Source organism: Lycorma delicatula, chromosome 6, assembly GCF_047948215.1.
Source record: "Lycorma delicatula isolate Av1 chromosome 6, ASM4794821v1, whole genome shotgun sequence".
Taxonomy (NCBI): domain Eukaryota; kingdom Metazoa; phylum Arthropoda; class Insecta; order Hemiptera; family Fulgoridae; genus Lycorma; species Lycorma delicatula.
The window spans coordinates 156,252,482-156,396,660 of record NC_134460.1 but is presented as its reverse complement, the minus strand read 5'-3'; the positions used below and the strand labels follow the sequence as shown (position 1 = coordinate 156,396,660).

The 144,179-nt window shown below is 32.0% G+C and overlaps 1 protein-coding gene across 1 annotated transcript; it reads left to right on the top strand.

Moving 5' to 3' along the window:
* Positions 1-28,326: 28,326 nt before the first annotated feature.
* LOC142326399 (facilitated trehalose transporter Tret1-like) lies at positions 28,327-101,831 on the top strand. Its single transcript, XM_075368875.1, has 2 exons — positions 28,327-28,584; positions 100,320-101,831. Exons 1-2 carry the CDS (start codon positions 28,539-28,541, stop codon positions 101,711-101,713), a joined length of 1,440 nt encoding a protein of 479 aa, XP_075224990.1. The 5' UTR covers positions 28,327-28,538; the 3' UTR covers positions 101,714-101,831.
* Positions 101,832-144,179: the final 42,348 nt, after the last annotated feature.

Sequence of the window (144,179 nt, the reverse complement as noted above, 5' to 3'; positions counted from 1 at the left end):
TATTTTCCGTTATTCCTTCTCTTGAAAAATTGTGATAAAATTTGTCTTTTGATTTTAATATCATAATTTATCTTTTATAATACTAAAATAGATCAAACAACTAAATAAAAAATTAAAACTCACAGTAGTTCATAAAAAAAAAAAATGTATTTAGTACCGGCTTCAATTTATCGACCTCATATCGGATAATAGCGTCTCAGTTTTTCGTCCGGAAGGTCACGGATTTGAATCCCGATCAGGCTTGGTATTTTTCGTACGGCACAAAATGCCCATTCTGTGTTGCCTCGCACACCTTTTTCGAACTTATGTAAAAATAATTATTATTAAATGATGCGTTTAGCTGTCGATAAAAAAAAAACACTGTAGCAAACTCATTTGCGTCAATAGTAGACTTGTTTTATAATTACTAATAGTACCTAGGAATTAAAAGTTAAAATAGGCCTGTTATACTAAGCCCTTCATTATTTTTTTTCGGGCCAAAAATTTGAAAAAAAAACAATACGTAAACGTGCCTTCAGTAAACATTACAAAATTTGGTTATATAACAAAATAAAGTTTGAGTGTACTAAGATGAAGTTCCATCTTTACTCTTTCCAAAAAGAGTTTCCAAAAAGAAATTTTACCTCTGTACGAGGTAAAATAAGAATCCTCTAAAGCTCATGAAAAAATTGAAATTTAAAATGGCTTCTTTACCTTTTGGCGAGTTAGAAAATAGTCTATTACTCAAGAAAACATTTTTTTTAAATGTCAAAAAGTTTTTTTTGGCCACTACAAGGTAGGTAGTTATCATACACCAAATATAATAAAAATAAAAAATAGTGATGCACTGATCATTTGTTGAATTCGAATGGAAAACCTCGTGTTGTCATAATTTTATTTTCTTATTCTGATTAGATAATTACGGTAGTAATCTGTGAGAGCGGTGAATGTTAAGAGTAATTTGCGCGGTATTGAAGAGTGAATGTGTGTTATCATTGGTTTTGTTTTCTTCGGCTTTCCTGTTCTGATTAGATAGTTAAGGAAGTAATATGTGAGGGCAGTGAATGCTAAGAGTAATCTGCGGTATTGAAGAGTGAATATGTGTTGCGATTGGTTTATTTTCCTATTCTGATTAGATAGTTTCGGAAGTAATCTGTGAAGGCGGTGAATGACAAGAGTAATCTGCGGTATTGAAGAGTGAATGTGAGTTGTCATTGGTTTATTTTGTTATGCTGATTACACAGTAACAGAAGTAATCTGTGAGTGCAATTAGAGGTATGTCATTTTAATTAAACATATTTTCAAAAATTTTATTGCGTGTCTGGTTTTGAATTTGATATTTGGTATATAATAACTCCCCACCTTGTAGTGGCAAAAAATATTTTTTTATATTTCTAAACAATTTTTTACTAGATTAATATACTACTTTCTTACTTGCCCACGGGTAAAAATGTGTCTTAACTTTTTCTATGAATTGTAGCATTCTTTTTTTACATCGCATAGAGTTCAAAAAGAACTTTCTAGAAAGATTAAAGATGGCACTTCATCTTATTATACTCAAAATTCATTTTGTTTCATAACCAAACCTTGTAATTTTTACTGAAATTACGTTTTCCAGTTGTCATTATTTCAAATTTTGGGCCCAAAATAAATAATGAGGAGCTTGGGGTAGTTTTGGCGGCCATTTTTTTTAATGAAGGACACAGTAACAATCTTTTTTTTTTTTTGTAAGTACTAGTGGTACCTAAGAATTAAAAGGTAAAAAACAGGGCTGTTACTCTAAGTCCTTCATTATTTATTTTTTGCCAAAAATTTGAGTAAACAGTAATATGTAAACGTAACTTCGGTAAATATTACAAGATTTTTTTTATGTAACAAAATTAATTTCAGTACATTAAGATGATTTTCCATCTTTACTCTTTCCAAAAAGCCGTTTTTGACCCTCTGTACGAGGTAAAATAAGAATGCTAAAGTTCATGAAAAAATTGAAATTGAAATTTTAAGGTAATGGCTGTTTTTACCTGTTATCTAGTTAGATAATAGTCCATTATTAAACAAAATAAAAAAAATTTAATATAAAAAATATTTTTATCAAATTATTATTTTGAAATTACTTATAGATATTTATAATAGAAAGCAAAAACAGATGATTATTTCTTTTATTGGTTTCAAAAAAGCGTACGATTGCATACATAGACCTTCGATGTTTAAAATTCTGGGAAATGTCGGATCGGATCCTAAATTGGTAAATATGATCGGTTTAACATTGACAAATACAAAATCTAAAGTGAAGTTTCGTGGCGAACTTTCCGAAACTTTTTGCATAAAATCCGGACTGAGACAAGGCGACGGACTTTCGCCTTTATTATTTAATTGTGCCCTAGAATTTCTGATGCGCGAAGGGTTTAAAATTAATCCAAAAAATATTCACATAGGATACAAAAGAGATAACTTAAAGTTAAATCGCCTAGGATTTGCCGACGACTTGGCTTTATTAGCTAATAGTATCGCAGAAGCCAGAATACAAATAACAAGTATAGAAGAACTTGCGAATAAAATTTGACTTAAAATCTCTTATGAAAAGACTAAAATGATGGCTGTAGATCCTTTAATTATTAATTCTGTGAATATTAACGGAAACAAAGTAGAACTTGTAGAAAAATTTAAATATCTTGGAGAGATCATTAATTGTAATCGTAACGAAAAACAAAATTGGATTTAATAAATTATTTAAAGCGCTACAGGTAAACAAAAATACTTACAAAAAAAAATCGCTCTCGATTAACACTAAAATTAGACGTTACAAAACTGTGGTTAAACCCTTAATTACTTACGCGAGCGAGACTTTATTTAGATTAAATCAGAAAAATAGGACTGAACTTTTGCTTAAAGTTAAACGCAGGATTCTTAGAACCTGCATAAACAAAAAATATAAACACGAAAATCAGTACAGATTATCGCCTAATAAATTTCTGTACGAAAACTTGGAATCTTTAATCGATACTATGAAAAAGAAGCGAATTTCCTTCTGCGCACAGTTGTTAAGATTACCGCAGGATAGGATTACTAAGAGAATTATCGATCGATTTTGGTCTTTAAAAAATCCGCCATTATGGATCAAAGAAATTAAAGAAGACGTGCAAGAATTAAATTTGACTTACGAAGATTTACTTAATAAATCCGAAAAATTAAAATTTGTTATTAAAGATCCGAATACCGACTTTAAAGTATGACGTAAAAAGTAACAAAAAGTTAAAGGGTGTTAAAATGACGTCACCTCACCGTATGTGTCGCTGAAACGTCACATCACCAACTGAAGGTTAATAGTTTTTCTGTTGTACAATAAAATTTAAAACTAGTTTCGACCTTATATCGTCTTACTTATGTAGAAAAAAGATTAATAACATTTTTCAAATTATTTATTAGAAACAGTAAAAGATTGAGAGGTTTTCAAATCTTGTACTTTTAAAAGTGGAGTATAATCTATCCTTATGATTAGGAAGAAAAAATATTGTATTAAACGCCTGTTTTAAAGAAAACGTTAATATTCAATTCTATAGATTAAAAGAATCAAAATTACTTACATTTATTTTCAGAAAGTGGTTCTTATAGCTTTCGTTTATTAGACTCGTATTAAATGCGTTGTATATTTTTATTGTTTATTTTAAATACGAAGTAGTAAGTTTCAAACAAATTAATTTTTTATTATTTACTTATATTAAATTACCTGTTGATCTGACAACCTATTGTTGTAATTAGAGTCTAATATCATTTGCCAATAGAGTTATTGAATTAATCTTAATTGGATTGATGATTAATCGAGGCAGGACAGATGTCCTGGTTTCCTGGTTTGGACATATAGGAAGTATGCCGGAGGGAAGATTGCGTAAATCGGTTTGGAATTGGGTACTAAACAGCAGAAGGAGGAGGAACTATTTAAGTAAACCGATTTCTTAAAAGGAAGTTAATTAAGCTATTTAACGCACAGATTTTAAGGTGGTAAACAACCGAGTTAAACTGCATTATTTTTAATTACTTTTATTTTGCTGTTTAATCTTTAATTAAGTAATGTTTAATTTAATTCCTTAGACATTCTTTTTTCTGTCCAATAATGAGCCACGCCAACGAAGGGTTACTTCGAAGTATAACTTCGTTTCTATGCTACATATGTAGATACTTTTATTATTGTTTCGAAAATGGAGTTTTATTTTTATGGATTATAGATAAAATTTAATACACTATTATATCTCCATCAGCTCAATCAAATTACTATTCCTCCAAAATCTAAAGAGTTGCTCGAAATTTGGATCAGTATTCCTGAATGATTTTTTTTTTCTACCTTGAAATACCGTGGCTCGCAGAAGGATATAGTTCAATTATAACCGTTTGTCCAAACCTCTACTGGAAAATTGAATTTAAGATTTAGATTTTCAACCTACAGTTGAGTCTGAAAAGTAATTTTGTTGAAAATTTCAATTCGTGTACCCGACTTCTTAAATGTGATACAAATTGATTTAATGGTTTGATTCGCCACACAAGTGCGTGAAAATTTTGAGTTCACATGTTGCTGGAAATTAAAAATGCCACGACTAACTGGGATTTAAACCCAGGACTGTACGGATAAAAGATCCTGAATTTAAATTAATTTCATTTGTATTATCATTGAAATGAATCATTCCTTTGATTTTGTCAGGTTTCTTTATTATTCCATAATGTTAAGTATTAAACCTTACTGAAAAAAAAAAAATTGTGTTGGTAGCACTGGCTAACTTATAGAAATCAGCAACCACCTTGCCATTTTGTGATCGGTTCGTTCTTTTGTTGTTTTATTCCAGGGCGAAAAACGCTTTCACTTTATCATCGCCCGGACACGATGCATTTGTCGTAAAAAAAGAAATTTAAAAAATTTCTTTAATTAAAATTTAAAGCCCAACAACGTAAGAATACATAGTAAAAGGAAAAAACTTGTAACCTATGCTAAAACCGAAATAAAAACACAAAGATGTATCACACATCTCAATTAAGATAATTAAATTACCATCTGCTGTACGGCAAACTGTATAAATAGCTGAAACACACAATAATTCAAATATTTGAATATAAGCAGACGGCCCTAAGAGATCGTAAAACATAAGATAAATGGAGTGGTGCGCAAACTGCTTTTTCCATCATTGCTTTTTATAATATAATGTCAGTATGGAGGCTGCGCGTAAAGAATTTCGCCGCCAGTTTAATTTAGGACACCCACCGGGTTGGTCTAGTGGTTAACGCGTCTTCCCAAATCAGCTGATTTGGAAGTCGAGAGTTACAGCGTTCAAGACCTAGTAAAGCTAGTTATTTTTACACGGATTTGAATACTAGATCGTGGATACCGGTGTTCTTTGACGGTTGGGTTTCAGTTAACCACACATCTCAGGTATGGTCGAACAGAGAATGTACAAGAATACAGTTCATTTACACTCATACATATCATCCTCATTCATCCTCTGAAGTATTATCTAAACGGTAGTTACCGGAGGCTAAACAGAAAAGAAAGAAAGAAAGAAAATTTAATTTAGGACGCCATAATTGTGTACCGACGACGTGTTGATATGTACGAGTAATTTTGAAGAAATAGGTTCAGCCATGAAAAAGAAAGGGCTCCAGACTGTAGGCGGACCGTTCGTACTGCAGACAATATCGAGACTCTTCGAGCTGCTCAAGCCCGCAACATAAGAAGCCCACAGCGTTGAATTCGTTATCATGCAGTATTTTTACAGTTGCATCGTTCACGGGTTCAATACTTCTCGTTCACGGGTTGCTGTACTTACCATCTTTACAAGTTGCAGATCGTCCAGGAACTGAAACGAAACGATCACATTATCGCTTCATCAATTCTGTAAACGAACGGTTGTAAATTTAAACGAGGATAATGACTTTGTTAACAAACTGTGAATGTAGGACGAAGCCCGTTTCCTCTTTAACAATTTTCTTTTTTGGGCGCAAAAGAAATCTTACTCAGCTCAAGGTTACCGTGTGATGTGCTGTTTCATCGTGTGTCACAATAGACCCTTATTTTCTTTGAAAACGAGATTAGCCTCACGACTGCTTATTTTCACGTTACGTCAGATCGTTATGTCGCTCCAGAAAAAACTTTAATGCAGACAAACTACAAACATCTCCAAAAATGTTTGACATCGCTTGTTTTCAACAATATGAATTCAACTTCACACAGAGCACGAACATCGATGACTGCTGTACACTAATTATTTGGCAACTGTATAAATTCGAGAAATAATGACAATCCATGACCTCCCATATTTTCTGATTTGTCGATGTGCGATATTTTCTTCTGAAGTCATCTTAAAAGCAAAATATATAAGAGCCGACCTGATAGAACAGAAGAATTAAAAGTTAAGATCCAAACAGCAATTGCTGAAATTCTTGTTGAAATCGAATTTATGCATTTTCAGTACGAGACTGTTGAAATGTCTACGCATAGACGAACTGTCCTGCAAGAAGTGATCTTTAAAAAGTTACTTTTGTGGTTATATTCACAAATGACTAGTGTTTTTCTATCTAAATGTTATAAATAAATTTATTTCACATAATTTTTTCATAGGTATATATGTATATAGTATACACATATATATAATTTACATATAATATAAATAGACCGGGCCACTCTGGAACTTGAAGGTCCAAGGTGAAACTCCTCACAAGCGGTGAGTCGAAAATGTGAGAGCCGCATTGTCAGACCGTGTGGAAATTCCTTAATGCGGTTGCTTTGTTCAACCGACATCAGTAGTTTACCTAAGGGAAAAGACTCCTACCTCACTGCTGTGAGAAAGCTAAACTAGAAATATATGTATGACTGACCACCAGCCAATTAAGGCTTCAAGCGCTTTAATATGATTGGCAAGTACTTGCTGGTATTCAGCGATCTAGGCGTGTCTAGACGAAGTAATTTTTTTTTTTTTTGTTTATGGGCGAAAAACGCCTGGGCGTTATCATCACCCGGTAGCTATTAGTAAAAGGGGAAATAACTCCGAAATAATAAACTATACAAGGTGTAAAAGTGATATTAATCGTATAATAAAAATTTATTAAAACACCTAAGAAGGCAAAATAAACCCAAAACTAATACCACAGACAAAATTGATAAATTTTTTTTTTTGTCTTCAGTCATTTGACTGGTTTGATTCCGCTCTCCAAGATTCCCTATCTAGTGCTAGTCGTTTCATTTCAGTATACCCTCTACATCCTACATCCCTAAAAATTTGTTTTACATATTCCAAACGTGGCCTGCCTACACAATTTTTTCCTTCTACCTGTCCTTCCAATATTAAAGCGACTATTCCAGGATGCCTTAGTATGTGGCCTATAAGTCTGTCTCTTTAACTATATTTTTCCAAATGCTTCTTTCTTCATCTATTTGCCGCAATACCTCTTCATTTGTCACTTTATCCACCCATCTGATTTTTAACATTCTCCTATAGCACCACATTTCAAAAGCTTCTAATCTTTTCTTCTCAGATATTCCGATCGTCCAAGTTTCACTTCCATATAAAGCGATACTCCAAACATACACTTTCAAAAATCTTTTCCTGACATTTAAATTAATTTTTGATGTAAACAAATTATATTTCTTACTGAAGGCTCGTTTCGCTTGTACTATTCGGCATTTTATATCGCTCCTGCTTCGTCTATCTTTAGTAATTCTACTTCCCAAATAACAAATTTCTTCTACCTCCATAATCTTTTCTCCTCCTATTTTCACATTCAGTGGTCCATCTTTGTTATTTCTACTACATTTCATTACTTTTGTTTTCTTCTTGTTTATTTTCATGCCATAGTTCTTGCGTAGGACTTCTATGCCGTTCATTGTTTCTTTTAAATCCTTTTTATTCTCGGCTAGAATTACTATATTATCAGCAAATCGTAGCATCTTTATCTTTTCAACTTGTACTGTTACTCCGAATCTAAATTGTTCTTTAACATTATTAACTGCTAGACCCATGTAAAGATTAAAACGTAACGGATTACTGTTGCTGTTTGGTTCCTGTACATGTTAGCAATTGTTCTTCTATATCTGTATTTGAACCCAAACTTTTTTAAAATGCTGAACATTTTATTCCAGTCTACGTTATCGAATGCCATTTCTAGGTCTATAAACGCCAAGTATGTTGGTTTGTTTTTCTTTAATCTTCCTTCTGCTATTACGTTGATAAATTATAAAAGTTAAAATAATAGATTAAAGAAAGTATATAAAACTTACCTAACTCCGATGGGTTGTGCAAAAATCCTGTCCCCGGACAGTAAAAATAAATACATAGAACCAAAAATCAAATTGAAAATAAAGGTTAAAATTATTAAAAAAACTGTCCTTACAGAAAAACATATATGAGCATATTAAATCCTTTGCAGTAACCCGGTGCTATGCAAAAAGAGAAACACCCGTTCCAAAAGAAAAGTAAATTTTAATTTATTTTAATTTATATATATATATATATGTATTTTTAGTAGTTGACGGGGTGCGCCTACCCATTTTAACAAATATATAAGTGAGGGGTTGGGACACGTAAGCCGGTGTTGTATGGCAATGACATTGAACATCGGTGACAATGAACATAAAAATACTGTTAATCAGTGGCTAAATGGACTGGCGACAGAAGAATATGATGAGGGTATATTGAAGCTGGCGTATCGCTACGATAAATGTCTTAATTCATGTGGCGATTATATAGAGAAGTAGTATAAGGTATGTAGTAAGAGAAATAAAAAATATTTATAAAGTTTTCAGAATATTTTTTTTTTACAATGAAACGGTCTTTACTTTAGAGATAACCTCACGTATATAAATAAATTTAACATATTAAAAAAAAAATTATACTAATGCAGATTTGTCACCCGCACTCTTTAATTATCCTATATTAAAAAGCCATGTTTACTAGCAATTTTAACTTTCCCGTCTAGCGCTATAGCAGAACTATAACTAGAAAGTAAAGAACTGTAACCAGTCCGATTTGGGCAGATGCGGTTTTCACCGGATTTTGACATTTTGACACCTAAAGAACTCAAAAAAACCGGATGGAAATTTTCCGGATGTTAATGTGCGAGTGTTCGGTGTTGGCCTCTAAATCACCTTATATCTCTAGAAATACTGGATAGATTTTCATCCAACTCGGTCCTATTACTTTTATATATAGGGCAATGATCCCATTAAATTTTCATCTTAAATGGTGAAGGGGGTAAGGCTGTAGATCAAGGTCACACTCAGTACCCCGAGATTTCGCTTAATTAAGGTTATATTTTTCTTAGGAACATTTGTTAACGATTAAAAAATAACAATATTTGCAAAATCATACCCCCACCCACAAAAATGCTTTAAACTACTGCTCTGTTGGGACGTTACAGGTGAACGGTAGAATCAAATAAATGAATAATATTTAGAGTGTAAAAAAGTAACTCGGTTTGGCCGGGTCTCGAACTCGATCGCCCGATTGACTCGGTATCTGGTGTGTTAAGACTCGCGGCTACACCGCTCTGCCGATCGGACAAGCGAAATTTGTTTATGTAAGTTGTGAAATTATATTAGTTTAGTTAGTGTCGACTGTCCCACTAGTATCGCCACACCTGCGTGAATATGCGCGCACGCTTTAGTTAGAAATATTGAATTAAATAAACAGAAAATATTATATTTAAATAAAATGATAAATATTTTTAATTAAGTTGTGTGTGTAAGCCGTGCATCAGAAACAATCCACATAACTGTATTGTCAGATTTTTTTTTGGCATTCGTGCTTTTTAATTTTTTATATTTTTCCGCTGTCAATATTTACTTTTGTTTTTCCCTTTTTTTTTGTTTGTTTTATTTATTTGGTTTTACTCAGCAGTTTTTTAATTAATATAAGCCGGTTTAATAAGATGAAATTATTACCATAACAATTATTAATTGAAAATCAAGTAAATCTTAAAATAAAATAAAACCTAATAAAATCTATTAAAAATGATTTTGTCATGGAAGTCGGCGAAATTTGTATTACATGGAAAGGTTACAACAAATCCGTGTTACGCTTTAATTATTCTATTAATTTTATTATATATAATTCGTAAGCTGAAAATTTGTTTTGTTTGTTTTAATAAGCTGTTTTTTAAAGTGTTACTTCAACGTTACTGAACCTTGATGTATTTTAGATTAGAAATAGGATATTGAAATATTAAATAAAATTTACTCGTATTTCATATCGTACTATGAACTAGGAAGTATTATGACCTTTCTCCTTTCTTCCACCTTCATTTTTATTCCTCTTTTTTCACCTCTTCCTTTCCCCTTCTTATTCTTATCGATCACTTTCTCCGTATTTTGTTTTCCCCCATCTTATCCTTTCGCATTACTTTTACTTTTCCGTTGAATTTGTTTCGTGACCGGTATCAACAGGATATTCTTCATTTTTCTTGGACCTTATCACGCTTTTTCTCTGTAATTTTTTTGTTCTTTGATATATTAGAAACTCTTTTTTCACTTTTTTTAACCTCTTTTCCTCTTCGTGTTTAGATTGAAAACAATTCTGACCTGGTGTTTGTTAAATAAACACAAATTTTCTTTTCCTTTGATCATACTCATGTTTAATTCTTCTTTAATTTTTTATTACAACCAGTGTTGTGAAGTTCTGTTTGTTTTTTCATTTTTTTTTTTTTTGTTTTTTTTTATTTGTTTGTAATAAACCCATAAAACTACTAACTTTGCCAAATAATTAGTATCTTCATTATTATCATCTCATTTTATTTTTTGAAGCAAAGATCAAAGTGAAATTTTTTGTTAAAATTTACTCTAAAGTAGTCTTATTTACATTAATTTTTTTCATTATTTCAATAAAAATAATTCACTTATAATGTTTATGAGAAACCTCCTAGAACACTGTACATGTATTATTTTTTAAACGTATTATTTGAAGAACAATTTCTCAAATGTAATGATTATTTAGGTTACTATTTTAATTACTATTATTATATCTAATAAATCGATTAAATATTTTTCATTCATAACTTGTTAATAGCAGATTATAATGTAAATATTTTTTAATTCGGCTTTCCAACTTCTTTTAATAGTAAGTAAGTTAGCTAATAATCAGTGAATACGAAACAACTTTTGTTTAAATGTTTGTAGATAATTATTTTAGCGATTCTTTATTTCGATTTCTTCTAATCGTCATGTATCTAGTGTCACTTGGACGATTGACTTTAAACATTTCACATAAAAATCAGTGCATCTTTTCATATAAAAATCGTAAACTTACCGTCGAAATAAATTACCGTCCTTACGTATTAAATAAGAAGAGTAATTATTTTAAAATGAAATAAAAAATTGATAAATTTCATTACAGTTTATTTTCCGTAAATTTTTATTTTATACAAGAAATCAATTTCACGTGATATGATTACAAAAGGATTTTTTTCTTTTTATAGAAAATTTCTAAAAGAATTCGAAGTTGAATGAAGTGTAGAAGAGGGTAAACCGTAAAGCTAATTACACTGAGAACTATATAAATCTTTTTTTTTCTTTTATAGTAGTTAAAAAAAAAGGGCTACCCGATCCCCGTTTCCTTATACGGCCATTACAGTATAGGAATGAAAAGGAAGAGAAAGGGTGAAGTTACGGTTATACTGTAAACTACTGGTAATTATTTTTAGTGCTTAGCTGTTATTTCCCCTTCCACCTTTCATTCTATTCCTCCAATTTCAAGGAGAGAAATTGTAGGGGGAGGAGATGTATTTTCTTCCTCGCCTTACCTTTCATATAAAGTCTATACGGACCGACTTTGTTCTCTCCTTTTCTTAATTTCATCCTTTTGTTAATACGGTTTCAAGTCGATAAAAGGTAAAATATAAATAATTCGTATATCTACGAGTAATCTAAACGTCTTATAATACTTGGTTGTTCAGAGTTTAATTTCATTAACGTTTTGCCATATGAAGTTTTCTCTGAAAACACTCATATAAATATAAATATAAATATATATGTATGTAGGATGTTTCACAAAGAAACTTTTAGGACATGTTCTACTGGTGAAAGTTCATATAAATATAGGTCTGGAAGCGCTTTGTTTTCAAGTTACGGCTAGCGAAAGATTTCATCCGGTTTTCAGCTCTTACATACGAGTAATATTGTGGTAAAATATACGAATAAACGGTAGTAACTACAAACAAACCTAGCGAGTATTTTAATTATTTTTGATTTCACATCAGTAAATTCCCCGACGGGGAGTCTTATTCTTTAAGACTTTGGGGGTTGGCGTCCCCACGGGCCTAGCCTCTGCAGCTTTTCTTCCTGCTATACAGTGAACTGCAGAACACTTTACATTATACACATATACTACACCAAGAACACTCACAAATTACAACTTACACACTTACACAATTACACAACAACATCCTACACTGATATTTCTTACATTTACACTCGGTGGTGTTGCTACATCTTACGAAACGCAACCGTAACCCAAGGTGGGAACAAATCGTGCTGATGGGTTCTACGTAATGAGACTCGAACGATGTCCTCTGGGCACCAGGGCGAACCCACTTGTATTTATCTCTAGCTGCAGTACGCGTACGCTCTGCTGGAGTGGTCCATTTTTCGCCGGTACTCGTGGGACCAAAATTTCAATTCAAATAAAAAATACAATGGTGGTTAGTGGTCCATCTGAAAAAACCACCAAATCTAGTCTTGTGAAGAGACCTCGGTCAGCTTTGTCTGACGAAGATAAAAGTCCTACTGAAGAGAACTGCAAATTATTAGAATTGAATTCTAAAAATATTAGATCCGTTGTTCTCCGAAATAGTCAGGAAGGTGGCTCCCTCCAAAAGGTTTCACCATTCTTAATAAACAAAACTATAACAGGTCCAAGTGGTTCCCCGAAGAACATCAGGAAATTACGTGACGGATCGATTCTGATTGAAACATTCAACGATGAACAGAGTCGATCTATCTTACGTCTCCGTAATATAGGTGGTATAAATAATCAGTTTAGAATGCCACAAAACGTTAAATACGAGCCGGGGAGTAATTATTTGTCGAGACCTTTCAGATATGGATATCACTGAAATAGTTGATGAGCTTCGCTCCCAAGATGTTGTTGAAGTGAAACGGCAGAGCGGAACTGAAGAACCGACACCGTCTCTTATACTGACATTCAATCTCCCTGTTCCACTAGAGAAGATTAAAGTGGGTTACCTCTCGGTCCGTGTACGACCATTCATACCCAACCCACAGTGATGTTCCAGATGTCAAGGTTTTGGTCACACTACAACATCTTGCTCGAAAACGGAGATCTGTGCTCGATGTGCTAAAGAAGGTAACAATGACCCTAACTGCGAAGAAAATGAAAAATGTGCAAACTGCAGTGGTCCACATACAGCCCGCCCCCGAGATTGCCCAACCTTTAAAGAAGAAAATGCAATTCTCAAAATCTGTACGGAGCAAAAGCTATCTTTCCCGGCCGCTCGCAGAGAATACAAAAAGTTAAATAATTCACGGAACCTGGTTAAACCAGATGTATCTTTTGCCACCGCTACATCGAAACAAACTCTTACAAACGTTAATAATCAGCAGTGCAGATCTTGCAATGAGCTTAAAAAACTTGTTCAGATGCTTTCTGATGAAGCAGCTTCACTTACCGCCACTATCTCAGAGCTGACAAAAATGAGTAGGAACTATCACAGCTGGCAGTAAACCACCTAATAAGCTCCCCGTAAAGGGAACCCACATAACCACCCCCTCTGGGATGTCAACTGCAGCATCCCATTCAAATAAATCTCCTCCACCATCACTTCATACACTGGAGGATATGGTTGAAGAACCACCCGACCCCAGGGCATCGGAGTTCTTTAAAATAAAAAATACAAAAAAGAAAAACCGAATCACGTACAGCTAATTTTTATATAATTTCCGAAATTTAATTATTTATTTTTTTTAATTTATTTATTTTCTTATTATTTTTTTTTACACTTATGAACATTATTCAGTGGAATGTTAGAAGTATTCGGACCCGCATTGAAGATATTAGAGTACTGGCGCACGCACATGATCCACTAATCATGTGTTTCCAAGAAACTCACCTTCTACAACATGACCCAATTACACTCAGAGGATACTTCTGTGAGAGATAGGACAGCCTAGTAGATAGTAGAGAGAGTAGTGGATTTTCATGAAGAATGGGGTGTCGGCTACAAGAATTCAACTAACCACACTCATTCCTGCTATTGCAGTAACTGTGATCTGTTAGATCGGGAGTGTACTTGATGCATGCAAAGGTTAGTCTTCGACCGACTAACAAATATCCCGTTTGAATTTTGAAAATAAGAGGATTGTTTTCAGAGATATTATAAGAACACCCTATTGAATATTTCAAAACAGTGCCCCAGGGGCACCCTGTTTGTTACCAGTTGATGGTGATGCTCGATCTAGCCTCCCACGAGATACTTGCATATATCACCACTCTAGCCTCTGACGCAGTCTCCACTGGAAGCCCATTATTGTTAAAAATAATTTTTTTTGATTTATTTAATATTATTTTAACGTAAATTTAATTCTATTTTTTGTTGTTGATATCTGTATTTATTAGCGAGAAATAAAGAAAAATAGTAAATTTTATTCTCACTCCATTTTAACAAAAATGGAGTGAATTTAAAAAAAAAAATATTTCTTAGTGTGCACTTACACCGCTAGAAGAACATGTATACATATTTTACAACAATTTATCTTCAGTAGTTTTTGCTCGGTGTTGATTAATCAATCAGTCAGGACATGTTCTTTTGTATAGTTTATCTATAGAGATAAGTAAGTGTGGGTATATTTTTATCATCCAAAATTGTGGATTAAGTGATTTATGCAAGTTTTTTGTGCCACCTTCGATTTGTATTGTTAATTATGTACGAATAGTAACTCTGAATGGGTTTAGCGAAAAAATATTTTAATATATTTTTTTTTCTTTTACACTGCACGGTTAGACGGGCATTCTGACTGGTACCGCATGTCCGATATTAAAAACAATTACTGCTTTTCGCATCATAAAACACGGTATTAAAACCCGATAACAGCGGGCAGACTGCGCGCGTGTACCTTATTGCTTCTTGCATTATGTTAAATCGTTATACAATTTTTATAATATTAGAGATTTGTAAATAATTTAAAATTAAGTTTTATTTAATTGAGTTTAATTAATTCTCTTTTTTTAATACAATATTTTATACATAATAATTTACAGTGTCAAATACGCTGATAGAACACAAAGGTATATTTTACGCAGCGGTGAAAAATATTTATTGAAAAAGTGTATATATTTCGTTAAAAAAAAGAAAATTTTAATATCGCGGTTTGAGAAATAAAAGAATTTAAACAAAAAAAAGAATCCCACACCGTTATAAAATTCAGCGGATATTTAATTTTAGCAGTAGTGTAGATAACTTTGCAGAAAACTCTATTAGATTAAACGTTCGCTCTTTTTACTGTAAAAATATGATTCCAAACATTGGCCAAATTTTACAGATTATAGATGATAAAGATTTACCGAAATTTTCCTCTAATTAAAATTCACTATAAATGATTTAAAAATTTAAGTATATTGCACGGGTGCTGTCGTTCCCTTTATAGTGCTAGTCAGCGATAACTTTAAACTCATACAGCAGCTTGTGTACGATTAAATTATCGACTACAAAATTTATTACAATAAGCAAAATTAATTTGTTCGCTATATCGATCTGTTATTTTTTATTTAAACTAACAAAAATTTATATACTAAACGTATCACGAAGTTCTCTCGGGAAATTCACAACGTATTCTAATCGTGATAACAACAGAAAGAGTTTGTATAAAAATATGTTTTAAAATGCTTCATTTGCGAGTTACGGCTAATGAAAGATTTCGCACGGTGAAATGAGGTGATACTGAAATTTTAGAACGTTAATTAAGGGGCAAAATTAATTATTCCTCATGGTTTTTGACCTGAAAAATCATATAAAAGGGGTCCTACAACCGTATCTGCACTAAGTTTTTGAAAATTCTGGTGTGATAACCAATAAATTCGGGTAAAAACCTTGTTTTTTATGTTTTACGTACAATAAATTTATTAACCGGGTAATAAAAACATAAAACTTTTAAACAAAACGTGTAGAGAATTTATTTCTGTTCAAAATGGTGTAAAATAAATTGAATAAAAAAAGAAAAGTTAGAAAAATTCGAAATTTTATTTAGAAAACGTATATTAGACCAAAGTGTTATAGGTAACAGTTATAATAAATGTTTATAAATGAGCCGGATTTTTCATTCATTTCTTGGCACGCTTCTATAATGTACTCTTTTTAGTTCTTCAGGGCTTTCGGTAAGTTGTTCAGCCCCATCCATAATATAAAAAATTAATTCCTTATTGGTTTTTTGCAATATTTTTCATCCATCCTAGATGGAAAAATCTAAAGGTATCAGAACAGGCGATCTTGGTGGCCAGAAATGTGGACCTCCACGACCGATCCATTTGCCAGTGAAATGATATTTAAGTGATTGGAAAAGGTATTAGAGAAGTGGGGATGCGCGCCACCGTGTTAGAAGTATATTTTGCGTCTCGGCGCTAGAGGAACATTTTCAAGCTGCTGCCGTAATTCTTCTTGAAGAAAGTGCAAGTAGACCTCAGCTTTTAGCGACCAGTTAATCTTAACGGTCCAAACAACTGATTATAAAGAAGTTCGCACCGTACATTGACGCTAAATCGGTGATGAATATTGCCTTCCGCCGTTTCATCCGGATTTACTTCAGCCCATATATGCTCATTGCGTAAGTCGGTGATGCCATCACGAGTGAAATTTGCGTCATCGGTAAACAAAACATACTTTTCGAGTTGCCGGTTTATAATCCACCAGTTGTAGAACACCAAGCAAAGCAGACTGTCTCCTGGGTGTATATGTTTTGTTTAAATGTTCTCCAAACCATCTAATGTGAAATTCCGATTCGCTTAGAAAATCGTTGTGTACTACTTTTGGACTGCGCTGAACTTCATCGGTAATAATTTTATCTATAACGGCGTCTTGTTGGACAGATCCTTCGTACCTGGTATTAATACTAGGTAGCAAACCTTTTTCCAAAGATTACCAAAATTACCAAAAGATTATCGCTCTAATTATTTTCGGATTTGGAATCGTGCCATTCGGAAAACATATGTGTTATATGCGACAACTGTAGCATTACCATTACACACGACCTGAATGAATATCATATAGGCGTATTCCTCCGTTGTAAATAAGTACGGCATTACTTCAATAGCAAACCGATCACGTTCTAACTAAAATTCACTAAATACCTTCGATAACGACAGCACAGTTCATAGTACCCGATAAACTTAATGGACCTTACAGAATTACTTAAACACTAATACAGTATTGCACATTGTTGATCAGCTGTTGTTATTTTATTACCGATTTTGAAATAATAATTTTTCAAATAATTTATTGTATTTCTAAAATTAATAAAAAAAATAATTATCTTAGTAATTTTTGTTTTACAATTGTGTAAATTTTGTTTTTACAGATTTTCACATAATCAAAAACGAATTTCGTTTTTGTTTTCAGGATATAAGTAATTTTCTGACAAACGTAGTAATATACTATTTCTAAATAAAATTCTAATTTTTCTAAATTTTCTTTTTTTATTCAATTTATCTTACACCATTTTGTTCAGAAATAGATTCTCTACACGTTTTATTTAAATTTTTTATGTGTTTATTACCCATTTACCAAAATTAATGTATCTCAAACATAAAAACAAGGTTTTTTTGTCCGAATTTATTGGTTTTCACCCCAAATTTCTCAAAAACGACTTCAGATACGGTTCTAGGACTTACTATATTAGTTTTTTCAGGTCAAAATCCATAATAAATCACTAATTCTGCTCCCTAATTAAAGTGTTAAAAATTTCAGTGCAACCTCATTTCACTGAACTGAAATCCAAGAGAAATCTTTTACTAGCCTTAATACGGAAACGAAGCATTTTAGGTCATACGAGGTGTATGAGAAAAGTAATGAGACTGGTAACACTGCGAGCGATCTGGTCTATGCTAAACCGATTTGTTCATCCCTTCCACATGCTCAGTACGATTTTCAACTCCGTTCAGCCAATATATTATTTTTGACAGCGCCATCACTGAAGTTGTGTTTTTGTTATGTGTTACGCAAATGGAGCATCGAGATTTAGAGCGACGTTGTGCGATCAAGTTTTGTGTTAATCTTGGAGAATCCGCGAGTGTGACCTTTGAAAAGTTGAAACAGGCCTATGGGACACATTGTTTATCAAGAGCTTAAGATTTCCGCTGGCACAAATCATTTTTGGAAGGCCGAGACCACGTTGAAGATCAACCTCGCTTAGGGAGACCTTCGATTTCAAAATCCGACGAAAACGTTGAGCATGTGAGGGTTCTTGTGATATCAGACCGTCGTTTAACAATAAGGATGATGAGTGAACAGTTAAATTTAAACGATTTCACCGTACATCAAATTTTGACAGACGATTTGGACATGCGTAAGGTTTGTGCGAAATTGGTGCCGAAAAACCTCACAACGGAGCAGAAGGACAATCGAAGAAACGTGTGCGTTGATCTTCAGAGAGGATTGACTATGACCAAGAATTCTTCAATCGTGTGATCACAGGTAATGAATTCTGAATATTTGAGGACGATCCTGAAACAAAGCGGCAAAGCGAAGAGTGACATACTCCGTCATCTACTCGACCGAAAAAATATCGAATGAGCAAATCAAAGATCAAAACCGTGCCGATTTGCTTTTTTCACAGTAGGGGTATCGTACATAAAGAATTTGTTCTTCCAGGACAAACTGTCAACCAAGTGTTTTACAAAGGTGTCCTTGAAAGGCTCAGGAAAAGAGTGATTCGCGTGAGCCAGACATTGCAGACAAGTGGATACTTCATCATGACAATGCCCCGTGTCATACACCATTTCCAACAGGGAATTTTTGACCTAAAAACGCATTGCTACGGTTCCTCAACCCCCCTATTCACCTGATTGGAGTCCTTGTGACTTTTTCCTTTTCCCGAAATTGAAACACGTCTTAATAGGACGTCATTTTGGAACTCTGGAAAACATTCAAAAGACTGTGACCGACCAGTTAAAAGCCCTACCAGTTGAAGCCTTCCAGCGCTGCTACCAGGAGTCGGAACAACGACTCCGCCGGTATATAGCTGCCCAAGGGAACTACTTTGAAGGGGATAATCATGTTTTTTGAAAAAAATAAAAGCTTTAGTAAGTGAAAAGTCAGTCTCATTAGTTTTCTCACACACCTCATATAATCTTTTTACATTATTTTTACGAGTATTATAGGTTATGAAAGTCCCGGGAGAACTTCGTGACACACTCTGTATTTACCGAAACTCATTATGTCAAAACAAGGTTTCAGGTGTGTGTATTTTAGAAGAATTTTATTAAAATTACCTGAAAACTAAAAAGAAAAAAAATAATAAAATTGAACGGATTAAAATTTATATGTAACGTTACTGAAAATGGTATTATTGAGCAAGAAATAATTAAAAAGGAAATTGCAGAATAGTAATGAAAGATATCGTGTTCAAAAATAAATAATAATAAATAAAATAAATAATTTAGCAGTCTATTTATCGTGATAAAATACTAGTGACGTCAGATTTATATAAATAGATTTAGTTCATCAAACCTCCCGTCTGGTACTTTGTTTTGCCAACTACAGTATAATCTCTTTAAAAAAAAAAATTGCGGGGGTATTTAATGCACTCCTTCCATAGTAGCATTTCCACGACCGCTTTTATCGCTACTAATTTCAGCATATTTTTCATTATAATAGTGAAGTGATTTTTTATTTATTACATACTATTCTATAATATATTTTTAAAATCTATCATGCTTTAAAGTAGAATTTAATTTTATTATTCCGATCGATACAAGATTTACATTTGATGTTTTAAAAATATTAAACCGTGACTGAAGTTTCAGGAGCGATTAAAAAAATAAAAATTATCTTTGTTAACTTTTCGGTAAATTTTATTCAAAAGCTATGAATTCTGAATTAAACAAAATTTTCTCATAAATTTTACTTGCAGAATTGAGTTCATGAATATTTGATTATTCGTAAAATATTTATTATAATGCAAATACCTAAAGGTATTTTTTTTTAATAATTTTTGAATAAAGAAAGTGAATCGAAAAACAATTTTTTATGTTTTTGTTGTAAAAGAAAATCTTTCAACTGATTTACATAGATTGTATAAAATATTTAATACATGTTTTGTAAATAACACAGTTACATTTTTTTATAAGAAATTTGTTAAATATTCACCTTTCTATAATATCTGAATTATAGTTAGTAGGTTTTTTCTTTATAAAAACAACTACTAAGTAATCCAAACGAATTTAATAAAGACTTATTTTAATATAAACTTATACTTTCTGAACAAACTTACATTATAATAAAATATAAAATATTACATTATAATAAATCCCTTTCGGAAGGCGGAGGTAGATTTCACCGGTGCTAAGTAGGGAATATAAAAGATTTCCACTTTAAAATTAAGAAAAACTTCAAATTTACTCAATACGACAATGGTTGCATGCGAAAAAAGTTTCACATGTTTAGCATACAAGCCCGTCTTCTTACAATTCCAGCAAAATTTTTGTCATCCCGTATCGTAAGACTTGGTCATATCAAAAATTACTTCAGACAAAAGTTTTAGGTAATATTTAGAGGACTAACAACCACTTCAATGAAAGTACCTATTAATACTGTGCCTATTAAGGGAGGTATGATGTTTTTTGCCTTCAAAAGACCATTTTTTCCACCCCGTGGGCCAATGGATGGTGATATCAAAAAACTTTACTTATATAAGTTTTAGGCCCTTATCCAAAGAATCGCAGGAACTTTAGACGAATTCGATATTTTACTTAATAAAAAAGTTAAAACGATATTTTATTTTTTCGAAAAAGCCACCCCATTTCCACCCTGATGGTTCGATTTTGCCCGTTAACGAAGTCGACCGAAATTTTGTTTTTTAGGGAACAATTTGAAAGTGATTGGCCCAAAATTACGGCAGTTATCGTATCCACAAGAAAGTGAAATATATAGAAATATAATTTAATATATAAACTTTTGAGCTGACGGTGGTTTTGGGGTCTGAGGAATGTGAAACGCGAAGATATGTCCAAATTTTCCGGAAGTGAATCATGGTACCCACTACAATAAGTAGCTTTGTTATGAAATCTACTTAAAACATTCGATTATCCAAAAATATAATCAAATATACTATTTTGTAATTTGGGTGGTATTACCCATTTACAACCCCTTAAAATTGGATAATTCATTTGGGATTTTTTCTTGGTTTAACCTCCGGGTTCACCGTTAGGCATGCTTCAAAGGATGAGATGAATGATTTGTAGCGTGTGTGAAAATGCTATGCCTGGCCCAGATTTTCACGCATGCTACAAACCATTCACCTCATCTTCTGAAGCATGCCTAACGGTAAAACCTAAAACCGGAGGTTATTAAAAAAAAAAAAAAAAAAAATTCGGTTTGAAAAATAGATAATTTACGTAAAAATAAAAACAATAATTTATTTTTAATTATTAAAGATCTTGTACTGTTTTTGAATAAGAGTCCATTTAAAAGCATGACCTCATTTAAAGTAAACATCGGACCTTTAATTATTAAATATCACGCTATTATATGAAATATTTTATCTCTAATTTTTAAATAGAAAATATAATAATATTTTTAAATACTCTAGACTAGAACACTCGTTTATAATTCTATTTTTTAATATGTCGACATTAGAATATAAACAACGACAAATATATATACACCTTTTATTTCAGGGTTATTTTTTTTTTTGTTTAGCCTCCGAAACCACCGTAACCTATTACTTCAGAGGATGAATAAGGATGATATATATGAATGTAAATGAAGTATACTCTTGTACAGTTTCAGTCGACCACTCCTGAGAAGTGTGGTTAAGTGAAACTCAACTACCAAAGAATATCGGTATTCACAATCTAGTATTCAAACCCTTATAACATTAACTGCTTTCACTAGGATTTGAACCTTAGAACTCTCGACTTCGAAATCAGCTGATTTGCGATGACGAGTTAACCACTAGACCAGCCCGTTGGGCTTACTGCATATATTTGCGAGATGGGTAAACATTTGGTTCCGATTGATCGATTAGTTTTTCTGTTTATCCTGAATGTTAAAAAAAACCCTCTTCGTCTTTATATAATACTATACATATATTTATTCTTTTTTTTTTTGAGATACGTAATAACTGACTATACACATAAGGCTCGCCATATATTTTATAAATATTATAATCTTTATTCTACTATTATCCTCTAACGAACACCAAAATACTATTTCCTACACGCATTAGAGAAATTTCATTTTTCAAATTATTTTTTCCCTCTTCCTACCTCAAATAGTAATGTATATTCATCAATAGTCTATAATTGAAATGCTGCAACATTTCATTAATAATTAACATACACTATACAAAAGTCATTAAATAAATTATCTAAGCACGTTCAAAATATTTTACGATGAAACCAGTAACCTGACGCGCAAGAGAAGTATAACAAGTTCTTACTGAAGCGAAGCTTACTTCTATTTTTAAGTCAATATTTTTACGGTTTCTTGGTATATTTAATAGTATGCCAAATGGAATTAATTGAAAAGAAAAAATAAACCAAAATGGGCTATTTTAGAAGTGTAAAATTTTAGGTGCTCTTTGTAGTAATTGTACTAAGGACACTGAAAATTGAAACCTTATGATAATATTATAATCAATTCATATTGTTGTGCATTACTATTATATATTTTTAATTATCTTTTTTAAAATGATTTTATTGATGTTTTAATACTAAATACTACCTACAGTCTGCATTTCTGTGTAAATTATTATCTAGTTTCATTCCGTTGAATTTATACGTGATAAATTTAATTTTTCATTATCTTATATACAGAGTGTCCCTCGAAGAAACTAAGAAACTTTCACGACATGTTCTATTGGTAAAGGTAATGAAATTAGTTGATATAAACAAAAATCTAGAAACGCTTAGTTTTCAAATTACGGCTAGCGAAATATTTCGCCCGGATTTCAGCTCTTCTAATAAGAAATGCTAATATAATTTTTGGGATCCAAATTAAGGAATAAAGTTTGTGGTTTATACGTAATTTGAACTGGAAAATTGGATAAAATAGGTCCCAGAAGGGTAACTCCGGTAGTTTTTAAGCTATCGGATGTAAAACAAAAAATTCGGTGTCGAAAAACAAGTTTTTTTCAGATTTGTAGTACAGAAGCTTTGTTAAATGACTTATAAATGCGGAAAATATAACAAAATTTATAGAATACGTGATTCTGAGCATAATAATATAAATGTAGCCAATATAAAGGAATAGATAATAAAGGAACTTTTAAAAATCGGTTTATTATTTTATCAAAACAGAGGAAAAATAGGCATAAGATAGTTTTATTCTTTCTGTGCCTAATAAACATTATTCTTAATATAGCAAAACAAAAAATATATATATGAAATGATAAATGGTAACAGAATAACATTAATTGTTCGAATTTCTCTCCTTCAAAATGTACACAGCACTCTACCCGATGAAAATATTCCTGGTGATTTTCCGTATCATCTTAGGATCGTTTCGTATAAATTCAATAGAATTTCGTATTTTAATGAGTCTCTTCTTTAATATTAACTTTTTGTTGGAATACTATCACGATGATCTGACTTAACGCCACTAGATTAATTCATTTGAGGCCATATGAAAAAAATAGTATTCCAACAAAAAGTTAATATTAAAGAAGAGACTCGTTAAAATACGAAATTCTATTAAATTTATACGAAACGATCCTAAGATGATACGGAAATATGGCCTCAAATGAACTAATCTAGTGGCGTTAAGTCAGATCATCGTGATGGGCAATCGATTGATCTACCACGTTCAATCCGGTTTAAGAAATTAGCATTCGAGTGATTTCTAACTACTAAAGAAAAAATTTGGCGTTGCACCGCTGTGCTGAAGATTAATTTGCAATTTAGTTTATAAAGGTGCATCCTCCAAAAGAGCCGGTAAATTATTTTTCAAGAAGTGGGCGTATGCATCTTCGGTAAAGTTTTAATTGAAAACAAACGGTCCCAGAATTTTGTTATAAATAATGCCACACTAAACATCAATGTGAAATATACGTTGGAAACTAGTTTTAGCAGTACCAAGTGGATTGTATTCGCTCCATAAATGATGATTTTTGAAGATTTTGATGATTTCTGAAGATTCCGTTCGTCTCGTAAATGTGGCTTCATCAGTAAATAAAATTGAATTTAGCTTATCATCGTTGTCTAGAAGCCAATGACAGAAGTTTAACCGGGAGGAGCGGTAATCTGTTGGTCGCAAATTTTGAACCTTCTGCAGGCGGAAAGTAAAATTATTTTCTTTCCGTAGGATGCGCCACATTTTATTTTTTGATAAACCAGTACGACATGAAATTCGCCTGTTCCTAGTGCCTGACCTAGAATCACCTTAATGATGTTCATCATTAACATAATGGTTTATTTGGCGTTCAACAGAAAACGAACGCATTGGAAATTACTCTTTCGTTCATAGATTCTGATAAACCGAAGAATATTAAATTTGTTTTTATATGCAGAAAGAATAATACGATTTTCTGTCTATTTTTTGTCTGTTTTGTTACAATAAAAAAACCGATTATAAGAAATTTTTATTGGCTGTATTTACATTAATTTTCTCAGAATTAATTTCTCTACAACTCTTGTTACTAAATCTTTCTCATTTATTATACTTTTTTTTTGTCAAGAAATGATGACATGAATGAAGCAATTAGTAACCGATTATTAATTCTTTAATAAATTACAGTCTTCACCTCGCGTATATAATATGTGACATTATATACAAACCTGCTGGTTGTATTAGATTGTGAAGATTTGGCGAGGGCAGTTAACCGATTTGTCACCAGCTCATTTTTTTTTTTTGTCTTCAGCCATTTGACTGGTTTGATGCAGCTCTCCAAGATTCCCTATCTAGTGCTAGTCGTCTCATTTCAGTATACCCTCTACATCCTACATCCCTAACAATTTGTTTTACATATTCCAAACGTGGCCTGCCTACACAGTCTTTCCCTTCTACCTATCCTTACAATATTAAAGCGACTATTCCAGGATGCCTTAGTATGTGGCCTATAGGTCTGTCTATTCTTTTAACTATATTTTTCCAAACGCTTCTTTCTTCATCTATTTACCGCAATACCTCTTCATTTGTCACTTTATCCACCCGTCTGATTTTTAACATTCTCCTATAGCACCGCATTTCAAAAGCTTCTAATCTTTTCTTCTCAGATACTCCGATCGTCCAAGTTTCCCTTCCATATAAAGCTACGATCCAAACATACACTTTCAAAAATCTTTTCCTGACATTTAAATTAATTTTTGATGTAAACAAATTATATTTCTTACTGAAGGCTGGTTTCACTTATGCTATTCGGCATTTTATATCGCTCCTGCTTCGTCCATCTTTAGTAATTCTACTTCCCAAATAACAAAATTCTTCTACCTCCATAATCTTTTCTCCTCCTATTTTCACATTCAGCGGTCCATCTTTGTTATTTCTACTACATTTCATTACTTTTGTTTTGTTGTTGTTTATTTTCATGCGATAGTTCTTGCGTAGGACTTCATCTATGCCGTTCATTGTTTCTTCCAAATCCTTTTTATTCTCGGCTAGAATTACTATATCATCAGCAAATCGTAGCATCTTTATCTTTTCACCTTGTACTGTTACTCCGAATCTAAATTGTTCTTTAACATCATTAATTGCTAGACCCATGTAAAGATTAAAAAGTAACGGATTACTGTTGCTGTTTGGTTCCTGTACATGTTAGCAATTGTTCTTCTATCTCTGTATTTGAACCCTAACTTTTTTAAAATGATGAACATTTTATTCCAGTCTACGTTATCGAATGCCTTTTCTAGGTCTATAACGCCAAGTATGTTGGTTTGTTTTTCTTTAATCTTCCTTCTACTATTAATCTGAGGCCTAAAATTGCTTCCCTTGTCCCTATACTTTTCCTGAAACCAAATTGGTCTTCTCCTAACACTTCTTCCACTCTCCTCTCAATTCTTCTGTATAGAATTCTAGTTAAGATTTTAGATGCATGACTAGTTAAACTAATTGTTCTGTATTCTTCACATTTATCTGCCCCTGCTTTCATTGGTATCATTTATTATACATTCAATACATATCTTAAAAATGACTAAAGTTACAGTTCTGGAAGACCTGTTTTATTCTATTTCTCAGTCCAAATTACATAAAAAAACTACAAACTTTACCCTAATTTGGATCCCAAAAATTACAGTACGGTTTATTTTTATTAGAGTTGTGAAATCCGGGCAAAATCTTTCGCTAGCCATAATTCGAAAACGAAGCGTTTCCAGACCTATGAACGTTTTTCATTGTTTTTACCATCACAACCACGTAGGGGAAGACACCCGCCTTGTAACGCTTCCGGTCGCCCCCCCCCCCGTTACTAGCCCTGATAGACTTTAACGGGTAGCGTTATTTTTACCAATAGAATATGTCCTGAAAGTCTGTCCGTTTCTTCGTGGGACACTCTGTATATCTTGCAAATGGAATGTATCAGAAAAGAAGCCAATGTTAACAGTGGTTTAATAATACTTTAATTTATCTAATATTTTAAATATCAAGGTTGTAATTAATAATGTGACCGATCATTTTAATTTTATTCTGATTATAGTTTTTATTCAACAACAGGCTGTACTTTTAACGACAAGAGCTATGTATGTTAGATAACACAGTTAATCTTTGTATTCTTAAATTCTTGCAAAAATTAATGAAAAGAATTTGTCATATTTGCTTTCTCCGATAGTACTGGTAGTAGTTCTTTGTAATTTCAGTTTTTTCGGTGAAGAGTGTCGATTATTTTTAAAATGCGTACGTACGATGTACTAATGTGATACAATTTTCGGGCGGTGAGCTCGCGGCCTGATTCCGTACGTGAAGCCATGGGTCAGCTGTAAGTTTGGCGACATCTCCTATTGGTTGATCCAGTTCCTGTCTGGCCACTGCGTGTTCCGGGTATATTTGAATGCACGACAGCAGGCTGATGACCGCTTTTGTTTATCCTGCGGGGAGGTCGAAACTCCGAAGCTGTCGTGTTTGCGTGTCGGACCTTGACAGGAAGTGCTTGCAATCCGAGTTGATTACTGGGCCACTTACGGTGGAGAGGATCGTGGGTCGTATGTTGGCGAATGAGGTACATTTCCGTGCTATATCTGATTTTGTCACACAGATCCTTCAACAGAATGATAGGGATGCTAGGGCCAAGGGGATGAGGAACAGCTCCCTGCTGAGCTGCTATTCGTTTGTGCATGCACAGATAAGGCACGGGGACTCTCTCGTCCTCTTGTAGAAAAGACCGTAGTCCCAGCGAGAATGCTCCTTTGGGTATTATCGTTTGAGGCAACAGGGCATAAAGCCCGAGTCCCGGCTGCTATGGTAGGGGAACAGGAAAGACATAGTCGGGCCTAGTAACCCCATTCTGGGAGTTAGAGGCAGGAATCAACAGTTAAGATCCAGCCGGCTTATTAAAGGATACTCCCCCGGATTGTGTTATGATTCACTGTGGAATCCGATTCGGTGGAGAGGGGGAAAAATGTGATACAGTTTATTTAATGAAAAGACGATCGGAAACCGCTTCTGCAGTACTTTTATTTTACAGAATTAAATACCACGGGACACTTCTTATCCTTAAAAATTATTCTGCAGTTTTGAAGTTAATTGTGTCAAATCGCTTACAACCGTTATAATTATTACACATATATTAATACGTATGTATTTTTTGTATTATATTCGTACTAGGAATATAAGAATTCTACATTATATTAAACAAAAAGAAGAAAAATATTAACCAAATACATTAGAAGATATTACTCATATATTTGTATATAAATATGAAAAAAAATAATTAAAATTAAAAAAAAATTTTAAAGCGTATGTAAAATATTTTTAATAAACATTTATACAGTTTTGCGTGTACGAACGCGCGTGTATTCGTGTGTGTGAGACTGATATTTTGATTCTTTATTGTAATAAATCATACTTTAAAAAATTAAATCTTTATCATAAGTAATTCAGACCTAATCTTGGCCAACCTATAAAAATGTAATCAGTTTCAATGAGCCACTAAATATTTATCTCTTTGCTACAGTTTCAATGAGCCACTACATATTTATCTTTTTGCTACTACTGTTGTTACACGTTCAGTTTTATATTTACAATATTATTAAGTGCTTAAAATATTAGTAAAACGTTTTGGTAGTGACAATTATAAAATAACGTACACTATACGACTATACATTATTACTAGTTGCAACTCTGTTGGTTATTGTAAGAATAAAATAGATTTCCGTACTTATATATTACATTTTATAACATATACGTTTGTTCTTTACTAATACTGGGTAACGATAATGGCAAAAACATCAAAATTCCGTGCATATCTTGCAGCAATGATCGGTATGTATTTTTTTGATGTCTTTTTTAATTTGAAAGCGAAAAAAATTTATTAATTTAATCATGCAAAATTCATAATTCAATGATACAGATTTGAAGAAAAAACAGTAAAATGATTTAATCTTTTTAAATTTAATTAACTCATAATTATAAAAATCTGGCTGATCGGTACGTAATATTATTTTATTTTATCAATACGTGTTATTTTATTTAAAAATTAAACTAATTTAAGATTCATGAACGGTAGCTCTTGCACATTAGAAGAAAACATTTTGACTTAATAACGAGTAAAAAAACGATTAACATCCTCAAATAAATCAAAAGAAAATCAGAAACGAAATTTTAAAATTAATCTTTTTACATAACACATTATTTTACATTATGCTCATTATTTTTTTTTTATTTTAAGTATGTTACTGCCTTATAATATTTATAAAATAATCGAATTTATGTGTTTAAAAATAAAGTTACATTCGGTATTTTTGTAGTCGCAAAAACCAATTTTACGATCTATAAGATATAATTAATAATTTTTAAAAGTAATTTTTAATTTTGATATTTATACTAGATTTAAAAAAAATATGTTTAACTATCGATTGGTTTTTCTTTTTATTTAATAATTAGGCTCACCTTTTCGTTACAGGATGTAAATCCTACAATTTTTTTGCGTATATATGGAGTTAACGCATTAATTTAGTCATGAACTAGAAACGTTCATTTCCTTAAATTTATGTAAACTTTTAACGAAGTTTGAAAAAATTCCTTTTTCAGAATAAAACTAAATTAATTTATCCTAGTGACATATTCGACGGGTCGGTATTAACTTTAATATTAAGCACAAATCTCGGTAGTGATGGATTATTAACGATTTCATTTGTTGTTTCAGTGTTTCCGGTTTAGCTTTAATTGATATCAAGTAATTATCAAACTCCAGTCTGCAGCTTCTTTCTTTCTTTCTTTTTCCTGTTTAGCCTCCGGTAACTACCGTTTAGATAATTCTTCAGAGGATGAATGAGGATGATATGTATAAGTGTAAATGAAGTGTAGTCTTATACATTCTCAGTTCGACCAATCCTGAGATGTGTGGATAATTGAAACCCGACCACCATAGAACACCAATATCCACGATCTAGTATTCAAATCCGTGTAAAAATAACTGGCTTTACTAGGACTTGAACGATGTAACTCTGACTTTCCAAATCAGCTGATTTGGGAAGACGCGTTCACCACTAGACCAACCCGGTGGGTAGTCTGCAGCTTAATGAGTTATATATGTACATCGTTTTTTAATTATTCAAATTTATCATGTTATTAATTTTGTTTTCCCCAAATAGCTGTATGTGAACTATCCTAATGTAGATTTGTCTGATACATAATTGTCGGTCACACTTTAAAAAATTATTTATATGCGTTCTCGAAACCTTTAATTGGTATCTCTTGCCTTTTTAATCCGAGATTACAAATTTCAAGATCGGATGTATTCTACATCCAGCTGTCAGTAGTTTTATCTAATCTTAACAATATAAAAAAAAGAACAAAAGACGAAATTTTTTACCAATCTACAACTAATTATTGAAACGATAATAGTGGGAAGAAGAATTTTTTACAATATGTTTATTGTTCCCTTAACGCCCTTAAATCGTTACCTTCAAAGATTGTACCGAAAATAAACAGTATGGGCATTCAGGTGCGGTATCCTTACTTGTATAGGTGGTTGTATGTGTGATGTTAATTGCAAGTTTACGTTCACAGCTGTTAAAAACAGTACAAAAAACAAATACAAAAAAAATAATTACGCAATTTAATTTTTTGTATTCATTTATTATACATATATCTCTTTTCATTATAAAAAGTATGTTATTTTCATTATCTCAGCTTTTAATATCATGCAAAAATTATTAAATTAAGAAAATAAATAGAATGATTCAAAAATTGTAAACATTCTTGATTAATTTAATTATAGAAGAGAGGGTAAGTTGATATTACTTTCCCTTATAGATGGCGTTATAACAAAGCTATAGCTCTAGAAAGTAAAGTATTGTAATCGGTCCAATTTGGGCATATGCGGTTTTCACCGGATCTTGATGTTTTGACACCAAAAGAACCCAAAAAATCGGATGGAAATTTTCCTGATTAATATTCGTATGTACTGTGTTCGGTATTGGCTTTTAAATCACCTTATACCTCTACCTCTACCTCTAGTAGTTCAGTAGAACTACTGGAGTAATTTCGACCAAACTCGATCAGACGACTTCTAAATATGGGGCATTGAGCCTTTAAATTTTCAACTTATAGGTCAAAGGGGGTGAGGCAGCAAAGCAAGGTCACCCCTCAGTATCTGAAGATTTCCCCTAATTAAGGTTATATTTTTCTTAGACATATTTGTTAACAGTTAAAAAATAACAAATCTACAAAAAAGTTTTTGCAAAATCGCATAACCTCAAAAAATCTTCTAAACTACTGTTATGTTGTGACGTCACAGATAAGCGGTAGAATTAAATAAATGAATAATATTTAAAGTGTAAAAAAGTAACTAGTATGGCTGGGTCTAGAAATCGATCGCCCGCCCGGCTGACTCGAAACCTGGTGCGTTCAGCATCGTGGCTACATCAGTCTGCGGACTGTACAAGCGAAATTAGTTCTATGTAAATTGTGAGATTACAATAGTCTAGTTAGTGCTTACCTTTGCCGCTGGTACCGCCATATCCGCATGAAGTAAATACAGTATTCGAGCGTAGTTTAGTTAGAATCGTTGAATTAAATAAACGAAAAAAATATTCTTAATAAATATTTTAAATTAAGTTGTGTATGTAAACCGTGTATCAGAAACAACTCACAGTTGTAGGACTTTCTTGGAACGCAGCTTTTGCCGCGTGACGGGAAAATCTTACAAGTGTGTTGTAGGGTTTTTTCACTAATTGGCGTTTTTATGATTGCATAAATTGAATTTTTTGATTATGAGTTGGAGCTAATGGAGCGTTTCTTAATTAATTTTGAATTCTGATTATTTTTAAGCCTTTACCCGATTTTCTTTAAATGTCTTCGGCGATTAATTTTTTTTTTCGTGGGAGGGGGTAATAATAATTATGTTCAATGTGTAAAGTAATAGTCTAATTTTTTTTTCGTTTAATAATAAATTGTTATTTTATAAAAATTAATTTGAAGAGAATTTAAAAAATGAATTTAACTTTCTATAACTATTTTATATATATATATATTATATTGAAGTATAGTAAGCTGTTAGTATTATTTCAAATTTAAAAAATAACAGAATTAAACAACAATCAATCTGCGCTTTATTGTTAATCGAAAAAGGACTTTTCGCAAAACACTATTTACTGTTCCCATGACAATCATCGCCGGCACAAAAAATAAACTTCAGCTCTCCTAGAAGAAATCGGTTAGAAATTGATCAATATGTCGTCTCCAGAGCCCACAATTCACCGTCCTATGTATGCCCGTGACTTCCTTACCGGAAAAAATCCTACCAAATCTCAAATTTTTACGTTTACCATAACTTTTCCGCAAATTTATATATCGCTAAAAAATTAATTTATGTCATGATATTTTGCCTGTAACCCTCATTTCCCTAATTGCCGGTATTATTATAATCGTAACATCTCGTTCAACATAAATTTGCATGTTCCTGAAATATTTAATACCTTAGGTAGCGGTATCAAAGATCTGCTACATTTTATCTCTGTTTTACTATTTTCATTCTAGTGGTTTGTATTAAGTTTAAATAAAATCCACGTTTATTGAATAAAAAAAAAAATTGCAATTTTACATTTATTTCTCAACATCGCACTGAGGAATATTACATAATTACAATATAATATACAGAATGTTTCTAAGATGGTGGGATGGCTATACTTTTTCGGATACTACTTGTAAAACTAAACAAAAATATCCTTAGGAAAAATGGTAATTTCTCCCTCGTTCTCCCACTGTCCCCCATTTTGTTATTTTTATATAATAATTTATACCTCAAGGTCGGGTAGACGAATCACATTAATATTGATAATAAAATTTTAAGATTAACAAAAAATCTGACCTTAAATACCTTTGCAAATTACAAAATGGCGGCCATGTTTAATTTTTCAATCCATTATATCTCCATAAAAACTTGTTTTATCAAAATTTATGTTATTTACTAAAATAGTAAACCTTTTATTTTGAACAAAATGAAATTTTATTTTTTTTAAATAAGTTAAAAAAATAGTGGAGTTATGGGAGAAAATTGATGTAATCTTGTATCATAATTATTAATCAATTATTGTGAAAAACTTATTACTTAATTTGATACTAATTTACAGTACTGAAATAAACAATAAATAAAAACAATTAATATTTAATCGAATAGAACGTAAAGTGGTGGACATGAAAACAGACACATAATTACAAAATCAATTACATCATTACATTTCTTTTCTCTACAGCATTTTTATAATAAAGTAAAATTTTAAATATAACATACAAGCCTATCATCATTTCAGAAAAGATATGATTAACTTCGATATTATTACTTTTTGGGCAGTTGTAATTGCGTTGATTCTGTTTGAGTACTTTTAAATAAACATTTATATACGTGGCGAAGATTAAACGATTTACAAATCAATCCGGTCTCGAGTACAACGAACTTGACAAGTTTATTAATTGTTCAAATTTTTTCTGCAAATTATTAGATTTTTCCCAATTAACTTATAAACGACTAGAAATTAATAACATTATAAAGTCAACTTGTATGTTACCTCATAAAAAATTATAATTACGTAATACGCAGTCATAACATTAAACATTATAGCTCTCTCCTTAAGTCTCTCTCTCTCTCTGGAGAGAGAAATATATATATATATATTATATATATAGAGACATACATATATATATATCTTTTTAGTATCGTATAACTTGGCAGACCATATCTGTTTTTTTATTATTATTATTATTATTATTACTATTACGAGAAATTTGTTAATTTTAAATAATTACGAAATATTATTAATGGAAAAAAGAATTTTATTACTACGTTTACGGTTGCTGTGATAACCTTATCTTTTTATTAGGTTACCTTCAAAGATTGTATAGAAAATTAGCTACTTATAAATAGGACTGCATTGTAAACAGTCCAGCCGTACACTTACACTTAGTTAAAGCGTCGGTTATTGTAAAACGTTTCTTCACGTTTCTGTAATTATATTAAATCAATAAAATTGCTTCATTTCATTTAATAAGAAACACAATGCCAAAAACATCAAAGTTCCTTCCATGTATTGCTGCATTAATTTGTTTTTTTTTTTTTTTTTACATTTCATTTTACTGTCGTTTTATTTATTTTACAGACGTTTCGTAGAAAAGTATTCTATTACTTTCTTTCGCATGATAGGAATGGAGAATGAAAATGAATTTTCTTTACGTTTTGCGGTATGAGGAGTCGAAATACCATTCTTTATAAATCGGAGATTCCTTATAGCGAAACCCCAAAGGTTTCCCCCTCTTCTCATTATCAACCGAACTGTCGGCTGGATTTGGCAGGACGGGCGAACGAGATTTTTTGTACTATCTAACTTGATGACATCATCCTATTATTAATAACACGACACATCTGTATATAAAATGAAAAACACTTTTAGAATCTTGTTACAATTTAATTGTGAACTAGTGCGTGCCGCGTAAAGTTAATTTGTTATACTGGTCTGTATTCTGGTTTTTCATTTGTTGAGTGCATTATCCAACGTATAATATTGTTGTAGTTGTAATTTAATATTAGTGAATATTTATTTTCTTGCATATTTTTTGTGTTCTCCGAACAATTATGGAGGGTTTTATGTCAAAATGTAAGAGATGGAGAACTCTCTATAGAAAAACTCGAGAAATTATTCGGAACGTTAATCAGCTTATGGAAAGAGAGACCAAACAGTTCCAAGAATAGGAGACTCCAACCGTAGTCCTATGAAAAAGTGTATAGAGAGAAGTGCTGTTGCATGTGGGTTTCGACCAGAACTGTTAAAAAAATTTTAAAAAATGGGATGTCGGAGGGTGAATGTTCGTTTCAAATCCCCCAAAAAATATTAACGGGAAAACAGAATTACTAATTTAGACCGGTTTCGATATAGTCAGGCGAATTGTTTGCGATTTCTATTTGCAAGAAATAGTATTCCCTATAACTAAACTATTTGTAATAAACTGAAAGAGGCTAATTAGTTTTCAGGTTGGTGTATGGAGCGTCAGGAAAATATTGAAATCCTTAGGATTTCGATTGAAAAAAACCAAGAATAATAGAAATATTCTCATCGAAAATGATAAAATATGATAACAAAGAATACGTAATTTAAGATGTATTAAACATTACATATAAAAAAAGTCCCGTTATGTAGATTAAGCGTACATTTTATCTTCTCATATGATTACGAGTTCCTGGTCGGACAATTCTGGTCAGGACATAGATCATCCTATGAAAGGGAGACCGAGCGATAATCGTGCCCGATGGCGGCGAAATGGGGTTCATAAGCAACGTTCTGCCGGTATGGAAAAGTAGTAAGCCAATTGAGGATTATCACGACAACATGAACTCCAAAAAATTCATGAAATGGATGAAAAACAAACTCCGTCCACATCTATTCTCGCGATCAGTTGTATTCCTGGATAATGATGGGTATCATAACAATCAATACGATAAAGCAGCTACAACAAAATCTAAGATATCAGAAACAGTATCTTGATTAAAGGAAAAGGAAATACCGTTTTATTATAAAATGCTTAGACCGGAACTTTACAAATTAGTTCAGTAACTGCACAGATCAAGGTGAAATACGTTTATTTTGGATCACCTTCTGGAATTTCACGGTGGAATTTATGCGTTGAAATCTTTTAATAAAATAACGATGCGGGTTTTTTGTCACGTTACAGATTTAATTCTCACAGTTCTCAAAATTCTTGTTCTTTGTTTTAGTTTTTTTTTGTTATCATTAATTGGAGCGCGGGCATCGATTTAATTTTTATTTCCATATTTTATTATTAGAAGGATTAAACGTTCGGAGAGTGAATAGAGATTTTTGATGTAGTTTTAAATTTTTTCTTGTTATAAAGTCTGTTTTCAAATGTTGCCTTTTTCATTATTCTTTTTCCCTTAAAAATTCCTATAATTTTCTGAATCTTTATAGTTTCTTCCGTGAATCTTGTTTCTTATATGCAAATTAAGATTTTTTATTCATCTAAAATTTTGATTATTTTTTTAAGTTTTCCGATTTTTAACACGGAATTGATGTCTAATGTTCCAGCGAGATATTTGCGTCAAGTTTCTAGGAAACGAATTCTTTTTTGCATGTCGGTTTAGGCGTTCCAGAATCCGACGCTCCAACGCATGGCTTGGTGCTGTGTTGAATTTTCTTTTCGATTACCAGCTGAAATATATTTTCCAAACGTTTCCTGAGTACGTGTTTTTCGCATGAAATTTGTTTTGGAAAACATGTGTCGTTACAAAATTAAAACCACGGTTGTAATCCTTACAGTTTTTTCCTCTTTAGTTCAGAAAAGGATTTTAAAAATTTTCAATCTATCAATGGCCACTTTGTAGAGGAACACATCTCTACATTCATTCCTCAATCATTTCCATTTACGGAAAAATTTGGTACCGCCGTATTTTCGGCGCAGGAAAACGACACCAAAAATTTATTGAAATCTTATTATAGTTTTGTTTTTTATATTAAATATATTATTTGGTCAACTTATAATTTCAAGAAAATTATTAAAAAAATTAAAAAATCTGAGTTTAAAAGCTTAAAGGCATCATTCATTTATGTTGTAATTATGTGTTAATTATACTTGTATATTTTATCTTAATAGTTCTTTACAGTTTCAGATTTGTACTGAAATTAAAATAAATTAAATAAAACTTTTTATATCCTCTAATAAAAAAAAATTCTTACTTATATTACATTTTTAATAGTTAACTAAATACCTTATTAATCGATTGATTTCTGGTAATAAAATATTTATTTCATTTTTTTACAGTTTTATTATTAATCAGTAAACTTCCAACATCACATTCAATCGGAATTAACTCCTTAATAATAATTATGATTAATTCATTCATAGTGAAATATTTCAACATTATCTTTATTTCGGTTTGTTGGTTTTTTATGCAATATATAAAATTCTCTAACTATTAACGTAGTAATTCAGCTTGCAGTTTAAAGAAATACAAATTGCGAGCTAATTTTTTAAGTGCTACGTGTTTTACGAAATGTAGTTGACCGTTTTATTTCGGGGCTGAAGTATTTGCAATTTAATGTTGATATATCAGAAAGGAAACATCGGTGTTATCATGAAACTGATATTTCTGAGTGAGGTTTTGTATCTGATACATGTGGATACATGATTGTACGGTTAAACAAACGTAATAGTTATCATAACCTGTTTGTTCTTTCCGAATTATTGAGGTTGGAAAAGACAAAAATGTTCTCCTCCCCTTGTTATAATCGAGTAACTTTTTTTCCTCCTCCCATACCTAGGAGGGTGGACCAGCTAATGCATTTCACACCCTCAGAGTTTGCCTTTATCTCTAACCTATCGAGACCCCGCGGGACCCGGTTATTCCGTTCCCTGCGGGGGTCGTTCACCCAGTAGACCGGGACTGGGTCCTTTATATGCCTACCTCTAACCGTACCCCCTCTCTAGGGAGGGATCCAGCCGGGTTTCGGTCTTTTTTTTATTACCCACGAACTCAGGGGGTCCCCGGTCAATCATCAAGAGTGGTCCACCACAGCGAACCACCCTCTCATGAGCAGAGCTGCCCCTGTAAGACCCTACCTCCAGGTTGTCCCGTTTCACTCAACAGCGTCTCGTTCTTTAGTCTTTATAATATTCGTGATAATATTGCTACGGCGTTCCATTCACGATGCCCCTTTAACATGTATTGTACGGTATTATCCGGTTCAGTCCTTGAATGGCTCATGTGTGCCATTCAAGTTCGTCCCACCGATGACACAAGTATATTATGTGTTCCGCGGTATCTATTTCTTCACAGTATTGGCAAATCTATAACCAGTATTGAGTAACCTTAACGTAACACAAATGTATGTTATGTATGGATTCCAGAACTTATGTTGATCGTCTAGTGTATGACCGTAGTATAGCCCTTAGAGAATTTCATAAGTTCATATAATTTATTTATATCGACTTTTCTGGAAGTAGTAGTATATTCTCCAGAGACGTAACAAAACCATTCTTATAAATATTCTTGCTTGATGGTCCACTACTTATTACGTAAAAGAAAAAAAAATATAAAAATTGCGTCATATTTAGAAAAATCATACTCTGATAGAACACACAATCCAGAATATTTAAGTGCATGTTCAACGATCGACAATAGTATTTATTGTATTAAGAAACAATATTTTTTAAGATCTTTGACCGACAGTTAAATGACTTAATAATGATTTAATTGATACGAGCTGAGAGCAAATACATTTCGTAGCGTACAATGCAACATTAAACATATTGAAATTTTAATAACTTTTAAACGTGACATGATGAGGCGTTTCTAAATACATACTGGTATTGTGATTCAGTTAAAAAAATAAAATACAGAACTCACATCTCCTTATCTTTTTCAACGTTTTACTTTCCAATGTTATATAATTTAAAATATTAATTACATTTTTAATTGTTCTAAGTTTTAATCTGTTTTTTAGTTTTATTTTTTTCAGCAGCAAATTTAGGTAACAAATGATTACTTCTTAAAAATTTGCTTATGTTAATTTTTTTTAACGAATATACAAAAAGATTTTCTGAAACTCCTTTTATACCTTTAGATTCGATTTATTACGAAAGAAAATTATTAAATTTCTTTATACGCGTAGCAGAAACTATGTTATTTGTGAAGATAAGATTTTAGTAAGCAGTATCATCTGCAAGATTGTGCGAGCGCATTTAATCGTACATATAACTTAGCTTAAAATTCTTATATTACCGAGTAAGTGTACTCCGGGGTGCTTATTGATATTTTTCATCTTGTACGTTAAAAGTTCTAGTTTTGATTAAAAATTAAACAAAGTATCTTTACTAGAACCCTATTAAACATTGCGTATCATAAAACAAACCTTTATAACTACTTCATATATTTTAGGAATGAATTATTAATGACAGACAACATTTTGTTGAACTTAATTTCATATAAATGATTTAGAATGTTATTCGAAGATTATTTTAAACCTGCGAAAATTTGTTTTCTTATTGTAACAAAATTATTTATATTATTTTACTTACATTTTGAATTTTGTGATATTGCCTAATATTTCACAATTTTTGTATATCCATAACTTTTCCAAATATATATTTGTACGAAACTTCCATCATTTTTACGTCTAGATAACGCTGTAGCAGAGCTACATGTCTAGAAGAGCCTCAAACAAGAGCGGTGGGGGGACGGAGCTTCCCGATGAAGAGATCAGTAACTCTAGAGGTTTGAAAGGGCCGCAGGGAAGCGCCGGATGTGTGCAACTCACATTCAGCGCTGATAGGTTACGAACGGGAAGGGTAGCTTCTAAGCGGATTTGAATACTAGATCGTGGATACCGGTGTTCTTTGGCGGTTGGATTTCTATTAACCACAGATCTCAGGACCGGTCGAACTAAGACTGTACAAGAATACAGTTCATTTACACTCACACATATCATCCTCATCCATCTTCTGAAGTATTATCTGATAGGTTATTAGCGGAGGCTAAACAGGAAAAAGAAAGAAAGCTTCTCAGCGGATGGGCGTGTCAGCCATCCAGAAGCGGAGGTCGGCGTGCTTCTGATGGAGCTGGGAACACCACGTTGGGACGCCCTTGGAGGACGCATGACAGGGGGGCAGAGACGATTGCCACGACTCCCTGAAACGACCGCGCATTATTTTTCGGTAGCGGGCCGGTGGTGTTGGGGGAGTTTAAAAAACAAGTCGAGAAGGGAAAGTATTGTAATCGATCCAATTTGGATATATGATCAAATTTAAGTTTTGACACTTAAATTTAAACCCAAAAACCAAAAAACCGGATGGAAATTTTCCAGATGTTAATGTTCGTGTATACGTGTATGAGTTCGATGTTGACCTCTGAATGACCTTTTATCTCCAGAACTACTAGAGCGATTTTGATCAAACTTGATCAGATTACATTATATATTGGTTCCATTGAATTTTCAGATTAAAAAGTCAAGGTCATGCTGCAGAGCAAGTCTCGAGATTTTGCCTAATATAGGTCATATTTTTCTTCGGCACATTAGTTAACAATTAAAAAATAACGATATTAACAAGAAAAACGTTTTGCAAAATCGCACTGCGTCCCAAAAAAATGTTGTTGTAATCATCTGCTATGTTGGGACGTCACAGGTAAGTGGCAGAATTAAATAAATGAATAATATTTAAACTGTAAAAAAGTAACTAGGTTTGGCTGGGCTCGAACTCCAATCGTCCGATTAACTCGGTATCTGAGGCGTTAAGCCTCGCGGCTACACTAATTCACCGACCGTACAACCGAAAATGTTTCTATGTAAGTTTTAAAATTACATTAGTTTAGTTAGTGCCGACCGTCGCCGCTAGTACCGCCACACCCGCGCGAATTAAATACGGTTTGCGCACGCGCTTTGGTTAGAATCATTGAATTAAATAAACGAAAAAATATTATATTTAAATAAAATGATAAATATTTTTAATTAAGTTGTGTGTGTAAGCCGTTCATCAGAAATAATCCACAGTTGTAGGACTTTTCCGGTACGCGGCTTCAGCCGAGGGACGGGAAAGTCCTACAACTGTATTATCAGCTTTTTTCCTTAAAGTGATAAATTTTAAAATGAAATTTACCGATTTTTTTGTTATTTTCTATCTTATTCACTTTTCAAGTGTTTCATATATAGAACCGGAAGAGTTTGATTCTATAACATATTTATAAATCCAAAATTTTAGTCCTATAATCGATGATACAAAAAATTTTATGAATTAAGATAAAGTATTTTCTAGGTTACGGAAAAATATAATTGTTTTATCCGTATTTTATGTACGGGGATAAATTTACATTGTACATTTAAATTATAGATCGATTAAAATTCTCTTCTATTTTAGTTTTTCTTTTAAAATAATAACATTTATATCAATTATGTATTAAAAAGAATATATTAATTCTATTTAATTATAATAATAAAAATTATAACGATTATGAAATAATAATAATAAATAATAGTAATAAACGTTACTGAATTTGAATATATATTTATAACTAATCCGTTATTTCCTATCTGTGGTAGCATATTAACCGGCTGTCGATATAACGATACACGATAGTAGAAACTTAATTCTATTTGCAAATTAGGTCCCAATATAACAATAAATCACTTTTAATATTGATTATCGTTACGCTGCACCTACATTATTTACTCGAATTTATTAATACCATTATGTCTTCATTAATTTTATTAAAAAAAAGATTAACTTTTCTTGTAATAGTTTAATGATTTATAATTTTATTTGACGATAAGTGTCAATAGTAATTAATTTTTTTTTTAATCTACTGAAAGTGAGTGATTTATTTTGAAAAGTTCTTTATTATTATTATTCTTTTTCAAATGTGCTCGGTGGGCCGCAGATCGAGGGACACTAGAGGCGGATCTCGGAGCACTGAGTCCCCACAACGTGGTTGCGATGATGCTCCGTGACCTGAGCGGCTGGGAAAGTGTAACCAGTTTCGTCGGCAACATTATCAGGGCCAAAAAGGTTGACCTGGATAGTCCTGAAAATTAGGTAGCACCTAATCAGGCTAGTATAAGAGGACTCGACCGGAAGTAATGAGTTAAACGGTTCCGGGTTGAGTCCTGGTAGAAAGGGGGTTGGTTTTAGTCGGTAGTCTGCTGATAGTGATTGGATAATACCATCAGCGGGAGCCCGACACTCCGTGCGATAATGCATTTATTATTAAATACGTTTTTTTTTTGTTTTTTTTTTCAAATAAGCATATTTCAAAAAGGATTTAACCATTAGATTACGGATACATAAGGTGAAGATATGGGTAAATTTACTTTATTTATACATATGGGTGACTTTACTTTATTCCTGAAATAACAACACTTTACTGAAGGTTAGATATACGTAGCTGTTGAAAAAATCTAATGCAATAGTATCATCTCAGTTATCCATTTCTTTGCGTTGTGCTAGTTATTTCCGAAGAATACAATTGAGATGTTAGAACATGTTTATTTTAATGATGTGGCTTGGTTTCACTTATAATAGTCAAAATACTACAATGATGTGGTGAAAACACACATTTCACGACTATCATTTCATATGTAACACTGATGTTTGGTGTGCAATCTTCCACTTACGGGTAATAAGGTCGTTTATTTATTAACTTTAGAAAATTTTGGACAGTGAAGTTTTTTATGACCTAATCCTAAAGAACGGGCTTTCCGGTATGGATATCAAAATTAGAAACGAAGACATCGATCGAGAATGTTATTTTCACTTTTTTCTGTTTAAGAAAAACAGAAATCCGGAGGCTAACTGAAATCCTTTAGAGAATGAATGAGGATATGTATGAATGTAAATAAAGCCTAATCTTGTACAGTCTCAGGTCGACCGTTTCTGAGATGTGTGGTTAATTGAAACCCGACCACCAAAGAACACCGGCATCCCTGATCTAGTATTCAAATCCGTATAAAATTAACTGCGTTTACTAGGATTTGAACCTTAGAATTCTTGACTTAGAAATCAGCTGATATGCGATGACGAGTAACCACTAGACCAGCCCGTTGGTTTAATATTATTTTCAGTTACATCGTCCTACTTGTAACATTGCTAATGAAACGGTAGCCGTTTTGCAAATTTAACTATCGATCGATCTCGAAATATTTGCGGCCACCACCTACCTACAGATAGATTTCGACCTGTAAGTAGGTTGCTGGTCCATAGATTTCCTTCACTGTTCTTTGTATTCATCTCAGTAGCCGCTTCTCGAAAGTCATCCAAGTAGGTGACACCGGAATGAAGGTTTCTTTTTCTCGTGATTCCAGCGCGAGAAGCTGGAATGATGACCGTAAATGAACTGAGTCGGATGCCTACCTCGCATTAACGTAGACATTTGGCTATCTTCATTCGAGAATCACTAGTACTCTACGGCAGTTTCATAACAGACGATCTAGTACAAGCTAGATTGTTGCTCCCCCCACCCACACCCCACCAAAAGAGCAGGGCAGTCGACCATCATATGCTCATTCGACTGCACCTTAAACAATAGTATGTTTTTTTATTTTAATATTTGTAATAATAAATTTATCTCTTCATTATTTCTTTCTAATCTCTCATCTATAGTTCTTATTAATTCAATCGAATTCCTTGGGCCTCTTCTATGTACCTTAGGCCTAAATCTATGAAGTTCTTCCATAACCGTCTGTTTTATTGAAAGCTTTTATTTAACTCGCTTTAGGAATATTCAAATCTTGCAACTGCTATATCTTTTGATCTGTCGTATGAAAATCAATGAAATTTGGTACACGTATGTAACTTCCATGACAATACAGCACTACGGTGTCGGAATTTGATATGACCAACCTCCACTTCCTCACGCACAACCACTACGCTAAATTCATGCATTTAGTTGAAAATGTTCATTTCTCATGAAATATCGTATGAAAATGATTTTAATTCGGTACATGCATGTAACATCGATGTGTAAAAATAAATATTTTTACTTTTTTTTTAGTCTTAAAAAAAATACAAAAATACAAAAAAACAAAAATTTACAAAAATATATTTGATTACACTAAAAAATTATTTTTTTAAAAACCTTTATATAACTAAAATTAATATTAACATTAATAAAAAAGCGAATTAGGAAAACCATCTAAAAAGTAAAAAATAAGACTTAAATGAAATTGAGAATTTTAAACAAAAAAATATAATATATATATATGAACTCATAAAAATGCACTGAAAAGTAAAAAATAAATTATATAAATATCTAATAAATAACTAATAAATAAATGTAATAATTATTCAATTTTAAAATTTAAAAGTAATGAAAATATTTAGTTAAATAAAAGCGTGGCGTAGTTTTATAATTTATTTAAAACAATACATTTATTTTTACAACAATAATACTTATTCGATAACATTGTCATAAAAACTGCGCCACGCTTTTATTTAACTAAATATTTTCATTACTTTTAATTTTAAAATTTAATAATTATTACATTTATTTATTGGTTAATTATTAGATATTTATATAATTTATTTTTTATTTTTCAGTGCATTTTTATATGAGTTCATATATATTATATTTTTTTGTTTAAAATTCTTAATTTCATTTAAGTCTTATTTTTTTACTTTTTAGAGGGTTTTTCTAATTTGTTTATTTTTTTATTGATGTTAATACTAACTAATATTAGTTAAATAAAAGCTTTTTTAAAAAATAATTTTTTATATGTAATCAAATATATTTTTGTAATTTTTTTTGTTTTTTTGTATTTTTTTGTGCTTAATTTTCAGTTTAGAATTTTCAAAAAATCTTTGCTAAATTTGAAATTAAACTAATTGTCCTGTAATTTTGATTCTTTACTGCACATTTCTGTTTGAACCTTAAAAAATTTATCGTGATATCGTGATCTGACGTGTGTGCGCGTCTTACATTAGTTAAGTTTTTAAGATGCTGAAACTGTATTATAAATTTTCTAAAATGAAGGTTTACAAATATCAGAACTTACGAATCTCTTTATTCTCAATGAACTTCTCGCATTCAATGATCTTCTCGCATTCTAAGAAATTTCAGTGTACGATGATGATATGTTGAGAAATATTTTAAAATATCTGTACTGTGTACTTGTACTATGTATTTGAACATTGACTTATAAAAAAATAAATCACTATTACAGTTTAAACAATCTGTAAACAACCATTTTATACAACAGTAGGTCTGTGTGATGTAGTTTATATTCTTTTAACATGATTTGTTGTCTTTTCTTTTTTCATTTCCTTTTGTTTTTATGTAGGATTTTTAGTAGCATTATGCACATTTTACTAGTTAAATATACAATGAATCTAACTATAGAAACTTTACCGAGCTAACTGGGAATAAAATACACGAGAGACCGTTTTAAACTCGTTTAATCCAATAAATTTCTCAAGTTAAACTTAAATAACTTAAATCGATGATATTGAAGAATGTAAAGCAATTATCGCTTTACTACTACCCTATTTATGAAGCAGGTCTTTTAATATCCATCGTTACTTCGCTTTTCGCTTTCAAAATACGTATATGCGATCCCTCTTCCGTGCTTCCAAAACAATATATATTTAACTTACATCCTCTAGAGTCCGATTTCCGTCGCCCTTTGTGTTCCGTCTAATAATTTGCATTCCTAGCTCTTGTAACAAAGTAATATTTATCGTTCAACGTGTGACTCTACTTGTAACACAACAGTACTTATCGGATCAAAAACCTCAAAAGCATACTGTTTTTAAAGTCGTTCGACTCCATTGTTTACAAACAAAACGAAAAATTAGAATGAATCTAGTAAACGAATTAAAATTTAATCATAGTATTTTTTTTTTTTTTTTAATAATCGGTCGTTTTACTCAATTTTTACTTCATATTCTATTCAAATATTACAATAAAGTTATTCTTTTTTAAGTTAAAATAGAATGTTATTTCAGTATTATAAATGAACTAATACATAAAAGAAGAATAATCTGCATAATACAATTAAATCCGATCAGATTTCCTTTAAAATAAATAAACAATTAATTAACGATTAATTAATTAAATATCAACTAAACCAAAAAACTTCGATCTTTTTAAAATCACTTTTTTTTCAATTCTGTACAAATGTATACGGAATAAAAGTTATTATTTAACTGGCGTGTAAACTGCACATTAGGTAAGGATTGAGAATAGAACTCGGTACATATGTTTTTTAATTTGATTAACATGAAAAAATTAATTATATTACCCAATAATTAATTTAAATATATGATGCATAACTGTGTAATATGTCTTAGATTTCATCTTAGATCATATAATATCCTATATTTTTAAATCTATTACGTAAACGTTTTTATCTTTTCAGTTTGATTAAAATTTGTTTAACTTTAATCTACAATTATCTGTAATTTCAGTTAGTCTACTTTTTTTTTTGTCTTCAGTCATTTGACTGGTTTGATGCAGCTCTCCAAGATTCCCTCTCTAGTGCTAGTCGATTCATTTCAGTATGCCCCCAACATACTACATCCCTAACAATTTGTTTTACATATTCCAAACGTTGCCTGCCTGCACAATTTTTCCCTTTTACTCCTTCCAAAATTAAAGCGACTATTCCAGGATGCCTTAGTATGTGGCCTATAACCGATCTTTAAAAAAAAAAGCCCATCAATAAAACAGGTCCCGACTGCAAAGTGATTTTTTACATATTAAAAAGATAAATTAATTAGAAATGCAAGTAAAAAGGTTTTACTGATAAGTAAATAAAATTTTAATATTTATATATATATATATATATATATATATATATATATATATATATATAAAAGTAAATGGATTTAAAAACGTAGATATATAAAATTTTAATATTTATATATATATATAAAAGTAAATGGATTTAAAAACGTAGATATAAATTCGAAAGATAGATAGACAGGTAGATAAATGTAGATACAAACATGGAAAAAAAACATAAAACTAAAAAAAGAGACATCTTAATCTCAGGCCACAAAATTTAGACAGTCGTAAAAAATATACTGTGACAGATATCAAAGTCAACGTACCTCTGTTTCTGGTCAACGAACAAGTGGTCTATTTAATTGCGCCTCAGTGGCGCAATCCCAATCGACTACAATGATACTTTTTAGATTTTTTGTCAGTAGTTGCTCCTATTACTTTTATTCTATAAAAACTGTCAGAAATATACGTTTAATAATGTTTAGTAAATATTATTTATTTTTTAATATTTATTATTATTTTTACTTTCTTTTACAAGTACGAGGTATTATTATCGCGAAAAATTTTAACGGAAATATTCATTTTGACCAACCGTGAATCCATTTTGACTAGTTTCGGCGTGACATCGATACGTACGTACGTATCTCGGATAAGTCAAAAGCGATTAGCCGTAGGATGTTGAATTTTTGGATTTAGACTGTTGTAACGTCTAGTCGTGCACTACCCCTTTTGATTGCAATTGACTGGATCAAAAGTGTCCAAAAAAGCCCAAAATCTAAAATATTTGGATCCTGGACTTTTCTTAACTGCAGTAATAAGCCCTCGTTGACAATTTTTCAACGATATATCATAAGTGGCCCTTATTATCATCGGTTCTAGAGTTATAGCCAAATAAAATTTGAATTAATGAAATATTTTGATCTTAAAAGAGGAAGGACATCGGTTCGAATTCGCCTTCAATTTCCTTTGTTTTTTTTTAGATTTTTTTTTAATTTAAATGTATTGATCTATTAATAATAATTAACCTGTGATTGTAAAAAAACTTTTACGATAAATAATAATTCAATAATAATGAAAAAAATATTAGAAGTTATTAATGAAATAGAATTTTATGTACTTTTAAAAATGTTTATTGGTAATTTAATAGACGTACAAAGAAGTCATGTGGTGTCCACATCAGATTTTTATTTTAATTGTTGTTGACCCAGAGCGGACCACGTAATGCGCCGGGCAGCTGTGCGCAGCGCACGATCGATTCATTCGTTCCAACGATTTATACTTCTTTATATGTACGATTTATATAAAATTATATTTATGTTTTGGGAGTAAAAATGGATAAAATTGGGGTTAAAGATGTGTAACTCAAGAAATAGCTAAAAATGTTAAGAATTTTGAAGTTTTTTTAGTAAACAGTTTTGTTGTTGTTAGTACGGTAAATTCATGATCGTTATTTAATTATAATTGGTAAACACATTTTACCAAATCATGTGTAATGAAATAATAGCCGTGTAACATTTTCTAGTATTTAATTAATAGGTAGTTTAATAAAAATTACATTATTTAATAACCAAAATTATTCGTAATTACATCAATAAATTGAGGTTCAATTTACCTATTCTTTAAGAAGCTATCTGTTTATTATAACTGAAAAAAAAAAACGTATCGTTTAATTTATAATTACAGATATATTATTTTTTTATTTATAGAAATAACCTTAATACTAATTAAATATCTTATACTCATATATATTGATCGGCTGTTTTCATTGTTGAGGATGGAAGAAAATAAATGTATGACGATATTCCGGTAAAGACCCGGTTCATTATTTGAAGTTCTCTAGATGAGTGTACCAAGTGTAAATATTTAACCGGTGACAAATATGAAACTACCACAAGATGTAATTTTACAGAAGTTACATTTCAATTATGAATGTAGTAAACAATGTATTTCTTAAAAATAAAGTGCAATAACCCCTTACAAAAAATAATTTAATAAAAAAGTTTTTTTTTAATTATTTTTGTTAATTTTATTTTCTTAATTTTATCTTTTAAGTTAATTGGTTTTTATTATTTTCAGTTGGATATTTGACATTGCTACTTTTCCCTTGGTTTTTACTTTTTAAATTATGTAAAATTGGCATTTGCTTTATTCATTTTATCCATAAATTTCCAAAGTAATATCAAACAGTTCAGGTAAACTATAATTATTAATGCAGACTAATTTATCTAACTTATAGGCGTATCCATCTAAAGAACTACACTTTAACCTGGCATATGGATCGGACTAACGAGGATAATCCCGTGGTCCAATCTTAACATCTTTATCAAGACTTTCTCTTAACCAAAACTCAATCGTACGTGTCTACCTTTTTTTTTTTTTGAAAATGGACTTAATTTTTTGAAAACACAGTAATTTAGTCATTGTTTTTTTTCAATCAATTAACATTTATATCATTATTATTAATTAACTTTGCCTACACCTGAGTGTAGTTGTACTGCTTGTTAAAGTTATTCATATAACAGATCACAAATAGTTGGTAATCTATAACGGGGCATAATTTTTCAACAGCTAACCTTTTTCAAAATAAAAGGATATTATCCTTTTACAATTATAATAAGCTAATGTTACAAATCTTTTCGTTCCCAGAACGCGGCTTTGGCCGCTGACGGGAAAGTCCTACAACTGTGTTGTTAGCTTTTTTTTTTGTTTTCTTGTTCTAATATTCCCCCAATACACATTGCGCATATAATGGACGTATCTTATTACATCTCTTGATTAATAGTCCAGGATTTTTTATCTTTACTTTAAAATGCTAGATGAAAGGCAGTATCGAACAATCAGTTTATAATCTCACCTCATTACATTTCGGACTGCCTATCTTCAACATACAAAAGGGTATGTTCAAATAGTAAGCGTGAAAGAGTCATCGTTGTCTGTTGTCCCTTTTTCGGCGGATTCCTTTCTGCAATGTTGTCTCCATCTATCCTGTCTCCTTTTCGTTCCCAAGTACTTTCCAACCTTCACCTCATCTATTATCTTCATCCTTCTTTCTTCTTCTGTTTATCCTTCCTATGCAGTTCCACTTCCTCTAACCATCTGTTTCTTTTTCTTTTGTGTACTTCCCGCATAATAATTCTGTTTTTCATTCTGTTCATTACTTCCTCGTTTCTTACTTTATTCGTTCATCTTACTTTCTCCATCCTTCTCCATCTACAGCTGAAAAGCCTTGATAAATTCTGTCCTCCTTCTTCATTCTCTTCATTCATGATACACTTCCGTACAACAAGATACTCCGTAGGCTACCCTCTTCCTTAACTCTAATTTCATACTTTTAATACGTAGTAATTTCCTCTTCTTAAAAAAGACTTCTTTTGGCATCGTTATACTTCCTTTTAATTCCATTACGCTCTTCCAGTCCTCTGTCATCATAGTACCCAAATGTTTATAATTTTTTATTTATTCTTCCTTTACTTGTCCTTACTACTAAATCCTCTTTGTTGTATGTAATTTTTTTCTCCATTCCTGTTAATAATTTTTGAACCGCGTCTGTACCATCAATTAGAATTACCAATTGTTTTAAATTGTATTGAGCTTTAGCTTTGCTCGACATTATATTCAAGAATATTTATTTACTTTTTGGCATTATATTATTTCATTATTACATAACGTGTAGTGAGCATGTGCTTGCCTGAGCACGTAAATGTGAGCGAATATACGCCATAGAGTATTTGTTATTATATATTTCAACACATACCAACAAGTATCCACTACAGTAGTAGCTTTCTGATATAAAATGTCCGTCCATTAGTGAAGTGTTTGGTGCTTCAGTAATCTCTGATCATTGCCTTCTCGATTCAATTTTGCTCAGTGTTTGTTGAAATGCATTCAGCTGTTTTCATTCTAACTGACTGAACGAATACTAAAAGGGATAGCATTTTGGAAAGGGAAATAATCTGACCGTTATTAGACCTACTGTTCAACATATTTCAAATTATATTAATCGATCGATATTCAACGTTGTACAAATCTAAATAGCCTAAATAAAAATAAAAAAATTATTAACATCACAAAGAATCCATTGTAAATTATACTTTTTTATTAGTAGTTTTATACTAATAAAATAGTTTGATACTAAACACTACTCGATGAATGATGATGATTCGCATTTAAATAACATAATTTTAATAAAAGTATAATTGAAATGAATATAAATAAATTAAATTTTAAAATAAAAAAATGTAATTTTATTAAAATAATAAGTATTTAATACTTAATATTAAAGTTTAAGAATACAGGTTCATCGAAAAAGGTTGAAGCAATTTAAAAAAGTCGTATCTCAGAAACTACTAGATATAATCAGACGGGTATTTTTTTTTAATTCACCAACTCAAAAAGGTTTTTACATAGATTGTTTCAATTTGAGCTTCGTTGGTCGCTCTGCACACATCCGGGTGATAATCGACAACTACCCAGGTCCGTTGGATCATCGCAGGCATAACTATGGCGATAGAAGCGATGATCCGTTATTTTTAATGTTGTACATCCCTGATTTTTTTCACTGCAGACAATTTTTTCAACGTAACCCCTTCATTGAAATCGCGTCGAACGCATAAGTTAAAGTGCGAAGGGCACCGTCTTGTTGAAACGTTACTTTTTTGTTCAGTTTGGTCAACTTGCAGGAAAACGTACAGTTGTAGCATATCTAAATCAACATTCCCTGTGATAGCAGGCCCATGATAAAAGAATGGGCCAATTAGAGGCGTTGTGCCTTTGTTCGCAACAGCTCAAGGAAACGGCCGGTCACGTATAAAAACCTTGATGATATCCCGATTATTTTGCACTACCAATTAATACTTAATCTCAGTTATGTAGGGAGATATAAATTTTTTTTTTTATTGTGCAACCTTTTTCGATGACTCCGTATATTAATTATAAATTTACTGTTTTTCTAACTTGGCAGTTTCTAATTGGCTGTATAGTATAAAATATCTAATCCGATAATATATATATATGTATACAATTTGTATTAAGAACAAGAGCTGTTATTCTACGTCATGAATGTGATCAAGTTGTTATTCGTAAACAAAGCCAAAGAAAGAAAGAAAACGCAAAAAACTATCCAAAAGAATCTACTGAACGCGTAGATCCGTTTCTACACTGTGTAGGATAAGATATAAAGAAATTTTCTTGCACAACTGGTTCATCCTTTATACCTTACGGAAAGGACAAGTAAATAATGATAGGTTTACTAGTGCGGCTGGCCTCCGTGGTGCGAGTGGTAGCATCTCGACCTTTCATCCGGAGGTCCCGGGTTCGAATCCCGGTCAGGCATGGCATTTTCTCACGCTACAAAAATTCTCATTCATCTCATCCTCTGAAGTATTACCTAACGGTGCTCCCAGTGGTTTAAAAAAAAAATTAGGTTTATTGTTGCGCTGATGTAGCAAGCAAAATATGTAGCATCACTTTGTTATTGAACTATTACAAACAGAAATACTTCTTTTTTTTTTTGTCTTCAGTCATTTGACTGGTTTGATGCAGCTCTCCAAGATTCCCTATCTAGTGCTAGTCGTTTCATTTCAGTATACCCTCTACATCCTACATCCCCAACAATTTGTTTTACATACTCCAAACGTGGCCTGCCTACACAATTTTTTCCTTCTACCTGTCATTCCAATATTAAAGCGACTATTCCAGGATGCCTTAGTATGTGGCCTATAAGTCTGTCTCTTCTTTTAACTATATTTTTCCAAACGCTTCTTTCTTCATCTATTTGCCGCAATACCTCTTCATTTGTCACTTTATCCACCCATCTGATTTTTAACATTCTCCTATAGCACCGCATTTCAAAAGCTTCTAATCTTTTCTTCTCAGATACTCCGATCGTCCAAGTTTCACTTCCATATAAAGCGACACTCCAAACATACACTTTCAAAAATCTTTTCCTGACATTTAAATTAATTTTTGATGTAAACAAATTATATTTCTTACTGAAGGCTCGTTTAGCTTGTGCTATTCGGCACTTTATATCGCTCCTGCTTCGTCCATCTTTAGTAATTTTACTTCCCAAATAACAAAAACAGAAATATTATCGGTGCGTTTAGGTATATCCTTACGTACCAGAGCCCGTTCTCTGATATTTATTAATTATGACCCCATTATGTTTAACGTGAAGGTTGTAATGAAACTTATTTTTTCTGTATCTCTTAAATGTTTATCTCAAGAATGAATCAGCATCGGAATTGATTTTTTGTTAATTTTCTCAAGCAATTTTTCCTTAAATGTTCGTGCTTCTCTGGATCATATTGCAATCTTGTTAACTGTATTAAAATTTAAATCTTTATGTTATCACTACATTGTTTTGTATGATTTATCTTCATATATTTTTCTAAGCAGGCGATTCTCAAAATTAAACAAAACACGTTTATTAGCTCCTTACAAAACAACTTGTGATCTCCTTTTAACTTTATGAATGTATTTTATATATATATATATATATATATATATATATACAGCAAAGTAGACGTAAGCAGATAAAAGTTTCATAGATCTACTGGATATGAATATATTCAGTACACGTACTTTTAATTTAGTAGGAGTATAATAGTACAGTAATGTTAATGTGTAATCTTCCCCAATAGTATAATACGTGCACCATAGAATATCAGTAATCACGTCGGATCTAAAAATTACTGTACATTACATGCCGCATCATATCATAAAGTACCAACAGAAGCGAAGTTGGGCTCTGAAAGCCAAATTCTTTCAAAAATAAAAAAATTATATTCTTCTATAACATCGATAACTGTTTAAAAAAATTGTGATTATTCAAGAAAAACCGTTTAACAATAAGAAACCTAAATAAAATTTATAGTTGATATAAGTGATAAAATGTTGTAATTTTAAGTTACATGAATATCATTATTATATAATAATTTTTATCTAAAAAGCTTAATTGAAATTATAACTTATTCAAAATACACAGACTCTTAAACGTCAACAGCAGAAGCCTTGAAAAAAAAAATACTGTTCGGCAGCCTTCTTAGACATCCAACAGGCCTTTTGTTCAGGTTTTGTACAAAACCTTGGCAAAGCCATCCTGGCTTTTTGTACAGATTATAAATAAGCCTTCCTCAACTATAATAACTTATTCTATGCGGCTACCTAGAAGGACGTTTATCTCAGGTGAAATATAACCAGGAGTGTTCCACGTTCTTCGAGATCAAGTCGGTAGTTCCTCAGAGCTCTATCTTGGGGCCTGGGTTATATTCCATTTTTACTGTAGCCCTTCCGACTTCGGACGAGGTTACTGTCGCTTCCTTTACTGATGACACAGGTTCTTATTGTTGATGCCAGCCTAACTATAGCATCAAACAGTCTATAATTTGAATTTGATTTAATTCAACAGATTGTTGAGTACATCGATACGCTTATCCAAACAAAATCGAATTCACTATGAGGAGAGGTGAGTGCCTACGAGCCCAACATGATGGCGTTTTAATTCCTCAAACTAAGAGTGTGAGGTACCTAGGTCTACACATCGGCCGTCACTAATGTGGAAAGTTCATATAAGAGAGAAACTTGAGATAAAGCTCAAGAAAATGTTTTGATTTTGGGCAGACGTTCTCGTTTGTCCTTGTTTAATAAGCTGCTGATATACTCAATAATTCTAAAACGTATCTGGACATGTGAGCTCCAACTGTGGGGCACTGCAAAAAGAAGCTATTTTGACATCTTACAGCGGTTTCATAATAAGGTAGCGAGGTATATAATAAAGCTTTACAAGAAACAATGAGACCAGGATTATTCAGGATTAAGGTCTGTGCGGAAGATAAAACAAAATTTCTGTTCAAAGTACGAACAAAGGCTTAACTGTCACACAAATCGCTTGGCAGTAAACCTACTAGACAATTCAAATGATATTAGAAGGTTGAACCGACTGAACGTTCTAGAGCTATAGTGTTTTTAGTTAATTCGAATGTAGTAGTAGTAGTATTGTGCATTATCTATTCGACTTTTAATCTCAAACTATTTAAATTTTTTTTTAATTTTTTGCATTTCCATTTATTATCTTATCTTCTTCTTCTTATTATTAATTATTATTTTATCTTATTTTGAGTTCTGTTGTTTAGTGGTGTTAAGTGTCATTTATAATTGCTAACTGTATGAGTTTGGCATAAAAGCTTTTGTTATACTAGTGTATAATTTTTTAGGAGTTTCGCTGAGAATTTTTTATCATGTGAATTTCTTAAATGTAATCCAATTTACTATAGTAAATTGGATCATATTTTGTTTTATGTAAGTAGAAACAAATTATGAACTAATTAAAAAAAGTAATAATCTCCGTGGCAGAATGGAGCGTCTCGGCCTTTCATCCGGAGGTCCCAGGTTCAAATCCCGGTCAGGGATGGCAGTTTTCTTACGCTACAAAAATCCATTTCCAGATCCAACGCAGCTTCAAGCTTATGTGGCGATATTAACAAGCAGAAAAATAATTATAAGTTGTCTTTATATGAAATGATATTTAATATTTGGATGATCTTTTTTTTGGTAGGATATTTTCATAATTAGCCGTTTTAATTTAAAATGATTTCATTGTTTTAATTTTAATTTTCATTAGTATAACTACCCATATTCTTAAATCAATCCGAATATTACACACACACATACACACACACACACACACACACACACACACACACACACACACACACACACACACACACACACACAGAGAGAGAGAGAGAGAGAGAGAGAGAGAGAGAGAGAGAGAGAGAGAGAGAGAGAGAGAGAGAGAGAGAGAGAGAGAGAGAGAGAGAGAGAGAGAGAGAGAGAGCGAGAGAGAGAGAGATCTGTTGTGTGTGTATATATATATATATATATATATACATACACAATGTTTGGTTTGCTTGGCATTTCTCCTGCCACCACCCCATTCAGTCGCATTAAAGCATAAGACCGAATGTCTGTGCCACAAACGGCAATTGAGCCTGGAATAGTTTAGCGACCAGTATCCTAAAATAGCTCCTAGAGCTTACTTAACAGCGTGAGCGGACTAAGCGTGGTGCCATACACCATCGGGTACATGTCCCAACCGCCTACTTGTCATGCTAAAATGGGAAGGCGCACCCCGTCAACTACTAAAAATATAAATGACAGTCATAATAAAATTTATTTTGTATAGGAAGCAATTCGCTACCACGTCGAGATCGCTGATGCCAGCTAGTACCTGTCCACCATTTTGTAGCGCTTGGAGCCATAATAATTGGCTTGTGGTCAGCCATACTCACAGTTAGCATCCTACGGCAATACGGTAAGAGTATTTCCCTTAAGAAAACTACGGATGCCGGTTGAACAAAGCAACCGCATCTAGCAACTCCCAGACGGTCCGACAATGCGGCTCTCGCCACATTGACTTGCTGCTTGTGAGTGGCCAATTTTCCCCTTGACCTCTAAGTTTCAGGGTGGCCCGGTCCAGGGTGTCCCATACAAAACGCAACCCATCAATCACTCATTCATGAAATTTTAAAAGTCAAGCTTACTCCCCTACTCGTTACTGAAATGGACTCATCCAACATCTGAACATCGCGGCGACGCAGTAGAACACTACCGATAGTAACAACATTGCAATCATAACGTTCAGTGTATTGCTACAGACAAGATGGTGTTTTCGCTAGATGAACGTGTTTTCATTGTCGGGTCGTACTTCAGTACGAAATCAGCGGTTGCAGTGCAAGATTTGTTTCGCCATAAGTACCCAGATAAACCGGCTCCTAACAAAACAACAGTATTAAGGTTAGTTACGAAATTTACAGAGACCGGTACTGTTAATAACAAGGAACACAAAAGATCTGCGTCAGTGTTGAATACAGATACAGTCACTGAAATCAAAGACCGATTACTCGCCTCGCCAAATAAATCGATCAGACGTTTGTCTGCTGAAATTAATTTGTCTAAATCGACTATTCATCGAGCGACCAAACGATTGCAATTACAACCTTTTCGCATTCAAACGGTTCATCGACTTCTTGAGCCCGACATAGAAAAACGGCTACAATATTGTCAAAGGTTCCGTCGATTTCTGCGTGAGAGAATTAACGTTATGGATTCGTTATTTTTCACAGATGAAGCACGGTTACATTCGGATGGCTACGTAAACAGGCAAAACAGTAGAATTTGGATCGCAGAAAATCCCCTCGTTTATCACGAAAAACAATTACACACGCAGAATTAGGGTGTGTGGTGCGCGATATCGCGGAAGAAAATAATCGGTTCTATTTTTTTCGAGTACACCGTTAATGCAGAACGATATCAGGATATTTTATTTCGGTTCTTCACATTCTTGGAAGAGGGAGACAGACGCTGCTGGCTACAACATGACGGTGCGACATCGCACTACGCAGGTTCAACTTCTGATTTCGTTGAGGAATTCTTTGGTAATCGTGTTATCGGTCGAGGCTTGTGGCCACCAAGATATTCAGATTTGACTGCGGCGGATTTTTTTCTACGGGGTTACCTCAAAGAAAAAGCCTACAGCAACAGAACACGAACACTTGAACGATTGAAAGTCAATATTGAACAAGTTGTATTAAATATTCAGCCACAAACTTTGAAAAAAGTTGCAAGAAACGCTGTTAAAAGAATTGAATCTTGTATTCAAGAAGATGGCGGCCATTTACAACATTTATTCTAAATGAAAGGTAATGGATGGTAATAATAAAAATTACATTTACATTTACACATGCCTTTTTATTATTTCATTACCTGCCAATATAAGGTTGGGTTGCGTTTTATATGGGACACCTGTATATATATATATATAAATCAACTTGATCCACCCAAGTTCAGAATTAACAAATATCCTTATTTTGTTGTTTTTCTACAAGAGTACTTTCGCGGATCCCACATCATCAGTTGCACGTAAAAATCTTTTGTATAGTTGCATATTAAAAGATTAAAATTATAACTTAAAAGATCAAAAACTTAAAATTTTAACAACACAGTTATATAAATATTTAATAAACTTCCTAGAGTTAACTTTAGCGGTTATCCGCGATATATTATTATTATATGATGTAATTATAAGTTGGTGATATAATTATAATATTTAATCACCAATTGACGGATTCGGGATAACCGCGAAAGTTATGACTTGGAAGTTTATTAAGTGTTTACATTAATGTGTTTTTTTCTTTACAATATCTTATTAAGATCAGTTAACACAGTGGTGACTACGCTAATAAAATATTTGAATTTTCTGAAAAAAAAATACACACACACATATATAGATATAAAATAAACTAAAAAAAAAGGAAACAAATCTAATTATTATATTTTTAAAAGGGAATTGTTTTTAAATGGGTCAATAGAAATCTTGTCAAACGTTGAACAAATTCGATTTTACACCTGATCAAACTTCAAATGATTTAGTCAGTTCAAAAAATAAAAAAATGTATTACAGTTACCGAGAACAATTACTCTTTAGTAATTGTGATTATCTATTATTTTTTTCCAAATGCTTCTTTCTCCATCTATTTACCGCAACCCCTCTTCATTTGTCACTTTATCCACCCATCTGATTTTTAACATTCTCCTATAGCACCGTTCCAAAAACTTCTAACCTTTTCTTCTCAGGTACTCCGATCGTCCAAGTTTCACTTCCATATAAAACTACGCTCCAAACATATACTTTCAAAAATCATTTCCTAACATTTAAATTAATTTTTGATTTAAAAAAATTATATTTCTAACTGTAGGCTCGTTTCGCCTGTGCTATTCGGCATTTTATAATGCTCCTGCTTCGTCCATCTTTAGTAATTCTACTTTCAAAATAATAAAATTCTTCTACCTACATAATCTTTTCTCCTCCTATTTTCATATTCAGTGGTCCATCTTCGTTATTTCTACTACATTTCATTACTTTCGTTTTGTTCTCGTTTATTTTCATGCGGTAGTTCTTGCGTAGGACTTCATCCATGCCGTTCATTGTTTCTTCTAAATCCTTTTTACTCTCAGCTAGCACCTTTCTCTTTTCACGTTGTACTGTTACTCCAAATTTAAATTGTTCTTTAACATCATTAACTGCTAGTTCTATGTAAAGATTAAAAAGTAACGGGGATAGGGAACATCCTTGTCAGACTCCCTTTTTTATTAAGGCTTCTTTCTTATGTTCTTCAATTATTACTGTTGCTGTTTGGTTCCTGTAAATGTTAGCAATTGTTCTTCTATCTCTGTATTTGAACCCTAATTTTTTTTTTAATTCTGAACATTTTATTCTAGTGTACGTTATCGAATGCCTTTCCTAGGTCTATAAACGCCAAGTACGTTGGTTTGTTTTTCTTTAATCTTCCTTCTACTATTAATCTGAGGCCTAAAATTGCTTCCATTGTCCCTATACTTTTCCTGAAACCAAATTGGTCTTCTCCTAACACTTCTTCCACTCTCCTCTCAATTCTTCTGTACAGAATTCTAGTTAAGATTTTTGTTGCATGACTAGTTATTATTAAAAATATACGATCTCCATAAATTATAAGTCATTTCGTCTGTACAGCAATTCGCTGCAACGCCTAGGTCGCTGAATGCTAGCAAGTACCTGTCCACCATATTAAAGCGCTTGGAGCCTTAATTTTAGCTGGTGGTCAGCCATACGTCTCTAGGTTAGCTTCCCATAGCAGTGCGGTGAGAGTCTTTACCTTAAGTAAACTACTGATGTCGGTTGAACAAAGCAACCGCATCAAGGAACTCCCACATATTTATTATAGCCTATAATCCAGATATTTATACATTCTCTGAGAAAATGTTTTTGTTTGGTATATTCTTTTAAAAAGAATGGGCTGTAACCTGACAGTACAGATTAAAATTAAAGATTTAGAACCTGTAACGTACACAAAAATATTAATTTTGAGATAGTAACACACATATTTTTAGAATTTTTATTTAATTTTACGCGATTAAAATTTTTTTCAATGTATTTAGCGTAGATTTCAGGAAAGAATTATATGTAAACATATTTATGTACGAAGTGGCATAACTCCCTTTCATTTTAATGAATCAGTGCGTAAGTTAACGTGGGAATCTAAAATCGGTACTGTTATTTCGTATTATTTATTATACATATCAATTATCATCAGTTTATTCCGTTGTAGGTTGCCATCCGTTCAACATAAAAAAATTATAAGAGTTTTTGTTTTGTTTTATATTAATTGATGAATTGAGCACTTATTCAATATATTTAAACATTTGTAATATAATTTTTAATAAAATATTATAAAAAAGAAGATTTTAATTAAACATTTTCTGAAAGGATTATTTAATAATTGATAGATAATATTTATATATAATCCTTACATTTTACTTTGTTGAAATGTTAAATCCTTATTCATAATACAAAGTTATTAAAATAAATCTGTTTTCCATACTATTTTGTAAGATTAAAGAGATTAATTTAAAAGTATTAATAATACAAAGACAATGATAAAAAGAGTAAGCGGGAAAATATAAATAGATAAGTTTTAAGTAAAGCCAACTTTTAAGTTTGTTTGTTCGATTTGAAAGCTTAACTACTCTTAGTGGTTTATAATTGATCTCGCATCTAAACTAAAGTCTCTTGTTTAATCTTTATAATTATTATCTTGTAATACTGTACAGACATTCGCACGTATTAACTGCCTTGTTTAGAGTTAAAAATTTATTTATTTTCTTTTCAAAAAGAATTATTTTTAAAGGAATAAAATCAGAAATTCTGGTGAAATGTTGGAACAGATTCAATCTTACATGTGATCAAACTTAAACTGATTTAGTCAGTTTAAAAAAAAATGTATTGCAATTACTCTTTAGTAATTAATCATAAATTCTTTTGAGAAACATTAAGAAATTCGTGAATATTTATTTAACTTTTATGAATTGCTCTTAAAATTCACTTGCCGGTTAGTATAACGCGACAAAGCTAATAGTTTTTCTAGAATTGAACGTAGCATACGTTCTGTATACGTTGTGCCCAGAGACGTGGTATTAGGAAGAATACTCGGTCATTTTACTCGGATTATACGTTAATTATAATAATATACTACAGACTACTAAAAATATTGCTACAAATAAAATCTATAATTGTTATGTAACATTAATTTGTATGCCGTAGTGACTGGTTTTTTTTTACGGGTGATAATAAAACTGAAACTAATTATTAATTCATAATTGTAACAATTCGTTTGCTTTAAACAAATATTTTAAAACCGGTAGGATAATAAAGTGATCTATATTCAAAAATATATCAAATTTTATATGAACCCACCGAGTTGGTCTAGCGGTAAACCCGTCGTAAATCAGCTGATTTCGAAGACGAAGTTCTCAGGTTCAAATCCTAATAAAGGTAGTTGCTTTTACTCGGATCACTAGATCGTGGATATCGGTGTCCTTTGGTGGTTGGGTTTCAATTAACCACGCGTCTCAGGAATGGTCAGCCTTTGTTTGTTCAAGGTTACACATTTACCAGTACAATTACATTACACGGATTAGTCACGAATGACTTTAATTGTTGATGCGATATAAATAACAGTACTAAAAAAAATTGTATGTAATATCTTAAATATGTAGAATTAAAAAAATATATAAATATAAATAAATAAAAAATTAAATTAAAAATCTGATATGGACCCCACATGACTTCCTTGTACGCCTATTAAATTACAGATACACATTTTTAAAAGTACATAAAATTTTATTTCACACTTTTTTTTTATTATTATTATTCAACTATTTTTGTCGTAAAACATCTTTTTACAATCACAGGTTAATAATTATGAATAAGTCAATATATTTAAATTTAAAAAAAGTTAAAAAAAAAGAAAGGAACTCGAATTCGAACCGATGTGTCTTCCCCTTGTAATATCAAAATATTTCATTAACTAAAATTTTATTTGGCTATAACTTTGGAACCAAAGAAAATAAGTACCATTTATGATAAATCGTTGAAGAGCTCTCAATGAGGGCTTATTACTGCAGTTAACGAAAAGTCCAAAATCCAAATGTTTTGAATTTTGGCCTTTTTTGAATACTTTTGATCCAGTCGATTGCAATCTAAACTGGAGATGCACAATTAGATGTTACTACAGTCCTAAATCCAAAATTTTAACATCCTACGGCTAATCCTTTTTGAGTTATGCGATATACATGTGTACATGCAGACGTCACGCCGAAAGTAGTCAAAATGGACTCGGGATGTTAAAAATGGATATTTTCGTTGAAATCTATAAATCGAAATTTTCGCGATCATAATACTTCCTTTAATTCGTACAAGAAAGTAAAAATGACTGAATGTGTAGAAGACACTATTTAAAGAAATTCTGTTGTCGATTTATCAAATGAAGTTATTGTACTAGTGATGTCAGATTCTTGTAAAACAGTCGATTTCTCAGTTTGCCACGTAGTAAGCAAGCGGGTCATCTATTTTTAATAGATCGTGACTTTTGAGAAAGCTTTCGCCTTACTATAAATTTCTTGTTTTAATTTATGCACTTTCTAACTGCAATTTGTCAGCATAAAAATTATTAGTCTGTATTTTATACAGCAAAGATTATTAAAGCCAGAATATACTGTATTATTCAAGTAAATTAAATCATCTACTACTAAACTAGATGCGTGAAAAACTTCATTGGAAATTACAAAATCATTTATCCTAATAAATTTTCTAAATTAGAAACAACTTAAAAAATTTGGGCTTAGCAGAATAACAAATACTTCTACAATATCGATAGCTTTCTTACAAATACTAACAGTCCCTGAAAAAAAATTGGGGATATACCACATTGTTTTGGTAACTGTATGACGGTTTATTTTTGAGCTGCTATTATCGATTATAAATTTTGATTCAAAATAAGTTGTCATACTGTAAAACACCATTAATATTTTGTCGAGGTAAAGTTCTGACCGAGGAGTCGGTTTCTTCCAAAAAATTTTAATTGTTAACTTTTCCCCAAAATGGACGTGGAAGTAATTTGTATCTTTATATCTATTTCACATCCCCTCATAACTTTAGTACCGCTGAACCTATCGAGATAAGATTCTTTCTTTTTTACTTCCTTGTACGAAGTAAAGAAGTATTGTGATCGCGAAAAATTTCGATTTACAGATTTCAATGGAAATATCCATTTTTAACATTCCTCAGTCCATTTTGACTACTTTCGGCGTGACGTCTGCATGTACACATGTATATCGCATAACTCAAAAAGGATTAGCGGTAGGATGTTGAAATTTTGAAATTTAGGACTGTGGTCCTAGTTTAGGACTGTGGTTACATCTAGTTGTACATCTCCCCTTTTGGTTGCAATCGAGTAGACCAAAAGTGTCCAAAAAGCCCAAAAATCAAAAACATTTGGATTTTTTACTTTTTCTTAACTGCAGTAATAAGCCCTCATTGAGAGCTTTTCAACGCTATATATCATAACTGATATTTATTTCCATTGGTTCCAGAGTTATAGTCAAATAAAATTTTAATTAATGAAATATTTGGATATTTGCGAAGACACATCGGATAAATAATAATTCAATAATAATAATAAAAAAATATGAAAAAAATCAGAAGTTATTAATGAAATAAATATTTATGTACTTTTCATTTAAATAAAAAAATGTGTGTATGTAATTCAATAGCCGTACAAGGAAGTTATGTGGTGTTTACATCAGATTTTTTTATTACTTGTAGATAGTTTTTTCAGGTAGTGTTTGGCGTAGCTACTTGACGTATCTTCTATTATAATTATTTATTTCAAAATTTATTTATTTAATTCTTATTCTATTACGGAATATTAGTTATTATGATATTAACCCTTTTTTATCGCTATTTTGTTTCGTGCAATTAAATTTACTTTATGACTACGTAAACCGGTCGATTTAAAGTACAACACGCAACAAGAAGTGATAACCATTACGAAGCCCCTAACCACAATACACCTCAATATTAAACATATACACCACACCTTGGTTGATTGATCGGCCGAGAATTCGAGTGAAAACTCGGTACGCTGGTAGATCGGTGGGATGGTTGAAATAATTCAGTTAATTAAAATACTTTTTAATTGATAAAACCGCTTTAGTAGTCTGTGTATCTGTATGAAAATACTAAACGATAAACAAACAATTATTCAGTCGTAATTTATCTTCTGTTAATGATTATTTGTAATTCTATATTTGAGGAATTAGAAATTAAACTTTAATTATAGCCTGTATGTACGTATCTATAATTAATGAAGTCACTTTTATATTAATTTATTAGGCAATTCTTTGTCTAGAATTAATAATTAAAAAAAAACCTTTTTTACTTTTTACTATATTTCTTTTAGTTTCTGGTAAAGGCTTGTTTTAGTAAAGAATTTCAAAATATAACCAAGATTCTAAAAGAGAAAAAAATATATATTCTGATGAAATATGGACTTTTGTGACTTTTCAAGTTAAAAGTTACTTTGAAATTGGAAAAGTTTTGAAGGAGGTAAAAGAGTAAGGGAAAAACACTTCTCTATAAGTGGTGGAAATAATCTTTACTGCTTTTCCGGTTTTTCTACTGTGCTTTCTTTTATTTGAACTAAACTTACAAAAAAAATTCTAAAGTCTACTTTAAATCGTTAGATTTTTTTGTAATTTTATTTAATAATAATTGAGCAGAGCAGTCATTTTTAACTTCCTAAATCCGATTCGTGACGTTATAAGTAATACAATTATTATATTTCCATAAAAATAAAATCTTACTTTAATTTTATAGATAATTTTTTTTTTGAATTTTTTCCTTTAAGCACATAAATTGGATTAAATATCCATCGACCTATAAAATAATTAGTAATTTTGGGAATTTGTAGCGTTGAAATTAAAATAACATATTTACTTACGAACGTGTTGACAATCGCCTAAAATCTATCGTCTGATTGGCTACAAGCAAACAGACCGAATATTGTTTGTATTGTTTAAATTGAACGTTTTACAAGTTCAGCCGCAGCCTCAGTCTACATGAATTATAGGTAAATAGTTAATATTAATGGGAGATATTCATCGATCGTTACATTTACAAAGGGGTGGAAGGTGGAAGAAAATTTCCATTTATTTAATAAAAAAAATATTTGAGTTAGTAAATCATAAAGTTTTCGGATAATGTAAAAATACATAATTATATAGAAAAAAATATAAGTATAATTTTATTTTTTAGAATCGGTATTTATAAAAATACTCAAAACTCTTTATAGTATTTTTTAAAATCTTCTTTGTTTAGATTACCGACCATATAGAAAATAACAAAAAGGTATGAGTTTTTGTAAAAAATAAATACAAAATGAAAATGAAAATTATTTTAAGCTAATACAATGTTTTACCTAATACCTTTTTGTTTTTTCTGTTTAGCCTCCGGTAATTACCTTTCAGATAATACTTCTGAGGATGAAAGAGGTGTGTTGTATTGTTGAACAATCTCATTTCGACCATTCCTGAGATGTGTGGTTAATTGATACCCAACCACCAAAGAACACCGGTAAAAATAACCGACTTTACTAAGACTTGAACGCTGGAACTCTAAACTTCCAAATCAGCTGTTATGGGAAGACGCATTCCCCACTAGACCAACCAGTAATTAAGTAATTGTCAAACTCCAGTCTGCAGCTTCTTTCTTTCTTTCTTTTTCCTGTTTATCCTCCGGTAACTACCGTTTAGATAATACTTCAGAGGATGAATGAGGATGATATGTATGAGTGTAAATGAAGTGTAGTCTTGTACATTCTCAGTTCGACCATTCCTGAGATGTGTGGTTAATTGAAACCCAACCACCAAAGAACACCGGTATCCACGATCTAGTATTCACATCCGTTTAAAAATAACTGACTTTTTAAGACTTGAACGCTGGAACTCTAGGCTTCCAAATCAGCTGATTTGAAAAGATGCGTTCACCAGTAGACCAACTCGTTGGGTTTACCTAATGTAAACCTTAGGCTAATGTAGAAAATACTAACAGACAAATAAAACCCTTTCCCGACCTGACTTGATTGTCTGCCAAAAAAAAAACAACATAACAAAAAGTAAATAATCACATTATTGAGAAATATATTGCGTCAGAAAAATCAAATTCCTTCATCTATTATTCCATCGGTATACATATCGTTGTAAAAATTATAAATCTTGATTTGTAAAATTTTAAGCCGACTGTTTAAAATGTTTTGGAAAGTATGCGTAGGAAGGGATAAATTTGAATCGAGACAGCTAGAAAGATGGGGTTAGCAATACTGAAAGAGAACTAGAATAAAAGATTGGGATGGGGAGAGAACCGAACGGATTTAATTATTCTGGGAGAAGGTATTTTGCTGGATAGGGATTCGCCAAGATATATCTGTGTTGTTTAAATAGCAGTTCAGATCGGTTTCTTCATTAAAGTGTACATGTGAATAAGTGCATCTTAATCCACCGAGTTGGTCTAGTGGTGAACTCGTCATCAGCTGATTTCGAAATCAACAGTTGTAAGTTTGAAGTCCTAGTAAAGGCAGTTACTTTTATACGGATTTGAATACTAGATCGCGGATACCGGTGTTCTTTGTTGGTTGGGTTTCAATTAACCACCCATGATCGTCGACCTGGGATTGTACAAGATTATACTTCATTTATATTTATATATTTCATCCTCTGAAGTAATACCTTACTGTGGTTCCGGAGGCTAAACAGGAAAATAAAGGATGAGTATCTTGAAAAAGATAGGATTTTAGACGAAACTTCGTGTAAATTTAGTTTAATTTTTTTTTTTTAACTATCACATTCAGTTCATTAAATACTCATAATAGAAACAATATAGAAAATACATTAAAAAATCATATTTTAAATTGGTAATTGACGTAATGGAATCATACATTTAACCTTTAAATTATATTAAAAAATGTTTAGCATTAAAGTAGATAATAAATAAATAACTAATGGTTAATTGTATTTATGAATTTTAATATTAATAACAACAGAATTATTAGTTATACTTTATTTTTGACCGAGACAAAATTTACTCTTACTTATAATTATTAATGAAGTTTAAATATGAACAGATTAAGAAGTTCTCTCAGATTTACATAAACTTATTATATTGTGAAACGTCTTTAAAATCACACCGAAACGTACGGGTACCAGAACAGAAATTTGTAGCTTAACTATATCGCTCGGTCTATATCGTCCTGCCTTAATAACTTCTATAGTCTCAGAGACGTAAATGCGGTGTCATAAAATAACTTACACGATCAGCTCGCCGATACTACTTTTGAGTTTGCGTCAATGGCGAGCAGTTAGGTGGTGAGGAGGCACAGCGCAGATCAGCCAAAAGTGGCGCTCTTGCTCATTTCTTTTCATTGTATCACACTATTTAGACGTGATGACGCGGTTTGTGTTTAGAGTTTGTCGAGATAGATCGATTTAAGAAATAATAAATGTATTTTCACAATATTTATTTGTAAAAAATTAAACAAAACATTTAAAAAAGTATAAAAATTCAATATGTCAGCTTCAGCCGTGAAATATGTTCAGCTAAGCCACCAGGAAATATAAATTACGCATATTGTTGGAAAGGGGAGGTTATGGGCCACGCACAGGTATCCCGATGTTCGGTGCCGAGCGAACGAGACTGTTTCAGGAGCATCGCAAAGCCTGCACGACGCGCTCAGTGAACGACGCCGACGGCGCGAGCACCTCTACTGCTGTTTATTATGCCTTATGTCTCTTACTTCACGTATCACCGACTCATGTTGAACAGAATTGTCGTCGAATAATAGTCGAAATAAATATCATGTACCGTTTTATGTTAAAATTAAATTTAGTACGCAGTCGATGTCTCGTTTTTATTTCAATCCAGTACATTAAAAGTGACTCGCTTACATATAGAGCTACCAATTTATCTGTAGAGTTGGTCAAATGAAGGAACTAAAATTTTCCATCGGTGACTTTCGGTTTTGTTCAAAAAAATACGACGGTGGCTCTCCCGTTGGTCGGTCTGTAGCTCGGAGGAACTTCATCCAAGGTCTGTAACGTTTCACGTTAAACCAAAGGTCGTGTGCCCCAACACAGTCCCATCCGATTTTTTTTCAACAAGGAAGGATACAAGTAAAACGAATACGGAATACAATAGTATGTGGAGGAATACTTAAGAAAAGTGTTATATATATTATGTTTCTAAATTAGTAACTATTATAGGAAGATATAAAATGAGGCGTAAAGATTTAACAGATGAAAATCAGTTTGGGTTATAAATCATAACATACCAGAATTTTATTCCCCACAATATTAGAAGACAGACTGAAGCGATGCATGACGTTTGTAAGTATGGTTAAAATATAGATATAATGCAGAATGGAAAAAATGTTTTAAAGTGTTATTAAAAAAAATAAATGGATTTATATATAAATGTAAAAGAGTTCTTTAAAATTTTTAGGTAAGGTTTTAGTTCTTTTTTTTTTGTTTAATCTCCGGGACCACCGTTAGATATTGTTTTAGAGGCCGAGTAGAATAATTTTTAGAATCTTTGAAAACGCCATGCCGGACCGGGATTCGAACCCGGGAAAGGTTTGTCGAGTTATTTTATTGCAAAGATGTAACTTCTTAGTCGTATAGATTCAGCAGAGTAGAATTTTTTTATATGAACTTAAGTCTACTTCTTGTTCATCAAAGTACTAATCAGATGGACACAGAAATTCCCCAATAAAGACACAATCCTTATAAGAACTGCGCTAAGTCAGTATAATCTAGCTATAATTGAAAAAGAAAATGAAGAGAATCAAACTCCAGTAAACGAGATGTTATCTATTCCGTCTGCATTTTTATTTTTAATACAAAGAAAATAAAAGAAAAGTTAATAATCGGTAACAGTATATGTATAAAAGGGAAAATTGTTAAGATACAAGAACGATATTGATGTTTTTATTTGAAACTAGTAATGAAATAGAAGTGTAACGAGTGGTATAGAATCACGTTTAGAGGAGAAATTTAATTTGAAAGTACAAAGGAATAAAACAAACTTATGAAAGAAGAAGGTATTAAATGAGCGAAATTTTCTTGAAGTTTAATTTTATGATTTTTTTTTTTTTTAATTTTATGTAATGAAATTATGTCAGGTAGAAGAAATAAACAAATCATCAAAAGCAAATAGATACAAGATTTTAAAAATTTTTTTTTCTTTATTTTAATTTAAAAAAAAAAATCAATATGTATTAAACGTACGTTTAATACCTCCCAATAGAGAAGGCTGCAAAAACAACATAGTTATAATTTTGTAAAATGAAGGACAATACTGGAGAATCTGTTTTCAGAAATAAGTGTGGCATGTGAAGACCGTAAAGGAAGACATAAATTAGAATACCATAAGAAAAACAGGTAATTGAGTATATATTAGGTATTTTGAACCTAGAAAGTGGAGTAAAATACAGCGTTAAAAAAGTGACGCAACCTTATGGGAAAATGAGTATGTTACAGTAGTTAAAAGTGGCCTTCATTATGCGATTCACATAATTAAATACAAAGTTGCATGCTCTTAAACACATGTTTTGTTGAGGAATTGCAGCGACACATCTTTCAATTTCACTCTGTAACTCGGGAATGGTGGTGAGGTTGAGTTTTGTATGCGGCATTCTTAAAGTATCACTACAAGAAAAAGTCAGGAGGTGATAAATCTGGAGACCAAGGGAACCGCAACCCCTTTGAAATTATTTATCCATGAAAAAGCTGATCCAAGAAAGTCAGTGTTATTGGCTGTATGAACCATAGCATTGACCTGCTGAAACCACGTGTACTCTAGCCGGTCTGTAGGTTTAGTGTTTATAATTTTTTGCGCTATCTGTATATAGCGCTCACTGTTCGCTGTGCCATAAAAAATAAATGTCGTGAAGATTCGCCTACATGAAATTACACACCAAACACCCACTTTTTTTCCGTGCAGAAGAGACTCGTGCAGCTGATATGAATTTCCCGTACACCAAATGCGTGAAGTCTGTCCGTTCATGTATCCATCGAGGTGGAACCATGTGTTGTCAGACCGAAACCTATTGTCGAGTTCTTCCCCATCTGGCATTATAGATGACATGAACTGCTAACAGAAAGTTACACGTTTTTTTCAGTGTCTACAGGCAACAACACGAATTCTGTATATCTTTAAAAACTTGCGCACTGCCGTGCGGTCACTACCAACGAAGAAAACAGATTGGTTAGATAGGCGTTTCACGATTTTTTGGGGACTAACAGAACATGTAGCTTGCACGTCGATTAACTTTTCTGATGTTAGCACTTTTGGTCGACCACTTTTGGCTTCACCTGTACCATTCCCTGTCTCTTGGAACTTATACAGCCGCTTGATGGAGGTCTTGTTTGGTGCGTCCAAACCATACCTTTCTGTGAAAAAATTTGGGTCTGGGCATAACTAGCACATGAGAGACGATGGATCTTCTCCGCTGCATTCTGGAATCCATTTTTCTTCAATTAAACCGGTATCAAAAAAAGGAAACATTAGTCCTTAAGGTTGCATCACTTTTGAACACTGTAGAAAGAAATGGAGATGTGCTCAAATCAAAAAGCTGACTAATGGCCGTAAAGGAATAAATGCGTAAAAAATAATTTTATAACCACGAAAATTCTCTTATATCTTGAGAATAATTATTATTGTTTTAAATTTAAAGAATAATAATAATGTGCAGCCCACCTTTCCTAAAATAAAATTATCGTGTTATTCATTTTGCGTATTATTTTTTAATAGCTGTGGTGTTTTAATCCTCATCGTGCATTTTCAATTTTAATTACGAATACACTAGCGTAGTATAAATATTGTAATATTCCCCTATCATGATTGATTTTAATTATTCGATTCTGGAAAATAATGTAACAAACTCGTTGTTGTTTTCATGTTATTGAATTTGATATATTTTATTTAGTTTAAAATTATCTTGATTTTGATATGAAATATTTTATCATACATATGACGAACGTTGTAATTCATTTGGTTTTATTTAGAATTTAATTGTGTAAATTTGACGAGAACGCAGTGCAATGTTGAATCGATATGTTTTATTAAAATAAATAAATTTCTGTGATGAAAAGGATGTACTGTAAATTATAGATAGCTGTATGTTTTTTTAACTGTTGCTGATTTAACGAAACAATAAATTCAAAACAGCAAATTGTTTACAAATAATTAACGTCAATTATATAAAAGATGTTACTTAAAATTGGAAAGTAAATTATCGTTTCGATTGCTAAACTATCATCGTTGTGGCTGCTAAGGAAATAGTTTTAAAAACTATTAATAAAAAGGTAATTGAAATATTAATTAAAAATAAACAATACTTACAAAACATTATAAAACAAGTTTTTATGACATAGATTATACGTAAAAAAAAATATATAAACGGCACTTTTTTTTCAAAAGAGCAGTCTCAGTTGAAAGCGTAATATTAACATAAAATTTAAACTTCTCAAACGCTACAATTTTCAGCATTCAAAAAAATTGAAAAAAATTTAACAAATGCATTAGAACAACCTTACTTCAAAGCAACATAGCAATAAGGTAAAATATAATTTAAAAAATCAAAATTTAATGTTTAAAAAATTGGCTTCTGACACAAAAACGATAAAGCTACAAAAAAATCCATTAAAAAAAGGGGTCTTTAAGATTGATTTTTAAAAACAATTTAACATTTAGGTTACAAAGGATAAACTAAAAATAAATAAATAAACTAATTTATGGTTTCTGAGCGTTTTATTGTTTTCCGACTTGTATCGATAAACGTATACCATATATCTTTCACTTTCTTCAATTTTGTAAATAATTAGAGTAAATTAAAAATGTAAATATTTATAATTTAATGTAGGAAAACTAATAACGAATCGATGTTTTAATTGCATTAATTAATCTAGTTTTCAAGGAAGTGGGGGTGAAGAAATATGGGATAAAAATAAATGTGAGGAAAATTTAGTTATGAAGATGAATGAGAGAGAAAATATTTGGATGTTGTAACAGAAGGAAACGTTGAACAAGTAAAGATACAGATATGTCGGGACAGTACTAACTGAAAAGTGGAGAAGTAAAGAAGAGATTAAAATGAGAATTGCAATGGCAAAGGAAGTCTTTATTTAGAAAGAAAAACCTAGTCTACAGTAACCTAGATATGAAGAGATTGGCAGAATGCTATGTTTGAGTATACTTTTGTATGGCAGTGAAACATGGACGCTGGGGAAAAAAGGAAAAAGATAAGATCGAGGCTTTTGAGATGTGGGTCTGGAGGAGGCTGGGGAAGATAAAATGGATGGACAGAGTATTGACGTAAAAGTATTAAAAAGAATAAATGAAATTAGAACAATATTGGCTACTATTAGAAGGAGGAAAGGAATCTGGATCGGGAAAAGGAATAATAAATACAGTTCCTGAAAATGAAAAGATTTCTTTTCCCGGGTGAAAAAGCTTTCGCGTTATCATCGCTCGAACACGATATATTTATTGTGTATTGTAATAAACAAAGATACATCTCAATTAAAGTAATAAAATAACAATCTGCTTTACGGCAATTGACATGAATTGCTGAAACTCACTACAATAATTCTACTACTTAAATATAAACGGACGGTCCTAAGAAACCGTAAAACATAAGATAACATTTCATTATCCCCTAGAACTGTTCGCATGTTATCCCTTAGGTTAAACTTTTGTCGCAATGTCGCATAACAGTTACATTCTACAAGGATGTGGTGCACTGTTAATTGGCAGTCGCAGCGAGCACAAACGGATCTGTTTGCATCTTCAGATATCCATGAGTGAGGCTAGTGTGCCCTATTCGTAAACGGCGACGAATAACCTCCTCGCGACGGTTATTTCTGCATGAGGAACTCCATCGGTTTATTGTTCATGGTATTATCAGTTTGCTACTCAACGTTAATTATCCTCTTTACGAAACAAAAGAGATCGTTAAAAGCAACCCGATTGGTAAAAGAAGGCTGAAAACAACTCTCTTTTTCCGCACAAACTGCGCACTCATTGCCTGTAATTCCTGTATGGTTGGGGATGTAGCAAAAGCTGGATGAAAAATGAAAAAAAGAAGAGGAAGGAAGAGGCTGAAGTTAATAAGTGACATAAAAGGTAGTGAATGTTATAAGATGAAAAGAAAAGCATGGAACAGAAACAGATGGATACAACAGTGGTGCCAGGAACCTGCCATCCGGCAGAACACCACTGATCAATGTAGTTTTATATAAATATTTTTTAATAGAATTTTATACTTAATTTTATGAAACTTTGATAAGATTTTATACAATAAATTTGCTTCTTTTAAATTTTTTTTAACTAATAAGCTAATGAAAAGAGGTACTTACGTATTAGCGCCACCGCAGCTACAGCTTTATTTAAAAACAAAGTAGTCAATCGGATTTCGGTGGAAAATGAACAGTCTCTTTATTAATTTTAATGAATGGTTATTTATATTTATTTATTTTATAAATATAATTTCTTTTCTTTTTTTCCCCCTGTTTAGCCTCCGGTAACTACCGTTCAGATAATACTTCAGAGGATGAATGAAGATGATATGTATGAGTGTAAATGAAGTGTAGTCTTGTACATTCTCAGTTCGACCGTTCCTGAGATGTGTGGTTAATTGAAACCCAACCACCAAAGAACACAGGTATCCACGATCTAGTATTCAAATCTGTGTAGTGTAAAAATAACTGGCTTTACTAGGACTTGAACACTGTAACTCTCGACTTTCCAAATCAGCTGATTTGGGAAGACGCATTAACCACTAGACCCACTAAACCCAGTGGGTCTAATACGTAAGTACCTGAAAAGATTAATAATTACTTTAAAGAAAAAAATTTGGTTAACACCGGATTGAAACGTGTAGCATTTTTTATTCACATCATATCTTTACCGATGAAATTGAACCTAAATAATTCGTTTCGTAATAACGTTAAAGAAAAATATCATCGTATTATATTCTCTAATCAATTTTTTCTTAATCCTTATAATTTTATATTATTACTCTAATTTTTGTTCATAATACTGGAAAAAAAATTTAAGAATTTAGAGAAGTACTGTTTTTTGGCTCCTGTTAAACAAAATGAATTTAGGAGTACGTGATACACGCAAAACTAAATTCTAAAAACACCATTATTATATTTTTAATGATAAACCTTTTCTCCTTGACTTCTTCCAGTTAACGATGCCCGAGTTACATCTTCTTTTCAAGTAATTGTTATATTACTTGAGAATGATTATTAAAGAAAATAATGGTATGTTTTTCATTTTGATAAGTTTAGTTAATTATAACATTATTGGAGTGGTTGTTAAATAAATTAATAAACTGCTAAAACTTCTTCAGAGAGGAAAACGAACTTTACCGATAATATAATAACTAAGATCATACAACTGATTTTATAAACATCTACTTATAAAAGGCCAGTTTTTACATAATGCTAACTTAAGCAGAACGTGTATTTAAATTTCAATTCGCAGAATGTTAAACTTAGCTAAGCTATGCTTTGCTACACCGCGCTACGAAAACTCTTTCACAATTACTTTTTAAAAATTTCGTAAAAATTGGTAGTTTTGGTAAAATATATTGGAAAAGTAAAATAATTTCTATAATATAATATAAAGAGAAAGAGGGTGTTTGTTTTTTCGGGTTAACAAAAAAATACTCGCAATCAAATTTTACCCGTGTTTCTTGGCATAACTGAAAAGGTTTTTAAATATATTTCATCTCGAAAAATCTAATAAAAAAAAAATATATATATATGTAAAAGCACAAACTTTAACGAATTGAATTAATGAACTATGAACTGTGAGTCTCTTATCTCTGTGTGAGCTGGGTTTGAACTGAATGATTCAAATCAAATTAATGAACAATATTACAAAAATAATATAATTAAATTTAGTTTAAATAAAATAATGTTAAATAAATTTTAAAAATTCCTACTTAGCAATAATGGGCTTCCCGTGAGGGGCTGCGTGTAAGGTTAGAGTGATTAGGTATGGAGCATCTCGTTGGAGGCTAGACCAATCATCACCATCAACTGGTAACAAACGGCGTGCCTCTGGGGCGGTGTTTTGGGAGGTGCAATGGGGTGCTCTTATAATATTTCTGCAAAAAATCGTCCTATTTTCGAAATTCAAACGGGATGTTTGTTAATAGGTTGAAGGCTATCCTTTGCACGCACCAGGTACATCTTTGTAAAAGATTCTTTCTTTTGTCTTAGATTCGTGCTTATATCGTTTAAAAAAATTACAAAAATATATTTGATTACATATAAAAAATTATTTTTAAAAAATCTTTTATTTAACTAATATTAATATTAACATTAATAAAAAAAGGAAACAAATTAGAAAAACCCTCTAAAAAGTAAAAAATTAAAATTAAATCAAATTGAGAATTTAAAAAAAAATATATATATATTAACAAATATAAAAATACACTGAAAATTAAAATATAAATTATATAAATATCTAATAAATTACCAATAAATAAATGTAATAAAGATTAAATCTTAAAATTATATGTAATGAAAATATTTAATTAAATAAAAGCGTGGTCCAGTTTTTATTAGTTAAATAAAAGCTTTTTTAAAAAATAATTTTTTATATTAATCAAATATATATTTGTAATTTTTTTTGTATTTTTTTTTTATTTTTTACTTTTTAATCTTTCTTTTTCCTGTTTAGCCTCCGGTAACTACCGTTTAGATAATTCTTCAGAGGATGAATGAGGATGATATGTATGAGTGTAAATGAAGTGTAGTCTTGTACATTCTCAGTTCGACCATTCCTGAGATGTGTGGTTAATTGAAACCCAACCACCAAAGAACACCGGTACTTTTAATCTTAATGAACAATAAACTTTTTACATCCAAAAAATATTCTTAATAATATTTATGTCTAAATATTATTGTTTGTTCAAGTTTTTTTGTTAAAAAGTAAAAATATTTAGTTTTACACATCGAAGTTTCATACGTTTACCAAATTTCAATCATTTTCATACGATAGTTCATGAGAAGTGAAAATTTTCAACTAAATGCATGAATTTAGCGTAGGGAAGAGCGTGGTGGCGCGGGGGTGAGTCACATCAAATTCCGACACCGTAGTGCTGTATTGTCATCGAAGTTACATACGTGTACCAAATTTCATTGATTTTCATACGACAGATCAAAAGATATAGCAGTTGCAAGATTTTATTATGAGTAAAGAAAGTTAAATAAAAGCTTATAAAAAAGAAATATTTACTAAATTTATCCTTTATAGGTCATCGTGAAGTGTTTTTCATAGTTCATTCATCGATTTTTTAAATATAGCTTTCTGTATTGAGATAAACTATCATCCACTGAAATGTTAATGTAAAATTCTAATAATATTTTAATTGATTTAATTTGATTCTCTTGTTCTGTATAATTAACTTTTATAATTTATACTTGAAATTACTTTTTTTTAAGATAATGTGCATTTATTTTTATGATTAATTTATCAGTTTCTATTTTATATATATATATGTATACAATATTAATTATCTTTCATTACCTTTTTACTATGAATAAACGAACAAAAAATAATTATTATAACTCAGTTAAAAAAAAAAAAGTAAATAAATTAGTCAGAATAGATTCAGATAAAAAAATAAATATTCCGTTACTGTAACTGAATTCTCTGTTTAGTAATTTCAATTTGTATGCATGTTCTGATAAGGTAGAATTCCCTGTAAACCTTTTGCAAATTAGAATTTTCATTTTCAGAATTGTACACAATGGTTTTACATCCCTGGCGATTAGAAAATAATGAGTTTTGGTCGATTTATCTACATTATAACGGTGTATACCCGTAATATTTTTTTAAATAAATTTATTAGATTTCTAATAAGTACTTTTGTTTTTAATAATTTGAAAAATTATTTAATATCTATACATACGTGTAATAGATATTATTTTACTTTATGAAAACATATATTTATTATATTTAATTTACCCTACTGAACTTTAAAATTACTTTTTATCTCTTTTAACATTTTGTTAAATTTTTTTAGAATTCGTATATGTTTAATGCGATGTTTGTTGGTTTTCTAATGAATTATTATTTCTTAATAAACCTTTTATAATTTTTACTTTCCTGTTATCACAACTTTAGAGCTACGCTGCAAGAAGGAAAGTATGGTAATCAGTCAAGAAATAGCTTTTGGGTTTTTTTACATTTCTCAACGTTTTATGAGTGTAAATAAAATTACCATAAAAATTTACCATAAAATTTCATCATAATTCACCCCCACCCATAAAAAATAAATCTTAGGTAATTTTTTATTGATTGTACATTTCTCAGTGAAATTATTTTAGTTTCTTACATTTCATAGTAAACATAGAAAAATAAAAAAATTAGAAGGCGGTTTTGGATGTGAGGGAGCACAAAAAACGGATTTTAAAAATTAAAAAAATTTTTTTTTGGTTAATTTAAATATATAATGATAATTTTACATCATAAATTACCCCCATCCCAAAAAATAAATCTTAGGTAACTTTTTCTAAGAATAAATAATCATTGTCAGAAAAGAGTTAGAACTTTATTGACTTTTTTTTGTTTTTTTTTTTATTTAACAGGTTTTGAAAATACTTTGAAAACTATTGTGTTTTAGATTCTATAATTTTTTACTTTCCCAGTTTATATGTACGGATAAATAAATTAGAATATTCATATTGAAATATATACATGACACGATTTCGCTAAAAAAAAAAATGTAATGTGGATACCACATGACTTCCTTGCACGCCTATTAAATTACATACACACATTTTTTGCTGCATTTAAACTTACTTCATTTTAAAAGTGAGATAAGATCCTCCAATTCTTTAATAAAGTGAACAGATACAAAATTGGTAAAATATTTGTTTTTATTAACATTAAATATTTATACAATTATTAATTCAACAGTTTTACCTGAAATATCAGGTTAGAGTAAAACTTCTTTTATTAATCTTTAAAAAAATGTCTTATATCTATCTAATATTATGGTTTATTTAAATTATTACGATGTAACCATCAACAAAGTGAAAACAAAAATGAAACAGGAGAAGGTTACTAAATTCTACAGCGATATTTATTATCAAGTAGACTGAAACAAATGCATAAATAAAAATAATACGATTCTAAATTATAATTTTCAATTAATATTAAATAATCATATGTTTCACCATATCTGATGTGAACACCACATGATTTCCTTGTTTGCCTATTAAATTACATATACACATTTTTAAAAGTACATAAAATTTCATTTCACTAATAAATTCTGATATTTTTTTTTTTTTTTTTTTTGTAAAGATCGAGAGGTTAATAATTATTAATAAATCTATACATTTAAATTTTAAAAAAAGTCAAAAATGAAGACGGATTCGAGCCGATGTGTCCTTCTTCGATCCCTTCTAAGATCCAAATATTTTTCATTAATTAGAATTTTATTTGGCTATAATTCTTGAACCAATGAAAATAAGTACCACTTATATCGTTGAAAAGCTCACAATGAGGACTTATTACTGCAGTTAATAAAAAATCAAAAATCCAAATGTTTTGGATTTTGGGCTTTTTTGGACACTTTTCGTCCAGTAAATTACAATCAAAAGGAAAGATGCACAACTAGATGTTACAATAGTCCTAAATCCAAAATTTCAACATCCTACGGTTAATTCCTTTTGAGTTATGCGAGATAAATACGTACGTACAGACATCACGCCGAAATTAGTTAAAATGGATTCAGAGATGGTCAAAATGGATATTTTCATTGAAATCTGAAACCGAAATTTTTCGCGATCACAATAATTCCTTTACTTCGTACAAGGAAGTAAAAATTAAGCGTAAAACTCTAAGCGAAATTTGGTCCTGTCAATTGCAATAAAAAGGGGACATGCACAACTAGATGTTACAACAGTCTTAAATCCAAAATTTCAACATTCTACGGCTAATCGTTTTTGAGTTATGCGAGATATATACGTACGCACATAGGTACAGACGTCACGCCGAAACTAGTCAAAATGGATTTAGGGATGCTTAAAATGGATATTTTCGCTGAAATCTGGTAACCGAAATTTTTCGCGATCACAATACTTTTTTTACTTCGCACAAGGAAGTAACAACGGGAATAGTTGGTCTCATGTGAACTATTCTTTTGATTGTAAATTGATTAATCTTCGAAAATGGTTTTAGGCTAAAATTTATCTAAATGATTACATCATTATATTAGCGGTATAGATTAAATAAAGAGCTTGTCGAATTTTATATAATTTTTGCGTAGTAATATTTTGAGTCCGCGAGTATAGTTATACGAGTTGTGGTAATTTAAACAAATTTCACTTTTCGTTTCCGTGGTTAGCTGAAGCATTATATATATATATATATATATAACATCATTTCTCTACATAAAGAGTTATATTAACTTGACCATTTACACTATCTGACCCATCGTTCTTATGGTTGTGAAACATATGATATTCAAGAAATACCATTCAGAGGTATTATTTCTCTTAATAACAATTATTACATTACTCAGCCAGTCCTTGTATCGATCAGAGCGATGAATATTCATATTTAAATACATATATGACACGATTTCGCTAAAAAATAAAATCTAATGTGGACACCACATGACTTCCTTGCACGCCTATTAAATTACATACACACATTTTTTGCTGCATTTAAACTTACGATGGTGTGAAAATCACCTGTATTTCAATGGGCCGGATATGCTACCGTATTTTTGGTTCGGTGAAAACCACTTCACTTCTCGTATTTTCTAGAAAGCTTGGCTTGAAATGTTTGTGATCTTAACGGTGGGAATACTATTTGTGTCAGTGTTACATCAGGTCGCCTATAATCTATAAAGATTATGACAAAATTATATTTCATTTACTACGAGTAAAATAGTTCCAAGATAAATCAGTATTAAATAGAAAACCCCAGGATTTTCTCAAGTTGGCGGACTTCTTAAACCCTTATCTACGTACTATTAAAGTTACATTTGCAAATAATTGTTAGCGTAATTTTAATTTCATGTTATGATGAAGTTACATTTAAAACTACAGAAAACTCTTTTCTTTCGATAGTTTTCTGTAGACTTCAACCAATTTTCTCGACTCCTGTCTATTTTATTGTTTATACTAAAACATACATAAGGATATAAAGTTTAGTCTAACGAAAGTTAAGAATTTTTAGATATATTAATTACATGTTAAAATAATTTATACGTTTATAATTTTAGGAGCTTTTGTTATATCTTACCTTCTAATATTTACAAATAGGCCATTCCTACTTGATGAAAAATATATTTGTTGTATTTACGTTTTTTTCTTTGTTCAAAGTTTTTTTTTATGAGTAGAGTAGATTATGAAAGTTCCGGGAGATCTGTGATACAACCTGTATATGAATACCATGATGCCGCCTTATCCGATGGGATCGAAATTCAGGCCGAAGCTGGAATGGATATAATTAAATATTTTTGCCAAATTTCAACTTTTTTGCAACATGGGTTTTCGAGATACGGGGTAAAAACTGTTTAGAAGTAATTATTAATGTTCAGCAATCCTTAAATTACATCGACTTAAAACGTTAGGATTTTCAGAAACCGAATAAATAATTTCATCGTACTAAAGTTGAATATTCTACTAAACACCTCAAAAAATACAAAATGGCAAAGATTACCCTTTTCTGTTTATAATTTTGTCTAAACTTTAATGAAATCAATGCCCTATATATAATTGGTTTGCTTGGCATTTCTCCCGCTACCACCCCATTCGGTCGCCCTAAACCTTAAGACCGAATGTCTGTGCCACAAACGGCTAGTGAGCCTCGAACAGTTTAGCGACCAGTATCCTAACATAGTTCCTAGAGCTTTACCTAACAGCGTGAGCGGACTAAGCGTGGTGCCATACACCATCGGCTTAGGTGTCCCAACCGCTCAGTTGTCATATATTTGCTAAAATGGGAAGGCGCAACCCGTCAACTTTTAAAAAATACATATGACATCCATAATAAAATTTATTTTGTCTAGACAGAAATTCGCTGCCACGCCTAAGTCGCTGTATGCCAGTAAGTACATGTCCACCATTTTATAGCGCTTGGAGCCATAATAATTGGCCGGTGGTCAGCCGTACTCAGGGTTAGCTTCCCACGGCAATGCGGTAAGAGTCCTTCCCTTAAGCAAACTACAGATACCGGTTGAACAAAGCAACCGCATCTAGAAACTCTTTCACGGTCCGACAATGCGGCTCTCGCAAAACTTGCCGTTTGTGAATGGCCAATTTTCCCCTTGACCTCTATGTTCCAGGGTGGCCCGGTCTGTGCCCCCCCCCCCCCACCAAGAGCAGGGCAATCAAACATCAGGTGTTCATTTTACTGGACCTCCTCGCAGATGCACAGCTCATTAGCCCTATATATAAAAATTTTTGAACCGTTTTCGAAGAAATTTATATTTAGCCAGTAAGGAGACATTAATCAAAATGCATGTTAACCCACATACGTACGCACGTCTTCGTGAAATTTCGATGTTCTTTTTGGACTCAGGGTGGTAAAAACGTCGGCAATGAAATTTTTAGACCGATCTAAACTTCTGTGTATAACTGTAGCTGCTACATCTCATAGTCGGAAAAGAAAAGAAAAAACCTTTTTTTCCTGAATACAATTTATTGATCACTTTATTTTTTTTTAACTCCTTTAGGAGTCCTTAACCATAAATTCATCACTGAAACGTTCCAGTATAATTTATTGTATCTTTACCGGTTAGAGTAACCTTAAAAATAAAAAAACTGAGCTTACATAATCAATATAAGTCCTAAAAATCCATTTAACTGAAAAAATATATATCACTGTTTATGATGTAGTCTATTGTAAAGTGTGAAATTTTCTTATTCGAATTACAAAATATTCATATTAGTTTAGATTATAAAATATTCTAAGTCACAGTTGTTTGATTGTAAATGTGAAATTTAAAACTAAAAAAATTGACTCGCGTTCAGAACTTACTCTTTCCACTTCTTTTGTATAAGGACAGAATTAGAAGCAAACAAAAATTCATATAAAAGCAAAATAATAATAATAAAAAGGAGTTTTGTAAAACAATGGAGTTTTGTTAAATAAATATAAAAGAATATTTTCAAGAATTCCCAGTCTCATTAAAGTAAACGTTCAAATTATATATTCGTGTTGATGACAGTTCTTTCTGATAAGTACAATTGGGAGTTGGAATTCCTTGTAAAATACGCTTTGTTGTAATTATATAGTAATTTATTCGGCTGCTTGCTATAAAATAAGAACGAAATCGGTACCACTTGATGATATATATTAAACAGAAAAATATTAAAAATAAATTAACATAAATCCAGTAAAGAGAAATTATTATAAATATTTTTGTAACGTTTGCGAAAGAAAACAGGGATAGTAAATTAAGCAAGAGATAAAAATTGGTTATAGATTAATTTTATTCAGAATAAATTTTTGTTTTTATAAAAATCGTTTTCTTTAATTCAAACTGTACAGTTTATAAATATATTTTTAAAAAAAGTTGAGAGCAGTTGAGGGTTTTTCATTTTAATTATTCTCTCTCCGGTATTATTAAGAATTTTTGACAATATTAAGAATAATTATCAATTATTTTATATACCCTTCAAATGAAATTATTTTCTAACCTTATTCTTTAACTTTACATTATGTTGGTATATTATGTTAATTTATACACAACCAAAAGATTGTAAAACAACATACATATTTGATTCATACTCGTGCATAGAACGCCAGAAATAATGATTTCAGAGTGGGGTAGCTGTTAAATTGTTTTTATATTATTTACTAACCGGCAGGACAAAATCAGAAAAATAGAAGTCCTAGGGGTGCATTGTAGCACTACTAAAAGGGAATAAACGACTAATGTTCATTAAAAAGGATTTATATACTGCAATTGCATAATCGAACAAAAATTAAATTAATGTTCATTAATCAAGAAGCTGTAATAATTTTTTAAGAATTATTACTTTCTCATAACCATTAAATTTAGGCGAAGATAAGGAAATTATTAAGAAGCGGTGTATGTTTGCTTGTATATTTTTGACACAGACTCGTCGGAAAATTATGAGAGGTGATGAGAAGCACCTTGGATATTAGCGTCTCTTAAATGCTTTATTTAATACGTTGGCTGCCTGGGTAAGGAATAATGATGGCTGAGGCTAATTGGCATCCGCCTAGCAATACTATAAGCTCTAAATGCTAACAACAAACATGGCTTGACCAAATCAGAAGTCTGCAGTTGACTGCGGTCAAGCGACTATCACAGCCAACGTTGTTGAGTAATTTTTACTTTCCGTCTAGATAGCGCTATAGCAGATCTAAAGCTCTTAAAGGGAAAGTGTTGTAATCGGTCCAATTTGGGAATAGGCGGTTTTCACCGGATCTTGACGATTTGACACATAAGGAATTCAAAAAAATTGGATGGAAATTTTCCAGATGTTAATGTTCGTATGCATTTGTGCACGTGTTCGTGTTGGCATCTAAATAACCTTATATTTCCAGAACTACTAGACCGATTTTGACCAAACTTGAACAGATTATTTCTTTATATGGGGCATTGATGTCATTAAATTTTAACTTAAAAATTCAAGGAGGTGAGCCTGTAGAAGAAAGTCACCCTCAGTATCTCGAGATTTCGCCTAATTAAAGTCATATTTTTCTTAGGCACATTTTTTCACAATTAAAAAATAAGAATATTTGCAAAAAAACTTTTGCAAAATCCCACCTTCATCCCAAATAATGTCCTAAACTGCTACGTTATGATGTCACAGGTCATGTTATGACCTGTATTAATGTAAGTATTAATGAATAATACTTAAATTGTAAAAAGTAACTCGGTCAGGCTGGGTCTCAAGAACTCGATCGCTGACCGCACAAGCGAAGTTTTTTCTATGTAACTTGTGTAACTGAATTAGTTTAGTTAGTGCCGAACGTCGTTGTTTTAGTCGAGTGACGGGAAAGTCCTATGTGTTGTCAGTTTTTTCCCTCTTCTTACGATGTTATCTGGGTCACTTCGTCGGAGCTGTGGTATGGCGTACAAGCCCGTTCATTCTTAGCTACTTGATTGTTGTGTTTGGATAATTCTGACTGGGCGCACGGTATTGGTTAGAACAACGATCGTTTTAACTGGTTAACACGGGACGAACTATCGCACCTCATCCGACAAAATAAGGGAATGGCTGCTTCGAATAATGTTGTTAGCCCAATATTTTTATGATAGTATTTCAGTAGTATTGTAAAAAAGTAAATTATGTTTTTTCTTTTCCCTTAGAAAATTTGCTTAAATAGAAGCATATACGCCTAAACAATGTATCGATTACTGTGGTGAATGGACTAGAGGTATCACTTATATTTCGATGCATATCACCTGCGTTTCGATGGAAATTATACGAGGTCTGTAAATAAAGTAATGAAACTGATTCAGAAAAACTTATTGTTTACTATAAAATTACGCACGGATTCTATAACCTTGGAAACAGTTCCATTGGGAAGCCACGCAACGCTTCAAACGGTTTTCCCATAGCAGTGTTGCAACTCAGAAACCGGAATTTTCCTTCAGATGGTCGGTTACATTTTTTTTACGTTTTCTACTGTTCCAAAATGGTGTCCTTTGAGGTATTTTTTTAATGTCGGGAACAGAAAAAAGAAGCAGGGACTCAAGTTAGTTGAATAAGGCGGTTGAAGGAACTACAGGAATGTTTTTCTTTGCCAAAAACTCATTAATTGAGAATGCGGTGTGACAAGGTGCATTGTCATGATGCAGCATATCCAGTGGTCTTTGATGGCTGGTCTCACGCGGGCAAATCTTTTCCGCAGTCTTTCAAGAATTTCTCGGTAAACACGTTGATTTACAGTCTGTCTTGATGGCAGAAACTCCTTATGGACAATGCCATTAATTATCGAAGCAACAAATTATCACGGTTTTGATTTGCATTTTTGCTTTTATGGAACGTGGTGAGTTTGAAGTGTGCTTCTACTTGCTCCGGCGTTTTGTTTCTAGGTCGTACCCAAATATCCAAGAATAATCACGAGTAATAACGTTTTTTTAGAAAATCAGGATCACTTTCAATTTGCCCTAATCATCGCGGCACACTTCCACCCTGTTGTTTTTCTGTTCAACAATGAAGTTTTTTGGGACCAATTTTGCATAAACTTTTTTCATGTCCAAAGATCTTTTTCTTCCTATATATAGCGATAACCGGCCTTAGATGAATAGAAAAACTGTTACTGTCGCGTAATTTTGGCCCCTTTAATAAATGTATATATTTAATTTTTTTTTATAATTTAAACAAAAATATTGATTAGATTATATTTTTTCAGTTTAAAAGTGCTTCTAATTATCGGCTACAATTTAAAAATACTAATCAGAAATACTTCAAATAATGATTTTACAACGAAAATCCATTCCAAATAAAACTATTAAAAATCATGCCAAAATAATAATCGTTAGCTAATAAGGTATATATATATTTGCACAAATAGGCATAAATAACACTACATATACAGAGTGTCCCATATAAAACGCAACCCATCAATCACTCATCCATGAAATTTCAAAAGTCAAGCTTACTCCCCTACTCGTTACTGAAATGGACTCGTCCAACATCTAACATCGCGGCGACGCAGTAGAACACTACCGATAGTAACAACAATGCAATCATAACGTTCAGTGTATTGCTAGAGACAAGACGGTGTTTTCGCTAGATGATCGTGATTTCATTGTGGAGTCATACTTCAGTACGAAATCAGTGGTTGCAGTGCAAGATTTGTTTCGCCATAAGTACCCTTATAAACCAGCTCCTAACAAAACATCAGTATTAAGGTTAGTTGCAAAATTTAGAGAGACTAGTTCTGTTTATAACAAGGAACACAAAAGCGTCAGTGTTGAATACAGATACAGTCACTGAAATCAAAGACCGATCACTCGCCTCGCCAAATAAATCGATCACACGTTTGTCTGCTGAAATTAATTTGTCTAAATCGACTGTTCATCGGGCGACCAAACGATTACAATTACGACCTTATCGCATTCAAACGGTTCATCGACTTCTTGAGCCCGACAAAGAAAAACGGCTACAATATTGTCAACGGTTCCGTAGATTTCTGCGTGAGGGAATTCATGTTACGGATTCGTTATTTTTCACAGATGAAGCACGGTTTCATTTGGATGGCTACGTAAACAGGCAAAACAGTAGAATTTGGAGCGCTGAAAATCCTCACGTTTATCACGAAAAACAATTACACCCGCTGAAGTCGGGCGTGTGGTGCGCGATATCGCGAAAGAAAATAATCGGTCCTATTTTTTTCGAGTACACCATTAATGCAGAACGATATCAGGATATTTTGTTTTAGTTCATCGCACTCTCGGAAGAGGAAGACAGACACTGCTGACCGCACGGTGCGACATCGCACGACGCGTTCAACTTCTGATTTCGTTGAGGAATTCTTTGGTAATCGTGTTATCGGTCGAGGCTTGTGGCCACCGAGATATCCAGATTTGACTGCGGCGGATTTTTTTCTACGGGGTTACCTCAAAGAAAAAGCCTACAGCAACAAACCACGAACACTTGAACGATTGAAAGTCAATATTAAACAAGCTGTATTAAATATCCAGCCACAAATTATGAAAAACGTTGCAAGAAACGCTGTTAAAAGAATTGAAGCTTGTATTCAAGAAGATGGCGGCCACATTCCAACATTTACTCTAAATGTAACATAATGGATGGTAATAATCAAAATTACATTTACATTTACACGCCTTTTTATTATTTCAATACCTACCAATATAACGTTGGGTTGCGTTTTATATGGGACACCCTGTACTATATCCCAAGTCAAGTTCCGTACAACTAAAATACCTTTTTTTATTGTTAATTTAAAAAAAGATATATTTTTATTGTAAATCTAAGATTATATGTATTTGGGTAATATAACGTGTATTGTAATAAAAATATATTTTATGTCATAATGTTAGCTTGACCGTAATACTACGTAAGCTATTCCAGTTCTTGAATGAATAATAAATTATTCATTCTTAAATTCATCTTTAAAACAAAATAATAAAAAAGAAATACTTCATTTACTGTAGAGATATAAAAATGGAAAACAGTATACAGTGTAGTACCGCAATATTGTAGTACTATATAACCAATAAAATAAACTCTAAGCGGATGATATGATGGAAATAAGAAATATTTCTGATGCGTGGCATTAACTGTGTGAGCTCTGAACTATCTTGGGACTATATATATATATAATACGATATATATATATATATCGTATTTATGTTGAGAGACGTATTTCTCTCTTTATCCTCCCTTTTTTCACCCTCTCTTTCACCCTTCCCCATTCATTCCTTTCCTCTTATTCTACCACAATCTGTCTGTAATATTTCTTGAAATATATTACCAAGCACCATCATCAGATCCAGAACTACATCACCGTAGGGCAGACCTGCAAAATATCGAAGATCACTACTCAACCAAGCAACGTTTCGTAAATTCTCCATTACCACCGTAACCAATCCCAATGTAAACCGAATGCCCGACATAACTCATCATTATATATATATATATATATATATATACACTATCTTTCTTTCTCTCATTTACTCTTGCTTATCTCTTTCTTTTTCTATCCGTTCTCGGAGTACATCTCTTTCAAATATAACTTTTCTTAGATTAAATTCAAATAATATCGTATTGATAATGTTCTGTATTTATACATATTTTATCTTGCCGAATATTATTACTTATGTATGTGCAGTTATAACTTATATATTATTTATCAAAATATTGTTTTTTTTTTTTTAGTTTCTTTACAGTTCATTTTGTGTAATAAGATATTATTTGACGATGCAATAATTAAATTCGAATAACTGTGTGAGAGTACATATGTATATTTTATCAGTCAAGTAAGGATGACTTTTGTCATTCCTTTTTGTTTTTGTTCTACTCTTTTAACCTTTAACTTCAAAATAATTACTGCATTCTATAACTTCAATTATCTATTTCATATACTCCAATCCTTGTCTTCCTTTACTGTTTTTTATCTTCCTCATATCTCTTACCACAGATTAACTGAATCTAGATATTTAAATACATTTTCCACCGATATACGAGTTCATCTCATCACAAGATTCTAATTTCTGTCTTCTCCTCCTATTATATATCATATTGCAGCACCGTTTTTCAAAGTTCTCTATTCTTCTCTATTCTCTTTTCCCTATTTTTCCAACCGCTTTTTGTATATTCCAGACTTTATCTTCCTGTACAGCTTTTACCTTTTACTAAATCCCTCTTACTAAATCCCTCTTATACATCCCTTACCATCCCTCTTTTATTAAATAAAATATACAGATGAGCCAAATGATAAGCATCCCAGTAATCAATATTCTAAAAAATCTTTATTAACATAATATACTTTACTGTATTTTTTTTAGGTAAACCAAAAATATTAATATTTATTTACTTTTCTCACAATCGATGCTGGAAATGTTATACATCTGCTATAGATGCCTTAACTCGTTTCTTCATGTTTCCTGCTACTTTTCGGATGGTCGAACGTATGCGAGATATTTTGTCTTCGATGTTGTGCTTGAGTCGGTCGATTATGTGAGGATTGTTGTTATACACATTATCCGTCAGATGTCCCCAAAGAGACAAAATGATGTCCCCAAATCCGAAAGTTCCAGCGTTCAAGTCCTAGGAAAGTCAGTTATTTTTACAAGGATTTTGATACTAGATCGTGGATACCGGTGTTCTTTGGCGATTGGGTTTCAATTAACCACACATCTCAGTAATGGTCGAACTGAGACTGTACAAGACTACCCTTCATTTACACTCATACATATCATCCTCATTCATCCTCTAAAGTATTATCTGAAAGGTAATTACCGGAGGCTAAAAAGAAAAAAAAAGTCCTCAAAGAAAAACGTCAGGGGCAGTTAAATTTGGCGATCTAGGCGGCCACAACTCACAAGAAATGTTGTGTTCCCCAAAGAACTCGCGCAACATTATCATTTTGCTATCCGCTGTGTACGCCGTTGCACCGTCTTGCTGCAACCAGCAGTCTCGTTCATCAGCCTTTAACAGTTCCAAAAATTGTATCGTGATGTCCTGGTAACATTCAGCTATTATCGTTTCCGTGAAAAAGACTGGACCTACAATTCTGTTCGGCGAAATCGCACACCAAAACTCCAGCCTTCTGTGAATGTAATGAAGTCTTATGGAAAATGTGAGGGTTTTCTGAACTCCAGTATCTTACGTTCTAGATGTTTACATAGCCGCTTAGGTGAAACCTTCATCGGAATAGAAAAGATAATCCAACACCCAACCTCTGATGCAAATAAAACCCAAAAACCATTGATAGTAATGTAGTCTTTTACCCCTATCAGGTTCTTGAAGCTTACGCACAATGTTAATCCGATACGGGAGGAGTTTCAGCTTCTTAGTGGCTGTGCGAACACTCCCGTAAGACATTCCGGTTTGTTGACGCAGTTTTCGTATCGATATTCTTCAAGAATGTAGCAAGGATACGCGGTTACTTTCCGAGGACGCATCACTTAAAACCGTTTACATTCAGCCACACTACCGGTTTCTCTAAAGCGAGAGACTACGCCTAAAATCGTTGATGCCAACGATTTTACCCCGCGATTCAGGAAAAGCAATCCTAAGGAAAAGAACCCTTAAGTCTTCTTGACATTTTAAGAATGATTTTACAATGAACGCACGTTTAACCTGGAAGAAATGTATGTTTGACCGCTCACAACTTACTCAACACTATCATCAAAAAGGAGGGAAATTTCTTGGCTATTGGGTGCTACACTTCTACTACAAGATCACTCGTTGCCAACGCACACACTCCCTCCGAAAATAATATAAATTTCCGTCCGCATTATGTTTACGAATTTAGGCTTTCGTTTCTTTTAGCTGACGCTTTTCAACTCGGGATGTCTTAATGTATAGCCTAACAATCCAATTCGTCTCTTTACATACCACAAATCTTTTTCATACACTATTTTTACTTAGACTTCAATAATGGGTTTATCAACCCAACATATTTTCAAGTGCTCCTATTACAACTCAAGTTTTTTCTTTCAGCTCTTTTCTTAATGTACACTAATCGCTACCGTAATGAACTATATATTTCATCTAAACATTTTTAAGAACATATTTATAATACTGAAAGCCATTTTTTTTATAATAATGTACCTTTTTGTTAGATTAAAGCGTCTTTTTTGCCAGAATATTTTTGATTCCTTTCTGATTCGTCCACCTTTTATAATTTTACTATTTAAACTCTCCCGGTGCCATTTAAGTACTGTTAAAAAGTAACATTTTCCCGGTACTGTTTTATTATGATTCCCTATCTTAGTATTTAATTCCTCACTATCCCCTTTTTGTCACATTTCATTACCTCTCTCTCTTTTCCTGTTTAGCCTCCGGTAACTACCGTTTAGATAATACTTCAGAGGATGAATGAGGATAATATGTATGAGTGTAAATGAAGTGTAGTAGTCTTGTACATTCTCAGTTCGACCATATCTGAGATGTGTGGTTAATTGAAACCCAACCACCAAAGAACACCGGTATCCACGATCTAGTATTCAAATCTGTGTAGTGTAAAAATAACTGGCTTTACTAGGACTTGAACGCTGGAACTCTCGACTTCCAAATCAGCTGATTTGGGAAGACGCGTTCACCACTAGACCAACCCGGTGGGTTCACATTTCATTACCTGTTTTATTACTTATTTATTTATTTTCAAATCGAATTTACCTCACAGCAATAAATCCGTGGCAATCAATCAGTGTTTCTTCTAACTCATTTTTGGATTCTACCAGAAAAACAATGTATTCAGTGAATCGTACAAAGTTGTTTATATATTCTGCGTCGATAGGTTTCCTATCTGAAATTTTTCGCTATTGATTCTACGTAGGAATACAAGGTGAAAACGGATGGAAACAGACTACCTTATTACTTTCTGAATCAGAGATTTCCTTTCTTTATCTTAACTCCTACCTGAATTTTGATGAGATTATAAATAAATGTTTTTTCTTTATATTTAAGTGTAAATTTTCTTAATTATTTTATTCTATCAAATGCGTTATTCAGATCTTAAAACGCCACGGTAGTGGTTTTATTATTTTGAAGACTGTCTTCTAAAATTAACCCGAGTACCAGTTTGTTTTATATAAATGTATTTATTTATATTATAAAATTATAATTGAATATATTATATACTATGGTATCTATATTTATTGAAATAAATGAATAATAATATAATAAACCAGTGGTTGTTTGTGTGTATATATATATATATATGACAGTTTAATTTAGTTTGTATATAACTGTATAACTGTTTATTGCTATAGTATTATGTTATATACTGTTACATGTTACAGTATTCAGAGCGATAAAAAAAATACTTACTCTTTTGAGGATTCATCTTCATACCTCTTTGTTCAAAAGTATTAACCCATTCAGTTATCGAACTTATGATTAATTGCTAACAGCGTTAATCGTCCGCACAACAAATAACTGGTATACACAGGTCTCATTCCCGATGTCATTTCTCTTTGCGCGTCTCTTGTTTACATTGCCGTGTAATGCCATTTATCAGCACAAGAAACAGAAGCGGGTTCAGACTACCTCTCCGCTTCACACCTTTACCAGTATTAAACCTTTCGCCTGCTATTCTAACAGTTCCCGTGACGTTTCGATACAAAGATTTAATTCTTGTGAAAATGGCAATTTCTTCCAGAGCCTTGTATAACTCCTACCTTGGACTGTTTCGAAAGCGGCTCTTAGATCAAGAAATGATATTCATATTTCTAAAATCTATATCTGTTCTGTATATCGCCGAAGGTAATGTCTTACTCACAGGTTGCTGCGGCTCCTGCAACGTCTTACAAACCGAACGTATAATTTCAGAACTAGCTCCGTGTTTAGCCGAACGTATTATTAAGGAAAAGTTTAATAAACGATCGGCCTGTGAAGACAGCACAAATCGGTAAAGAAGCCAGCCGATGTGAAAACAAGTTCTTCCCCGGCTAGGAATAACGTGAAGGAAAGTTAATCTAATATAAATAATCGAAGTAACTAAAGAAATAATGTGACAAAGTTTGATAAAATTCGGTCTAGTAGTTCTGGAGATATTAGGTGATTTAGAGGCCAACACCGAACACACACACGTGCATACGAACATTAACATCCGGAAAATTTCTATCCGGTTTTTTGGGTTCCTTAGGTGTCAAAACGTCATGATCCGGTGAAAACCGCATATTCCCAAATTGTACAGATTACAATATTTTTCCTTCTGGAACTATATCTCTGCTATTGCGCTAGACGGGAAAGTAAAAAGGTATACTGCAAAGACGGATTTTGTAATATTTGTGTCTTCGTAATAATTTTCTCTTCCACATCCATGGTTATTTATTTTATCCATTTTAACCATTCTTATTGCTCTCCATTATACGTACATATATATATATATAATAAGATTAAATCAAATTACTGTGTTGTATTATTTAAGATGTGTATTACGGAACATAATGTGCACGAGCAGCTTATGGCGAAATGTAATAAATCATATATTTATTTATGATATTTATTCACATTTATTCATTTGTGATATTGATATATTTATTTATTATGAGGTTATAAGATCAGATTTAGGTCTTAGAGGTGTCAAAGCTTGGTTTGACGACAATCTACTAACGTGAAATGTTAAAAAAAAGCGTGTACTACAAATCACGGTAGTCAGCCTCCTAACCTAGATAATTTAACCGTGCATTAAATAAACTGTAAAAGGCCAACTTTTATTCCATGTCTGTGTCCCAAACTAGAAAAATAAAATAAAATAAATTGGCGTCTGGATAGACCCTCACCTTAAATGGGACTCGCACATTAACAATATATGCAAAAGAATTAAACATTTAATCCTTAAATTCCATAAAATTATTAAACTAAAAAATAAACAGTATCGCTAGAGTTGTATATTTTGCGTATTCCCGATCAATATTTGCAGTATGGAATAAGTTATTGTGGTGGGGAAGAGACGTACACTTTAATAAAGCTATATCTTCAAAACCATTTAATAAAAGCAGCCTTAAATAAGCCCAGACTTACCCTACATCTGACCTATTGCGGGAATTTAACGCGCTAACAATGAGACAGCTCTGCGTCAAAAGCATTGTTTTATATATTAACAAAACTATAAATCTCTTTAATACTAGTGATTCATCGCATAATCTGAAGTCATCTAGTGTATAATACCCCGAAATGACCTATCGATCTGCAGAAGACATTTCATGTATTACTAAACCAATAATTCTTATTCCTGTTAAATTTATGTATGGCAAAGCGAACAAAAAACTCAAAGAAGTAGATGAGTGGCTAATGACAAATAATTTGTACGCATCACTATTGTAACCATGTTTTTCCCGTCTTGTGTAAATGATACGTAATTAGTTAATGTTCTAATTTGATCTTAATAACGTTCTGGTTTTTTATATAAAATCCTATAACTGAGCTAACCCTTTCTTTTTCCTGTTTAGCCTCCGGTAACTACCGTTTAGATAATTCTTCAGAGGATGAATGAGGATGATATGTATGAGTGTAAATGAAGTGTAGTCTTGTACATTCTCAGTTCGACCGTTCCTGAGATGTGTGGTTAATTGAAACCCAACCACCAAAGAACACCGGTATCCACGATCTAGTATTCAAATCCGTGTAAAAATAACTGGCTTTACTAGGACTTGAACGCTGTAACTCTCGACTTCCAAATCAGCTGATTTGGGAAGACGCGTTAACCACTAGACCAACCCGGTGGGTTAACTGAGCTAACCCAAACTAAGGAAGGGAAACCTATTAAGGGTAAATTTATAATTTATAGTTATAATATTAATACTAATATTATTTTGTATTATTTTACATTTTTACAAAATAGTGTTAATAACATAAGAGATATAACAAATATTCATTTTACTCCAATTTATACAATATACTAAGCATAAAAGTATACAACAATATAAACATTATTTACATCACCTTCATATTCTTTTATCTTCTACTTATTACTAAATCTAGAATGTTGAATTTTAATACTGGTTGGTGTTCATTTGTTACAGTATTATTTTGTTCAATTTTTTTTTTATCTTTCATCGTTTTTCTAAGATAATAAGTTTAAATTTTAGTTGATCTCAGTCTTTAACAATTAAGCTTTGTTTTTTTTGTTTCTTTATTTATATAAGAACTTTTAGTTACTAGTATTTATTTAAAAAATAGTTTTAATTTTTATATTCCCATTTTTATGAAGTGGCTCATGCCTGCGCACGGGTTATTTTGCAGATATTACGTTTCCTAATTATATATTGTAATTTTTTTTGTCATATTTTGTATAAAGGATATAAAGTCTTCCTGTTTTCTGTTTTATACAGTTGGAATTTAAAACATTCTAGTCTTTTTTGACAGATAGCACAAACTTAATTCGGTATCCCTTCTCTTATATAAAATAAATTTCTATTAAAATACGTACATGAAACCTAAATTTAAGTTAAATTTAAAAATAAAATTCCTTTAGATGTCTCAAAAAAGCAGTTATTTATTGCAATCATTTCCTTAATAGAACTTATTAAAAAAACATTATTTTGCCATTAATTTCGTTTCTTTATTCAATTTTTTTTTCTAATCGCAGAAAAGGTTCGCTTCACCATTGAATAACGGCAAAGTAGCACCTAGAAACGTTACTAAATTAGAGCCAAAAATTTTTTAAGTATTTTCTTATGAACCCCCAGAGGCTTCTGTAGATGATTTTAACGGAGGATTAATTCTACTTTTAATTTTTATATCCGACAAAATATTAAATAATATTTTATCTAGAAACAACAGTTATTTGCAAAAAAAAATAACATTTTGTAAAGTATGGTTGAACAAAGTGCATCTATATTAGTGAATACGCAAAATACTGTATTAGAGATGAGTTAGCACATATGTCTGTCATGTGGGGGAGTTTGTAGGTCGCAATATTGTAATATACCCACAGGCGGTCACCTCCTGCTGATATCGTTAACCCTACATACATGTAATCAATGCGATGCAATTCACTAGGCATGAGTAATACGTCGGTACTTATATATATACATATATACTGTAATCGTGTCGACCGATCGCTGTCTCTGACAACACAGAACCCCCCGTTCCGTTTCGACAGTGCTTTGCGATACTACAGAACATCTAATATAGTAATGTTTGTACGTACGCGGCAACAGATCGGTCGTGTAGACCGTAGAGGGCTCATTTTACGTTAACATCGTGTACCCTCCGACAATCTAATATATCTATCTATCTACCTGGCTAACAGCAGTATCTAAAACCTCGTCCCAGATGCGATACAAACACTAATACAAAACCGGGCCATCGCGTGCAACAATCGGTGCCAACCTACCCGTACCATTATATCGTATCTTATACGTGACAACACGTTTAAAACAAACCACCGAGTTCGGTACAATATTGTATGAGTGTTTAACTATGTACGCGCATACAGACTAACCGTGTATAACAATAAAATAAACAATACTACTACCTCCTATTCAACACAAAACACAAAGGCGTTAGTTATTATTAATTATTAGGTCGTTAAATTTAATTACACTACGCTTCTCATTTAACCTCAAAATGATTTATTTTATGGAACTATACACGGTTTATTCTACATAAATCTGCATTTATACTAATTGTATTAATTCTGCGTATTGCGATATGATCAATAAGTAAGTTTACCTTTTTTAATTTTATTCAAATATTAAATGAAAAATAAAATTAATATTTTATTTTTCATTTAATAATTTTTTTTTTGTCATTTGACTGTTATACTGTTATACTGTTATACTGTTATACTGTTTTTCATTTCCTATTTAGTTGTTATATTTATCTTCACGTCTATTCAGTTTTACTTTCCCGTCTAGATAGCGCTATAGCTCTAGGAAGGAACAGTATTATAATAAGTCCAATTTGAGCATATGCGGTTTTTACCGGATCTTGACGTTTTGATACCTTTCTTTCTTTTTCCTGTTTAGCCTCCGGTAATTACCTTTCAGATAATATTTCAGAGGATGAATGATATGTATGAGTGTAAATGAAGTATAGTCTTATACATTCTCAGTTCGACCGTTCCAGATATGTGTGGTTAATTGAAATCCAACCACCAAATCCGTATTCAAATCCTTGTAAAAATCACTGTCTTTATAGGATTTGAACGCTGGAATTCTCGACTTCCAAATCAGCTGATTCGGGAAGACGCGTTCACCGCTACACCAAGCCGATGGGTTGAGGTGATTCCCATCTTGCTGAAACCGTACTTTAATATTTAATTATTGTCCGACATTTTCCCGGATATTTGGTAAACTCTTATCGGGTAATAAATTACAGTAAGCATCTCCTGTAAGATTGTCATCTAAAATAAAAGGCTCTACAATACAAAGACCGACGATTCCCGCCCAGATGTTCACTTTCTAAGGGTGCTGGTATGACATCTAACTGGGATTATTATCGCTTCAGTATCGACAATTTTGATTACTAACATGGCCCTTTAACATAAAATTCGCTAGATCAGTAAATATTTTTTTTTTTTTTTTTTTAACCTCCGAGTCCACAGTTAAGCATTACTTCAGAGGATGAGATGAATGATTTGTAGCGTGTGTGAAAATGCCATGCCTGACCGGAATTCGAACCCGGGACCCGTGGGTGAAAGGCCGAGACGCTACCACTCGCGCCACAAAATATTATTTAATTACAAAAATCTTTGTCTACGTCTTAATTTTGCATTATAGTATCACAATACTCAACTCGGCGGTCAGAATCATCTTGCAAAAGTTCTCGCACCAGGTGTAGGTTATTAAGGTATAATTTATTTGTTTTAAGCGTTTTTTGAACTGAAAAATCACTGATGTCATGTCGGACAACAGCTTTTTCCGAATCGATGAATGAGGGTTTTCAACAAAGGTCTGCGATTCATCTAATGACTTTGCATCAGTTGTGACAATTCTTGGTCAACCGGTGCAAGAACGTTTCTTTACAGTACCGGTATCTTCAAACCGCTGTACTGCCTTAATCTCAGTCGATTTACTTATCGGTTCTCTGTTTGGAAATATATTAAATAAATCTACTGAAACTAATTTGAACCGCTTGGCCTAAAACTTAATTTTCACTAGCACTATCAAATTTGCCGTTAGAAGTATGTTGAAGTAAAAAGGTGAAATGAGGAGTTAATAAGTTGCATTGTTTCAGTGTAATACAAATTGAATTGTTGTAAATTAACAGCTGATAAGTAACAAATATCATCTGCTATTAACACCGGAAGTTAATTATTATTTAAAGTAAATAATATTTGTTAATATAGCCGTTTAGTATAGGGACAAGGGAAGCAATTTTAGGCCTCAGATTAATAGGAGAAGGAAGATTAAAGAAAAACAAACCAACATACTTGGCGTTTATAGACCTAGAAAAGGCATTCGATAACGTAGACTGGAATAAAATGTTCATCATTTTAAAATAATTGGGGTTCAAATACAGAGATAGAAGAACAATTGCTATCATTTACAGGAACCAAACAGTAACAGTAACAATTGAAGAACATAAGAAAGAAGCCGTAATAAGAAAAGGAGTCCGACAAGGATGTTCCCTATCTCCGTTACTTTTTAATCTTTACATGGAACTAGCAGTTAATGATATTAAAGAACAATTTAGATTCGGAGTAACAGTACAAGGTGAAAAGATAAAGATGCTACGATTTGCTGATGATATAGTAATTCTAGCCGAGAGTAAAAAGGATTTAGAAGAAACAATGAACGGCATAGATGAAGTCCTACGCAAGAATTATCGCGTGAAAATAAACAAGAACAAAACAAAAGTAATGAAATGTAGTAGAAATAACAAAGATGGACCGCTGAATGTGAAAATAGGAGGAGAAAAGATTATGGAGGTAGAAGAATTTTGTTATTTGGGAAGATGGACGAAGCAGGAGCGATATAAAATGCCGAATAGCACAAGCTAAACGACCCTTCAGTAAGAAATATAATTTGTTTACATCAAAAATTAATTTAAATGTCAAGAAAGGATTTTTAAAAGTGTATGTTTGGAGTGTCGCTTTATATGGAAGTGAAGCTTGGACAATCGAAGTATCTGAGAAGAAAAGATTAGAAGCTTTTGAAATGCGGTGCTATAGGAGAATGTTAAAAATCAGATGGGTGGATAAAGTGACAAATGAAGAGGTATTGCGGCAAATAGATGAAGAAAGAAGCATTTGGAAAAATATAGTTAAAAGAAGAGACAGACTTATAGGCCACATACTAAGGCATCCTGGAATAGTCGCTTTAATATTGGAAGGACAGGTAGAAGGAAAACATTGTGTAGGCAGGCCACGTTAGGAATATGTAAAACAAATTGTTAGGGATGTAGGATGTAGTGGGTATACTGTAATGAAACGACTAGCAATAGATAGAGAATCTTGGAGACCTGCATCAAACCAGTCAAATGACTGAAGACAAAAAAAAAAAAAATAGCCGTTTAATTTGTTGTGTTGTTAATTGTTAGTTATTATTTATTATCATCACTATTATAGCGTTGTTAAAATTATTTATTGTATGTATGATGAATGTAAAATAAAATAAAATTGTTGTTCGTAAAAAAAACGGAAAAATGTTTTACCTCGCGGAAAAATAATGATTTTTCCATCATTGCAACTTTGAATGCTTAATTAACTCGATAACGAAGGGATTAACAAAAAAAAAAACGGGTTTACCATTATTTTTCTTGTAAAATTTTAAATCGAAATCATGTATCATATTTTCACTTTCCTTATTTAAAAAAATTAAATTAATTCAATATGGCGGATGTAAAATAGCGGAAAAAATAAAAACCCACCGTAATGCAATTTCTTTTAACTATATAGAACCACATTTCTTTCTGCCTTCAAATACCTCTCAGAGATACAGTATAAAGCCGTTTCCATATTTAAATATCACTGTGTATATTTATACCTAATTAGTCATAAACATATCTTATTGTCATTTATATTTAAGGTTTTATTAAATAAATGTTTTTTGTCATAAAAAAATACTTTTATTATCCTATGTCGTCATTTGAAATTACATTACTTACATTTTATAAATACTCGTACAATTAGTATATTTGTCAAATTTTCCAATAAAAATTGTATCTCTCAGATTGTTAAGATTAATTATATTAAAACTAATACTGCTGTATTTATTTAAAAGATTTATTTTTAATTTAATAAAAGGCTAAGTTTAATTTATTTATTCGTTTTCTTATAAAGATAAGCACAACCCAGTTAAAACTAGACTATTTTGTATTAATAAAAAAAAATCTGATGTGGACACCACATTACTTCCTTGTACGCCTATTTAATTACAAATACACATTTTTAAAAGTACATAAAATGTTATTTCATTAATTACTTTTGATATTTTTTCTTTTTTTTTTTAAATTCTTTATTGTTATTTTTGAATTATTTATTGTTTATTGTAAAACATTTTTCTATCAGAGATTAGAAATTATCAATAAATTTATATATTTAAATTAAAAAAAGTTAAAAAAAAATAAGGGAGGTGAAGTCGCATTCGAGCCGATGTGCCCTTCTTCAACCCCTCCAAAGATCCAAATATTTCATAAATTAAAATTTTATGTGGCTATAACTCTGGAACCAACGAAAATAAGTACTACTTATGATATATCGTTGAAACGCTCTCAATGAGCGCTGATGACTGCAGTTAAGAAAAATTCCAAAATCCAAAACATTTGGATTTTGTGCTTTTTTGGACACTTTTCGTCCAGTCAATTACAATCATAAGGAAAGATGCACAACTAGATGTTACAACAGTCCTAAATCCAAAATTTCAATATCCTACGGTTAATTCCTTTTGAGTTATGCGAGATACATACGTACGTACAGACGTCACGCCGAAATTAGTCAAAATGGATTCAGAGATGGTCAAAATGGATATTATCGTTGAAATGCGAAAACCGAAATTTTTCGCGATCACAATAATTCCTTTACTTCGTACAAGGAAGTAAAAATTAAGCGTAAAACTCTAAGCAAAATTTGAATCCATAAACCTTCCAGATGAAAGGCAAAAACGCTACTATGTTATAATATAAATTTAAGTAATACAAAAATACGAGGTGTGATAAAAAAATACAGTGAATGAATTTTTATAGTGGCAACTGCCGACGCTACATCCGTCTGCTGTAATTTTTCCAATAGCGTGATCAACTGAGACAGGCAGGGACAAGTTGTAACACGTTCGAGCTTGCCAGTCAGCTGCCAAAGCCGCTAGAGTGAGGTTGTGTTTATCGTGTCTGTCGCGCAACATGGATTTTGAAAATCATGTGTCAATTTGCACGGAGTTGAAGGGTCGTCTTCATGCAGATCCGGACTTCATGGCCAAAATTGTAATTGGAGATGAAAGTTGGATCTATGGCTATATGACCCTGAGACCAAAATGCAGAGTTCCCAATGGAAAACCGGTTCATCTCCTCACCCTAAAAAGGCACGTCAGTCAAAATCCAACATCAAGGTCATGCTCGTTGTTTTTTTTTTATAGTGAGGGCATAATGCGATCAGAGTTCGTTCCAAGGGGAAACTGTAAACTCTGAATTTTATAAGGGTATACTGCAACGTTTGCGAAACGACGTACGAAGAAAGCGACCAGAAAAATGGACCGATGGCTTCCTTCTTCACCACGACAACGCGCCGTGTCACACCTCACTTCTCATTCGCGAATTTTTGGCCGAAAAAAGTGTTCCTATCTGTCCACATCCGCCATACTCACCGGATTTATCACCATGCGACTTTTGGCTCTGCCCAAAAATTAAAACTGTGCTTAAAGGAAAACGTTTTGACACCGTTGCTGACATTGAGAGGGCCACGACCGAGCAGCTGAAAGCCCTTCCGAAAGACGCCTTCCAGAAATGCCTCCAGTCATGGAGTCGACGTTGGGAAAAGTGCATTGCTAGCCAAGGACAGTACTTTGAAGGAGATTAAATCGAATTCTATGTAACCTTATTACTTTTTTTAATAAAAAATTATTCACCGTGTTTTTTTATCACACCTCGTATATATTATAAGTCTATTTATAAATGTATAATAAAATTTATATAGAATTAATTAAGATAATTGGTAATTAATTAATATAATTTTGTTTTGTTGCAGTTAATATAACTACATTATCACTTGGAGTTTCGATCGGTTGGATGTCACCAACAGCACCCGCTTTGCAATCGGATACACCTCCTTTCGGTACTGAACCGTTAAGCGACCAGATTATCAGTTGGTTAGGATCGCTTCAATACGCCGGCGGTGTTGCAGGAGTACTATTCTGGGGTCAAATAACAGAAAAATTTGGTCGTAAACCGGCCGGTTATTTACTTTGTATACCGTTACTTATCGGTTGGAGTTCAGTTTTATTTGCGCAAAATCACGTTTGGTTAATCGTAGGAAGATTTATAATGGGGTTTAGCGTTATCGGAGCTTTGATCATCGTACCTTCTTACGTCAGCGAAATATCTGAAGATTCTTATAGAGGTTCTCTCGGTTCTTTTATTATATTATTTTTTAATTTAGGCGTAGTGTTGGCTTATTTTGTCGGTTCGATTTTAAGTGTAAGAAATCTCACAATTTTTTGTGCGTCTATACCTATAGTATTTTTATGTTTTTTTTATTTTTTACCGGAGTCCCCCGTTTATCTGTGGTCGAAAGGAAAAAAATCAAAAGCGCAAGAATCATTATTATGGTTTCGATCTGGAAACAATGTTTTAGTCGAACAAGAACTTGAAATATTAAATAGCGTAATGAAATCCGATAAATCGGTCGCTTCTATACCTGTAAGCAGATTATACGACAAAAAAGGTACGATAAAAGCGATGATAAATAGTTTACAGTTATTTACCGTGCAACAGTTTTGCGGTATTTTAATGTTATTAACGTACTCTTCGATTATCATTAATAAATCTGAAATTAATTTTTCATTTCATACAGCCGCCGTAATAATCGGCCTCGTTCAATTAATCGCGTCTTGGATTACGTCGTTAATTATCGATCGATTTAATAGAAGAACCTTATTAATATTATCAAATATCGGTATGTCTGTGACTTTATTTACGATCGGATTATTTTTCTACTCGCAAAAATATTATTACGAAACAAATTTTTTACCTAATTGGGTACCGTTTATCTGTATGTGTATTCATGTAATTTTTTATTGTTTGTCGGCACCTATGGGTTACATAATCACTTGTGAAACATTAGTACCAGAAATAAGACCGCTTGCGTTTTCAGTTATTGTTTTTTGGGGTACTAGTATGTCATTTCTTAGCATTAAAATTTACGTATTTCTTGTCGATAATTTTTATATGCAAGGTAATTTTTGGTTTTTTTCGTTATGGTGTATTTTCGCTGTCATTTATACGATATTTTTTATACCAGAAACTAGAGGTAAATCTCTTGTAGAAGTTTTAAAAACATTAAACGGTGAACAGAATACAAAAATTAATAAAACATATGAATACGAAGCGTGCTCATCGGTAATACCGATCGGAGACAAATGATTTAACTGTTGTTTTAATAAAAATTCATAAAAAACTTATCGCTTCAAACCGCTTTTTACTTGTTGAGTTACATATATATTTGATGTAAACTGAAATTAAAAGTATTTATTTAATGAGATTGTACTGCGACAGTTATTTAATTTCTGTAAAGCCTAATTTTTATCATAAAAATCTAAAAGAGTTAAAAAATTTAATTTAAGATATTTTAATTTTAAATATTTTTTTATGCAAAAAGTTTAATAACATTTTTTTTGTACTAATAACGTTTATTTATAATTCCTGGTGAATTAAATATCCTTTTAAATTCCTGGTATCTCATCTTCCTTTCATAAATGAAATCCACCTTTTTTTATGTTATATAAGTCTGCTGGAGAAAAAAATAAAAATGGCATTTGTATGTAACCAAAATGATTTTTGTAACGATTTAAAATCATCGGACTAAATTAGATGTTTAAAAAACTACAATTCTGGTTGTTATTGAAATAAAAAAATGAACTGTTATCCTGCAATATGAAATGTTGAATCCCTGTATCGTTTGGATTTGAAAAACTTCATAAATAACTACTGTAATCTTTTAATATATTATTAACTTACAATGTCCCTAAAGTCTTTCCACGATTACAAAAATGTATTACAAAAAAAACCATTACAGTTACGGCTGTGCGGTTTATGGCAAAAGAAAGAAAAAATTATCAATTTTTTTTTTTATTAATTTGTTACAGGTAAAGGCAAAATAAAAGGCACTGTATTCAATTTTTATAAAATAGCGTCAATCCAGGAGAAAGCGTGTAATGTGTGTTGTGGTATCACGAGTCGGAAATCACAAATTACTGTGCAGCGAAATTTTAGAAGGTAATACGGACGACCAGCACCTGATAGCAAGAATATCGTTTCGTGTACGCAAAGCGTAAGTAGAATGGAAGTGTAGTCGACCTTCCGCGAACATAGCGGCTATTCGTTACTGAAGAGAATGTTGAGGTAGTGCGGCAAGGATTTTCCTTCCAAACCTACCCGTTGTATATGTAGTGAACTAGGCATTCCCCGGTCAGTAGTGAAAAAACGTTTACACAAAAAAACTAAGGTTATACGCGTATAAAGTTCAGATATTGCATCATCTACAGTCAGATGACGGACCTCGTCGTCCTGCCTTTGCGACCGAGATTTTGCAACGGATTGATAACGACAATGAGTACCTGCAGTGTGTGTGTTTTTCAGACGAAACTACTTTCTACATCTCTGGGAAAGCAAACAGGCATAATGCGAGAATATATAATCAGAAAATATATATTATATATATATTATGCTCAGAAAATCCGTACTTTACCAGAGAAAGAATTAGAGATTCCCCTAAAATTAATGTGTGGTCCAGTTTGATGCACAACAGAATTATCGGCCTTCTTTTTATCGAGCGATCAATAACAGCTAACATCTACCAGTATATGCCGCAACACTTTGCTGTATCTCAACTAAATGACTTTCCAGCAGGCAGGCGCACCTTCACATCGGCAATTACTAGTTCGAAGGTTTCTGAACATATCATTTTACGGCAGATGGATCGGGCTCGACGGTCCCGCTTCCTGGCCACCACGATCACCAGACGTAACTCTCTTAGACCTTTTCCTCTGGTGTTCCTCTACGCAACACCCGTACCTGATCTGGACTATTGTTGCTATCTGGACCCGTACCTGAAGCTGTTGCTATTGTTATCGAAGAAATGTTGACCAACACGTGGCGTGATATTGATTATCGCTTGGGCATTCTACGAGGCGGCAAAAGGCGCTCGTGTTGAAGTTTATTGACGTAGTAAAAAACTTTATAATTTTTTTTTTCTTTTGCTACAAACCGCACAGCTGTAACTGTAATACATACTTCTTTTGTAATAGTGGAACGACTTTACAAATTTGTATTTTAAGAAGCATAAAGCTGGAAGCAGATGCGTATTCTTAGCCCATCAATATTTTTCTAAAGGTAAAAAAATTAAAAAAGTAAAATAAAATTATCAAACAAAAAATTAGAAAATTGTAATGGTGTTTCTACATAAGACGAATAGAATTACAACATTTAATTAAAACAGTCAATAAACAGCAATTTGTTTACTATTAAAACTCTCAAGAAATTATCTGATATTATTCAGCCGATTAATTACTGTTATTATGTAGCTACAAATTCCATACTTATTTTTTCGTAATAGTATAACAATAATAATCAAGGCTATTACTTCCCTTTAGCAACATGTAGACTTAATATTGCTCTCTCTCTCGATTAACTGTTCAGTTAATTTTGTTAATAGATAGTGTCCATGAAGATATTTTTCGTAGGGCCACTCCCAAGTAATTTTTTCCAATAATTATTTGCTATTATAACTGATATTTGTGTTATAAAATGCTATTTTAAAGATTTTAATTTGTTTATGGTATAAACAAATAACAAAAAAGCTGACAACAAAGTTGTAGGACTACCCGCGTCACGCGGCTAAAGCCACGTTTCGGGGAAGTAACAGCCTACGACTGTTACTGCAAACATACTATGGCTTACACATACAACTTAATTCAAAATATTTATTTAAATATTATAATATAATATTATTTAAATATAATATTTTTTTCGTTTATTTAATTCTATGATTCTAACTAAAGTGCGCGAGCATACCGTATTTAATTCGCGAGGGTGTAGCTATATTAGTGCCAACGGCTGTCGGCACTAACTAAATTAATCTAATTTCGCAACTTATATAGAACAAATTTTGCCTGTACGGTCGGTAGGCTGGTGTAGCCGCGAGGCTTAACGGACTAGGTACCGAATCTACCGGGCGATCGAGTTACTTTTATACCTAGTTACTTTACTATACTAGTTACTTTACCAGACCTAGTTACCTTTTTATATTTTAAATATTATTCATTTATTTAAATCTACTGCTCACCTTTTTTTTTCTCGGGAGTACCTTTCCTTTCTTTCTTACTCCCGAGAGTAAGAAAGAAAGAAAGAAAGAAAGAAAGAAAGAAAGAAACTGCTCACCTGCGACGTCACAACATTCTATTAGTTTAGAGAATTTTTTGGCGTGGGTGAGCGATTTTGCAAACTGTCTTTTTTCAGATATTGTTATTTTTTAACTGTTAACAAATCTGCCGAAGAAAGATATGACCATAATTAGGTGAAATCTGAAGATACTGAGGTTGGCCCTGCTCTACAATCTTAATCCCTTTACCTTTTAAGTTGAAATTTTAAAAGCATCAATGCCTTACATATAGAAGTAATCTGATTAAGTTTTGTCAAAATCGGTCCAGTAGTAATGGAGATATAAGATGATTTAGAGGCCGACACCGAACACACACCATGTACATTAATAATCCGGAAAATTATCATCCGGAGTTTTGGTTTTTAGGCATCCTTAGGTGTCAAAACGTGAAGATCCGGTGTAAACCGCTTATGCCCAAACTGGACCGATTACAATACTTTCTGTTTTAGCGCTATTGCTCTGCTGTAGCGCTATCTATACGAGGATGATGTAAAAGTAAAAGCTTTATTATATTCTTAAGGTTATGCATGAGATTATTAATTTTTTAAGTACTGACAATTTAACTTTATTTAATTTCAATTTTTAAATCTTTAAGTCAACTTAAACAAGTGTTGAGTATTTTGTATCACTAAAGATATAATAATAAAATTGTAAACTGTTATCATTTAATTAGTTTAATATGTTTATATTTTATCATGTATAGACTATTTTTTTTTAATTTTTATTTTATTCAAAGAAAATCGTTTAAGTGATTTTTAAAAACTTAATAAGACTTTTAAGATAAATTATTTTAATTAATTTTCTTCAACTTTAATATTATTATTTTTATAAGCTTATTTTTTTACAATTCAATTTTATTGATAATTTAGTAATTATAGTATATAGTCTAGTGTTCTATGATAATATTTAATTAAGTGTAATAAGTTAATTAAGTCTTAATTATTCATAAAGTAGGTTTTTAATTGATGATTTAATTACAAAATGAAACAAAATAAAACAATAAAGATGATCCTATAAAACTATAATATTCTTGTTGAGTAAACAAACATATTTACTTCTCGTAATAAATTATATAACATTTTTGTTGGGATATCAAAAAAGGAGTTTTATATCTAATATTTACTTTAAAAATAAATCTTTTCAAATATATTTTACATAAGGCGTAGTTAAACAAAGTATATATTATCTTTTTTGTTTTTTACCATTTATTTACAAAGAGATACGAAGATACTGATGAATTTTTATTTTCTTTAATTAACCGAAGATTATCCTGGGTTTTATCCCGGCTAAATAAAAATAATATTTTGGGAATGGTTTATTTACAACAAAAAAAGCGCGAAACAAATGGTTTTGTATAAGTTTATTTTACAAAGAATTAATACAAAATTTAGATATTTCCACTTATTTTTTTTATAAAACTTAAAATAATTCATTTCGATATAGATCAGTCAAACAGTTCTCTAATAGTTTTAATTGTAGATTGTATCTGAGTATTGGTTACCATCATAAAATCACCATTATAAAAGAAAAAAATTAGTCTGTATATATATATATGTACGAGGTGCGACAATAAAGTAATGAGACTGATTTTTCTTTGCAAGATGTGGCAACCCTGCTGCAGCTTGCGTAGGCACACCATCTTTGACCTTGATCTATAAGCTACTTCTAGTCCAAGCGGCACATTGATGCAACTGCTCAGTCGTGAGTTGTGCTGTAATAAGTGAACACGTGTTTGTGTCTCTCGTCACAGAAATGAAACCGCAAAATATTGCGCAACGGTATGCCATTTCTTTTTGCGTAAAATCGGGTGAAAACGCGACGACAACTTATGGTGGTAAGCTTCAGAAGACTTTTAGAGGAAGGTTATGTCAAGAGCTCAAGTTTTTCGGCGGCATAAAATTTTTAGTGAAGGCAGAACGAATGTTGAAGATGAAGACCGCAGTGGACGACCATCAACCTCACGGACAGATGTCAACTTGACCGGGGTGCTTGAAATCGTACGATCTGATCGAAGATTATCCGTGAAAATGATTGCAGAAGAACTCAACATCGATCGAGAAACGATTCGTCTAATATTAACTGAAGATCTTGGTACGAGAACGATTTGTGCAAAAATGGCCCCCAAAAATCTCACACAACAACAGCGTGAAACACGGAAAAATGTGGCAGCCGATCTGTTAGAGCAAATGGAAATCAATCCAGATTTGTTGAGCCGTGTTATAACTGGTAATGAAGGTTGGTTTTTTCAATACGATCCAGAGACAAAACGCCAAAGTTCGCGATGGTGCTCAAAGGGATCACCCAACCAAAAAAAGCTCGCATGTCAAAGTCAAAAGTGAAATGCACGCTTGTGTGCTTCTTCGATTCCAAGGGAATTGTTCATAAAGAGTGGGTGCCTCCTGGACAAACAGTTAACCGATATTTCTACAAAGAAGTTTTAGAAACACTTCGTAAACGAGTTCTTCGTGTCCGTGCCAACCTTGCTGATAATTGGATTCTGCATCACGATAATGCGCAATCCCATACTGCTCTGTCAGTACAGCAATTTTTAACCTCAAAACAAATTTCAGTACTACCACAGCCACCTTATTCACCAGATATCGCTCCGTGCGACTTTTTTCTATTTCTAAGAATCAAAATGGCGGTGAAGGGACACCATTTTCAAACAACACAAGATGTCCAAAAAGCTGTGACGAGGATCTTGGAGGATATTACAGAAGATGAGTTCCAGAAATGTTACCATCAATGACAGAAGCGCTGGAATAAGTGCGTGCAATCAGAGGGAAATTACTTTGAAGGAGACAACACTAAACATTACTAAAACGTTAAGCAACATTTTTTTTCACATCAGTCTCATTACTTTATTGTCGCACCCCGTATATAAGAAGATCCTTATGTATAGTGTTATCCATCAAAAGAAGCATCTTGTGAGGTTTAATATTTGAAATGACCGTTCTGTACGGCTATGAAATATACAAGTTAAGAAAAATACTAGAAAAAAGGCGGGCCTGTGGCCTGCCGCGGTGATGTTACAAGGTTTATGTTTCATTACGCATGATTTTGTTAAATGATTTTGTCAATGGTAACTATATAACGTTCATGAATTTAACGTAACAACAACAAAAATTTTTACAACGAAAAGCGTCAAAATCCTTCAATATTTTTAGCTGTTTCTTGAGTTGTGATTTTTAGCACAGCTCTAACCACAATGTTTTCCTTTTTTTGTTTTCCCAAAACACAAATATAATTTTAGATAAATATTTATAAACAATAATTAAATAATAAAAACAGAATGAAGAAAAATAATGACAAAAAATTGAACAACCGTACAATAAATTGTCTTGTGTACTATAAACAGTACGTTTGTTTACATTAACATTTCTTCTTCACCTATTTATTTTTATAAAATTTCAAAAAACTTATCTCTACAATAGTTTGTTTTAACAAAATGTAAAAAAATAATAAGTATAATAAATGTTAATGTAAACAATGTACTACTATTTATAGTAATACGCATTACAATTTATCATATACAGTTGTTAATTCAATTTTTTCCGCTAGATGATAATTACATGTAAGAGGCGCTTCCTTCAAAACAAAAATGTGAGCAGATCTAGCAAACAAAGCAACGCACCATGCTTCTTGATACGAACGAAAGATTGAAGCTATTTGAAATGAAGGGACGGAGTAAATAGGTTAAAGATTAAATGAACGAGTGACTTGAAAAATGAGTATAATTCAGAAAAGAAAAGCTATCTTTCTAGGACATTTTGGAAAAAGATTAATTTAAAACGGTGCCAGAAAGATCAGTAAAAAGTGAAAATAATCGGTTGGAAAACAGTGAAAATTACAGATGAGCTAAAATAAAATGTAGTTTATCAGGATCTATAAAGTTTAATCGAAATAGAAAACAACTGAGATAAACTTAGTACAAGGGATCTGTTTCAGGACAGATAAATATGTGATAAGCGATGTGAAAATTAACTAAATGAAAGTTCTGGTAACAATAATTAGTAAAAACTAATTTTTATCGATAGAATCAGATCTCCAATTTTTTTGGATTTATAATTATTACATGTTACGAATTACGTCCAAGTCTTTTCTATGAAGATAAGTGATTACACAAAGTTAAGATAAAAGATTAGAATGTGGACAGCCAATTGATACTGATTAAAGGAATAACTTTTCTTCATGGCGCGTACAAAAATTAAAATAAAAAAATCACTCTAGGTTGAATATCTAGAAACTGAGAAAACATTTATTTTTGTTATGTTTTTTTTTTTAATTAAGGGATTCTGAAAATATATTTATCTATCAAAATTTTAAATTTACTTTTTACAATCAAGTACTTCTTATAGATAGCGATTCGTTTTTTGTTGTTTTTTTTTGAGTAACGTAATTTATAAATTTAAAAAAATAATCGTCTATTAAACAATAAAAAGTTATTTAAAATACGTACCTCATTAAATTAATGACAACTTGAAAATAACTAACTTAACTCGTACCAGTATAATTAGTAATATTCATATTTACGAGTATCAAATACTGTTTGGATTCATGAATTTACCTCGTTTTCTGAAACAAAAAAAAAAGATTATTTTCATACATTCAATTATATTTCACCAGTACCACTTCAGTTCACATTTATATTTATTTATTCCTTGTTATTTTAAATCATTCATACACACACATATTTGTATATATATAATGTATTTTTAAAAATACATTAAAAATATTTATTGTATTGTTTCAAACGAAATAGTACATATTAACTCGGTTCTACATACCGTATTTTCTTTTACTTTCCCGCCTAGATAGCGCTATAGTAGGGCTATAGCTTTAGAAAGGAAAGTATTATAATCGGTCCAGTATGGGCATAGGCGATTTCCATCAGATGTTGACGTTTTGACACCTAAGGAACCCTAAAAACCAGATGGAAATTTTCCGGATATTAATGTTCGTATGTAATGTGTGTGTTCGGTATTACCCTCTAAATCACCTTAAACTCCCTCTAAATCTCCAGAATAACTAGACCGATTTTGACCAGACTTGGTTAGATTACTTCCATATATGGAACATTGATACCTTTAAATTTTCCACTTAAAAGGTCAAGGGGATGAAACTGTACAGCAAGGTCATCCTCAGTATCTCGATATTTCGCTTAATTAAGGCCATATTTATCTTAAGCGCATTTGTTAACGATTAAAAAATAACAATATCTGCAAAAACAATTTTTGAAAAATCGCACCCCCCCCCCCCCAAAAATACTGTTGTAATCATCTGCTATGTTGTGACGCCACAGGTGAGCGGTAGAATTAAATAAATGAATTAATATTTAAACTGTAAAATAAAGTAACTCGGTCTGGCTGGGTCTCGAGAACTCGATCACCCGGTTGACTTGGTACCTGGTGCGTTAGCCTTGCAGCTACACCAGTCTGCTGACCTTACAAGCGAAATTTGTCTACGTAAGTTGTGAAATTACATTAGTTTAGTTAGTGCCGTCTACCGCCACTCCTGCGCAAATTTAATACGGTATGCGTGCGCGCTTTAGTTAGAATCATTGAATTAAATAAACGAAAAAAAATTATATTTAAATAAAATGATATATATTTTAAATTAAGTTGTATGTATAAGCCGGGCATCAGAAACTGCCACAGTTGTCAGCTATTTTGTTGTAATTTATATTAAGCATCTAAAGTATAAGAGGCACACTAATCGAATTAAATTTCCCTGAAAGTAATGATACTCATTATTCAGCCAGTACATATCTTGAAGACGTCACTTATAACAATATTTTTGTGATCGGATGTACCTGCTGATTTATCATATTCAATGAAGATGGTAACGAAGTTGCATTCTTACGTTTACATGTAAAGTGAACAAATTTTTAATTATTATTAATTTATTTAAACAAATTGTGTTTTTTAATCTTTAATCGAATTAATTATTCCTAAATGACCGATCTCTATTAAAAACCAATCTCTATATGTGTACAAATGTATAATTACAATATATTCAGACAAAAGAGTAACAAGATTTTAAAAAAGTTACAGACAAATTTATTATTATTTTTTTAATTCTTGGATGACTTGTATTACGCGGATTTGAAGTCTGAGATTTAATTATATTTAGTCTGTTAAATTATAAATAGCTTGCCTTTTTATTTTTATCTGGAGTGACTACGAAAATAAATACCTTGCTAAAAATTAAAACAAAAAATAATCATGTTTAAATAAATAGATGTAAAATAATTAGTATATTTTCTAGAGCTAGAAACTAGAATTTACTAAAGAGGGTCGTCAAAAAGAGTGATATTTCAAAACTTATCTGTCAATATTTTACGAAAATCAAATTAAAACAAATTTGATATCTAAAAAATTAGATGTGGACACCACATACTTCCGGGTGTAAGCCTATTAAATTACATATACACCTTTTTTTCACAATCAGAGGTTTTATTAACAAATCAATATATTTAAATTAAAGAAAAGTTTAAAAAATTTGTTACAAAAAAAAATTATTAATGAATCAATATATTTAAATTTAAAAAAAAGTTAAAAAAAGGAAATGAAGTCGGACTCGACCTTCCCCTTGTTCGATCCAAATATTTCATTATTTCAAATTTTATTTGGTTATAACTCTAGAACCAATGAAAACAAGTACCACTTATGAACCCTCAATGAGGACTTATTACTGCAGTTAAGAAAAAGTAAAAAATCCAGTTTTCTTTGATTTTAGGCTTTTGATCCAGTCGATTGCAATCAAAAGGGGGTTTGCACATTAGATTTTACAACAGTCCTAATTCCAAAATTTCAACATTCTAATGGTAATTGTTTTTGAGTTATACGAGCTACTTACGTCACGCCGAAACTAGTCAAAATGGATTCAGGGATGGTCAAAATGATATTTCTGTTGAAATCTGAAAACTAAAATTATTCGCAATCACAAAACTTCCTTTACTTCGTACAAGGAAGTAAAAAAGCTATATCGATATTTTTTTTTTTTTATTTTCTTGTAAGAAGTAAAGGAAGTACTGTGATCGCGAAAAATTTCGGTTTTTTTTAGATTTCAACGGAAATATTTTACTAGTTTCGGCGTGATACGAACATTCGTTTCCGTACATAGGATATATACGTATCCCCTGGCATAGACTAACTCAAAAACGATTAGCCGTAGAATGTTGAAATTTTGGACTTAGGACTGTTGTAACATCTAGTTGTACATCTCCCCTTTTGATTAAACTCGACTGGATTAAAAATGTCCAAAAAAGCAAAAATCAAAAAAAATTTGGATTTCGCACTTTTCTTAACTGCAGTAATCAACCCTCATTGAGAGCTTTTCAACGATATATCATACATAAGTGGTACCACAGTTATTTATTTTCGTCGGTTCCAGAGTTATAGCCAAATAAAAGTGTAATTAATGAAATATTTGGATCGTACGAGGGGAAGGCACATCGGTTCAAATCCGACTTCATTTCCTTTTTTTAACTTTTTTTTCTTTAATAAAATATATTGTTTTATTAATAATTATTAACTTCTGATTGTAAAAAAAAATGTATATATATATATATATATATATATATATATATATATATGTGTGTGTGTGTGTGTGTGTAATTTAATAGGCGTTCAAGGAAGTCATGTAGTGTCCACAACAGATTTTTTTTTTTATATATAAATCTTATTTTTAAGATTTGTAAAACGAAATTTTCTTTATTCTTTTCCAATAAAAATAAAAATAAAGGCGTCATTGATCATACTACAGATTCGTTTATTCCTGAAAAAGTATGTAAAATTGAACAACTCTGCCAATTTTCATTGCCAATTTTTCATCTTTATCCTTTTTTATTTTTGTTGAACTACTTTATCATTCTAAATTAATGTTAAATTGTTTTCTATCTTTCTAGATCGTAGTATTATTTATGATAATTTCTTATATCCGCAGTAATAAAAGATAAATCATCTTCCCCCCGTATATTTATCCATTTTTGTATATTTTTCAAGTCTACCGTTACTAAATTTTAATATTATTAATTTTTACTTTTTTTTTTTATTTTTATATTTACTCGTAATTTATAAATTATCAGTACCGTTGATTTATTTTTTATCTTTTTTAAATGTATACACACCGAAGGAATTTTGAAAGGGAAAAGAATTAACAAAAAAAAATACTGTTGTTTAAATAACCGCATAGTACTTAGTTATTGAAACTGTTTCACGTATGCATGATAAAGCAAAGCAGCGCATGGGTGTGCGTTTTAGGTGTGTACAAATCATTATAATCTGCACCTTGACACTGTCACAATTTAGCCGCGTTTAACTGGGTATTATTGTATTGTAATCTTGCCGTCTCACTTTCATAATCGATCTCTCTCTCTTTCTCTCCACCTCTTGCTTACCACTGTTACGGCACAACATTAACACGCGTCCGCATATATATTATATATGTGTGTGTATATATATATATATATATATATATATACACACACTTCTCGCACAACTACTCTCTTGGCAGTTTCTTCGTCTCTTTTTCTTTAGAACGGTTTGTAAATAATATAATAGACATCGAAAGGAAAGTAATTAATATAATATATATTTATTTATAATTTTTTTTTTTTTTTTAGTTTTTCACTTGATTGGTTTGATGTTATTTACGTTTTATGCTAATATTTTAACTTCAATATATTTATAATAGCCTCAAATGATGTTTTATACATACAGAATAAATCACGAAGTTCTTCCGAGACTTTCATAACCTATACTACACCTCCTCCTCTATGAATCATGAGACCTTGCCGTTGGTGAGGGGGCTTGAGTGCTCAGGGATACAGAGTAGCTGGACCGAAGGTGCAACCATATCGGAGAGGTATCTGTTGAGAGCCAGACTAAGGAATGATTCCTGAAAGAGGGCAGCAGCTCTTTCAGTAGTTGTTAGGGGCGTGAGTCACAATGACTTAAACGGCCGTATCAACATCACTCAGTCCTCTGAGTACTGCGCAGCTGAAAGCAATGGAAAACTACAGCTGCTTTTTTCCAAGAAAATGTGGCTCTCTGCATTTTCACATATCAATAATGGAGGCGCCTTCCTTGGTAAAATATTCCGGAGGTAAAATAGTCCCCCGTTCGGATCTCCGGGTGGGGACTACTAAGGAAGGGGTCACCAGAAAATTAAAAAATAACATTCTACGAGTCGGAGCGTGGAATGTTAGAAGCTTAAAAAAGGTTGGTAGGCTAGAAAATTTAAAAAGGGAAATGGATAGGGTGAATGTGGATATAGTAGGAATTAGTGAGGTTCGGTGGGAAGAGGAAGGCGACTTTTGGTCAGGTGATTTTAGAGTAATTAACTCAGCGTCAAATAATGGGCAGGCAGGAGTAGGTTTCGTGATGAACAAGAAGATAGGGAGGAGAGTGGAGTATTTCAAAACGCATAGCGATAGAATCATTGTAATAAGGATAAAATCAAAACCTAAACCGACAACGATTGTTAACGTTTATATGCCTACAAGCGCCCATGATGATGATGAGGTAGAGTGTGTATACGAGGAGATTGATGAAGCAATTAAACACGTAAAAGGAGATGAAAATTTAATAATAGTTGGAGATTGGAATGCAAGCATTGGAAAAGGCAAGGAAGGAAATATAGTGGGTGAATACGGGCTGGGCAAAAGGAATGAAAGAGGGGACCGACTTATAGAGTTTTGCACGAAGTATAATTTAGTAATTGCCAACACCCAATTTAAAAATCATAATAGAAGAATATACACTTGGAAAAAGCCAGGCGATACTGCAAGGTATCAGATAGATTATATCATGGGTAAGCAAAGATTTAAAAATCAACTCGTTGACTGCAAAACTTACCCTGGAGCAGACATTGATAGCGACCATAATTTGGTGATAATGAAATGTAGATTGGGGTTTAAAAACCTGAAGAAAAGTTGTCAGATGAATCGGTGGAATTTAGAGAAGCTTGAGGAAGAGGAGGTAAAGAAGATTTTCGAGGAGGACATCGCAAGAGGTCTGAGTAAAAAAGATAAGGTAGAAAATGTAGAAGAAGAATGGGAGAATGTTAAAAAGGAAATTCTTAAATCAGCAGAAGCAAACTTAGGCGGAATAAAGAGAACTGGTAGAAAACCTTGGGTTTCAGACGATATATTGCAGCTGATGGATGAACGTAGAAAATATAAGAATGCTAATGATGAAGAAAGTAAAAGGAACTATCGGCAATTAAGAAATGCTATAAATAGGAAGTGCAAACTGGCGAAAGAAGAGTGGATTAAAGAAAAGTGTTCAGAAGTGGAAAGAGAAATGAACATTGGTAAAATAGACGGAGCATACAGGAAAGTTAAGGAAAATTTTGGGGTACATAAATTAAAATCTAATAATGTGTTAAACAAAGATGGTACACCAATATATAATACGAAAGGTAAAGTCGATAGATGGGTGGAATATATTGAAGAGTTATACGGTGGAAATGAATTAGAAAATGGTGTTATAGAGGAAGAAGAGGAAGTTGAGGAGGATGAAATGGGAGAAACAATACTGAGATCTGAATTTAAGAGAGCATTAAAAGATTTAAATGGCAGAAAGGCTCCTGGAATAGACGGAATACCTGTAGAATTACTGCGCAGTGCAGGTGAGGAAGCGATTGATAGATTATACAAACTGGTGTGTAATATTTATGAAAAAGGGGAATTTCCGTCAGACTTCAAAAAAAGTGTTATAGTTATGATACCAAAGAAAGCAGGGGCAGAAAAATGTGAAGAATATAGAACAATTAGTTTAACTAGTCATGCATGAAAAACCTTAACTAGAATTTTACACAGAAGAATTGAGAGGAGAGTGGAAGAAGTGTTAGGAAAAGACCAATTTGGTTTCAGGAAAAGTATAGGGACAAGGGAAGCAATTTTAGGCCTCAGATTAATAGTAGAAGAAAGATTAAAGAAAAACAAACCAACATACTTGGCGTTTATAGACCTAGAAAAGGCTTTCGATAACATAGATTGGAATAAAATGTTCAGCATTTTAAAAAAATTAGGGTTCAAATACAGAGATAGAAGAACAATTGCTAACATGTATAGGAACCAAACAGCAACAGTAACAATTGAAGAACATAAGAAAGAACCCGTAATAAGAAAGGGAGTCCGACAAGGATGTTCCCTATCTCCGTTACTTTTTAATCTTTACATGGAACTAGCAGTTAATGATGTTAAAGAACAATTTAGATTCGGAGTAACAGTACAAGGTGAAAAGATAAAGATGCTACGATTTGCTGATGATATAGTAATTCTAGCCGAGAGTAAAAAGGATTTAGAAGAAACAATGAACGGCATAGATGAAGTCCTACGCAAGAACTATTGCATGAAAATAAACAAGAACAAAACAAAAGTAATGAAATGTAGTAGAAATAACAAAGATGGACCACTGAATGTGAAAATAGGAGGAGAAAAGATTATGGAGGTAGAAGAATTTTGTTATTTGGGAAGTAAAATTACTAAAGATGGACGAAGCAGGAGCGATATAAAATGCCGAATAGCACAAGCTAAACGAGCCTTCAGTAAGAAATATAATTTGTTTACATCAAAAATGAATTTAAATGTCAGGAAAAGATTTTTGAAAGTGTATGTTTGGAGTGTCGCTTTATATGGAAGTGAAACTTGGACGATCGGAGTATCTGAGAAGAAAAGATTAGAAGCTTTTGAAATGTGGTGCTATAGGAGAATGTTAAAAATCAGATGGGTGGATAAAGTGACAAATGAAGAGGTATTGCGGCAAATAGATGAAGAAAGAAGCATTTGGAAAAATATAGTTAAAAGAAGAGACAGACTTATAGGCCACATACTAAGGCATCCTGGAATAGTCGCTTTAATATTGGAAGGACAGGTAGAAGGGAAAAATTGTGTAGGCAGGCCACGCTTGGAGTATGTAAAACAAATTGTTAGGGATGTAGGATGTAGAGGGTATACTGAAATGAAACGACTAGCACTAGATAGGGAATCTTGGAGAGCTGCATCAAACCAGTCAAATGACTGAAGACAAAAAAAAAAAAAAATACTACACCTGAAAAAGTTCATATGTCCTAAAATGCTTTGTTTGCGAGTCACGGCTAATGAAATATTTCGGTTGGTTTTCAGCTTTCCGATGAAATGAACCTAAATAACGACGCTTCCCGTTGCTCCTCATTAATTAAGGAGCAGAAATAGTGGTTTCCTATGGTTTTTAGCCTGAAAAAAAATCGAATAAAACGTTTTCAGAATCGTATCTATTGTAGTTTTTTTTATATATCTTGGATGAACACCAATAAATGGGGTTAAAAAAAGTTTTTTTTTTATTTTTATGTTTGACGTACAATTACGTTATTAAATGGGTAATAAACACATAAAACTTGTGGAAAAATTAATCCTGAATAAAATACTGTAAAATGAGTTGTTAAAAAATTATAGAATTCGGTTTTTGTTTACATTAAACTTTTCTGACAAATGTAGTAATATACTGTTTCTAAATAAAATTCGAATTTTTCTAACGTTTTTTTGTTTTATTTAGCTTATCTTACACCATTTTATTTACGAATAAAAGATAAAATCGTATTATTCTTTACACATTATTGTTAATATAGCAAAAAAAATAATAAAATACATGAAACGATAAATGGTAACAGAATAACAAACCTCAGTTACCATAATTATTAGAAATTTTCTTCTTCACATTGTACACAGCACTCTTCCCGAAGAAAAATATTTCTGGTGGCTTTCCGTATCATTTCAGGATCGTTTCGTATAAATTCAATAGCATTTCGTATTTTAATGAGTAACTTTCTTTAGTATTAACTTTTTGTTACTGTATGTTGTTTTTATATGGCCTCAAATGAAGTAATGTAATGGTGTAAAGTCAGGTAATCGTCCAATCCAGTTTGAGAGATTAGCATTCAAGTGATTTCTAGTTACTAAAAATAAATGTGTCGTCTATTTCTTTATCTATATATTTCTTTAAGGAAATTTTTGTTCACTCTTCTGTATATAAATACTAATTATATATTATTATAATTAATAAATATAATATATAAAAAAAATCACGAATGAAAAAAGGATGACGAACTCAGACTAATGAATTGATATGATATTGTATCGATTTAAAAATAAAGATTATGAATCACAATATACCTGACTTAAAGGGTTTTCGAATTTTTATCTTCTTAACGAGAAAGTAACGAAAAAATTAAGCTGTGTAATCTTAATAGTAGCACATCTTAATGCTAAGCTATATGGAACAGATACGGGATATTTTGCGTCATTATCATGTTGGAATTAGGTATAATTGAAAGGATTATTCGATAGGCTCCCAAATAGTTTATCCGGCTTCCTGACAGGAAACAGAACTACGTGACCGGTTCGTTGATAGAACTGCTCCCCTCCCCCCCATATGAAATAGATATCAAGAACGCAGTAACTCCCATACATCTCCGTTTATTTGACACGAATTCAAGAGATACTAGAACGAATCCTTAGAATATATCCTGTTTAGAAAGGATTAAAGATACGATGAAAAATTGGATAGGGAGAAAGAATGACTCTTTTCCATCAAGAGGGACTGCAGTATAAGATACGGGACCTCCCTCTGAGAAAATACAAGTAGTCTTTTTCTAGATAGCGCTGGTCCTTCCTGTTCAAATTCGTATTATCTTTACTAAGGATGGAATTGACTTATTTTCCATCAACAGTTTTTCTTTGTATAATTCATATTGCTTAATTTGAAAATAATTTCAAATAACTATTTAAAAATGTCTCTCGCTCAGAAAAATAAAAAATCTGATACGGACACTAAATGACTTCCTTGTAAGCTATTAAATTACACATAAATATTTTTTTTAAATGAAAAATACATAAAATTTTATTTCATTAAAACTTCTGGTATTTTTTCACTTTTTTTTTTTGTTATTGAATTATTATTTATCGTAAATTTTGTTTACAATCTGAAGTTAGTAATAATTGATATCTCAATATATTTAAATTTTTAAATAGTTTAAATAGAGATGAAATCTGACCGATGTGCTCTTGTAAGATCCAAGTATTTCATTAATTAAAATTTCATTTGGCTATAACTGAATAAGTACAACTTATCTGCCGTTAAAAATCTCTCAATGACGGCTTATTACTGCAGTTAACAAAGATTCCAAAATCCAGTTTTGTTTTGTATTTTGGGCTTTTTTGGACACTTTTGATTAAGTCGATTGCAATCAAAATGGGAGGTGCACAACTAGATGTTTCAACAATCCTAAATCCAAAATTTCAACATCCTACAGTTAATCGTTTTTGAGCTATGCGTGATACATACGTACGTACAGACGTCACGCCGAAATTTGTCTAAATGGATTCAAGTATGATTAAAATGGATATTTCCGTTGAAATCTGAAAACCGAAATTTTTCGTGATCACAATACTTACTTTACTTCGTACAAAGAAATAAAAAACACCCGAAATGAAATCTTTTCTTAAAAAACAGTCCTACTTATTCACAGAATTATAGGACATGATGAAGTAGTGTATTACGAAATGTTTTCGGTCATAACACTCTTCCTGGCAAAAAACAAAAAAAAAAACATTCACCTAACACTTATGTTAGTTGTGATTCGAGTTTCAGGATCGTATATTTATTTATGTTTTTGATACAAGACGGATATCGTTTTCAACATTTTTGCATAACAATATTCCAGTTGCAACGACTTTTGTAATGGGATACGTAAATTGTGTGCGTGATTGTATTTTTAAATAATTATGTTACGGATGTGAATATCAACCGAATGTAATATAATTTCGGACTCTACTTTAAAAATTTATTTCTCTAATATTAATTACGTATGTTTAACGCGTAGTTTCTACTATAATTGACATTGACCGGTTGCCAGGAGTACGCGTATGGTTCGAGTACGTGACAATACGTTTATCTTTGAAGAAAGCTGTCGGCTTCCTATTTTGTTCATTAAACAGACCGATGTAACAGAGGTCATTTGAACAAATGTGAAACATAATCGTCTACTATTAAAAAAAAATATTTATTAGTTATACATCTTCCTCAGTTCTTTAATAAATAAAACCCGCTAATATCGGAATAAAATTTTTTTTTTTTTTTTAGTTTTTTATATAAGTTGCATAAATTAAATATTTCTAATCAACTTAAATTTTTGGTAAAATTTGAAGCTTAACTGATTTGATAAAAATTTATACTACCCTTTTTCATAGACTTTTCGAAAAAAGATACTGCATTACTTTCGATCACACGGTGGGTGTGAGGGATGAAAATGAATTTTCTTTTCGTTTTGAGGCATGAGGATTACAAAATTACAATTCACGTATAAAATTTTTAAGCTCGAAAATCTCTATTAGATAAATAGCATTGAAATTTACATATTCTGTAGTAGCTTATTTGAAGTTGAACATGTGAAAATTAGTCGAGTCGTTCTTCAGTTACGTTAAATTTAAGATCGACAAAAAACAACGTAATTTCAATTTAAGGTTTTTTGACTTTGTATAGAAGTATTTTTCATACCTCTTATGCAGTAAGTCACAGTTATGAGCAAGATTGAACTTTGTGCATTGTATAGGGTCTGTTCGTCAATCGAACTGTTTAGTGCGTTGTACTCTGAAAATCAGTGCGAAATAATGAGGGTGTCGGAAACGAAAGTCGGTCTTGCGCAGAATTGCGCAACAGTTTTATATCCCTTCTGCTAAAAAAAATAAAATCCAATACTTACTGCATTATAATAATAATAGTTGATCTTTTTTCTCTTTAATTTTAGTAAATGTGCGGTTTTAAACATATAATTTCTGGTTATCGGCTTTATTTTCAAAAGTAAATAGTTGTTTTATTCTGGAACGGGATTATTTTTTCAATATTATGCTTGTATTGCAGCTGAGAATACAGTGTAACTACTTTTTTTACAAAGATATTTTTAGAAAACCTTGACATTTAATGATGTTCATTTTAAAACTACACTCCCATGTATTACTATTTATACCACGCGAACGCGCGTGCGCACACACATACATATAATTTTATTTATTTAAGTATACCAGATTACAGAGTAACACCACAGTGACATGATGTCAACAGTACTCTCCAGATATTCCAAGGCACTCGGGCGCAGTCGGGCGTGTAAATTTAAATGTACCGGTAAATGTGTAGTTTTGAACAAACTCAGGCCGATTACATCTGAGACGTGTGGTTAACTGAAACCCAACCATTAAAGAAGACCGGTATCCACAGTCTAGCATTCAAATCCAAATAAAAGCAACTGCCTTTACAAGGAGTCGAACCTAAGAACTCTCGACTTCGAAAAAAACTGATTTTGCGATTTCGAGTTTAACCACTAGACTAACCCGGCGGTTATAATACATATTTTTTTTTTTCCAAAAAAAAAACATTGATTAACACAACGTCTGATTGCCGGAAAATGCAGTTTATCAAGATTGTTTTTCATTTGATTAGATCCAGTCTATATATTTGCTTATTAAACGCTCCTCTTATGCCGGTTGTATTGAAAAATGAAATTCGGAACTTAATAGTTTTATAAATCTTACTTCCTACATGATATATCAAATATTTAGGTCTATAGACTTAATTACTCTCAACAATCAGTTGGAGATAGAAATTAATATTTTAATTTTTTAGGAAGGAAGTCATTACGCTATTTACACATAAAATAGTGTGGTAGATCCAGAACTAGCCAGATCTTATCCCAGTCCCTATTAGGGATCTCAATCCTCTACCAGATCTCATCAAACTTCACTGGAATTTACAATCTACAAGAAAGATATCGTGTTATAAGAACACCGGAAATCAATAGCCCGGTTGATCTTTGCCGCATCCTGTACAAAAATGAAATGATATTTAAAACTTTGTGATACAAATAAAATCAGGCGATGAGATTTGGGAAACTTTTTTTTTGTCTTCAGTCATTTGACTGGTTTGATGTAGCTTTCCAAGATTCCCTATCTAGTGCTAGTCGTTTGAATTCGGTATACCCCCTAGATCCTACATCCCTAACAATTTGTTCTATATATTCCAAACGTTGCCTGCCTGCACACTTTTTTCCTCCTACCTGACCCTTTAATATTAAAGCGACTATTCCAGGATGCCTTAATATGTGGCCTATAAGTCTGTCTCTTCTTTTAACTATATTTTTCCAAATACTACTTTCTTCATCGATTTGCCGCAACACCTCTTCATTTGTCACTTTATCCACCCACCTGATTTTTAACATTCTCCTATAGCACCGCATTTCAAAAGCTTCTAATCTTTTCTTCTCAGATATTCCGATCGTCCAAGTGTCACTTCCATATAAAGCGACACTCCAAACATGTACTTTCAAAAATCTTTTCCTGACGTTTAAATTAATTTTTTATGTAAACAAATTATATTTCTGACTGAAAGCTCGTTTCGCCTGTGCTATTCGGCATTTTATATCGCTCCTGCTTCGTCCATGTTTAGTAATTCTACTTCCCAAATAACAAAATTCTTAACCTTTTCTCCTCCTATTTTCACATTCAGTGGGCCATCTTTGTTATTTCTAATACAATTCATTACTTTTGTTTTGTTCTTATTTATCGTCATGCGGTATTTCTTGCGTAGAACTTCATCCATGCCGTTCATTGTTTCTTCTAAATCCTTTTTACTCTCAGTTAGAATTACTATATCAGCAGCAAATCGTAGCATCTTAAGACATAAAAATTTAAATATTTTCCTTTACTTTTTATGGAAATTAGTGAAAATCAGATAGCATATCTCTCATAGGGATTTGATGGGTAATAATATAAAATACGTTTATAAGAAAATTATTATTTGTATTCTTCTAATTTTTAGTTAAATTTATTATATTTTTTATTTCAAGTACGTTATTATTTTCTGATCATCCTGACCCCCGTAGGGGAAGACACCCTCCGCCATCCCCTCCGTTTCTAGTCCTTACGGGCTTTACCGGAGGTCATCTTCGAAACCTCGGCTTTTGACATATTCCAGTCCGCCTCGGCCAGGATGCCATCGATGCGAATGCCACGAGTGACAGTCCCATCGGTGTACTACTACTTAATGAACTGAAAACAAAACACATCTTACCGAGTATTAAGTAAGACTGAAAGGACGAGAATTAAGAACTTCACCCGTTTTCTCATTCTATTTTATTTCGAAGCTGATATAACATATTTTTAAATATTAACTGAAAGCCAATATCTTGATGAAATCCACGATGTAAACTAAACTGTCCTATCTCCAAACACTACAATATATAAATGGCTTACAAATTAAATTGTTTTATAATATTATTTGCACAGAATGAGAGCTTGATTATTATTATTTTTTTTATTTTTTTGGTTTTACCTACAAGTGAAATAAATATTAATTTTTAAAAAGCCAGCAAAAATGGAATAACTTTTTCAGCTTTGCAATTGGTAGATTTTAATTTCAAATACACCAAAGGATTTTTTAATAATAATTACTTAATTATGCTAAATATATTTAGACTACAACTGCAAAACATATCAAAATATTCAATAAAAATGTTATTCGATCCAATTTTAGCAGCTTGATCTAATGACTTTTTATGATTAAAATTATACTATATTTTCTAAATGAACAATTTTTTAGTAAAAAATTTGGATTCCTTTGATCCTCTTTCTCGTTAGACCCCTTGTATAACATTTTTAATAACAGCCACAACTGAAAAAACATATAAATTTTTCAAACCTGGCACACTAAAATCTACTTCTTGATTAAATATCTATTCCATTTACTTTGCCTTTTGGTTCGGTGGCAATGAACTATTTTATTAGCTAAAATAAATACCTAGTCACACATCTGTACACCTACTAAATATTCTGTATCTACTAAATATTCTAAATCTCTTTAACACTATACTAACGTTTACTGAATGAATAGTTCACGATTTCCAAATGGATTAGATGTAAGCAAAGTAAATACGACAACGTGATTCACGTTGGCAGTTTAAATTTCCTTCCAATTGAGCCTAAGTATATCAGTTAACCACTTAACCGTTTAATGGTTAACTTATCAGTAACCGTTATAAAATAGTTTCCTAATATGACCTGAACTCTACCGAGGGAAAAACACATTAAAATATGTAATCAAAATTTATTTAACACTAGAAAAAAGGCAGGCGTATGGCCCGCCGCGAAAATGTTAGATGGTTTATGTTTCATTACACGTGATTCTGTTAAGTGTTTTTGGCAATTCAAACTAAATAACGTTCATGAATTTAGCGTACTAATAACAATAAAACCTTTTCCAAAGAAAGCTTCAAAATCCTGAACATTTTTAGCTGTTTCTTAAGTTATGATCTTTTTAACACAGCTCTAACCCCAATGTTTTCCTTTTCTATCCCCAAAACAGATATGAGTATAGATAAATCGTTCGTATCAAGAAGTATAAATCGTTCCAATAAATGAATCTTTTGAGAAGTGTAAATCGTTCGAAGAATGAACCGTAAATGCCTGCGCGCAGCCGCCTGGCGCACCACCACTGGTCCACTCTGCGTCATTAGCAGCTAAAATAAAAATGTGAGCACGTACAACAAACAACCCACGCACTATCCTTTTTTTGGAGTTAGGTTCCGTTTTCCTTCCTGAGTTGAGTTTTGATGTATGATTTTTATGTACACAGTGAGCAATTTAAAACCGATCCGCTGCAGACTAAACGCAGTTGCGACATGTAAAGGTTTATGACTGAAATAAAAAAATGAAAACGTAAATTGAATAAAATTCTGTAATTACATTAGCAAAAATTTAGATAATTACCATTGTTCCGTTCTACGTCGAGCCGTTCGGTGCTGCGATTTAGTGGGTGCTAGCGCTCGGCAGAAAGTTAGCTCGTACTAGCATTCTACGTTGGAATCCCGCGCAGTGCAGTCACTTTTTTAATTTTGTCTGGATGGACAATCACCGTTACTCATAGTTACTAGCATTCGGCGCTCGAATCTTATCTAAGGTGGTCACGTCATACTCTTAGTCCGGATGAACTCCATTCTTTGTTCGGATGAACGTTAGTTTTAATGTTGTATTTAATTTTTTATTTTTATATCTCAATTTATACGTAGTTATGTCAAGTTATACAAGATAATAATTCATTAAATCATTATTCAACAAGGCGTTGTCTTCATTCTTCACCTATGAAAATACAGTCGAACCTCGCTCTAGGATCTACCAACCATATTTCTACAAAAGATGTTCGAAGTGAACGCTCTTTGCAGCGATGCGCTTGTGTGATCGAGTGATCATATTAAGAGTCACTGACGCAAAACTATGTTTCAATACTGTCGATTACTTTTTAAATTTTCTTCCATTTCGTCAGAATTGGATATTTGATTCATAAACTCAGTCTTTTAAATAGCCAAGAAGAAAACATTCCAGCTGGACAAATTTGGAGAACGGAGAGACGACCGACCTCTGCTGACAGTTAGTTCTTTTATAAAAGCCGCATGAACACGACCTAGAGAACCTAACTTGAATCTAAATCTAAAATTAAATCTAACTTACAATTTTACTTCAGCCACCACATATGACTCTTTCCGGAGAAGGGAACGCATTGCTTCCTCCAAAAATTAGGCCCCTGGTAGGCGTATTCCTGTTACTCCGAAAGGCGCTAGCACCGAAAGGACTTCAGCAGATGGACTGAAGGGGAATTACGCCGGGAGTACGAGACTCGCATATACCTAGTCTCCCACGTTCAGCCCCGATAGATCATTTCGCATTGGTCTAAAGGACCGGAACACATAAACCAAATCCGTCCACAAATAAAACACGAGAGTCTACAACCGCCACTAACTTATTAATAACCGAGCGATAAAAGAAAGACACAGCAGCAAGGGCCTTTGTCCAGGTTCTGCGATTAGTAGGGAGACAATAATAAACTACCGCTTCCCTTTCATTCCGTTCCATTCCTCGGGAACTGTTTGATGTGTGACCCGTTGCTCCGTGTCGTCGGAAGAAGCCGTATTCTTTTTCACGATCTGTTAAATGAGCGTATTATTCTTCAAAAATTGTACGACACAGTTCTGTAATGATAGTCTGGTCAAAAATTAACGACCTCATTATATACAATTACCAGAAATAACATATTATACATCGATTTTCTGATCGTAAAGTGGACGTTCGATGAAGATTTTCAGTCATCCGATATTTGGTGTCGTGTTAATTAACATGCCTAGATAAATAAAACCGTGCCTCGTCTGTCATGAAACTCAGTATCGCGTCCATCAGTCCATTGAAAATTTTTTTGAGAGGTCTATTGCAGAAATTTAGCCTTTTCAGTTTGTCTGTTCTATTAAGTTGTTGCGCATTTTATACACAATACGGTTCCAAATTTAAATAATGAAGAATCTTACGGCAAAACGTGTATCTTACACCAATTTGTTGTGATAACATGCCCATAGATTTTTTCGGGCCGGCAGAAATTCTTCTTGGAATATTCAGAGATTAACACCTCTGAAGTCCTAACGGAAGTTTGACTATTTCGTTTTGCGTTTGAAACCGATCCCATTGTATGTCAGTTTTTAACTAAATTGTAAATGCTTGAAAAGATCCAGAACGCATATAAGCTTTCACTATAACAACCCTTTCCTCATTCTAATAAGGCATTTTATAAAAAAAGGTACAACTGCAAACAACAAAATTATATTCCACTGAAGCATGAACAGTTTACAACTGTCAATAAACGAGAGTGGTAACATACCCAACAATAAAGGCGATAGAAATAGCAGCGTTAAAGGTGAGACTTAAATAACAGTTCTAGTCGGTTTGGTTTGTTTTTAAGCGCTCACCCGTTATTATTATATTTATTGTAATCAGTGTTTATTTCAATTCTTGTTCTGGTGAAAGAAAAAGCAAATCATTTTTCTTTTCTTTTGTTTAATTAAATTTATGTATAGCTAAATTAGTAGGGTACTTAAATTGTATTACATGTTTCTCTGAAAGAAAATCCAACTAGACTTTCATGAAACTAAATTTATTAATAGTTATAAGGTTAGAGCTACTTGAATTAAATAATATTGATAAATAAAGGTATAATAAACAAAAATCTAAGCTGTAGATGTTACAGTATAGATGATGTATTTTATGTGATTGGTTTTTTTCTTGAAAAAAGAAACAATAGAACTTAAATTTTCACTTAGAGAAATACATTTTAGTTAGAATGATTGAACGAATATTTTTAGAATACAATGGTATCGATAAAAAAAAATTAGAAAATAAAATTCACTAACATACCATTAATTAATTGTCTCAAATATTTTCTAATGGAAAAGAAACTGCAGTGATAAGTAGCAGAAGATAGGTAGGTGATTGTAATCAATGTTCCGTAAGTTATATCAGTACACAAAAAAGTAGACGAATCTCTGTGCCTGTGTGTACGGAGAGTAGCCTACATGACACAAGTGCATTATTGATGGACATACCGGCTCCCAGCTGCAGTAATTGAATTCCCCCATCAATCACCCCTCTGTCTCTATCTGTTTCATCTCACTAGTACCGTCTCTCTCACTCTGTTTTTCATCTCCAATACTGTGTACTGTGAACATGTACCCATCCTCTTTGGTAACTACTGGTACCTGGTATTATTGCAAGCAGAAAAATAGGTCTAGTTCGCTACTCGCCTAAATAAATTTTATTTCATTTATTAAGTATGTCTGTTGACACTCACTTTCTTATGTGTCCGCCCTCACATTAGTAATAAATATATAATTAATTAAGATTTTACTATTAAAATTTCTTAATTTTGGCATCCAAATATATATGTATGTATTTATTCTGTTCATACTTACAGATAATAATGAATTTTGAAATAATTCAATGTAATAATACTCATATTAGTAATGTAGCCCATCAGGCTGGTCTAGTGGTTAACTCATCGTCACAATTTACTTGTTTAACAGCTAATTTTCAAAGTTGAAGGTTCTGAGATTCAAATCACAGTAAAAGTTAATTGATCTACATGGATTTTAATATTAGGCAGTATCAAAGTATACCAGTATACTTCGGTGGTTGGAATTCAATTAACCACACATCTCAGGAATAATTGGTGGGTCTGTGCAAGACAACAACTCATTACATCATATTGATGATATACATACATCCTCTTCCCAGTGGACTGTGGGGTGGTTGCTTATTGTTCACTAGTTGAAAAAATTACACATTAGGAAAATAAAAAATATATGTATTAGCATTGCTGGTAGAAAACCTTGGGTTTCAGACGATATATTGCAGCTGATGGATGAGCGTAGAAAATATAAGAATGCTAGTGATGAAGAAAGTAAAAGGAACTATCGGCAATTAAGAAATGCTATAAACAGGAAGTGCAAACTGGCGAAAGAAGAGTGGATTAAAGAAAAGTGTTCAGAAGTGGAAAGAGAAATGAACATTGGTAAAATAAACGGAGCATACAGGAAAGTTAAGGAAAATTTTGGGGTACATAAATTAAAATCTAATAATGTGTTAAATAAAGATGGTACACCAATATGTAATACGAAAGGTAAAGTCGATAGATGGGTAGAATATGATGAGGAGTTATATGGAGGAAATGAATTAGAAAATGGTGTTATAGAGGAAGAAGAGGAAGTTGAGGAGGATGAAATGGGAGAAACAATACTGAGATCTGAATTTAAGAGAGCATTAAAAGATTTAAATGGCAGAAAGGCTCCTGGAATAGACGGAATACCTGTAGAATTACTGCGCAGTGCAGGTGAGGAAGCGATTGATAGATTATACAAACTGGTGTGTAATATTTATGAAAAAGGGGAATTTACGTCAGACTTCAAAAAAAGTGTTATAGTCATGATACCAAAGAAAGCAGGGGCAGATAAATGTGAAGAATACAGAACAATTAGTTTAACTAGTCATGCATCAAAAACCTTAACTAGAATTATATACGGAAGAATTGAGTGGAGAGTGGAAGAAGTGTTAGGAGAAGACCAATATGGTTTCAGGAAAAGTATAGGAACAAGGGAAGCAATTTTAGGCCTCAGATTAATAGCAGAAGGAAGATTAAAGAAAAACAAACCAACATACTTGGCGTTTATAGACCTAGAAAAGGCATTCGATAACGTAGACTGGAATAAAATGTTCAGAATTAAAAAAAAATTAGGGTTCAAATACAGAGATAGAAGAACAATTGCTAACATGTACAGGAACCAAACAGTAACAGTAACAATTGAAGAACATAAGAAAGAAGCCGTAATAAGAAAGGGAGTCCGACAAGGATGTTCCCTATCTCCGTTACTTTTTAATCTTTACATGGAACTAGCAGTTAATGATGTTAAAGAACAATTTAGATTCGGAATAACAGTACAACGTGAAAAGATAAAGATGCTACGATTTGCTGATGATATAGTAATTCTAACCGAGAGTAAAAAAGATTTAGAAGCAATGAACGGCATAGATGAAGTCCTACGCAAGAACTATCGCATGAAAATAAACAAATACAAAACAAAAGTAATGAAATGTACTAGAAATAACAAAGATGGACCGCTGAATGTGAAAATAGGAGGAGAAAAGATTATTGAGGTAGAAGAATTTTGTTATTTGGGAAGTAGAATTACTAAAGATGGACGCAGCAGGAGCGATATAAAATGCCGAATAGCACAAGCTAAACGAGCCTTCAGTAAGAAATATAATTTGTTTACATCAAAAATTAATTTAAATGTCAGGAAAAGATTTTTGAAAGTGTATGTTTGGAGTGTCGCTTTATGTGGAAGTGAAACTTGGACGATCGGAGTATCTGAAAAGAAAAGATTAGAAGCTTTTGAAATGCGGTGCTATAGGAGAATGTTAAAAATCAGATGGGTGGATAAAGTGACAAATGAAGAGGTATTGCGGCAAATAGATGAAGAAAGAAGCATTTGGAAAAATATAGTTAAAAGAAGAGACAGACTTTTAGGCCACATACTAAGGCATCCTGGTATAGTCGCTTTAATATTGGAAGGACAGGTAGAAGGAAAAATTGTGAAGGCAGGCTACGTTTGGAATATGTAAAACAAATTGTTAGGGATGTAGGATGTAGAGGGTATACTGAAATGAAACGACTAGCACTAGATAGGGAATGTTGGAGAGCTGCATTAAACCAGTCAAATGACTGAAGACAAAAAAAAAAAAAGCATTGCCATGCAAGTAGACAAGGAATGTAGCTGTTGAGAAATATTGACATAAGATGTGATAGAGTATGATTACGCTGAGAGTTAATAGGAATTTACAGTTTTTTAGTAACCTTGCTGTAAGTTATGTCTTCACCTTTCACCAACTACAGAATAATTTGAGGTTATACACTTAGAAAAGTCCAGGAGATCTAAAAAAATACTAAATCAACATTATTTTAATAAATCAGAAATTCACAAATAGTGTGAATAATTATAAAACCTCATCTGGAACCGATGTAATTATAGTTCATAATCTGCTAAATGTAGATATAGAAACAAAATTAAAGCACATAATACTGAAATGGAACATAAACACAAAGTGGATTGATTACTGATAAATTAAAACATAAAAAACATATCTTCAAAACTAATGAAGAAAAGATCTCCACAATCTCACCCAAACAGAAAGTCAATAAATAATGGAATTTTATAAAATAATACATAAAGCCTAGATGAAGAAGTATGAAAACATAAAAATAAACTGAAATGTGAAGATCAAGAAATGAAAGGTCAAGAATGGATAAGAAATTAAATTCTAGACAAAATAGATGAAAGAAGGTAATTTAAAAGTATACAAGAAATTAAACAATGAAATAAGAAGAGAATCACAAAAGATGAAGAAAGAAGGGATAAATCATTGGAAAAAAGGAAAATCTAAAGAAATATGTAATAGAAAAAGAGAATTGAGCAAAGTACAGATAAAGAAAACGAATAATAAAGTACTAATGAATAAGCTAGGAGAAATAATATCAGAAATAAAAGACAGAAAAATTATTTGGAAGGAGTACATAGAAGAACTGTATGATTCGTCAAGTAACCATGCAAACCTACATATCAGTAACAAAGAAGAATGTGATGAAGAAATGAAGGGCCCAATCATTTTAAAAGCAGAAATAAAAAAATTCAATCATGAAGTTAAGATTTAAGAAGGCTACAGGTTGTGATGAGTTACCAGCAGCAGTGTAAAAGGCCTTAGGGGAAGGTGCAGTGGATAGATTGACAAAACTTAGAAATAAAATCTATAATACTGGTCAATGGCCAGAAGATTTTTTTAAAATACTTATGATATCTGTGCCAAAGAAGAGCAATGCCAACTATTGTAATGATTGTAGGAATCTAAGTCTAATATCCCATGTCACAAAAGCATTAATAAAGCAGTTTGGCTTTAAAAAAGAAATGGAACTATGTTCACAATAGGTTGTTTGAGAGTTTTTATGGAGAGAATGATAGATTTAAACAAAATTTTTGTACTGGGAAAAGTCCTTTGGTAGGGTTAAATGGGATAAACTAATGAAAATTTTGAAGGAAATATGATTAGATTTGTGGAATAGAAGATTACTAAAAGATTATTATTGAGGAGAAACAATTGGAATGAGTTAGTAGTTTTAAATACCTTGGAAGCACAATAAAGATTGATAGAAGTTATTTGCCTTTTGAAGGAAATTGAATTGAGGAAGCAGAATTGAAAAATGGTAAAATGACTTTCAGAAAGGTTAGAAATCTGCTTGTAACAAAAAGTATACTATTGATCTGAGAAAAGATTTGCAGATGTTTTTTGTGTTATAATATGGTGCAGAAACATGGACATTAAAGAAAAGAGAAACTTATAATCTGTAAAGGTTTGAAATGCGTATTTGCAATGGTTTCAGGTAAGGTTTTACCGTTCTTCACATTATTATGAATTTCTGATTTGCTAGAATAAATTCGATTAGGTATCTTTTTAGATCTCCTGGACTTCCAAATGTAAAATCTCAAATTACTCTGTAATAGGTGAAAGGTGAGAACATAAAGTACAGCAAGGTCACTGATAAACTGTAAATCCCTATTAACTCTAATGCATGGCATTGCTAATAATTTTTTTTTAAATTTCCTATGGAGGAAAATGATAGGTATCAACTGATAAGAGAGTTGTACTGTATTAAAACATTACAGTACAATAATATTTTGTATTGTATTAAGATAATACAATACAGTACTCCTTTGTGTTGTATTAAGACAGTAGAAGAAGAAAAACTAATTGGATAGACCACATACTAAGATATGACTTTATTCAAGAAGTAATAACTGAAGGAATGATTGTGGGTGTAAGGGGAGGAAAAAGAAGGCTTCAGGAATGTTGGATGATTTGAAGGAGAGACAAGAATACAATCATTTAAAAGATAAAGTTCAGAACAGACCTTCATGGAGAATGGTGTTTCTTGATACCTTTCATTAGACAGATTCCACTAAAAAAGATTGCTCATTCTCTCTACTGTGTGCATCTACCAGCCAGTTATCAACTCATCCAAAAGTATCACAAGAATATATTATCGTATAATAATATAAAATATCGTTATAGTTGGTGGGGATTAACAGTCTGACAGTGGACTTACCTATATCTTTAGTTCTCATCTTTTATTGCAAAATATACTCTGACCATCCCCCACTTAAACCATCACATTTGGAAATCATCAATTATCTAGTTATCAATGGAAACCACCATCATATGGATTACAACACATTGATAAGGATCTGAATTGGATTCTATACAATTGTTATTTACACTTTGATAACTTTAAGAAATTTTACATACTTATTCATTATATAAACAACGCTTGAAATGTTGATGTACCCTATGTCACAGATGATGACTGGAATAAAATGTTCAGCATTTTAAAAAAATTAGGGCTCAAATACAGAAATAGAAGAACAATTGCTAACATGTACAGGAACCAAACAGCAACAGTAACAATTGAAGAACATAAGAAAGAAGCCGTAATAAGAAAGGGAGTCCGACAAGGATGTTCCCTATCTCCGTTACTTTTTAATCTTTACATGGAACTAGCAGTTAATGATGTTAAAGAATAATTTAGATTCAGAGTAACAGTCCAAGGTGAAAAGATAAAGATGCTACGATTTGCTGATGATATAGTAATTCTAGCCAAGAGTAAAAAGGATTTAGAAGAAACAATGAACAGCATAGATGAAGTCCTACGCAAGAACTATCGCATGAAAATAAACAAGAACAAAACAAAAGTAATGAAATGTATTAGAAATAACAAAGATGAACCAAAGAATGTGAAAACAGGAGGAGAAAAGATTATGGAGGTAGAAGAATTTTGTTATTTGGGAAGTAGAATTACTAAAGATGGACGAAGCAGGAGCGATATAAAATGCCGAATAGCACAAGCTAAACGAGCCTTCAGTAAGAAATATAATTTTTTTACATCATAAATTAATTTAAATGTCAGGAAAAGATTTTTGAAAGTGTATGTTTGAGGTGTCGCTTTACATGGAGGTATTGCGGCAAATAGATGAAGAAAGAAGCATTTGGAAAAATATAGTTAAAAGAAGAGACAGACTTATAGGCCACATACTAAGGCAGCCTGGAATAGTCGCTTTAATATTGGAAGGACAGGTAGAAGGAAAAAATTGTGTAGGCAGACCACGTTTGGAATATGTAAACAAATTGTTAGGGATGTAGGATGTAGAGGGTATACTGAAATGAAACGACTAGCACTAGATAGGGAATGTTGGAGAGCTGCATCAAACCAGTCAAATGACTGAAGACAAAAAAAAAAAGTCATAGATAAAAATGATAAATTCTTCATTAATTGCTATGATGGATAAAGAAAAATTATTGAAAAACTAATACAGAATACTGACACCTGAAAGTAATAATTATATGAAATAATACGTATTAACCATGGAGATCAACCGTTAAAATTATAACTTTTAATAGCTGTTAGTAGATGGTTCAAGGTTTGTTTTTATCATTAAGTGGATAGTCATCAATAAAAGAAATGGGCTAATAGATTATTTTTAATATTTTGATTACTAATCTGTGGAAGGGTCCGATCTGTTAAGAAATTAACCAAGAATTTAATAATATTCAAAGTAAATGAAAAAAAAAAATTTGTTTCACTAAATATTGAAAATATATTATTCAGCCATTTTAATCTTTTACTTTTCATTCTAGATAGTACCACAGCAGAGCTATAACTCTAGAAGGAAGAGTACTTAACTGTTATCGGTCCAATTTGAGAATATGTGGTTTTTCCCAGATCATGATGTTTTGAGAAGTAAGGAACCCAAAAACCGAATGGAAATTTTCCAGATGTTAATTGTCATACGTACACGTGTGTGTTCAGTATTGGCCTCTGAATCACCTTATATCTCTAGAACTACTGGATCGATTTTGATCAAACTTGATCAAATTACTTCTATATATGGGATGCCATTAAACTTTCAGCTTAAAAGATCAATGGAGTGAGGCAGTAGAGCAAGGTCATTCTCAGTATCTTGAGATTTAACCTAATTAAGGTCATATTTTTCTTAGACATATTTGTTAACAATTAAAAAATAACAATATGTGCTAAAAAAGTTTTTGTAAGATACATCACCACCCCAAAATATGGTCAAACTACTGCTATATTATGACATTACAGGTGAGCAGTAGAATTAAATAAATAAATAAATAAATAATAATATTTAAAGTGTAAAAAAGTAAACAGATCTTCCTAGGCCTGGAATTCGATCGCCCGGTCGACTCGGTACCTGGCGCATTAAACCTCGCTGCTACACCGGTCTGCGGACCGTATAAGCGAAATTTGTTCTATGTAAGTTGTGAAATTTCATTATTTTAGTTAGTGCCAACCGTCGCCGCTAGTACCGCCACACCCGCGCGAATTAAATACGGTATGCGCGCGCGCTTTAGTTACAATCATTGAATTAAATAAACGAAAGAATATTATATTTAAATAAAATGATAAATATTTTTAATTAAGTTGTGTGTATTAGGCGGGTATCAGAAACAACCCACAGATGTAGGACTTTCCCAGAACGCGCCTTTAGCCGCATGACGGAAAAGTCCTATCAGTCTTATCAGATTTTTTATAGAATGTAGATAATTTAAAATTTTATTGACGAGGTTATTTAATTTAAAATTGGATTTGTATTTCCTTCTTTATGTATTTTGAATAAATCTAATAAAAATTCTCTTGATTTGAGGAATTTTTTTTTAATGGATTTTATTTTAATCACAGTTGTATTTAAATTTTTATTTAATTGTAAATAACGTTGATTAGGTTTTACATCAAAAGGAATAAATAAATATTATAGTTGACAATAAGTTATTTCTAACAAAAAAAATCTGATTTTTACACCACATGACTTCCTTGTACGCCTATTAAATAACATAAACACATTTTTTGCTGCACTTTATTTAAACTAATTTCATTTGAAAGTTAGATACGATCCTCCAATTCTTTAATAAAATGAACAGTTACATAATTGCATTGTGGTGGGAACACCACATTCATCACATTTTTTTGTGGTGTCCGATTAAGGATTTTATATTAATTTTGTTTCACGTCGCTCAAGAAGTTATGTGGTGTAACTGAGAACGTGTCGGATCCGTAAACATGGACACGGCGATTCGAATCAGACTTCATATACATATATATTTTTTTAAATTAAATATATTGATTTATTTATAATTATTAACCTATGTAAAAAATGTTTAATTAAACTGAAAAGAACATAACATTTTATTTCGCTGATAACTTCTGATATTTTTCATATATTTTTTCTTTTTTTTATATTGAATTGTTTATTGTAATATTTTTTTACAATCAAAGATTAGTAAATCAATATGTTTAAATAAAAAAAAGAAAGTTTAAATATATATATATATGAAGTCGGGTTCGAATCTATGTGCCTTCCCCTTGTAAGATCTAAATATTTCATTAATTATAATTTTATTTGGCTATAATTCTGGAACCAATGAAAGTAAGTGCCACTTATTATGATATATCGTTGAAAAGTTCTCAATGAGGGATTATCATCGCAGTTAAGAAAAACTCCAAAATCCAAATTTCTTGGATTTTGTGCTTTTTTGTACACTTTTGGTCCAGTCTATTGCAATCAAAAGGGGAGGCACACAACTAGATGTTACAACAGTCCTAAATAAAAAATTTCAACATTCTACGGCTAATCGTTTTTGAGATATACGAGAAACATACGTAAACAGACGTCATGTTGAAACTAGTCAAAATGGTTTCAGGGAGAGTCAAAATGGATATTTCAGTTAAAATATGGAAACTGTTCACCATCACAATACTTCCTTTACTTCGTACAAGGAACTAAAAAAAGCAGAGTAAATGAGAATTGAGTAAAAATATGGAAACATAGAATTTTTCTTTTTCTGTTTATCTTGAAAACAGAGAAATTATCCTTTTAATGTTAATTAACCGTTAGCAATGTTGTTTTTCTACCTTCGGGTGTGTATTTTTTCTGTTTTAGCCTCTGGAAATCACCTTCAGGTATTACTTCAGGGAATGAATGAGGATGATACGTATTAGTGTAAGTGATGTGTAGTCATGTTTAGTGTCACGTTCTGAAATCTGTGGTTAATTGAAACCCAACCACCAAAGAACACCGGTATCCACTATCTAGTATTCAAATCCGTGTAAAAATAACTGGCTGGAACTCTCGACTTGGAAATCAACTGATTTGCGAAGACGCCTTCCGGTGTGTTTCGGGTGGTGTATACTATCAAATATTATGTTTTATTTAATGAATCACAAATTAATGTAACTGTGAGAAATTTTTTCAAAGATTTTTATTTATTTAATGTCAGTTACTCTCCTTTTCTATTTGCAGTAATGAGCGTAATTTTAATGTATGTCACGGTTATATTTGCTGTTACTGTTACTTAATAATGTTTTAAGTTCATTTCATACCAAAGTTCTTTCTCTTAATTAGGTCTAGGATTTATATACTGGGTATATAAATTTATTTTTATATACACGTATGTGTTATGTGTACGACGGGTCAGAACTGCATATGTGCTACGTTCTTGCTCTAAAACGTTTGCATTAATCATTATCTTTTTTTTTATATATGATTTTTTTACGTCTTGTACATTGCTGTCAGTTAATGAATTCCATCCATAATACATATTATTAATTACTTTATACCATGTTATGTAACTTGTAGTTTAGTTATTTAACCGATCTCAAAAAAGGATAAGTTACTCGATTCGACCTTATGAATTTTTTTTTGTATGTTCACGACAGTTCAATGCTGACCGCAGAATGAACGGAACTCGACTTATTTAACAAATGTTTTTTTAGAAGAAATTCGTATCACTGTTCGTTATAAATATTTTTCAGATTACATTAGTACAAGGTTTTTTTTTAACCTTGCACTAAATAATGAAAATTATATTGTCTAGTTAAAAGATTTCATTTCTTTATTTTCGTCATCAGTGCTTATTTATGTTACGAACTAATCAATCGTATTCTTTACTTGGCAGATCTTCACACGACATGACCCTCATTTCTCATGACTGATAGATCCTCACTTCTTGCTCTCTGCCAGTATCTTAGTTTATCATATCCTCTTCCAATCGATTAAACTGAGATTAGGAATTTATCTTCCGATATCTCTTTCCTCTTTTCTCCTTCCAATTCCCCATTCTTTCAATTACAGTCTTCAGCAGACATTACTCTTTTCAACCATTATCCTATTCATCTTTCTTGTTGTTGTCTATTTAAGGATTTACTTTCCACAACTCTTCGCAGAACTTCCTTCATTTGTGACTTTTTCTACCCGTTTTACACCTTCCGTTTTTCTCCATATCCTCATATCAGGACCTTCTTTCAATCTCCTTCCTTATTACATGTATTTCAGTACCGTACAGTACTGTAGTTCGTACGTAGGGCTTTGTGAACTCTTTCATAATGCTTTCTTTAATGGTCTGCAGATTAATAAACTTCTTCTCCTGTTAAAACCCTCTGTTGCGTAACTCTTCTCCTCAGTTAATTTTTATAAGGTAATGATATATATAGAGTGAATGACGAAGTTCTCCCAGGACTTTCATAGCCTTTACTACTCGTAAAAATAATGAAAAATGTACAATAAACATATGTCCTAAAATACTTCGTTTGCGAGTTACGGCTAATGAAAATTTTCACTCGTATTTCAGCTACCCCCAGTGAAATGAGGTCGTACCGAAGTTTTTAGGATGTTAATTAAGGGACAGAATTAACAATTAACGATTAATTAACGATCTTATGGTTTTTGACCTGAAAAATCGAATGAAATAGGTCTCAGAACCGTAACTACAATCGCTTTTGAAGAATCTGAAATGAAAATCAATAAATTGGAGTAAAAAACCCTATTTTTTTATATTTAACGTACAATATCTTTGTTAAATGGGTAATAAACACGTACACATTTTAAACTAATTTTGTAGAGCATTTAATTTTGAACAAAATGGTTTAAGATAAGTTTAATAAAACAAAGAAAAGTTAGAAAAATTAATAATTTAACAGAATTATTGCACGTCAAACATAAAAACAGGGTTTTTTACACCAATTTCTTAAACTTTACCCCAAAGTTCTCTAAAATTCGGTTTTGGGTCTTATTTTATTGATTTTTGAACCAAAACTTTTCAAAAACCATAAGAAATCATTAATTTTGTTTCTTAATTAATGTTCTAAAAATTTCAGTACCATCTCATTTCACCGGGGTAGTTGAAATCCGAGCGAAATCTTTCACTAACTGTAACTCACAGAAGCATTTTAGGACATAGTTTATATGAACTTTGTCCATTATTTTCATGAGTGAAATAGGTTATGAAAGTTCCGGGTGAACTTCGTAATGCACTCTATACATATCTCGACGTGGTTATGATTTTTTTTTTCTTGTCTTCAGTCATTTGACTGGTTTAATGCAGCTCTCCAAGATTCCCTATCTAGTGCTAGTCGTTTCATTTCAGTATACCCCCTACATCCTACATCCCTAACAATTTGTTTTACATATTCCAAACGTGGCCTGCCTACACAATGTTTTCCTTCTACCTGTCCTTCCAATATGAAAGCGACTATTCCAGGATGCCTTAGTATGTGGCCTATAAGTCTGTCTCTTATTTTAACTATATTTTTCCAAATGTTACTTTCTTAATGTATTTACCGCAATACCTCTTCATTTGTCACTTTATCCACCCGTCTGATTTTTAACATTCTCCTATAGCACCGCATTTCAAAAGCTTCTAATCTTTTCTTCTCAGATACTCCGATCGTCCAAGCTTCACTTCCATATTAAGCGACACTCCAAACATACACTTTCAAAAATTTTTTCCTGACATTTAAATTAATTTTTGATGTAAACAAATTATATTTCTGACTGAAGGCTCGTTTCGCTTGTGGTATTCGGCATTTTATATCGCTCCTGCTTCTTCCATCTTTAGTAATTCTACTTCCCAAATAACAAAATTCTTCTACCTCTATAATCTTTTCTCCTCCTGTTTTCACATTCTTTGGTTCATCTTTGTTATTTCTAATACATTTCATTACTTTTGTTTTGTATTTGTTTATTTTCATGCGATAGTTCTTGCGTAGGACTTCATCTATGCCGTTCATTGTTTCTTCTAAATCCTTTTTACTCTCGGCTCGGCTGCTATATCATCAGGATTACTATATCATCAGCAAATCGTAGCATCTTTATCTTTTCACCTTGTACTGTTACTCCGAATCTAAATTGTGATTATGATATTAAAATTATTTTCATGTGAAGATTAAAAATAATCAGTCTGGAAAACATAAAGCGAAATTCTTATTCCCGCATTCCAAAAAGCCTTTCCTTACGTTCGGTGGTAGTTACTTTATATAGATTCCAGTTATTGATTTTATTGTCTTCATCAAAACTAAGTTTTTCTCGACTTTTGGATTTAAAAAAAAAAAAAAACTAAAATACTTTTTAGAAAAAAGTAGAAGTAGAAGTAGAAATACTTTTTCATTCAAACAGCGTTTCACTGTATGCTGTCATACAAAAATTGAAAAAAATTTGTGAACGATCATATTTTTTAAGTTTTAACCGACTTCAAGGAAACACCACTAAAATTTAAAAATAAAATACTGTTATTATAAAAAACTTTGATACCGGTATCAAATAAAAGTAAGTGTCAAATCAGTTGGTGTCGATCGGTTTTAACAAAAGGTCCTCTTAAAAAGTTGAAAAAATTAACAGCGTTACTCTTTACTTTTCTAAGTTTCTTTTTGTAAATTTTATCAAGCGTATTTTAAAGTTTGATAGATTTTAAATAGTAGATTTTAATGAATGAAAATAGTATTTGAAATAACTTTTCAAAATCTTTCTCATGTCGAAATGCGGAAGCAAGATTTGTTCTTCGACCCCACCCCTTTTGATAGAACTTTTTTCCTGATTACGGATTTTAGTGAAAAATTAAAGGAAATAAAATTCTAAATTTGTTGAATCCAGTAGATCTCTCTTTCTCTCTCTCTCTTTATGGAAACAATTTGTTTTGTGATTTCTTCATTGGAAATAATTGTATGTTGAACACTCTCTATTAGAGAACAAGTTATAGTTCTATATCTTGTTTGTTTGTTTGGAAATAATTTATATATATATATATATATATATATATATATATATATATATATATATATATATATATATATATATATATATAAATTATTCGCTTATAACAATTTAAAACGAATATAGTACTCGAGTTAGATTAAAATAATGGAAGAAAATCCCGACGACTTTTGAAGTGCAAAGCTAGAAAGGTATGAAAGAAATGGTATATATTTTGTACCCATTTTATTTTTGTCTTTCCGTTTCTTACGGCAAACGGCAGACAGGAATAACTGTCCTGTATTCCTGTTACTTCCGTCAATAGTGAATAGAAAAGGATGTATGCCTCGGATGTAGTTTGAATACTTTTCAACTAGTTGTGGTGAAAGATGAGTTAGTGAATTTTATTATATAAATGAAAGCCATCATTTATAATGTAATTGAAGTAAAACGTTCCATGCTAAAATATGAAAATATGCGAGCTGTAATCTACAATTGAATAATCTGGAACCAGAACAAAACATCAGAATGAATCCATAATGATATCGATGTTTAAAGTGGACTGTCTACTGAGTGGCGGTCCTTGTTATTTCTGGTATTAAGCCAATCGATATTATTGCAACAGAGCGCCAATTACGCTATGATACAGGGTTTCCATTTACGGTTGGTCAGATGAATTGAATCGTCCGATGGCCGTTAGACGCACGATATTTTTCCTGATGTAAGTATGCAAGCTGTTGTGTGGATTTCCCCCAATCGGTGTATTACACAGTTTCTTTCTGGACACGGTGTTTTTCGAGATAGGTTGGCCAGATTTATTTTGATTAATTCAGGCTTATGTCCGCAATGTAGAGCAATTGATAATGTGCATCATTTCTTATATGTCTGCCCCAGGTACGAAGCTGAAGTAGGTATAGAACTTGCAAGGATCAATTCTGGTTTTGATCTGCAATTTAATTGGAAAACCGAAAGGATTAGAACATAGTTGCCGGCTTCCTTAGATTTTTAGTCCTGCGCAGGATGGCTGAGAGAGTCGCATGCTCTTATAGATGTATAGATAAAATAGCAACCCAGCAACCCAGGTGGCTAGGGACCCGCCCGGATGCTTACTTCACCAAGATACTTCCTTATCGATAACACAATGCCACTGATAAACTGATAACACAATAGTGTTGTCGGGTTTAGAGGAATTAAAAGACGACCTGCAGTAAAGCCCATCAGGGCTACGAACGGCGAGGTAGTGTGGCAACCGGGTTTCGCCACCCGGGTGCCACACCAAAAAAGGAAATGTTTTTAAGGATAATCGATCACCGTATGAACTTGTAAGGCTTGTACATGGAAACGAATATGAAATATTTTTAGAAGACCAAACCGTACCGGGATTGGAACTCAGAACCGTCCTGATGAAATACGAAAATGGCATCACTCCATTGTCAAGATTGTTAATTGTAGCAAGCAAACCAATGTTTTTTTTTATTTTTGGAACAGGTTTTGTATAGCCATTTCCCCGTTTCCCCTGAGACAAACATGACGCTTATAGGACTTAATAATAGTAGTTGCATTTCAAAAAGCTAGATATTCTGTTAGAAAATAGTATGTTCGGTTCAATGTGGAAATGTGGAAAAAGGGAATATATGACACCCAACATACACACATTAGACCTAATGTGTGTATGTTGGGTGCCATACCACCTACTATTAAGTAATCCACATATTAAAGACAGAACAAGTGTACGTTTTAAAAACTATTATAACTCGCTCGCCACCCGCTTTTTTCGGTGTGATCTTTCGATAGTATAATACTATCTCGTATAAAGCATCTACGCTTTTAAAAATATAACTAACTTATTTATTGACGCATTCCTTTATCTCCTTTTTAATCCTTTCAGACGATAACCCACTAGATTCCATCAAGAAGAATTAAATTAACTAATTATAATTTTACTAGGTTCATTCGGTTGTTGTACTAGGGGCATTCTCTGATTGCCCAACTATACAGACATATGAACTACATAACTTGTTCTCTAATAGAGAGTGTTCAAAAAGTGACGCAACGTAATGAAATTTTGTTTCCTTCTATTTTGCAGGTTTAATTGAGGAAAATGGGTTATACAATCCATTAGATGTGCCAGTTATATCCAGACCCAGAACGCCTTCACAGAAAATTATGATGGGGATGCACCAAACAAGTCGTCCATCAAGCGGCTGTACAAGTTCCAAGAGACAGAAAATGTAGCAGAATACAGCCAAAAGCGGTCTACCGTAAGTGCTAACACCAGAAAAGTTAATCGAAGTATAAGCTGCATATTCTGTCAGTCCCAAGACTGACAGAATGATACCTTATGTGATGCCTATTTAGCCAGTCTGGTCTCTCCATCGGTAGCGCCCACACGGCATCACGCAAGTGTTTGAAGATACATCCATACAAAATTCGTGTCGTTCACGAGTTGTTAGCTGTAGACACTGAAAAACGTGTAGCTTTCTTTCAGTGGCTCATCTCATCTGTGACGCCAGATAAGGAAGAATTCGACCTCGTCAGGTCGAATTCGACCTGATAAGGTTTCGGTCTGACGAGGCACGGTTCCACCTTGATGGATAAGAAAATGCACAGAAATCACGAATTTGGTGTACGGAAAATCCGCTGCACGAGTCTCCTCTGCACGGACAAAAAGTGGGTGTTTGCTGTGCATGTTACTTAAGCGAATCTTCATGACATTATTTCATGGCGCACTGAACAGTGACCGCTACATACAGATGGTGCAACAGTTTATCAACACTATACCTGAAGACAGGCTTGAGTACGCGTGGTTTCATTAGGGCGATGATACGGCTCGTACAGCCAGCAACACTGACTTTCTTGTATCAGTTTTTTTAGTGATTTCGAAGGGATTGTGGCCCCCTCAGTCTCCTGTTTTATCCGCTCTTGACTTTGTCTTGTGGGGATACCTTAAGGATGCTGCTTACAAAACTCATCCTTACACCATTCCCGAATTGCAGAGCAAAACTGAACGATGTGACGCTGCAATTCCTTAAAAAATGTTACAACATGTGTTTAAGACCATGCAATGTCGTATTCAATTATATGACTCGCATAATGAAAGCCATTTTCAACATCTAATGTAACTTACTCATTTTCCCATAAGGTTGTGTCAATTTTAGAACACTCTGTACTGACGTTGTCTATGCTAACTACTGTCAGACGAAAATTTTTATCAAATTATGAATTCTAACAGTTTTGAGAATTACTTGTAATACAACATATTTAAGTGTAGAACGGTTTACTACTGTGTTTACTGTTACACTCTTTCGTAATACAAAATAAATTAACATAGAATTATTTATGTTCCTATTTATGGAACGAGCGATGTAATTATAAATTATAATTGTTCACTTAACTGCATCACGATCCATTTATTAATATAGAAGTTTAATACGGTAGTATTTGTAATACTAGAGTAACTTACACAGCTATAGTTAATTACAAACATTAATTAGTAATTAATTGTACGGCGTCATTGTTACAACAGTAAACACATATGGATAGTAAAACTAGATCTTGTTAGTTTATGTGTTTAAGAGCGCATGCCTGATTATATACGCAACTTGTAGTTGGCGTTTGCATTGATTCATTAAATCAGGTCTAGTTATCCTAGTTATACACAGACCATCTTCCAACAAGAGTGGCTATAAAATATTATGTACACAGCTATGAAGTTTGAAGTTTCAATTATAATCTTAACAAAGCATATACAAATTTAACATGATAAATTAAAACGACAAACGTAATTTTAATTTTTTTTTGTTTTTATTAGTTAAAAATACAACCGTTTTAAATTTCAAATTTTCAAATTGTATACGCATTGAACTTTTAATGTAAGTTGAACAAATCATTTAATGA

What these genes read in the sequence shown, in the direction of transcription:
- LOC142326399 (XM_075368875.1), top strand. Translation starts at nt 28,539, where the DNA reads ATGGCAAAAACATCAAAATTCCGTGCATATCTTGCAGCAATGATCG. An exon ending in ATATCTTGCAGCAATGATCG is followed by an intron (nt 28,585 to 100,319) that starts GTATGTATTTTT and finishes GTTTTGTTGCAG; the next exon opens with TTAATATAACTACATTATCA.